The sequence below is a fragment of the Schistocerca piceifrons genome, chromosome 7 (assembly GCF_021461385.2).
Source record: "Schistocerca piceifrons isolate TAMUIC-IGC-003096 chromosome 7, iqSchPice1.1, whole genome shotgun sequence".
Lineage (NCBI taxonomy): Eukaryota > Metazoa > Arthropoda > Insecta > Orthoptera > Acrididae > Schistocerca > Schistocerca piceifrons.
The window spans coordinates 536,259,252-536,403,430 of record NC_060144.1 but is presented as its reverse complement, the minus strand read 5'-3'; the positions used below and the strand labels follow the sequence as shown (position 1 = coordinate 536,403,430).

At 42.5% G+C, this 144,179-nt stretch overlaps 2 protein-coding genes across 2 annotated transcripts; both read left to right on the top strand.

Moving 5' to 3' along the window:
• The first annotated feature begins 26,770 nt into the window (after positions 1 to 26,770).
• Positions 26,771 to 33,643, top strand: LOC124804895. Its single transcript, XM_047265268.1, has 6 exons — positions 26,771 to 26,821; positions 28,105 to 28,212; positions 29,519 to 29,655; positions 31,815 to 31,879; positions 32,065 to 32,148; positions 33,472 to 33,643. Exons 2-6 carry the CDS (start codon positions 28,105 to 28,107, stop codon positions 33,594 to 33,596), a joined length of 519 nt encoding a protein of 172 aa, XP_047121224.1. The 5' UTR covers positions 26,771 to 26,821; the 3' UTR covers positions 33,597 to 33,643.
• A 15,077-nt stretch (positions 33,644 to 48,720) lies between these two features.
• LOC124805327 lies at positions 48,721 to 97,902 on the top strand. Its single transcript, XM_047265848.1, has 6 exons — positions 48,721 to 48,832; positions 70,712 to 70,819; positions 90,044 to 90,180; positions 92,442 to 92,506; positions 93,405 to 93,488; positions 97,526 to 97,902. Exons 2-6 carry the CDS (start codon positions 70,712 to 70,714, stop codon positions 97,645 to 97,647), a joined length of 516 nt encoding a protein of 171 aa, XP_047121804.1. The 5' UTR covers positions 48,721 to 48,832; the 3' UTR covers positions 97,648 to 97,902.
• Positions 97,903 to 144,179: the final 46,277 nt, after the last annotated feature.

The following is a 144,179-nucleotide window of genomic DNA, read 5'->3' as shown; positions in this document are numbered from 1 at the left end:
GCTCAACTCCCTTGACCGACCCATTCTGCTGTTATTGTGTCTATACTGACAACTCAGTACTCCCCGCCTACTTTCAATCTGAGGAGTCCTTCTCTCGTGTCGACCAGTGATCAATTCCGCATTACATAATGATGTACGGATACTTTTGATCAGGTAGTGTACTTTCAGCTTTCGTAGAGTAAGAGCCACTTGAAGTACTTAGTTGTGTGTGGTAGCGGAAAAAGGGGTTGTCAGTTCACTGCTCCCGTGTGGCAAGGAAAGCGCTCGTGATGTTCTTTCCTAATCACTTGATACAGTGGGAATGCGTTGCCCGTCTAGGTAACTGCGCAGATTGGTAAGCAAAGGGGCCCGCGTTCGATTCCCGTCCGGGTCCGAGATTTTCTCCGCTCGGGATCGGGGTGTTGTTCTTACGTTCGGTGCCGTCATAAATGATATTAAAATAGTGTGATGACTGAGTGGGAGAGACCCGGAAGTCAGTAACAGAAGTGGGAATGAGTTATCAGAAGTGCAGTAAGCTCAGAGATGCAGGACGTATAGTAGTTGGTTGGTTGGTTGTTTGGGGGAAGAGACCAAACAGCGAGGTTATCGGTCTCATAGGGTTAGGGAAGGATGGGGAAGGAAGTCGTTCGTGCCCTTTCAAAGGAACCATCCCGGCATTTGCCTGGAGCAGTTTAGGGAAATCACGGAAAACCTAAATCAGGATGGGCGGACGCGGGATTGAACCGTCGTCCTTCCGAATGCGAGTCCAGTGTGTGTGTATAGTAGTTCCGATATCCCAAGTACATCTGAAACAACGTGTTTTGGCAGCGCGTGTAACGATTTAGCCCGTTGGCTCCAGCTGTTGCAAACCTCTTCGTGGAGAATTTTGAGGATATTGCCGTATATTCTGCGCCATTGAAGCCGAAGTGTTTCTTTCGATACGTTGACGACACGTTCGTCATTTGGCCACACGGACGCGAGAAACTAGACGAGCTTTTGGAACACCTCAATGGTATCAACAGTAATATCCTGTTCACCATGGAGGTGGAAAAAGATAATGCATTGCACTTCCTCGACGTCCTTGTCCATTGTAAACGAAATGGGTGCCTTGGCCACAGCGTCTACAGAAACCCACCCACACAGACCTGTACCTGCACGCCACCAGCCATCATCATCCAGCGCAGAAGCGCACAGTAGTACAAACATTGATGCATCGTGCAAGAGTAATACCAGACGACTATAACCTGCCCCATGAACTGAGCCACCTACGTAAGGTTTTCAGGAATAACGGCTACAGCGCCCATCAAGTGAAAAAAGTGATTTCTGTGAAGTATCAGACCACCGACGAAGAGCAGGAAAAGAAACTTGCTTTGCTGCTATTCTGTGGCTCTATGTCGGGCAAGATAAGCCGCCTGTTGAAAAGACATAAGATCAATTCAATCTTCAGGCCTCCAACGAAGATCCGTCAATTACTGAGACCAGTTAAAGACGCAGTATGTCTCAGAACACCCGGAGTCTACGAAATACATTGTGAATGGGGCCAGAAGTACATCAGACAAACAGTGCGCACTGTGGAACAACGCAGGAAAGAAAATGAGAGGTATTATCGCCTACGCTATCTAGAGAAATCTGCGTTAGCTGAGCATGCGTTGGAAACCGGTCACCACATAAAATTTGTCATGGCTCGCACTAACTGCTTCTGGGACAGTTTAATAAAGGAAGCTATTGAAATAAAAATTACCGAAAACACCCTGAATAGAGACGGTGGCTTGCAGCTCAGCGCTGCGTGGGATCCAGCGATCGCGCGGTTTAAGAGGGCACATCGAACGCCGACTCAAAACATGCCCATAGATGGCAATGTCACGGGCACCAGTGACGTCACAGACGGCAGCTAGCGTATATAAGGGCGCACCAACAGCCCACTTGCAGTCATACCACTTGACAATGGCCAAGAAGTGCTTGGCCGAAAGCAAGTGTAGTTTTGGGCAATTGACGAGGTTGGAAACCCGAGAACATTTTATTCCATGTTATCGCCACGAGACTCTGCATTCATAAAATCTGCTTAAGAATCACAAGAAGACGAGGTACAATTGGAGAAGGTCGGGTGATACGGGAAGAGATTCCTAAAACAGATACTGGATAGTAAGGCGAACCAGGAGCAGATATAGGCTCAAATCACAGCGTAGTGGTGATAAAGAGTAGGCTGAAGTTTAGGAGATTAGTCAGGAAGAATCAATATGCAAAGAAGTGGCACACGGAAGCACTAGGAAATAACGACATACACTTGAAGTTCTTGAAGGCTACAGATACAGCAATAAGAAACAGATCTGTAGGCAGTATAGATGAAGAGGAATGTATATCTCTAAAAAATTGCAATATGGTAGTTGGAAAGAAAAACGTAGTTACAAAAAAGATAACTGCGAAGAAACCCTGGTAACTTCAGTTGCTCGATGAAAGAAGGATGTAAAAAAATGTTCAGGGAAATCCGAGGGGTATATAAAGACAAGTCGCTGAGGAATGAAATGAACAGGAAATGGTGGGAAGCTAAGACGAAATGGCAGCATGACAAAAATATGAAATGATCGTATAGCATTCAAGGCCGGGAGGCCCCATCCGCGGAAGTTCGGCCGCCGAGTGCAAGTCTTATTCCAGTCGACGCCACACTGGGCGACTTGCGTGCAGGTTATGAGGATAAAATGATGATGAAGATAACACAACAACCAGTCCAGGCCAAGAAAACCTCCAACCCGTCCGTGAATCGAACACGGGCTTACTGCATAGGAGACAAGCTCGTTACCAAACAGCTAACCATGAGGACGGAAGCATGAAGATATAAGAAATCGAAAATGAAATGGTTATCGGAAGGATTGACTCAGCATATACGAAAGTCAAAATAGCCTACAGTAAAATTAAACGCAAGGGTGGTAAAATTAAGAGTGCAACGAGAAGTCCACTATTGGAAATGAGCGTTAGGCGTCATTGGCCGGGAGGCCCCTCGCGGGGCAGGTCCGGCCGCCATATCGCAGGTCTTATTACATTCGGCGCCACATTGGGCGACCTGCACGCCGGATGGGGATGAAATGATGATGAACACAACACAACACCCAGTCCCCGAGCGGAGAAAATCTCCGACCCAGCCGGGAATCGAACCCGGGCCCAGAGGACGGCAATCCGTCACGCTGACCACTCAGCTACTGGGGCAGTCCACTGTTAAATGCAGAGGAGAGACGGGATAGGTGGAAAGAATACATTGAGGCCTCTAAGAGGGGGAAGATTTCTGTGATATGACAGAAGAAGACACAGGAGTCGGTTTAGAAGAGCTAGGGGATCAAGTATTAGAATCAGAATTTAAGAGAGCTTTGTAGAAGATAACGCTGAACGGATAGATCTCATTCCATAAGAATTTCTAAAATCGTTGGGGTAAGTTGGAACAAAATGACTATTCACATTGGTGTGTAGAATGTATGCGTCTAGTGCTAAAATATCATCGACGCTATTCTGAAGACTGTAAGAGCTGACAAGTGCGAGATTAACACGCAATCAGCTTAATAGGTGATAAATCCAACTTACTGACAACAGCAATATACACAAGAAAGGTAAAGAAAATTGAGGATGTGTTAGATGACGATCAGTTTGGCTACAGGAAAGGTAAAGGGGCCAGAGAGGCAATTCTGACGTTGCCGTTGATAATGGAAGCAAACCTGAAGAAATGTCAAGACAGGTTCATAGCATTTGTCGACATGGAAACTGCGCTCTAGAATGTAGAATGATTCAAAATGTTCGAAATTATGAGAAAAATAGAGGTAAGCTATAGGGAGACGCGAGTAATATAAACACATCAAAAAAAGTTTTGCATCAGCCAGGTTCACAGAGCTCCTGAAGACAGCCGATCACCTACAATCATTCCACCAGAAAGAAGGTACACGGCTCGTGTTATCTTTAGTTTAACAATGTCTAGAAGGTTCGATGGCGGCCGCATTGTTACTTTGTTCCAGGAACGGCTCTCAACAAGGGAAGTGTCCAGGCGTCTCGGAGTGAACCATAGCGATGTTGTTCGGACATGGAGGAGATACAGAGAGACAGGAACTGTCTATGACATGCCTCGTTCAATCCGCTCAAGGGCTACTACTGCAGTGGATGACCGCTACCTACGGACTATGGCTCGGAAGAATACTCACAGCAACGCCACCATGTTGAATAATGCTTTTCATGCAGACCCAGGACGTCATTTTGCGACTCAAACTGTGATCAATATGCTGCATGACACGCAACTTCACTCCTGACGCGCATGGCGAGGTCCATCTTTACAACCACGACACCATGCAGCACTGCACAGATGAGCCCAACGCCATGCTGAATAGACCGCTCAGGATTGGCATAACGTTCTCTTCACCGATGAATGTCGCATATTCTATGAATCAGAGAATCGTCGGAGACGTGTTTGGAGGCAACCTAGTCAGGCTAAATGTCTTAGACACACTGTCCAGCGAGTGCAGCAATGTGGCGGTTCCCTGCTGTTTTGGGGCGGTATTATGTTGAGCCTATGTACGCCGCTGGTGGTCATGCAAGGCGGCGTAGTGGCTATACGATACGTGAATGCCATCCTCCGACCAATAGTGCAACCATATCGGCAGCGTATTGGTGAGGCATTCGTCTTCATGGACGACAATTCGCGCTCCCATCGTGCACATTTTGTGAATGACTTCCTTCAGGGTAGCGACATCGCTCGACTAGAGCGACCAGCATGTTCTCCATACGTGAACTCTAGCCAACATGCCTGGAATAGATTGAAAAGGGCTGTTTATGGACGACGTGACCCACCTACCACTCTGATGGGACAATGTGGACCAACAGTGACTTGATGAACTTGTGAATAGTATGCCACGACAAATACAAGCATGCATCAATGCAAGAGGATGTGCTACTGGGTATCAGAGGTATCGGTGTGTTCAGCAATGTGGACACCACTTCTTAATGTCTCGCTGTATGGTGGTACAACATGCAATGTGTGGTTTTCATGAGCAATAAAATGGGCAGAAATGATGTTTATGTTGATCTAAATTCCAATTTTCTGTACAGGTTCCGGAACTCTCATACCCGAGGTCATGAAAAACTTTGATGTGTGTATAACATGTGCAAGAGCCAAGAGAGAACAATAAGGGTGGACGACAAAGAATGAAGTGCTCGAATAAAGAACGGTTTAAGATAGGTATGTAGTTTTTGGCCCCTACTGTTCAATCTCTTCATCGAATAAGCAATGATGGAAACAAAAGAAAGGTTCGGAAGTGGGATTGAAATTCATGATGAAAGGATATCAGTGATACGATTTGCTAATGAGATTGCTATCCTGAGTGAAAGTGAAGAAGAATTACATGATATCTTGAATGGAATGCACAGTCTAATGAGTACTGAGAATGGATTGAGAATAAGTTGAAGAAATATGAATGTAATAAGAAGTAGCAGAAATGAGAACAGGAAGAAGCTTAACATCAGGATTGACGCTCACGAAGTAGATGAAGTTGTAAGGTGGCTATAATTTCGCACCTTACAACAACTCATCCACATACTTTGCCGTGATCTACAAACACAATTAGGCATCATGTGATACGTTGTACATCCTATATATGAATATATAAAGGAGACTGACATTGACACGTATGCCATGTAAATAATTGTTAAGGCTTATTGCATGAAAGGTGACGGAGTGTCTTTATTATAAAAGCGGCGTAAAGAATGATTGCCTATACTAGTAGAGTTTGGAACGCCAGTGGAGATGAAACGGCAGGCAACACTCAAGCTCTGGGTGGAAGGCCCGCACAGGTGTTGGCCCTGCTTAAACAGGAAGTAGCTAGACAGACGTCGTGGCACCTGAGCTCTGGAGCACAATGGGGTGACGGCTGGCAGCTATTGTAGTAGGCGCCGGAATGATAACCGGATAATACTTCCGAACGCTGAAAATCTTGGATGCAGATGAGATGAACGAAGAAACGGCCCCGCAGAAACCACTCAGGGTGGGTTATTTCCAAGAATTATTACTCAGAAGCATACCATTGTACGAGTATAGGTTTTTCCTCGCAAACATTCCGTGCTGGACGACAAAATTCGGAAGAAGCTGTAGAGAAGGAGAATATTCCGTGATTTGTTTTCGGAATTACGCTGGTGGGGAGCCAAGTCTGGCTGGGAAGCATGCACTGGAGAGATGTGGTCTTCCGTTGTGAGCGCCCGTGTGTGACAGTCGCTCGATATCAGATTTATTGGTACGGACGGACTTGCTGTCTTTGCTCTCAGGAGAGTTTATAGTTGGAACAGTTAGGCACAGTACTGTTGCGAACCTATGCGATTCTGGACTTCACCTCCGCGTTGGAAGTCGTGCTTGAGTATGCAGCGTTCAGTAACTGAGAGCACTTCCTCTGCCTATACTTACGTTGAGACGTTTCTGAACTCCGTCCTTATGGCTGGGTGTTCACGTTTCTCGTCTTTAGAATACAGAGAGGAGAAGACAGTATTAGAATATATTAGTCAGAGGACCGCCTTCTGCAGTCCTAGTGTTTGAAAGAGTTTATTTGTGGCTGGACTTCTTCCATCGTTGCAGACGAGTACGAGAACCATCACTTCGACACACCGGACGCAGTACATACGGTAATATCACAAATTGCTTCGGCTTATTAGGGCTATAAAAGCTAAACAGCTGTGATAACGTTAGATTATTTCCACTGAGGTTCCACACCACCGCAGATCATCTTTGATAGTAGTGTCTCCTAGTGTTTGGTACGTAGATGATGTCAGTCATTTCGAGTTATTGATATTAGACGGCGCAGTCATAATAAGGGGCAGAGTTGGGCAATTGATAAGTAATTTTACTTAGGAAATGTAAATTTTGTAATATAAAGATTTTTCTAATCTACAGTAAATATTTGAGCAGGAACAAGGTTTGTCATTTAGTAGGATTAGTTGCCTTCATCTTTCATTTTTGTTTAGATTGTAATTTATAGAATTAAGAGATCCTAAGATCTGCTTCAGGAGGTAGTCAGACAGGGCCAAATCTTCATGTAAGCGTCTATTATTCTCCGTTGCCCACATTCATTTTACACACGCCTGGAGTAGCCTCTTGGATATTTCCTACCCTGCCAGGATCCTACTTAGACCCTTCTGATAGTAGTCATAAAATGGTTTAACACGTCGAGAATTTGCAAAAAAAAATTTCCCAATTATTGTTTAGGTGTTATTCATAGTGATCACCAACTTGCGTGTATGGTTTGCAGCGGTAAAGTCACGTGATAACTTCAAAAAGTAATATTGATGTATTTTAATGTATTTCTTTTCAGAGGCGTTGCGCTTCAGTCCCCTGGCCGCAATTTATTGACTTAGGTTATGTAATGTGTCAGTGTATTTTGCTGTATTGTAACGACACTGCTCGTTCACGACGTTGCCATTAGTTTAGCTTCTTTGTCGTAGATATTTTATGTTACATGCCCATCTCATAATAAATGTGGGTAGTGTAGATTGTGTACCTTCAAGAGAGAGCTGTTATCAGGCATCAGTCCATGTGAAATGAGGCGAAAGAGTGCTTAGTAGCTCAACAGAGCACTTGTTGTAACAATATAGAAATGGCAGATATACGGGGTAGTCAAAAAGTCTATGGGACGAGAAAGAGTTAGCTATGATAGCAGCCAAGGCACTGGTGAGGAGAAATCCGATCCAAGGGAATTTTGTGAGGATGATAGACACAGTCAAGCCCGTGATGGGCAATCTGATAGCGAAGATGAGGCACAGCGACACACTGAGGCAATCATAAAGATACGGGACTATAATATAGGGAGTCCAAGTGGACGTAGAACAACTAAGAATTGTGGTAGATCGCCGTCAGTGGAATCGTCACGAGGCGGCATATCAGGGGCACTCGGTGATGACTATCTTGAATTCCAAGAACTTGAAAGGGAAAAGGGGAGAAGATAACCTAAGAGCAGGATAAGGGAAAGTCACACTAGGAGAGAAGATTTAGATAACACAGGTGTGTCGGACATCCACGCATACTTAAAAGAAATGGGAAGTCAGATTCAAAATGTTACTGCCGAAATGGGAAATAAAATTGAAGGGGTCAGCGCTAAATTGAGAGAGCAAATAAAGAAAAAGGGGAATGATGAAGTACGCTCAGAAATGGGAAGTAAAATTCAGGATGTGAGCTCTGAATTGGAAAGTCAAATAAAAAAGGGGAACGAAGAAGTACGCTCTGAAATGGGAAGTAAAATTCAAAATGTTAGTGCCAAAAATACAGTCCATAAAACATGAGACGAGGGAAGTGAAAAATGCGGTAGTGACGCTCCGATCAAAACTAGAGCGAGAGATTGTGGAGGTCAGAAGAACCGCGAGCGAGGTGCGATTACTAGCGAGGGGCGTGAAGCGTGTTGCTATTGAAACGTTAGATGAAACGGAAAATGCGACAAAGATAGGTAGAGGAGAATTAATGAAGTTGCAGAGGCGCGTGAGACAAGTAAAAATAACACAGCTGCAAAGGACAGAAGCTGCACCAAACAAGGCACTGACCGCGCAGTTCTCCCAATTTAAACAGAACATAGAATGCGAAATTAAGCAATTATCTCAGGAAGTCAGGCAAAAATCACTTCTCAGAAAAGAAGTAGTAGGCGATTTGGAAACAACAGAAACCGAAAGAGCCAGTTCAAACTCTACACAATCATGTCCAGGCCCGGACGATATTAGAATGTGCCCGAATGTAAGAGTTGCTCGTCAACTACAGACTGAAAGCTTATCTGCAGAGCAACGAAATGTCGCATGAGATATGGTCCCCGCGTCTACACAGGACACTACTGGATCGCAGATTGCGAATACGGAGAACAGCAATGAAATATTTCTTATGCATAATTATTATCCGATAATGCGCACCAAGGAACATTTTTTCAGTGAGAAAAACGTGACAGGGAATAGAAGAGGGGATGCCCAAGTTAACGGTAGACAGGGAACGTCAGCGCCAAGTGAGCATGTGATAGGCCGAGTGGGAAGAAACTCTAATGAAATTTTCGATTTTAAGCATTTTATCACTGCACGAAAATTTCAGTATTACAAAGACGTGGGTAATGTTTTACACCCGAAAACCTTTATTGGTCAATTTCATTTATCATTACCTCCTCACTGGCCTCTGATGTACAAACTGGACTTCGTATGTGCACATATCGAGGGAACAACGGCCGAATGCAATGCGGAACATTGCAAAAACGTGCACGTCATAGGAAGAGTTTCGTGACGCATTTTTAACAAATACTGGTCCAGGGAGACAAAGGACAGGATAAAGTAGGAAATAATGATGAGCAGAGATTTGGAGAGTTCAGGGTTCCGTAGTCCGGTGAAGCTTTTCGAAAACTTGACCAAGGAGAATCAGTATTTGGACGACCCATGCACACCGGCTGATATCATAAGATTGTGTTACATGAAGCTGCCGATTTTCTACCAGCAAACACTCATCGGCCGTGGATGTGATGTAGAAGGATTCAAGAGTATCCTAAGAGATGCAGAGTTCGCTTTCAACGAGCAGGAGACGCGAGGATAACCTAGGCAGAGAGATATGCAAGGTGAAGGAAGGGAGAACGACGGAGGGAATAATAGAGGCTATACTTGGGAAAACAATGCAAATCGTCCGCCTCACCAAAACATGGACAAGAGAGATCGTAGCGGGAATAATTGACAATTGAGGAATTATGGTAGAGAATATAGGCAACAAAATGACGGCTGATGGGAGCCACAAAATAGTGGCGCATCACGGTGCGACAATAGAGAAACTCGTCAACAGTCTGACCGGGGATGAAGTGGAATGAATAACAACAGGAATCGGGAGGAATCGATTGAAATTAGACCACCTAATCCTGGAAGAGTTAGCCAAGATAACATGGAAAATGAACAATGACTATGCCAGACGACGGGCACTAGAGACAATGCGCCCGTAAACCGTCTAGGAAGTAATAAATATTATAGAATATGAGGACATGACTGAGGTATTACTTGAAGAAAACGAAACATTACCTTAACAGGACGTGTATCGGGTGGTAAAAATACAGATTGGAGGCCTCAGGGGTACTGCTGTAGTAGATACTGGAAGTGAACTCTCAGCTATTTCAGATAGGCTGTTCGCTAAATGCAAAGAGTTTGTTAATCCACTGGTGCTCACAGTACAAAAAACAAAGGTACGAGGTGCGTTAGTTGGAAAGAGTATGGAAATATCGCAACAAACACGTCTAGACTTTGATTGCCAAGGACACCATACGACTGCAAATGTGTTCGTAATACCGAAACAAACAACTGATATAATAATCGGTGTAGATTTTCTCTCATTGCAGAAAGCTCTCGTCGATTTAGGAAGAGGGGAGTTAACGTTAGGGAATGAGAATAAAATAAAAATCAGATATGATGAGAAGCAATAAAAGCTCAAATTCCGAAGAGCTGTTTGAAAATACAATTCACGGGCCAACATGCAGTTCAGAGGAAAAAGTGTGAGAAAGATAATGACAATAGAGCAGAGGTCACGTCAGAACGTGAACATATTAATGAAATTAACAATAGGATTGATGCGAAACTCGAGAATCTGGATAACATAGACAATAAGGATAGAAAAGGGTTGGAGCTTGCACTCAAAAATAACACAGAGATCTTCGTACCGAAAACCGGATGCGTTAAGGGGTATCAATATAAATTTGAGGTAAAGAAACATAGACCCTTTCGGGTACCCCCTTATACCATCCCATGGTCCTAAGTGAACTACGAAGAATGGAGGACGAAGGTGTAATTGAGGCCTCGAGATCTGAGTACAATAGTCCACTACGCATAGTAGTCATAAAGGACGGTGGAATTCGACTGAAGTTAGCCTAACGGCAAATAAATTCCACTGTTGTGCCAGAAACGGATCGCCCTGAAAGGCTTGAGAAGCTACTTCAAAGATTTCAGGGGGTTTCGGTGTTTTCCTCACTTGATTTGCTCTAGAGCGTTTGACAGATAGAGCTCGATCCTGAAAGCCGAAAATATGAGGCCATAATTGCCTTTGGAAGGTGTTTTCAATCAAAAAGGCTCCCTTTTATATTGAATATATCTTCAGCTGCATTTGTCAGGGGTTTTAACAAAATATTGCTTGAAGAGTTAAAAGAGAAGGTCACATCTTATGTAGACGGTATATTGACAGTAGAAAATACCTGGAAGAAACATAACAAACTCTGAGAGGAAGTGTTAAGATATTTGAGAAGGTATGAGGTGATCGCAAACATTTAGAAGTCTTGTTTTGGGAGCAGTAGGGTTAGCTTTCTGGGACACGTGATAATAGAAGGGATTAGTCCCGACCCAGACTGGATGGCAGCAATTGCAAAGTTTACGACTGCTACAACCATAAAACAACTGAGAGGGTTTCTGGGAATAATAAATTTTTATAACAAGTTTATCTATGTGGAAACATTAGCTAGCCCACTACTCTGCCAATTGACAGGAAAGGAACACCCTGGGTGTGGGAAGAGTGAGCAGACCGAGAATTCAATAATTTGAACGTGGAACTCGTAAATGCTACTATTTCATGACATCCTGACTTGTCACAAGATTTTTGTATGGCCTTTGACAGCGCGAAGACCGGTCTGGGAGTTATGCTGTTTCAGGAGTTTGAACAAGATGGCAAATCAGTGCACAAAACAATCGCCTTTGGTAGAAGGGTACTATCCAACAGTGAAAGAAATTATTCACCGGACTTGAAGCCCTTGCAATAGTATGGGGATTTAAAAAGTTCAGTTAATTTCTGTTTGGTAGAAAAACAAAAGTTTATACGGACCATAGGGCCCTAGAATTTCTCCTAACCGCCAAATTTCCGCATGGAAGACAAGCGAGATTGCTAGTTGTGCTTCAGGAATACCAGTTTTCAACGGTCTATGTACCTGGCCCGACAAACGTCATCGGTGACGCCCTGTCCCGCTCACCTATTGGTATAACAGAAGAGATGATTGAAGCATCAGGGCAAGATAACTTTTCGTTGTTTTACCTCAAAGGCGTGGCATTTGAACAATTCGTTACTGGAACGATGCGGAATATCCAGAATGAACAGGACAAGGACCCAGATTTAGTAAATATAAAAGAAGAATGGAAGGATTGGACGCAGAGCTGCATAAGGCACCACTACCTAATGAGAAAAGGCAAGCGTTGATGATTCGTTGTGGGTGGTGTGCATACCAAATGAATTAATAAATAACGTTATATGGTATACACACCTAAGTTACGCACATTTGAGTCCACGAAAATGTCTTATGAAAATGAGGAATGTCTGCTACTTTAAAAACATGGAGAAACGCATGCGGAAAGTACTAGCCATTTGTAAAAACTGCCAAAACCCGAATCCATACAAGTAGCAACCCAGGCTCCTTTATACCCAGTTATTCCTTAGAAGCTAAGGACGGATTTAATGGGACCATTGCCCAAGACACCGAGGGGCCATCAATGTATATGGTTAGCATTGGAGTTGACATCCAAATTCGTGACGTCGACACCACTAAAAAGGGCGACTGTTGCAACTGTAATTAGAGCCTTGTGCAGAGACTTCATAAACCAAGTGGGAATTGTAGACTGTATCATCTCAGACAATGAAACTCAATATAAATCTGAGATATGGAAGAGAACACTAAGGAGGTATAAGATAAAGCCCACATTTATTAGTACGTTTCACCCAAGTTCGAACCCCGCAGAGAGAACGATGAAAGATTTGGGAAATTTATGTACATTATACAGTGGAAAGAATCATGCTAGCTGGAATGTGTTTCTTAAAGATTTTCAGGATGTGGTAAACGAGCTTCCCCACAGTACTACACTGCTGCCACCTATGATGGCTTCGAAGAATAGGGACCCTCCAGATAAAATTGGAGGAATGATTGATTTTCCACAAAGGACGCACCGACAGCATACAGTCATTGTGGAGGAGGCTTTGCACGATATTCGGGTAGCTGGAGAAAAGCGCAAGGTTCGCGCAGACCAAAATGTGCACGTAAGGGAATTTGTAGTTGGACAAAAAGGCTTAGTTAAGTCTTATAGGTTGTCTAACAAACAAATGAAGCTGCGTCAAAAATTCTTCAGAAGATACGGTGGCCCTGTATGTATAAGAAGACGATCACACGCAAATGCGGTTCAAATTGAGTCTGTGAAAACCGGAAAACCTTTGGGACTCCACCATGTTAGCCGTCTCAAACCATTTATAGAATACGTAGGGGGAACTGAAGGGAGCTTGTATGGCAAAAGTATAGTACTGTATATAGTTATAAATTACACTGAAGGGATCTGTAGATTTGTTAAATTTTCTATAATATTATCATGTTAAAAGAGGTACTATAGTACATAAAAGGGTACGATACAGTGGGTAAGAAAATCTGGGTATGTTTCTTGGTAGGCTATAACTTTGTGCACAGTAAGCTGAGCATACAATTTTAGACGATGTTTACAGTTTAACATGTATCATGACGGAATAAAGCGTAATTGAGAGACTTGTGGTACTGCAAAGATGTTGTAAAGATGTGGGAATAGATAAAAATTGCTAAGCAATTGATGTGGAACCTATTAGGAGAGAACGTCAGTAAAAAAAAAAAATTAAAAAAAAAAATAAAAATTAGAAATGAGTCTCTGTTTTACATGTTTAGCAATAGGATCACAAATGAGTGACTTACTAATAGGGTTTGCACTGACACGCAGGTGTGTCGTCCCAGTATGATTTTCTCCATTCAGAGAATGGGAGCCGGAAGGAGTGGCTGTACGGTTCTAGGCGCTACAGTCTGGAGCCGATCAACCGCTACGGTCGCAGGTTCGAATCCTGCCTCGGGCATGGATGTGTGTGATGTCCTTAGGTTAGTTAGGTTTAATTAGTTCTACGTTCTAGGCGACTGATGACCTCAGAAGTTAAGTCGCATAGTGCTCAGAGCCATTTGAGCCAGCCGGAGAATGGGAGTTAAATAGGTGGCTAGCTCCACGTGTCTACGCGAGAGTGCACCATTAATTGTATGCAGAAGTTGTATTTATGCTGTCCAAAGAGACGGAGTAATTGTGTACATGGTGGCCAGTTCTGCAGAATTCCATATGAGCGCACCGAAACATTATTTTGAGTGTTACAGGGACATGATAGTATAATAATGGGATATAGACACTTAAAATGTAACAAAGAAAAAGTACGAAGCTGTACGATCAAAGCACAGGACTCAGAGGGTAATACATAAGGACATGGCAGTCGAGTTGCTGAGCAGTGATTTTATATAGTGTACCAAATTTTATATTTGCAGGTATCACTAATAAAATAAAGTGTAATTTTATTAAGATGAAAAGAAGAGACCACCAGAGAAAGGTAACAGCAGCAGATCCGAAAAGTGAAGAGAAGGTATTACCGTGTAAAACCATGAGAAAAGGTAAGTTAAAGAGTGATTAAAATAAAAGGTATCAGTAATAGCACTAAACTTGTTACGTAGTATGATTGTCCACAGGGAGCACGCCAGAAGCATGAAAAGAAGAAGATGCCCACCTAATCATTCATTTGTGTTAGTTTTTGTGTGCAGATGTGCACTTTACCGTTCACAGATATTCACAACGACATCCAAAACGTAAACCAAGAGCTATGAGGTCGGACGATTTTGTGATGTCCATGGCAGTGTAGTAGTTACACTTATACAAACATCCTATTGGCCAGTAGTTAACACTAGTTTAACAAGTACTTTAACAAACAATTTAACAAGTAGTATTCGCAAGTATTAACGTTGGGATTTGGTGAGGATTAATTCTATTATTGTATGAACAACAAATGAACATGTATTTTTATAGGTATACAGGTGCCGACGGATATTTATTAATTCATTGACATAGGCAGAGGCGTATTCCTTTATAAGTAACATTTACATTGCACACAATAATTTTTTATCAAAATAATAATAGTAAATACATGAGTGTCTTGGCTAATAATACAAATAGAACAATAATAAATGTAAAGGTAAATGACCTCACTAGTGAGTACAACTTCAAATACACTCCTGGAAATTGAAATAAGAACACCGTGAATTCATTGTCCCAGGAAGGGGAAACTTTATTGACACATTCCTGTGGTCAGATACATCACATGATCACACTGACAGAACCACAGGCACATAGACACGGGCAACAGAGCATGCACAATGTCGGCACTAGTACAGTGTATATCCACCTTTCGCAGCAATGCAGGCTGCTATTCTCCCATGGAGACGATCGTAGAGATGCTGGATGTAGTCCTGTGGAACGGCTTGCCATGCCATTTCCACCTGGCGCCTCAGTTGGACCAGCGTTCGTGCTGGACGTGCAGACCGCGTGAGACGACGCTTCATCCAGTCCCAAACATGCTCAATGGGGGACAGATCCGGAGATCTTGCTGGCCAGGGTAGTTGACTTACACCTTCTAGAGCACGTTGGGTGGCACGGGATACATGCGGACGTGCATTGTCCTGTTGGAACAGCAAGTTCCCTTCCCGGTCTAGGAATGGTAGAACGATGGGTTCGATGACGGTTTGGATGTACCGTGCACTATTCAGTGTCCCCTCGACGATCACCAGTGGTGTACGGGCAGTGTAGGAGATCGCTCCCCACACCATGATGCCGGGTGTTGGCCCTGTGTGCCTCGGTCGTATGCAGTCCTGATTGTGGCGCTCACCTGCACGGCGCCAAACACGCATACGACCATCATTGGCACCAAGGCAGAAGCGACTCTCATCGCTGAAGACGACACGTCTCCATTCGTCCCTCCATTCACGCCTGTCGCGACACCACTGGAGGCGGGCTGCAAGATGTTGGGGCGTGAGCGGAAGACGGCCTAACGGTGTGCGGGACCGTAGCCCAGCTTCATGGAGACGGTTGCGAATGGTCCTCGCCGATACCCCAGGAGCAACAGTGTCCCTAATTTGCTGGGAAGTGGCGGTGCGGTCCCCTACGGCACTGCGTAGGATCCTACGGTCATGGCGTGCATCCGTGCGTTGCTGCGGTCCGGTCCCAGGTCGACGGGCACGTGCACCTTCCGCCGACCACTGGCAACAACATCGATGTACTGTGGAGACCTCACGCCCCACGTGTTGAGCAATTCGGCGGTACGTCCACCCGGCCTCCCGCATGCCCACTATACGCCCTCGCTCAAAGTCCGTCAACTGCACATACGGTTCACGTCCACGCTGTCGCGGCATGCTACCAGTGTTAAAGACTGCGATGGAGCTCCGTATGCCACGGCAAACTGGCTGACACTGACGGCGGCGGTGCACAAATGCTGCGCAGCTAGCGCCATTCGACGGCCAACGCCGCGGTTCCTGGTGTGTCCGCTGTGCCGTGCGTGTGATCATTGCTTGTACAGCCCTCTCGCAGTGTCCGGAGCAAGTATGGTGGGTCTGACACACCGGTGTCAATGTGTTCTTTTTTCCATTTCCAGGAGTGTATTATATTTCATAAATGTCAATGAATTGTGTTATATATTGTGTAGTATTTGTTGTGAATCGGAAAGTAATTGTGGACTTTAGTGACTACAGCATGCGCAAAAAACTTTGCGAGACACACTGGACACAACAACACGGTGCGCAGACAGAACGGTCCAGAAGCAAGGGGCGCCGTCAGTCATGTCGCGGCAGATATGAGGACGTGGGCTATTCATCGGCTGCCTGAAGACCTCGCGCGGGCAGCAGACAATAATCTCAGGTAACGTGGCCAGCGCAGCAGAGGTGGTATTTAAACGGCCACTAATGATTTGTCTCCACTGTTGAACTACGCGATGGAGACGAGATAAACCATTTGCACACATAATACAGTCACTTAAGCCTACAGCAGAACTGCTAATAGCTGTACGGAACAGTGAACTATATTTGCTTTTCTTCTGCAGTTTTCTGCCAGACAGAGGCTGATAACATCGTAATCTGTAGCAGTCAGTCAACTTGCATTGACTTCTGAGGAATATGAGTCACATACAATGACTCAAGTTCCACGTATAGCGTCACCAAACAGTTAACCTACCTGTCCACAATTACCGATATCCTTATCAAAAGTACAATAGTTATATCAAGAGAAAGAAGCGACAGGTAGAACATAAGAGTAGAAATACAAACATAGTAAAAGAAGAAACAGGAAGAACTGAAGACTAGATACAATTACACTTCTCTTAGCCAATGCAGAAGAATTCTGGGTGACCTAAAAATCCTACCTGGTAGTACCTTCCCCATACTGTGTGCAAATTCGACAAAAATCTTGGCTGTTTCAAAACGTACATCCACTTACCTGGCTGTATATTCCGAGGACCCTTCCACATCATCAACTCTACGAGAGGCTGGTAACCTGACGGAATCAACAATGCGTTGAGGGTCCAAAGACTGACTTGCAAAGTCAACCTGTCCAATCTCAAATGATCTTCGCGTCCTAAACAAAATCTATAGCTTCCAGCCCTGTACACAAATGAAGATGAAAGTGTGTTGTGAAATCCGAATCAGTGTGTGACTCTTGATAAAAAATGTGGCATAATGTAGTGAACACTAAACAGTTACACCTACAAAGTAACTGTTTCCGATATCTATCATTTGTGTAAATATTTTGTACTTTTTTTTCAGGATAGTCTTAAGAAAATATTTGTGCATGTATTCGTGTAAAGTATTGTTTTACATGGCCTTTGATAATGATGCGATGTCTTTCACTGTTTTTTTATATTTGTATATTTCCAGAATTTTATTTCTGTAAAATTATTGTTTGTCATTTTCTATGTTAATGATGCTATGTCCTTCACTGTTTTATATATATATGTATTTCCAGAATTTTATTTGTGTATATATTAATGTAAAATTATTGCTTGTCATGATACTACAGGTTTCAATGTTGTTCATGTATTACATTTTTATACAGTTTGAACAAGCATATTAGTTAATATTGGTGATCGATCTGAACTCTTATTACACATATAAGATTGTGGAAATCCTTAAAGGTTCTACACAGTAAGGAAAAACTAGTCATGGTCAATCACTTTGTGAAATGATGCTTTCTTCTGTAATGTAAGCCAAGAGCATAAATATGACCAAGCGAAATTCCGTAGGATGTTTCACAGAATTTTATATAGATGTGTAATGACCAATAGATAAACTCTTGAATAATTGACATAACTGCTTGATTTGCATATCAATGGGTAAATGAAGCACATGTAATTTATTGGTCGACCACTTTGGAAAGATTACGATAATTTAATATTTCTTGCCTCAGCCTATATCTTAGGGATGGATGAATGACAGAGAGCATGGGCCTTAACTCAAAAGAAAGATGGGAACTGCCATTTTTGAAAGAGAATAAAATTTTGTAATGTTAGTTAAATTCTTTTGACATTGTATAATCCAACTGGTAAGTCTCGGAACAATGTTCCTAACGTAACGGGTAGACAGACTACAAATAAACATTTAATAAGTAAATTTATGGCAGTAAACCCATTAATGAATGCAGAATGACTGTAGAAGAACATATCATAATTCAAGTGTTCCTCTGCCCTCGTATTCTTATTAGTTCGCTTGTACTGATAATTGATGGGTATATGATTTAGTACTGGATGATATAATACTGTAAGAATTACGCCATCCTAGTACAAAACAGCTCACTATGTGGTGTATTGTAAGGTGGCTATAAATTCCCACCTTACAAGAATTCATTCACATAGTTTGTCGTGATCTACAAACACAATTAGGCATCATGTGATAGGTTGTACATCGTATATATTAATATATAAAGGAGACTAACATTGTCACGTACGTCTTGTAAATAATTGTTAACTCTTACTGCATGAAAGGTGACGGAGTGTCTTTATTACAAAAAGGGTGTAATGAATGATTGCCGATACTAGTAGACTTTGGAACGCCAGTGGAGATGAAACGGCAGGCAAAACTCAAGCTCTGTGTGGAAGGCCCGCACAGGTGTTGGTCCTGCTTAAACACAGGAAGTAGCTAGATAGACGTCGTGGCTCCTGAGCTCTGGAGCACAATATGGTGACGGCCGGCAATTATTGTAGCAGGGGCCGGTAGGACAACCATATAATACTTCAGAACGCTGAAAATCTTGGACGAAGGTGAGAGGAACGAAGAAGCGGCCCTTCGAAACCACGCAGGGTGGGTTATTTCAAAGGATTTTTACTCAGAAGCCTACCATTGTACGAGTATAGGTTGTTCCTCGCAAACTTTCCGCGCTGGACGACAAACGACTAAAATAAGGTTGGTTGGCGTTAGGAAGAATCTGTAGAGAAGGAGAATATTCCCTGGTTTCGCGAATATGATACGTTTTCAGAATTACGATGGTGGGAAGCCAAGCCTTGCTGGGAAGCATGCACTGGAAAGTGTGCCCCTGTGTGACGGTCGCTCGTTATCAGCTTTGTTGGTACGGACGGACTTGCTGTCTTTGCTCTCAGGAGAGTTTATAGTTGGAACAGTTAGGCACTGTACTGTTGCGAAACCTATACGATTCTCGACTTCACCTTCGGGTTGTAAGTCGTCGTTGAGTATGCAGCGACAGTAATTGACAGCACTTCCTCTGCCTTATACTTACATTGAGACGTTATCTGAACTCCGGCCTCGTGGCCGGGAATTCACGTTTCTCGCCTGTAGAACACAGACAGGAGAAGACAGTATTAGAATATGTTAGTCAGAGGACCGCCTTCTGCATTCCTACAGCTGTGACAAGTTAGTTTCTTTCCACTGAAGTTCCACACCACCGCAGATCAGCTTTGAAAGTAGTGTCTTCTAGTGTTTGGTACGTAGCTGATGTCAGTCATTTCGAGTTATTGATATTCGACGGTGCAGTCATGATAAGGGGCAGAGTTGGGCAATTGATTAGTAATTTTCCTTAGGAAATGTAAACTTTGTAATACAAAGATTTTTCTAAGCTACAGTAAATATATAAGCAGGAACAAGGTTTATCATTTCGTAGGATTAGTTGTCTTCATCATTCATTTATGTTTAGATTGTAATTTATAGAATTAAGATATTCTAAGATCTGCTTCAGGAGGTAGTGAGACAGGGCCAAATCTTCATTTTAGCGTTTATTATTCTCTGATGCGCACATTCACTTTACACCCACCTGGAGTAGCATCTTGGAAAGTTAAGGAGTTCTACCACTTAGGTAGCAAAATAACTAATGATGGACAGAGAAAGTAGGACATCAAGGGGAGACTAGTACTGCTAATAGGGCATTCCTGACCAAGAGAAGTCTACTAGTATCAAACATAGACCTTAATTTGAGGAAGAAATTTCTGAGAATGTACGTCTGGAGAACAGCATTCTATGGTAGTGAATACCGGAACAGAAGAGAATCTAAGCATTTGATGTGTGGTGCTACAGAAGAATGTTGAAAATTAAATGGACTGATAACGTAAGGAATGAGGAGGTCCTGCGTAGAATTGGAAAAGAGAGGAATATGTTGAAAATCCTGCCAATGGAAAGTGACAGGATGATAGGATATCTGTTAAGACAGCAGGGAATGACTTCCATGGCATTATAGGGAGCTGTAGAGGGCAAAAACGTAGAGGAAGACAGAGGCTGAAATACATCTAGTAAATAATGTAGGAGGCAGGTTGCAAGTACTACTCTGAAATGAATATGTTGATACAGGAGAAGACTTCCTGGTGGGCAGCCTGAAACCAGTCGGAAAACTGATCAAGAAATCCCTTCTTGCATAACATTTGAATAGTTAAGTGAGGCATTACAACCCAATGTCTCGTGGCAGTCTCATCCAGCGTACTATGAACCAACCTTTGTCAGCACTTGAATCTTAATTGGGATGGGGAGATATTCTACGTATTGTAGTTTATCATTCTCAGCAGCAGCTCTGTAGGCGAGTCGTTGTGACTTACATAAAGGCAGCAAGACGTTGGAGAGCCAGGCACTTTCAAGTAAATTAAAAACAATGAGTGACATGGTTCTGACAAATGAATTCGTGAGACGAGTATTTAACAGCTATTGTATTGACTTTAAAAACAAGAAAAGAGCTTCACAGCCCCGTAGGGGTATTTCAGCCGACAATTTCAAGTATAAAAAAAACAAAACAAAGCAATGCCATCTGAAATACGTAATTCTGTCCCAGTAAAAAAAATAATCTTACACTTCGGGAGAGGACGAATTTATTATTAGAAGGAGTGAAATAAAGCAACATGTGATGCAATAAGCAGCTGCCATACAGTACGTGATTGCAACTTGGAGAAGCTATTACATGCGCGCAAACATGAGAGCGGATACCTATACGACGAGTAACACAAACAAATATTCTTAATCTAACCTCGCCACTTACAGCTAACCATCTTCACAGTAAATAAAAGGAGTTGCGTTTACCCGTTTCCATACACGCTGTAATGTCTGCTCAATAGTGCAGACCGCGTTCACAGAAAGGCATCTTACTTCTCAGAATCAGAACACAGTACAAAGTGCCTCTTAGACTTTACCTTTCCAAGTCGAAACTTCTTGTTCCGAAGACTGTTGGGGTATTACTTTCAAACAAGAAGGATCGCATCTCCCACATCAAGGAAAGAATACTACTGGTCGAGAGAAATGCGACTCACCCAAGTCTGTCACAATGATCAAAGACAGAGCTCATATCGACAAACAGAAACAGGTTAGAGCAAGCTCTCACAGACAGCAACAAAATGAAAGTACTGAGTGAATAGGAACCGTTCAAGTCAAAGAGTGAAAACCGACGAGAGGGACTTGTCGCAATATTAGTGGAAAAAAGAGCGGTGTTTTGCGTTACGGAAGCTGTCGTAAGGCGCAACTAGGAGAAGAGAATTATTGAACACAGATAGTGGACGCTCTTTAGGAGTGGAAAGACAAATAGAACGAAGAATTCCACAGCAGATTGTCATGGAATTATGGTTAGAATAAATTAATAAATTTTAACAAGAAAAACCTACTTCAAATTATAAACTACGACATGGAGACAAAGAGAGAATTCCGCAAGAGTCAGGACTCAAGACTGAACCTTTAGTAAAAGCATCGCCACAGAAGACAATAGCAGGTCAAATTTCACAATGCGTCGGTGACAATTGGGTCGCAGGCAGTTATCACCACAAGAACATGAAATCTGGTGCATCGGCACAGAATCTGTTCGAAGGATATAACGGCGTTATTTCGTCTAAGAGACAGAGAATGGTTGTTGTGCTGGAGGAGATGGACAGATTAATTGCCACACTACTCACTCATTGTGAGGACGAAAGCAATAATTAAAACTGGCAGTGAAAAGCTAATAAATAGACACCACATTACCCAAAAAAGTTTATGGTGTTGTCTGTTCCTGTGTGAAAGAAAAGTGAGAATCTATCAGTTTGTCCAGAAAGCCTCATCATACTACATCAGGAACGTCTACCGAAGTAGCGACTGTAAAGCCATCGGCACACAGGCCGTGTGTTGGAGGTTGAGCGTTGAGCGTGTCGAGGAGTTTGTGGCGTCATGGTGTGAAAAAAAAAAAACGTTAAGGAGTCTCTCTGTAACCGCAGGGCAATATTTAGCGCGTTAGATAATCTGAACGGGCGTTTCAAAGTGGACCAATGAGACCAAGAACGCCACCTACGTCAAATGACGTCATCTCTCTTTAGTACATAGCCGCGACACCCCTGTTTGGCTCTCAATTGGAACGCGTATATATAAACGCTGTTCCCAAAAGTGTCCCGTGACAAGCAACATTGAGGCTCCATCAAAATAGCTTTGCTTTTGCTACAATTTGTTATACTTAAATGTCAGCAAATAACAGAGTTACGTTAATGCTTTCAAGGGATGGTATGAGGCAAAGCATAGTCATCAGATTTTATCGTCTGCTTAGCGTAAAGGCTGGATGTGGAAATTAGTAAAATAACAGATTAAGTAACGGTGGTTTGCTCTCACTAGATCAAAGTAATTTTTTGCTACCTTTCGCGTTTTCTCAGACGTTCTGATACTTTGTTGTCAGTTCAATAGAAGAATATTCTATAATATTCCATTTTTATAACTGTGCTTTTTTAGAGGAGTGATTTTTTTCGGTTGGTTTTATCCAAAAGACAGCTTGCACTATTTGCAGTATTGTGTTTTGCCCTTTCTTGTTTCAAGTTTTGTATTTCCCATATTGTAAAGCTTCTGCTATTGAATAAAAACAGTGATCGCCTAAGAATGAGGTAGGATTTTACTAAAATGTGAGAATGACGAGACAGTTTCTATCTTACGTGGGAAACTACACTCCTGGAAATAGAAATAAGAACACCGTGAATTCATTGTCCCAGGAAGGGGGAACTTTATTGACACATTCCTGGAGTCAGATACATCACATGATCACACTGACAGAACCGCAGGCACATAGACACAGGCAACAGAGCATGCACAATGTCGGCATTAGTACAGTGTATATCCACCTTTCGCAGCAATGCAGGCTGCTATTCTCCCATGGAGACGATCGTAGAGATGCTGGATGTAGTCCTGTGGAACGGCTTGCCATGCCATTTCCACCTAGCGCCTCAGTTGGACCAGCGTTCGTGCTGGACGTACAGACCGCGTGAGACGACGCTTCATCCAGTCCCAAACATGCTCAATGGGGGACAGATCCGGAGATCTTGCTGGCCAGGGTAGTTGACTTACACCTTCTAGAGCACGTTGGGTGGCACGGGATACATGCGGACGTGCATTGTCCTGTTGGAACAGCAAGTTCCCTTGCCGGTCTAGGAATGGTAGAACGATGGGTTCGATGACGGTTTGGATGTACCGTGCACTATTCAGTGTCCCCTCGACGATCACCAGTGGTGTACGGGCAGTGTAGGAGATCGCTCCCCACACCATGATGCCGGGTGTTGGCCCTGTGTGCCTCGGTCGTATGCAGTCCTGATTGTGGCGCTCACCTGCACGGCGCCAAACACGCATACGACCATCATTGGCACCAAGGCAGAAGCGACTCTCATCGCTGAAGACGACACGTCTCCATTCGTCCCTCCATTCACGCCTGTCGCGACACCACTGGAGGCGGGCTGCAAGATGTTGGGGCGTGAGCGGAAGACGGCCTAACGGTGTGCGGGACCGTAGCCCAGCTTCATGGAGACGGTTGCGAATGGTCCTCGCCGATACCCCAGGAGCAACAGTGTCCCTAATTTGCTGGGAAGTGGCGGTGCGGTCCCCTACGGCACTGCGTAGGATCCTACGGTCTTGGCGTGCATCCGTGCGTCGCTGCGGTCCGGTCCCAGGTCGACGGGCACGTGCACCTTCCGCCGACCACTGGCAACAACATCGATGTACTGTGGAGACCTCACGCCCCACGTGTTGAGCAATTCGGCGGTACGTCCACCCGGCCTCCCGCATGCCCACTATACGCGCTCGCTCAAAGTCCGTCAACTGCACATACGGTTCACGTCCACGCTGTCGCGGCATGCTACCAGTGTTAAAGACTGCGATGGAGCTCCGTATGCCACGGCAAACTGGCTGACACTGACGGCGGCGGTGCACAAATGCTGCGCAGCTAGCGCCATTCGACGGCCAACACCGCGGTTCCTGGTGTGTCCGCTGTGCCGTGCGTGTGATCATTGCTTGTACAGCCCTCTCGCAGTGTCCGGAGCAAGTATGGTGGGTCTGACACACCGGTGTCAATGTGTTCTTTTTTCCATTTCCAGGAGTGTATTTGTAATGGAACTATCTTAAGCCCAAGTCTTTATCGACTAGCGCATGGTACTTTCCACTTTACCTTACACAACGTACAGCGATATCGAAATTTATATTTGTGAGTAATACAAACATAACAACATGAATGGCGTGTGGACGACGGAAGAAATGTGCATTTTAGCAGAGTTAACCTAGGAATTGTACGCACAGTGCGATTTGCTAGCCAGTTACATGTGACAAACGAAGCTGATTAGTGCTCACATCGCGTATATCACGTTGACGTGTTCATTTAAGCGACAGCTCATCACTAACTTATATATTCCCGCTTCAGTGAAAACGTAAGACGCACTGCAGTAACTCGAGTGGTGAAATTATCCTTAATTAACAGCAAAGTGTTAAATAGGGTTCATTTTAGGCTTCCTCTGGATATAGTAACGCTGCTATTTACACCCGCGTGTGAAGATGAGTTCACTTTTATCGTTTGACGTCAAAATGTGTTCACAGACTGAACTTAATATGTAGGACGCCATAAGTTGTTTCTGATGGACACTCCACCTCACCGTTTATTTCAGGCACTCCATTCTCAGTTTTACACAAGAAATCCTCTGTAATTATAGTGATACACGATTATTCAGTCAAACAGGAACGTTACTTATCCATCTACCAGTTGCGTAAATAATATTGTGATTTGTGCCTATTTCATGTGTGTGGCACTGTGTGTCTGCGTGTGCGGAATAGGTCACCTGTCATAGCAGAAGCGAGACTTAAAAACGTATGTATTTAGGGAAGGCAATTTGTTTTGTAGTGATCTCTTCAGATGAAACAGCAAAAGGCGTGGAGGCACGCTTGAGAAATTCGGTTATTGAGAGTGAGAACTAGCAGTCCATCAAGCGTTCCTTTATATCTGTAATAGTGAAAGCAGTATTCAAGCGTACATCTGTGGTATTCCAGTATTATTTAGTCAGTCGGACGTATTCTTAATAGCGATTTTAAGTGGATATTTCGATTTCAATGAAAATGAATCAACAGTTACTAAATAATTCGGGAACTTCGAATAGTGACAACTCTATCTCTTTTTCATGATCAGTACGCTAATTACAGTATTCCAATATTTTTAATATTTTGTGCAAATGTTTTTAGAGGTATGCATTAATTTGTGAGGTAAGAAATTAATTAAAGATAATTAATAAATGAAAGATGAACTACAGTCATGATATACATAGAAAATATCCATGTATGAAATGTGATGCTACGCTCTGCTCTAGATTTCACCTGAGGACTAATTTACTCATCCCGTACTTGTGGGAACTAAACATATACACGCAACATGACATGAGTCCGGTAATTTTTTTTTTTAAACGTGAGGAACTTGTAACTAGAGATGCAGCAAATATTTACCATTTATGAGCTGCAATATACATACAGAATATTTGTGCATAGTTATGGTTGAAATGGCTCTGAGCACTATGGGATTTAACTTCTAAGGTCATCAGTCCCCAAGAACTTAGAACTACTTAAACCTAACTAACCTAAGGACAGCACACACATCCATGCCCGAGGCAGGATTCGAACCTGCGACCGTAGCGGTCGCGCAGTTTCAGACTGTAGCGCCTAGAACCTCTCGGTCACTCCGAACACCTGTGGAGAGTTACAGTAGGACATAATTATAGCATTCTGAATCAAAGTGTTGTAATAAAAAGTAGTATAAAAGAATTTAAAGTGCCACCGAACTATTCCTTCAGTTATTTCTCTATGAAATGTCGCTGATGGCCACCGTTACGACAATGCAGTGAGAAGTAATCACAATTAAAAAGCAAGAAACAACCACCTACCTGAAACACTACTCCAGGTTTGGAGAGAGCAATTTATTTTTTTATATTATATTGGCATTTCGTAGGTACGAGGTAAGAATCAAGCAATAATGTAAAGTCTTTTTGGTAGCAATAAGAATGACACCTAACGTCGCTTATTGGCGGTAATGGCTCGTTCGAGAAGTGTTAATAGTAGATATTGAAGGTCACAGCTGTCCATATCTGACTATTCCGCGAAACAGGCATACAGATAAACAAATATTAAATTAATTACGTAAGAGCCTCGTTTGACGCATCCTCATCAGTATGTTCAGCTGGTAGTATTGTGTGGCCGTAGTGAGAAAGTTTGTAGCGTTTGTATAAAAAGACGTTGAGGCTCTCACAGAGTATCATTCGAAAGAGCAATCGTTAGCAGTAAGTAGCTATTCTTATACATCGTCTATGCTCCTTTCTTGTATTTCATTTTGCGTTTTGTAGCTGCCTCCATTACCTCCCAAACAATAACCTCACTGTCAACAAAATACTATAAATTTCCTCACTAAAAATTGGCAAAAATAGATTATTTCCGTGTCCTGCTTAAGTTGAAGGTCGAAGCTAAGTTGCAGAAACAAGAGCTAGAATTTGAAAGGAAACTCGACTCGCCTCCATTATAGGGTTATTTCCCTTTAGTCAGAGTGAACTCGTGTTGCATTATGGGCTGGGAGACTCCCTAAGGGGATGTGCAGGTGCCTGATTGGAAACACTCTCCAACGTCGCTTGCAACGGCGACATTTCTTCGTGAAGAGTGAATGCTGCGTCTGAAGTGTACATGCCTAGTGCATTTGACAGTGAATAGTGCCTGTAGCGTTTTGAGTCATCTTTGTTTTGATGACGGAAAGACAGAAAATGGAGAGGATGCAATCCTGTGTGGGCATGGAGTTTATTCTTTTAGATTATCACCAATTGGGAGCTCGAGCTTAGCGTCCATATACGACGGACGATTCGTCATAGCGTCCCATGTTGATTCCACATGAGGCACTGAAGAGGTTTGAAATTTAACGCAGGACGCTTCCGCGAAGTCTGATGATCAGTCATTGTCTCCTCTTCCCACTTCTGACCCATAAACTGGCGACGAGGGCTTCTTGCACGTCAACCAGGATTCGAACCTTTCATTCCGGATCGAATGGTATCGCAAAGTCAAGATTTAGAAACGACAATATTTTTTCCCTGAACCGTTGAAAGATTTATTCACGATCGCTGTTTCGCCCTACTGTGCCATTATCAAGTGATAGTTGTAACAATTTATATGACCTCAAGACTAGTTCATATTTCAAAATATGTACTGTTGTCAAAAATTTATTAAAATTATTTGACAATGGCATTATAGGCCGAAACTGCAATGGTTTGTTGTCATTTAGAAATTATTGTAGGACTGGAAAGCAAAGGCATGCCATATAGACCTTGGCTACGGAAGCGGGTCTTTTTCAGAGGAAAGACTTGATAGTTTTGCTGTTGCAGCTATGTAGCTAGTTTCCGGCGCTTGCTTCATCGTTGACTTCCATAAGTCCATGTCGCCAGTGCTGGTCTTAGTCTCCTGTGTACTTGAAGAAGCAACGGTAGAAGTTATGGAGAATTAAACCACTTAAGGCTCACTCACCGACTCACTTTCCAGGAATACAGTACGCATTTCTAACACTTGACGGCTTTTTCTTGTGCAGATGATGGCTTCCTCCCTGCTGCTGGTACCTCTGTTCCTGGCTGGGGCAGTCCTGGCCAACACCTGCACGCTGCCCGACGCCTCCACAGAGACCTTCAGCGTCACCACGGTGAGTCCCCGACACCAGGCAGTCTGCGCCTGGTCAGATACAAAGTAACACTGTGCACGTTGTTCCCCTTATCTACACTAGTGTACCTTAATGTGGGGTCTGTGCTACCGACAAAGTACATCACTCACAGCGCACTGTCTCAATGCTCAGTATTTGGTTCGAATGCTGTTCTTCACTTTCTTCTGTGCCATTGACCATCCTATAGCGTCTCTTCCAGTTTGATTAAACTTTGACGTTGGTCTTGGTAGGCACTCACGTGCCATTTCTTTGATATGGTTCACCATTTTTTTTCTTGTAATGCCTGATCTGATTACCGCATCTAATTGCCTGCTGTTGTCCTCACATCTAGTTGCTGTCTTGTGTCTTCACTTCTCACTGTTCATGTTAACTTTAGTCCAATAAGTTGTCAGAGATTCCTCACCTGAACTGCTTCAATTCAATAACCTTCTCCTTGGAATGATGTTTTCATTGACATACAGAAGAACAGGCTTGGCCAACATGTGTGGTTTCAGTGTTACCTCTTTCCACATAACTCTGTCAAGATACATCCATACACAACCATTTACTTTTCTGTATTTTTTGTTAACCAGAACTGAATTAGTTTTGCAGATTGATATTTATACCCCAAGGTATTTAAACGAATTTTCTTGTTCTGTTATTGTTCATTATTTTTGCTCTTCGTGAATGTTTCACTTTCACTGCCATTATCTTTGTTTTGTTTACAGGCTATAAGTTTGCAAAAAGTTACTCAATGTAAACACTTATTCTCCTATAGCGCTTTCACTGTCTCCTAGGAGAACCTGGGCGTCCACAAATAAAATAGTGGTAACACGTTTGATCTTTCACAGCTGAATCTCCTTGGAGGTTTCAGAATTCCATTAATCGATTAGTCTGAAACTTAGTAGTTTCTCCGTGTCGACTGGTGAGAGACCACACACCTGTATTAGTCCCTGATTTACAATCAAAAACTCTTCGTCTATACTAGTTTTAGACTTTTCGAACAGTGACCTAATGGCACTCAACACATTCATAGTTCCATTCTAGTCCGTATTTCCACTGATTCATGCTTCCTATCTTATCGTAGGTCTTCCCATAGTGTGGGAGAAGTAAAAATTTAAACGAATGTCGCTTTTTTTCAAGACCTAGATTCGCGAAGGTTGCAACGTTCCTCTCGTAAAACTGTTTCTGCTTTTCGCCGGAGTTTCCTAGTAATGACACATGAATATTTTTTATAACGCTGTTCTACGTCCCTTAAAATCAACCGAGACTGTGTGACAAGTGCAGACGTGTTGTGTGTGGTCCGCAGGCCCACAAGAAGTGGTACCAGCAGTACCGCTACTCCTCAGCGGACCTGGACCCCCTGGGCTGCCTCATCCTCACACAGGACCCTGGCGAGGCTGCTAACCAGATGACGCTCAGCGGTGCCTTCAGCCAGGATCCATCGTGAGTACCTCCATACTGAATCAGTAGACAACGTCCATTGCTATGGCGACGGAAATCTCTATCTATTGACTCAAATAATGATTGAGTCTTCCTTACATTTAGCTCAATGGTTAAGCACCAGACTACAAGTCCAAAGCAGCTTCAGGGGCTGAATAAGTCTGTGTCCCTGATCGGAACTCAAACCCGAGGGCAAATGCTCAACCGAGTTGAGGCTCGTAGTGAACCTATCTAGACGGCTCAGTCTCTAAAGCATATGCCCGCGACAGGCAAAAAACTTTGGCGTACGTGTATCGGCCTGGCAATTCGTTTTAACCTGTCAGGAACTTTCACTTCATCGGACAATTCACATTCATTCTGGATACAGATCTGAATTTCGGTCTGCAGTCGGTCCTAGGACTTTTTATATCATTTACTGCTTCTATCACCTTCGGAAGCGTTGACTGTGACTGCGAGATCAAGCTGAACTGCAGGTCTCCCTATATCTCGATAACTTCAAAGGTCGGAACAACGCAAGACAAAACCACTCCCAACAGCACCATGAAAAGTAAATCGTTGAAGTTTTCAATGGTTCAGATTGTGGCCGTCATTATATATCTGAAAAACAAGCTGAAAATTGATATAAATGAAGGATTTTTATTTTAGAAGAAATAAATGCAGGATTAAATATATAATCGAATACAAGTTCCTTTGAGGCCAAGCCGTTGAAGACCTAAAATGATTTAGAAAAATGCGGGAAAACGTGTGTCAGAACATCACTTACAAAATTAATCGCTACTCCTAAAGAATATGATTCGTGTTTTGTCACGATATGACACGACATGAAAAATTTGGAGTAGGAATTAAAATCCATGGAGAATAAATAAAAACTTTGAGGTATGCCGATGACATTGTAGTTCTGTCAGAGACAGCAAAGGGCCTGGAAGAGAAGTTGAACGGAATGGGCAGTGTCTTCAAAGGAGAATATAAGATGAACATTAACAAATGCAAAACGAGAATAATGGAATGCAGTCTTATTAGATCGGGTGACGCTGAGGGAATTATATCAGGAAATGAGACACTTAAAGTAGTAGATGAGTTTTGCTACTTAGGGAGCAAAATAAGTGATGATGGTCGAAGTAGAGAGGGGATAAAATGTAGACTGCTAACGGCATGAAAAGCGTTTCTGAATGAGAGAAGTTCGTTAACATCGAGTATAGATTTAGGTGTCAGGGAGTCTTTTCTGTAGGTATTTGTATGGAGTGTAGCCATTTATGCATGTGAAACATGGACGAAAAATGGTTTAGACAAGAAGAGAATAGAAGCTTTCGAAATGTGGTGCTAAAGAAGAATGCTCAAGATTAGATGGGTAGATCACCCAAGTAACGAGAAGGTACTGCACAGAATTGGGGAGAAGAGGAATTTGTGGCGCAACTTAAATGGAAGAAAAGATCAATTGGGACGACATGTTCTGAGGCATCAACGAATCACCAAGTTAGTATTGGAGGGCAGCTTGGAGGGTAAAAATCGTAGAGGAAGTCCAAGAGATGAATACACCAAGCAAATTCAGAAGGTTGTAGGGTGCAGTAGTTACTCAGAGATGAAGAAGCTTGCCCGGGACAGGGTAGCATGGAGAGCTGCATCAAACCAGTCTCAGGACTGAAGACCACAACAACAACAAGCACAACAGCACGACATTTACGACAACTGAGAAATACTGACGACTGTCGAATATTGACAAACGAGAAATTACAAAAGTAACGTCATCATCATTTATGACGTAAAGTCTCCAGTCTCAACACTAAGGTGCAGACGCACGCTGACAACAGTAGAACTGACGTTTTTACTTCCTTTAATTAGCAAGTGTATTTCATCAGTAATCATCAGTTTGAGAAATGACTAATCTGATGGAAAGAATCATATAGAATACAGAATAATAATAGGAGTAGAAAACGAATTTTACCCAACAGGATAGGTTTTGAGACTTTCACCGACGGTTGTGGTGCAAATATTTAATTATGTGCCTACTTAAGGTGCGGTAGAATACCTATTAGAAAGGTCTTAGTTCGTTGTCTAAAATCAAAAAATCGTACCTTCTCCTGCATTCGCGTTACTGTAATACATATGTGTAAATATACTGTTTTATAGTGAAACTAAAGCTTGTTATGAACGCGTCGTTTCAGAGCTCCTGTCACCGCCGACGTCACTATCGATGGAAACAGACTTCACAGTACCTACTACGGCACGTGTGAGTACCTGTAATTTATTTCATCGCCAAGTAATCAGATACATTATTTATTGCTCTACAGTGATGAGACAAACTGAGAACATTTTTCTTACTTGTGTTCGTCTACGATAAATTTTTTGCTGTTTTGCAACTTGTTCCATAATCTTATAAATGAGTTACCTACCAGTTCGACACGTATGTTCCAGACGGTGAAATGTTGACTGCTGAACGTAACCTCGTCTATGGAAGCGCAGACATCTTCATCGAACACTTCTGCATGGAAAGTGGCGGTAAGCTGCACATTTATACCTCACGACTGCAGAAATCTTCTGTCATAAAGTTAGTGGTGCTGGTAAATGTTTCCAACATCACTCGAATTATTGCATAAGGAAACTGAAATTCACATCTGTCCCTAGTCAACAATATTCCCAGACTTACAGAACCTTTGGAACGAAAGCCTACGAAAGAAAAAAGCGTTTCCACAGTGTAATTCGTCTGTCAGTCAATTTGCTAGACCATATTTACAACCAGTAACCAGGGGTATCTGCTGTAATTATATGCTGCACAGCTGCAGGTGATGAAGGAAAAGTTTGACAGAAGTTCAGCATACAGCTGAGGGCTACATACGAAAAGAGTATTTTTGACGCTGTCACGTATATTTTTAGCGTAACAATGTGTCAGCACAAAACGCTACAAGCATTGAATCTGTATGATCAATGTGAAGGAGACTGTATTAAAAATTCTATTATTTTACCCTCACGTAGGCAGGTGTCCCGTATTAATTATTACGTTATTTTGTGCGATGAACTAAGTAGCATTACCTTTTCTTATGAATCCAGACACTGAAGATTACATGAGTGTTTTCTTACAGCTATATCCATACTCTAATCTGCCTTTCACTGCGTGACGGAGGGTTCTTTGCGTATCACTAACAGTTCTGCCTGTTCCTGTTCCATTCGCGAATGATGCGCGCTAAGAACGACCTTCTTTAAGCCTCCTTCTGAAATCGATTTTCCCTCTGCTATCACTATCATTATTCGATATTAAGAATGTAGCTTGAAGATATTCGTAGCCTTGAGACACATACTCATTTTTGTTGCGAATAGTGAAAATGGTTGCAGGGCTCATATAGTAAGACTTGCATGGAAGTTTTAATCAGCAGTGTACTGCGATAAATTACAGTGCTCCTCTGGACATACTTACATCAAGACTATACATTGAGGCTGTGCGTTTTGAACATCTGGACATCGTCTCTATTAAAACGTGATTCAGAAAACCAAGTGTGGAAATTTGACTCTGTAACATGTGTAAAGCATAGGTATTTTAGAGGGAGACGGGTGACAAAAATTAACTTTGGCAATCTAAACTCGATGTGGAAAGCAAAAAACTTAAACCCAATGGGGACAACAGGCTTAGATTTACGCGGATACATCTTGACAATGTTTTCAAATGCTGCTGTTAAGGTTCTCATGCTGTATGTAAGCTACATTATTGAAGTATGCATATTCCTTCTTTTTCTTTGTTCATGTTACCCGTTGCATAGCTTTAACTCATACTTAACATTCTATGGAAAAACAGGTGCAAGTGGCTTATTATTTTTCCAACTTTTTCAGATGAGATGACATTCATCTTCACCACTGCCGAGAATCCAAGTGACGATCTGGTCAACCAGATTTGGACTGAGGTCGACGCTCGCCCTGAAATCGACAGATCCAAATTCCAGAAAGTCAGTTGTTAACCGTTGTCGATCTCTGAACGTAAATAAAGCAACTTCAGTATAAACTATCACTGTGTTTAATTGTATTTCATACTCCTTACCTTTGCTGACGGTGTTTGGCATGTAAGTGTTGAACATTCGTTTCTGAAAGAGGATACTCTCCAAAGGAATGTATCGTCGATTAAGGATTTTTTATCATAATCTACACCTCGACATTGTAAATAAACTTGAAGGAGAGACAAGTTATTCGTGGTGTGGCCTCAGAGTTCGTGTAAATCTGAACCAGGTTGTACAGTACAACGCAGCTAACAGGAGTCGTCATCATATCATAAAACGACCAAATATACACACTTCTTTAGTTACTTGTCATTACTCTCATAGATCACACACTAGGAATTTCTAAAACTTGATATCGTAAAGTGTGGGAGATACGGAATGTATATCGTTTATTATGAATGTTAATGGTCTTGTACGCAAGGTGAAAACTAATTCTTTTTTATTAGCAGCCAACCTCAGATCATGCACACACTACAACTTGTTCCTAAATACAGTGTTAAGCACACTATCACCGTTAACAAGTGTAAAAAAGGATGGTTTCTCTTCAACAGAACCACTTTACTTTCTACTGATATAACTTTACATTATAATCAAGACCACAGCAATTGATAATGCACTAAGGAAGTTGGTGAAATTATGGAATCATAGAGACGTGGCATTTTTGAGAAACGTAATACACACTTGTGTATAACTTACAAAATAAATGAAACGAATATGTAGCCTGGTAGACGTGAGAGTGAGTTATAGCAACGAGTTATAATTTCTGAAATACGACATTACTTTTCTCTGTAATGGGGATGATGTTCTGAAACCACGGACATTACAGCTGAGATCAAATTTCTGTGTTTCAATTAGGGAGCTAGACATGTTCAGAGTTTTAGTCGTGGTTGCAACGTACTGTACATAAGTGGCTGTGTTCAGATATATGTTCTGGTAGCGGAATGTTCTATTAAATAAGCTGTTCAAACAAGTGGCCATTCTCCGGAAAGAACAACTAAATGCGTCATCTAAACGAGATACAGACGAGGCGGAAGTTGCTGTTGCCATTGAGCAGAAAGCTTTATAGGTGCGCTGCTTGAACTCCTCTGGAGTATTAAGGAGTAGCTCGCAGAATCCCCTCGATTTATCATCATGAGATTTTTTGATGTGGAGATTTCTAAAGAATCGTAATTATCTCCTACTCTGCAATCCCAATTTAATTTGAACTGGGCACCGAGAACCATCTGACAGAGGTATATTTCTCACAAAACACGGTTATGTCATCAGCAATGGACGTAGTGAAGTGTAATTTGCCACATGAGCACATCTCCAGATCCGTTGATGGGAAATTTTATTCACTCAATTACTCTATCAGCATCTGAAGAAGAGGGTGTAAGCCATCGTACTAGTTACAGAATATATTGAAAATAGTGGTGCTAAGGCATGTTTCAGTTTATAATATATTAATTAACTGAGTGTCCAGTGTTGCCTAAATACGTATTTATTCCAATATTCTATTAGTACATCTCCTCCTTCCCCTCTCTCTGTCCATCTCGCTTTGTCCCTTTCCCTCTGTCCATCTTCTCTTCCCCATCTCTCTACCATTTCCACGTCCCAAATCTCGCTGTCCATCTCCTCCTCCTCCTCCTCCTCCTCCTCCTCCTCCTCCTCCACCTCTCTATTTTTTTCTCCCCTCTATCTGTCCTTTCCTCCTTCTCGTCCATCTCATCCTCCCCATGTCCCTGTCCATCTCCTCCCCTTTCCTTTCACTGCCTTCTTCTCGTCCTCTCTCTCTGTTCATCTGCTTCTCTTTCCTTTATCTGGTACTCTTCTCCTCCCCTCTTTCCGTCCATCTCCTCTCCTCCTCCCCCTATGCAATCCATCTCTTCCTCTCCCCCCACCCCCTAGGTTCGTTTCCTTCTCTTCGCTTTCTCTATCTCCTCATCTCTCCTCTGTCTGTGAATCTCCTCATTTTCTTTCCATTTCCCCTTCCACTCTCTCGTCTATCTGCTCCACCCCCTAGTATGTCCATCTCCTCCACTCTGATTGTTCAACTCTTCCTCACCTATTCTCTCATCACTTTTTCACCCTCACGCCAATAGGAGGTTTCTGGTTCTTACCCCCACAATACTGCTCTCCACACATTGGTATTCCAGATAGTAAGTGACATTTGTACCAAGTTTTGTTGAAATCAGTCCAGTGGCTTAGTAGGAGATATGGAATATACATACATTCATACGTTTTTATGATATGTATCTACACAGTACAGAGCTGAAGCATTGTAAATACTGAACCGTGAGTTTACTTTCAAAACCTTTTCTTAAAGAATTTACTTTATTTACTAACGATTCATCAAGAACATTAACACATTTAATCACAATATGAGAGCGTGGAAGTAGTTGCCAGTGGGTAACAGATGGAAAAGAAACAAAATTTCAACAAATGGAAATTTATTCATAAAAGCATTTTCAAAAACAAATTTAAAAATAATAAGCAAAAAAGCACCTTCGAAATATCAAGTTACTATTTTATTTAGAGGCAGAAAGAACAATATTGACAGTATGAGCCTTCGAGCTGAGAAGCTCGCCGCTCCCTTTTTAACACGGCCGTAGTTACGACCGCTCACAACAACCTCTGAAAGACTACACTGGCGCAAATGTGCAACACACCAGATTACTTTAAACTAAAAATTTTAACAACTCACACAAACAGATTAACTATGCCCCCGTAAGAGGGATGGAAATGGTGCAAAAGAAATTATTTGTCACCGAAAGTGCAATTTGTTTTTAAAAGGACTCTTATGGTGGAAGGGTGGCAACTTTATAAAAATGACTATTTAAATAAAATCCATGAATTTCACACTTACGTAAAATGTACAACATGCTGTACATGACACATATACCGCCTCGCCAGATGATAGGCAAGATAAAAACGTATTTCAGGAATTCGGCCTATACACTTTAATTCTATAAATTCGTTAACACCGAATCCGACAAACATGAAAGAGGCAGCCATTAACGTATGGCAGATTGACAGGGGTTTACTGAACAACCGGAACCGCAGATTGCTCTAAACCTCGCCAACTCCAAAAGGGAAAAACGGACCACCTAAATTCACAAATAACCGCCTTCCCGCGGGTGGGCAAACGGAGAAGAATGGTGGGACGACCCCAAAACAAAGCGGCTGGTGACCTCACCAAGAAAACAAGTAGAATGTAACTAGTAAATGAAACAACATATCTCCAATCACTTAACTTCTAATAAACTGCAATTTCTGGCGAAGACCTGGCGCAGAACCCTCAATGCTCTCTCGAACCGTCCGCTGCCAGCCGCTTCAACGGACGCAGGAAGGCGCGCCAATCTCCCGTCTCACGGCGTCGCAGCTCGCCCCGGCCAGCCCGATGTCGGGGGTTGACTCCTGTTGCTGTCGTGTCGGCAGCGAAGCCACTACCCCTTTCTATATGGCGCGGACCACTAGACTCACGTGGGGACCTCAAGGCGGACAAGTCATCCTGTGTCTCAGTGCGCGACCGACCAACCGACCGAACCTACCGCCAATGACAGTTGCCCGAGCAGATTGGCGGCCTAACGCGCAGACTCAGATGCAGGAACTCAGCCCCGACCGGGCGACCACTAGCTGAGTTCTGTTACTGGCGGAGTGGCAAGACTCTCATTTTCTGGCTTAAAGTTTCATCCAAACGACAGACATACTCGCAGTCCGACGACAGACAGACACTAACTGCCGTACAAATGCGAACGAGAGACAGACCAGCAACTGGTGACGCGAGACTGACCTAGCCTCACTCCGACTGACCTCCACTAGCGAGCTTATCGCGCCCCTTAAGTGCACGTGAACAGGCAACCTCTCCCCTTTTACACCAGGGGAAGACACCAAAGCTGCGGTTGCCACAGCGGCGCCACCGCCAGAAACGGAGGGCGACTGCTTTACACTACGCGCTGCGGCGCGCTCTTCAAAACGGCAGTTTTAACCACGGCTCAAATACGATGGGTTATTATTATGGTTTAACTATCACCTCGAATAATTCTATCTACTTGGCGCATTATCTAGTTAAAATCCCGTGGTGTTGAGAGGTTCGAGCCCATATTGCTCCAGACGTTCTCAATTGGGGAGAGATCCGTCGACCTGGCCAAGACAGAGGTTAGCAAACAAGAAGACACGCAGTAGAAACCCTAGGAACACTCGCCCAGTGCAGGTGGGCATTATCTCCCTGAAATTTTAGCCCAGGATGGCATGTCATGAAGGGAAAGGAAACGGGACATAAAACATCGTGGACGTACCACTGTTCTGAAAGGGTGCCGCGTGTGACAATCAAAAGGGTCATGCTACGAAATAAAATGGTGTCCTATATCGTCACTCCTGGTTGTCGTGCCATATGGCGGGAACAGTCAGTTTGGTATGCCACCATTGTTCGGGGCATCTCCAGTTACGTCTTCACTGGTCATAAGGGCTTAATTCGAGGCGGTATATTAACTGAAAACAATTCTACTTCACACAGTGAGATTCCAGGTAGAATGTGCAAGACGCCACAGCAATCGGGGTTGTTGATATACAGGGTGAGTCACCTAACGTTACCGCTGGGTATATTTCGTAAACCACATCAAATACTGACGAACCGATTCCACAGACCGAACGTGAGGAGAGGGGCTAGTGTAATTGTTTAATACAAACCAAACAAAAATGCACGGAAGTATGCTTTTTAACACAAACCTACGTTTTTTTAAATGGAACCACGTTAGTTTTGTTAGCACATCTGAACATTAACAAACACGGGCCACGGTCGGCGAGCAGCATCTGCAGGGACATGTTTTCGATGACGACCGTGTTTACGAGTGTGGCTGTAGTGCACTGTTGTGGTTTGGTCTAGCTGTCACAGCGTCCGCATGTAGCGCTTGCTGCTATTGTTATTCTGCATTCGTCTCCGCACGCAGACCAACTGTAGTACACCGTGTTACCAGACGTCTGTGACAGTGTAGTGTTGTAGGAAATGTGACCATGGTGTATTCGAACTCTGAAAAGGCGGAGATGATACTCATCTATGGCGAGTGTCGACGAAATGCAGCTGAAGCCTGCAGGGTGTATGCAGAACGGTACCCGGACAGAGAGCATCCAACGTGCCGCACATTGCAAAACATCTACCGCCAACTGTATGCAACAGGTATGGTCGTAGCACGCAAACGGGTCCGTAACAGGCCCGTCCCAGGAGAAGCGGGTGCAGTTGGTGTGTTAGGTACTGTTGCCATGAACCCACACATGAGTACACGGGACATTGCGAGAGCCGGTGGACTGAGTCAAAGCAGTGTCATGCGCATACTGCATCGTCACCGCTTTCACCCATTACATGTGTCGCTACATCAGCAATTACGTGGTGATGACTTTAATCATCGAGTGCAATTCTGTCAATGGGCATTAACGGATAATGCGTTGCAGTTCTACCTGTTTACCAATGAAGCGGGTTTCACAAACCACGGGGCAGTGAATCTACGGAACATGCATTAGTGGTCCGTGGACAATCCTCGCTGGCTCAGACAGGTAGAGCGACAGCGACCGTGGACTGTAAATGTATGGTGCGGAATCATTGGCGACCACCTCATTGGTCCTCACTTCATTGCAGGGGCCCAAACAGCTGCAACATACATCGCGTTTCTACAGAATGATCTGCCAACGTTGCTCGAAAATGTCCGACTGGAAACGCGTCGACGTATGTGGTATCAGCATGATGGTGCACCTGCACATTCCGCAATTAACACTACGCTGACTCATGATAGGATGTTGGACGGGCGTTTCATAGGACGTGGAGGACGCATAAATTGGCCAGCCCGTTCTTCTGATCTTACACCTCCCGACTTTTTTCTGTGGGGTACGTTAAAGGAGAATGTGTACCGTGATATGCCTACAACCCCAGAGGATATGAAACAACGTACTGTGGCAGCCTGCGGCGACATTACAGCAGATGTACTGCGGCGTGTACGACATTCATTACGCCAGAGATTGCAATTGTGTGCAGCAAATGATGGCCACCACATTGAACATCTATTGGCCTGACATGTCGGGACACACTCTATTCCACTCCGTAATTGAAAACGGAAACCACGTGTGTACGTGTACCTCACCCCTCATGGTAATGTACATGTGCGTCAGTGAAAAAGACCAATAAAAAGGTGTTAGCATGTGGACGTAATGTGCTGTTCCAGTCTCTTCTCTACCTAAGGTCCATCACCGTCCCCTTTGGATCCCTACGTAATTCGGTGCTCTCCGATACACACGATCGAACAGCGGAGGAGTGGTACTCAAGCATCAAATTTAGGTTACAATATCTCCGGATGTAATTAACATTTTACAATGCAACAAACGGCACTGATTACATATTTGTTTATATGTTCAGATGTGCTAACAAAACTAACGGGCTTCCATTTAAAAAAAACGTAGGTTTGTGTTAAAAAGCATACTTCCATGCATTTTTTATGGTTTGTATTAACCAATTACACTAGCCCCTCTCCTCACGTTCGGTCTATGGAATCGATTCGTCAGTATTTGATGTGGTTTACGAAATATATCCAGCGGTAATGTTAGGTGACTCACCCTGTAAACAGGTCAACGGCATTCGGTGCAAGGAGCGCCGTTAAGTGCGGCCCAATTTCTGTGAGCCGCGTTGTAATGGTGCTTGCCGTCAGTGAAGCACCAGGTGCTCGTTTGATCGATGATAATGCTGAATCCATGGCTTTGAGTACGTCTTGAAGATGGCTTGGTCCACACGTTCTGTTGTCTGTCTAGACAGACCACTGCCTGCTTGACGCTGTACTCGGCTTTGTACCACCTATTCCTGCCAAAGTCGTCCAATAGTGGCATCGCTCCTATTCAAACGTCGAGCGATTCGCCGCTTACTCCAACCGGTTTGAGCCCAACTACACGTCCTCTGCCAAACGCTGACATCTGTGTACATTGTTCAAGCATCTGTCTGCGGGCCATAACCATTGTCCACCTGACTACCCGGAATGATATCCTCTAAGAAATTATGATCTAGTATCCACATGTTTCCCGTTTACTATACTTGCTAGCTATGAAGTTGAACTGTGCTACGCGTCCCACACTTAGCCTTCAGCAGCCAAAGTTTCCAGTTCTACATTTTCCGTCAGTATTGTACGATTATCAGTTTGAGAGCAATTTGCGTAACTCCTTCATGGTGCAACGTCTTTTGTGTCTTAGAACGTATTAATCAAAGGCCTTAATCTGACGAACGAAGTTCTGGCAACATACATCTGGAGCACCAGAACTGAACTATAGACTGCTATAAAACAGGCAAAGTAAGAGTATCTAAGCCCACCCGGTTGGCCGTGCGGTCTAACGCACGGCTTTTCGGGCGGGAAGAAGCGCCTGATCCCCGGCACGAATCCGCCCGACGGATTTGTGTCGAGGTCCGGTGAACCGGCCAGTCTGTGGATGGTTTTTAGGCGGTTTTCCAACTTCCTCGGCGAATGCGGGCTGGTTCCACTTATTTCGCCTAAGACACTATGTCAGCGATTGCTGCGCAAGTAAGTTCTCCACGTAAGCGTACACCACCATTACTCTACCACGGAAACGTAGGGGTTACACTCGTCTGGTGTGAGACGTTCCCTGGGGGTCCACCGGGGGCCGAACCGCACAGTAACCCTGGGTTCGGTGTGGGGCGGCGGAGGGGTGAAGTGAACTGCGGTAGTCGTTGTAGGGTTGTGGACCACTGCGGCTGCGGCGAGGAGGAAGCCTCTCCGTCGTTTCTAGGTCCCCGGTCAACATACAACAATACAACATACAAGAGTATCTAAGCGTTTGAAATTTGTTACAGAGGGATATTGCAAATGAAATGGCTTGACAAGAATTGCAATTTTTTTCGTCATCAGTCTTCTTCTCACTGATTTGATGCAACCGCCACAGATTTCTTGCTTATGTCAACCTCTTCACCCCACAGTAGCAGCCTACGTCCTCAGTTATCTGCTGGATGTATTCCAATCGCCGGCCGGAGTGGCCGAGCGGTTCTAGGCGCTACTGTCTGGAACCGCGCAACCGCTACGGTCGTAGGTTCGAATCCTGCCACGGGCGTGGATTTGTGTGATGTCGTTAGGTTAGTTAGGTGTAAGTATTTCTAAGTTCTAGGGGACTGATGACCTCAGCAGTTAACTCACATAGTGCTCAGAGCCATTTGAACCAATTGTATTCCAATCTCTGTTTTCCTCTATAGTTTTTGCCCGCTACAACTCCCTCTTTTACCATGGATGTCAGTCCCTGATGTCTTAACAGATGTCGTATCATCCTGCCCCTTGTCCTTGTCAGTGGTTTTCCAAATATTCCTTTCCTCTCCGATTCTGTGCAGAGAATCCTCATTCCTCACCTTATCAAACCACCTGAGTTTCAACATTCGTCCGTAGCACCACATCTCAAATGGTTCGGTTTTCTTCTGTTGAGATTTTCCCACAGTCCATGTTTCACTACCATACAATGCTGTATCCAAACGTATATTCTCTCAAATTTATTCGTCGAATTAAAGCCTACGTTTGATACTAGTAGACATCTCTTTGCAAGGAATGCACTTTTTGCCAGTGCTAGTGTGCCTTTGATGTCCCCCTTGCTCCGTCCGCCATTGATTAGTTTGTTGCCTAAGTGGTAGAATTCCTTAACTTCATCTACTTCGTGGCCGTCAATTCTGACGTCAAGTTTCTTGCTGTTGTAATTTCTGCTACTTCTCATTAATTTTGTCTTTCTTCGATTTACTCTCAGTCCATATTCTGTACTCATTACATTATTCATTCCTTTCAGCATATAATGTAATTCTTCTTCACTTTTACTCAGGTTAGCAATGTCGTCAGCGCATCGTATCATTGACACCCTTTCACCTTGAATTTCAGTTCCACTCGTGAACCTTTATTTTATTTTCATTATTCTTCTTCGATGTACAGAATGACCAGTAGGGGCGAAAGACTACCCTTTTTAATCCGAGCATCTCGTTCGTGGTCGTCCACTCTTATTATTCCCTCTTGGTTCTTCTGCATATTGTATATTACCCGTCTCTTCCTATAGTTTACAACTGTTTTTCTCAGAATTTCGAACATCTTTCACCATTTTACACTGTCGAACGCATTTTCAAGGTCGGTAAGTTCTACGATCTTGTGTTGATTTTTCTTTAGTCTTGCTTCCATTATCAAGAGCAGCATTAGAGTTGCGTCACTGGTGCCTTTACCTTTCCTAAAGGTAAACTCAGCGTCATATAATACATCCTCTATTCTCTTTTCCATTCTTCTGTATATTATTCTTGTTCCAGTTTTGATGTATGAGCTGTTAAACTGATTGTGCGATAATTCTCGCACTTGTCAGCTCTTGCATTCTTCGGAACTGTGAGGATGATATCTTTTCGAAAGTCAGACGGTATATTGCCAGAGTCATACATTCTATGCACCAACGCGAACAGTCGTTTTGTTGCCACTTTCCCTAATGATTTGAGAAATTCTGATGGGAAGTATCGATCCCTTCTGCCTTATTTGATCTTAGGTTCTTCAAAGCTCTCTTGAATGCTGATTCTAATACTAGATCCCTTATTTCTTGTAAATCAACTCCTGTTTCTTCTTCTATCACGTCAGACATATCTCCCCATTCATAGAGGCATTCAATGCACTCTTTTCTCCTATCCGCTATCTCCTCTGCATTTACCAGTGGAATTCCCGTTGCACTCTCTAATAATATTACCCCTGCTTTTAATTTCAGCGAATTTTGTTTTGACTATCCTATATGCTGAGTCAGTCCTTCCGACTGTCATTTATTTTTCGATTTATTCACATTTTTCATACAGAAATTTCGTCTTAGCTTCCCTGCACCTTCCATTTATTTCATTACTCAGCGACTTGTATTTCGGTATTCGTGAATTTTCCTGTACAATTCTTTATTTCTTTCTTTCATCCATCAGCTGAAGGATTTATTCTCTTGCACATGGTTTCTTCGACGTTATCATCTTTGTACTTATGTTTTTGCTTTCAGCTTTTGTGATCACAATTTTTAGAGATATACATTCCTCTTCAACTGTAATGTCTACTGGACCATTCTTTATTGATGCATTTTCAGCTTTAGAGATCTACAAGCGCACATAGTCATCCCTTAGCAATTCCTTATCCCACTTCTTTTCGTATTGATTCTACCTGACTTATCTCTTAAACTTCAGCCTATTCTTCATCACTACTACATCGTGATCTGAGGCTATATCTGCTCGTGGGTACGTCTTAGAATCCTGATTTCGGAATCACTGTCTGACCATGATGTAATCTAACTGAAATCTTTCCGGATCACCCGGCATTTTCCAAGTATACCTCCTCCTCTTGTGATTCTTGAACAGGGTACTCGCTATTACTAGCTGAAATTTATTACAGAACTCAATTAGGCTTTCTCCTCCCTCATTCCTTGTTTGAAGCCCATATCTTCCTGTAACCTTTGCTTCTACTCTTTCCCCTACAACTGCATTCGAGTCCCTCATGATTATTGGATTCTCATCTCCCTTTGCGTATTCTATTACCCTTTCAATATCCTTACATACTTTCTCTGTGTCTTCATCTTCAGCTTGCGACATCGGCATGAATACCAGAACTATCGTTGTCGGTGTTGGTTCGGTGTCGATTCTGATAAGAATAACCCTATCACTTAACTGTTCACAGTAACACACTCTCTGTCCTACCTTCCTATTCATAACGAATCCTGCACCCGTTATACCATTTTCTGCAGCATTTGATATTACCCTGTACTCTTCTGACGAGAAATCCTTGTCTCCTTTCCGTTTCACTTCACTGACCCATACTATATCTATATTGAGCCTTTGGAAATGTTAAACGAAGAAAAGACGAGTAAATCAGTATAACTGGAAGCATGAACAGGATGACAGTTTGACGCTACAACACAGTTATCGACGCTGATGTACTGTTTTCGCATGCATAGTTGTGTTTTTAGTCAGTGTGACGGACGAAAATGAATGTTGTTCAATTATTTTGAAGTGCATATTGACAGTGTTTATGTTCGTAACTAAAACAATACGTGAAATATGAGAACAATTTTAATGCTATGCAGCAGCAGCATTAGTATTGTCAGGGACTAAATATTACGTGAATCATGAAACAGAGTGAGAACGGAGAGTAGAATGTTTTACTTTCTAAAATTGTGTGGAAGATATCGAGTAGTTGCCGTCGAGAGTCTGGAGTGCTGCAGAGGGGAGTAGGAAGGGTGGGAGGGAGAGACACAGAGAGAGAGAGAGGATGCAAAGCTCTTGCGTGACAAAGATGAGAGCAACGAGTTATATGCGTTTAGAGCAACAATGCAGGTTACTTACGTGGACACAGTACTGCGGCTACTGACTGTCTTGTAACAGCGATCGCTAGACCAATATTAGCACCACAAGCATTAGCTTCCCGAAGACAGATATCACAGTGTGCACAAATGGAACACTCTTATGACCGAGGTCTGCAGCAGTAAAACTGCAAGGTAAAAACACTACACACTTTCAGCAGTGTAAAAACCTCGCAAGTGTTTCGCATGATAATGATAACTATTCAGAGTGTCCAACCCGAAAGAAGCCTCACAAACAAACATCTGCTTTAATTACACTTTAAGGCTTTGTAATAAAATCAGGAAATGAAACGAACACGTGATATCTTGTTCATGAATAAGTAACAGTGAACCACAAAAGGTACTGGAAGTGACCGCCCTCGACTTGTAAACACAGTTGAACACAATGCTGCAGGTTCTCGAATGTTGCAGCCAGAACCTCTGGTGTCACTGCCTAGATTTCACTGGTGATGTTCTCTCGTAAATCTTCCAAGTAGTATGATTTATTCCTGTAGACCCTGCCTTTCAGGCCACCCAAAGGAAAAAGTCAGGTGGCGTTAAATCAGGTGACCTTCGTGGCCACAATCGTTTCGAAATCGCTCTGAAATGATTCGACCTTAGCCATGCTCATTCGAAACCGTGGCATATGGTTCCATCCTGTTGGTGCCGGCCGAGAGTAGGTTGTTCATCGTCCAACTGGTTCACAAATTTCTGAAACATTTCGATGTAAACCGCACATATCATAAAGTCGATAAAAAATTGTCTGATGATGCGACGCTGTCATATTTCACACAGCACGCCAATCTTTTGTGAATGTAGGGGTTGCTCGACCAGTGCTTGTGTATTTTCAATACACCACAAACGTGTAAGCTAAGAGTTCACATATTTTCCAGGAAGCTAACACTTGTGGTGCTAGCAATGGCCAAGCGATCGCTGTTTAATCGTCAGTACACAGCCTCAAAAGACAGGTGGAACTACGCGTTATCACTGAACCACGTGTTCTACAATATTTCTGGCCTCTGAGCAATAAATTGCTGAAACCAATGGCAAAACGTAATGCCTTTTTCTTTGTCACTGACATTCATTTCCTGAACAACAGTAAACCTATATGGATACATGCCGGCTTTCTTCGCAACTCTATGACAGGTGCTCCGTTGACATTACACATTCCTGAGATAAACGTCGAACAGACTTGGCAGGAGAGACCAACAATCGTCGTCTCATGTGAGTGACTATTTCTTCCGATAATTGCGGCCGTTCTCCGCCGTGAAGATCCAACACCGTTTCACTGCTCTCCATTTCGTTCAAAAACTTTTGTGTGCACCATTTGGACGGTATATGGTGGTCATCAAACCGTTCAACAAACATTCGCTGACGTGTCTTAATGGAACAAATAACCCAATATTGTTCCACAAGAAACACGCGCTCTTCGACAGAATAGCGATACATTGTTACTGAACACTGAACGTCCGGGTTCCCGGGTTCGATTCCCGGCGGGGTCAGGGATCTTCTCTGCCTCGTGATGACTGGGTGTTGTGTGATGTCCTTAGGTTAGTTAGGTTTATGTACTTCTACGTTCTAGGGGACTGATGACCATAAATGTTAAGTCCCATAGTGCTCAGAGCCATTTGATCCATTTGAACACTGAACACCAGCCACAGCGACGCGCGGGAACACGTCGTACCGTCAAACGACGTTGCAGAGTGCAGTATTAGTGCGTCAAGCGTCACAGATTACGTGCTGCAATTTCAGCGGAATTACTGTACATGTTCGCGGGGCCTCATTCGAGTGAGAGCCCATGCATAAATTTGCGTGGTATGTAAATGTGGACAGACGTGATCATTTTTCCAAGTAACAATTACCTGGTACAGGATCCAAGTAATATTGTCGTTTATTCCGACTTCCGATCTATGAATGACGAGTGAAAAATGAATGATATGTATTATCATGCCCAGAAAAAAGTTAAACTGATTTCAGTTTGAACATTCGTATTCTTTCCAAGCAGTTAATCCCTCAATCCACACTGGAGTAAGAATAACATTAATTCAAGTTATTAAGTTAAAGTTTGCAAAAAGTACTGAAATGAGTGCTATATGACTAATATGAATAATATCCTGTTTATGAAATTAAGCTGCTTAATTTATTTTGCTTATAGTCACGACAGTATATTCCACTTTTGCGATTAGTGGCGTCTTGCTTAGAGGTACTAATATGTCAATGAATGAGTAATGAGAAAAATATTAGGTAATTTAGAAACGGAATTATTCTACCAGAATTCATGAGAGTATGAGTTACAGTGAGACGTCGCAGCACCATTGTTACTGCAGTCAGAGATTAATTTGTTATTCTGTTAACCGTTGGATTAGGTGATCTGAAACTTTTGATTTTGAAATCTAACGATAGTAAATTTTACTTTCCCGTGATTTCATCAGCGCCAGTGTAAACGGATCTTACGCAAATCCAAGAATAATCGTAACTATTTGCTTCAAATTGAAATCGTCCTTTTTGCCATCTTGGCGATTATTGGTACTCTTTTCCATGACCTTGGTTTAAAAATCTTAGAAACTGATGCCTTATCTATCGAGTAGGTACACATGACCACAGTCAGGTTAATTAAACTGAACGGGGTAGGAAGGAACATTAGGACTTGTGTTAAGGCAATAGTTAGTAATTTGCATGGCACTAGAGGAAAACGCAGAGGTAAAACACTGTAGTGAAAGACGGAGATTTTAATATATCTAATTGTGTGAGTTTGACAGATGTATATACTCACGAGAAAAAGGACGGTACACAACGGTATAAGTAACTCAGCAATGAAATACGCAGTAAGGCCAGGGAAGCTAAAGCGAGATGTCTGACGCAAATTGTGAAGAAATCGAAAATGAGATGGTCACGGGAATGACAGTTATAACAAGTATAATGATTAAAACCAAATGCGTCAAAATTAGAAAGGAAAGATTATTTCCATTGCTAAGCGGAGGACTGATAGGAGGAAATAGAGTGAGAGCTTCTGCTAGGTGAACTGCGTTCTGACTCGACAGGAGAACAAATAGGCATCGACTTGGAAAACATAGAGGATCCAACAACAGAGCAAAAAAATTAACAGAGTATTTGGAGGCTTGTGATTAAACAAGATGAAATAGGTAGCACAGGCTACAAATTTCAGATTTGAAAACGCACATAATCGTTCCAGAATATTTAAATACCTCGTATCTTTACACACTGGTTCTTCCTTATGAGTCTCTTCATTACTATGTTGTGAATGCTTTTACGTCTGCTAGTGGATACTCCTTACAGTCCAACATCTCATTTTATAATCTCCTCCTCACCATGATGTAATCCAGCTGGTATCTTCCCGTCTCTCGACCATTTCCAGGTATGACGCCATTTACTGTGACTTTAGAAAAGTGTGATTGCTTTTACTTGTTGAGATTTGTTGCAGACATCGATTAGTCCTTCCCCTTTTTCTTTTCTACTAGACAGCCCACATCGTATCGCAGCTCTTTCTCTTTCCCTGCAAGAGTTTTCAAGCCACGATGATCATCAGATTTAAATCTCCCTTAATAAACAGTAAATTAATTTAGTCTTTGTTTTTCTTTCCTCACGTGCTTCTGCAAAGAAGTGAGCTATACGTGTGCATGTTACCGTGTAGACTAGTGGTTAGAAAATTAATCGTAGGTTTTGGTTATTGCGTAAGGCTTGTGAATATCCTTGTGCAGAGCGGCTTCCAAGTGTAAATTTTCCCGCCGCCAGACCGCCACGTCACCCGTCGCGTGACTCAGTTGAATAAGTGACCGTAGACTACTCAATGTAGCGGCAGCCGCCGAGCCGAGAGGACGCACAGCAGAGCAGCAGCACTTGTCTGATAAACAGTAAATAATTCAGTTTCTGTTTTTTTTCACGTTCTTCTTCAAAGAAGTGATCTACATGTGTGTGTTTTACTGTGTAGGCTAGCGGTTAGAAAATTAATGGTAATCAAAATATCCACGGGTGTACTGCCGGTCTACAGTGTCCAACGGGCACAATATTTCGGCGATCATACATGTCGCCATCATCAGGTGAACTGACCGACTGAGCTCCTGTGAACGTGCCGGCACGGAGATCCGTACGTTATGGCTGCTCAGGGGGAACTGGGCCGGCACGTTCACAGGAGCTCAGTCCGTCAGTTCACCTGATGATGGCGACGTGTATGATCGCCGAAATATTCTGCCCGTTGGACACTGTAGACCGGCAGTACACCCGTGGATATTTTGACTATCAAATACGCCGGGAGAAACTCAAGAATCACAAATTAATAGTAATTTTCTGTAAATCTTGTGAATATCTGTGTGTAAGGCGGCTTCCTAATGTAAATCTTCCCGTCGCCAGAAACTTCGTCACGCCACAAAGTTTCAATTTTGTGCTAGTAGACAGTATAGAGCTTACATCAGTGCATTCTAGTTTTAATATTTATCTCGTGTCGTAAATTTTCGGTAAACAGGATTTCTAATAACAGGTATCTGTAAATACATCAACTGCCGTAGAGAAACTTATTTCTGTTTAACAGCTTGCGGTCTCAGAGTACAGTGAGAAATCTGCACAGCAACTGTTAGTGTTACTTTACTCTACTTTGGTATATTTTGTAGACATTTCAAACTCACTAGCGCCACTTAAGACCTTATATCTATTTTATACACAGTACGATATGGCTAAGGACTGTGCTTGTTGTGAGCGAACACAAGGAGATTTGTCTGCTGTTCGAAAACAGCTGTAAGCTGCGTTGGTTACCATCGACAAGCTTGTAGTGAGTGCTCAAAGCTGATGTGAAGTCGGGGCGTCAGTGACGCGACCTGCGACACTCTTGGCGCCACTGGAATCCCCTGGTGACCCACATGTCGCTGCGGCTTCTGATAAGCAACATCAAACCAGTCCGTGGCAGACAGGGGTAGGTTCGCGTGTCACTGGACGGAAGGCGAAAGAAGGAGCAGGCCGTGCGGCTGGCCCCTATGTCTTAGCAATAGGCACGAAGTGCTACCCAGTGTTGATGATAACTCAGAGCCGGCACAGGATGCCTCTTCTGTTGGGCCAGCGGTCGATTTTCCTGTCCAGTCGGGACAAATACAGAGGGTAGGTATGCTTATCATTGGGAGCTCCAATGTTAGGCTGGTGATGGAGCCCCTCAGGGAGACAGCAGGCAAGGCGGGAAAGAATTCCAGTATGCATTCCATATGTTTGCCGGGACGGCTCATCTGTGATGTGGAGGAGGCCCTGCCCGCGGCTATCGACCGCACTGATTGCAACCGGCAGCATGTAGTGTGGCACATGTCGGCACGAATGACGCCTGCCGCTTGGGTTCTGAGGCCATCCTCGGCTCGTTTCGGCGGCTGGCCGATTTGGTGAAGGCAACTAGCAACACACGCGGGGTGCAGGCTAATTTTTCTATCTGTAGCATCGTACCCAGGGTTGATCGCGGTCCTCTGGTCTGGAGCAGAGTGGAAGCTCTACGCCAGATGCTCAGATGACTCAGCGACGGTGTCGGAAGCTAATTTCTCGACCTCCAGCTATCGGTGCAGAACTGTAGGGTTCCCCTCAATAGGTCAGGCGCGCACTACATGCAGGGAGCGGCTACTAGGGTATCGCAGTACGTGTGGCGTGCACATGGGGCTTTTTTAGGTTAGAGAACCCCTCCCTTCGGAGCAAAGACGATTTTCCTGTTTAATCAGTCACAGTGATATCAGAGAATCTTATTCCGCGCAGATCATAGATAGAAAAGATTAGTATGATTTTAGTAAACTGCAGGAGAATCCAGGGAAAGGTCACAGAATCAGTACCGCTTACTGAAAATTATAATGCACAGGTAGTTGGTTGGTTGGTTGGTTTGGGGAAGGAGACCAGACAGCGTGGTCATCGGTCTCACCGGATTAGGGAAGGAAGTCGGCCGTGCCCTTTCAGAGGAACCATCCCGGCATTTGCCTGGAGTGATTTAGGGAAATCACGGAAAACCTAAATCAGGATGGCCGGACGCGGGATTGAACCGCCGTCCTCCCGAATGCGAGTCCAGTGTCTAACCACTGCATGCACAGGTAGTATTGGGAATAGAAAGCTGGTTGAAACCAGTCGTCATTGACAACGAAATCCTAAGGTCAGATTGGAATCTTTATCGTGAGGATAGGTTTGTCGCTAATCATGGCGGCTTGTTTATTGCAGTAAAAAAATTCGACAAAATCTAGCGGGGTTATCACGGATTTCGAACATTAATTAATCTGGATAAAAGTGAGTATCAAAGAACCGCCAAAAATGGTGATGGGATGCTTCTACAGACCACCTGGGTCAGTATCTGCAGAATATCATTAGTAACTTTCCCGATCGTGCCGTTGTAAGAGGGGGTAACTTCAACTTACCAGGTTGGGAGTGTTATGCCATCAAAACTGGTGCCAGATACAGGTATTCGTGTAGCATTGTCTTAGATGTCTTGTCCGAAAATTAACTTGAGCGGATAGTTAGAGAAACAACTCGAGACGGTAACTCCTGGCAACAAACAGATGTTAACTTATCGAATCAGTTAACGTAGAGAAAGGTATCAGTAATCATAAGGCGGTGACAGCATTTGTAGCGGCGGGTCCTACAAGGAATGTTAAGAAAGGCAGGAAGATATATTTGCTCAGCAAGGGTGACAAGATACAAATTTCAGAAGACCTCAGCAGTCAGCATCAAATGTTCGTAAATGAGCACGAAGAAGAAATGGAAAAAATTCAAACGCATCGTTCAACTATGTTCGGATTAAGGTTTTAAGGGATGGGAAAGATCCACCACGGCTTAATAGACATGTTAGGAAAGTGCTACGTAAACAAAGAGCACTTCATCTCAGATTCAAGCTGACAAACAAAAGCTGAACGAAGAGAAAACGAGCGTAAGGAGATCAATGAGAAAGCATTCAATGATTTTCAAAATTAGAAGTTGTCAACCGACCTGAGTTAAAACCCTAGAGATTTTGGTCGTATGTAAAATCAGTAAGTGGGTCAAATTCTCTCAGCCACCACACCGGCACCAAAACGAAAGATAACAGACAGTTGGCCGAAATACTGAATTCGGTCTTCCGAAGATGTTTCACCGCGGAAGATCGTAAAACTGTCCCTCCTTTCAATCGTCGTGCGAACGTCTAATTGGCAGATAATGAGATAACTGATCGTGGAATTGAGAAGCAACTACAATAGCTTAGTAGTGGAAAGGCGTCAGGAGCAGATGAGATAGGTGTAAGATTCTGTCCCGGCGCAACGAAAAGCTCCGTCAACGATGATCAAGAACGATACAGCAGAGACGGCTGTGAGACCACGTCAGCCAATAGCACGCTGACTAGGGCGTCACCACCACAGGAGCGCCACCTACACGAAGAGAATAAAAGCGACGCGCAGCCTAGCTGCGGCCGCACCGATACAGCCGGACTAGAACAGAGCACTAGAAAAGTCGACTTGTGATCCATACTCAATGCTTGCATTCACATTGTATATTGTGAAGGACTTTGACTATCTTCATGTCACCAATTGCTTGAGACAACTCGTTGTAAATACAAACTCAATTACTGTAATAAACTACACTAATATGAGTGTGCTTGTATGTTCTCTAGCTATCCCAGTATAAAGTTCCTAGGCACACTATAACAGATGAGTGGGTAGGATCCCACAGATTGTATATTATGCGAAAGAACTTGCTCCCCTTCTAGCAGCAATATATCGTAGATCGCTTGAGCAACGAAAGGTGCCTCATGACTGGAAAAAAGCGCAGTCCATTTCCGTTTTTAACAAAGGCCGTAGGACAGATCCACCCAATTATAGACTTACATCGTTGACGTCAATCTGTTGTACAATTATGGAACATGTTCTATGCTCAAGAATTATTACGTTTTTTGGGAAAACGAACATTTTCTCTATTAAAATCAACATGGACTCCACAAGCAGAGATCCTGCGTAACTCAGCCCGCTCTGTTCCTCCACGAGATCCACAGCGCAGTCGACAAGGGCGCTGAGGTTGATGCCGTGTTCCTTGATTCCCGTAAGGCATTTGACACCGTCCCGCATTCACCGTTTAATGAAAAAAAATACAAGCTTACGGAGTATCGGAGCAGACTTGCGATTCGATTCAACACTTTCATGCAGATAGAACTAAACATGACGCTCTTAACGGAACAAAATCCACAGATGTAAAGTAATATCCGGAGCACCAGTGGGAAGTGTGATCGGACCGTTGCTGTTCACTTGTATATATAAACGATCTAGCAGAAGGCGTCGGATGCTCTTTAAGTATATTCTCAGATGATGCAGTTGTTTATAACAACGTAGCAACGCCAGAAGATTGTAAGAACGACCTTCAGCCAATTAGTGATTGGCGCAGGCTTTGACAATTGACCCTGAACGTAAATAAATGTAACACATTGCGCATACATAGGGAAAAAAGTTCACTACTGTACAGGTACACTGTTGATGACAAACAGCTGCAGACACCGTCTGCCCTAAAATATGTAGGCGTAACTATATAGAGCGACCTTAAGTGGAATACCACATAAAACTGGCGGTGGAAAATGCAGAGCCCAGACTCAGATTCACCGGAAGAATCTTAACGAAATGTAAATCATCCACGAAAAAATTGGCTTATAAGGTCCTTGTTCGCCCGATTCTTGAGTATTGTTTATCTATCTGGGATCCCTATCAGGTTCAGATGGTTCAAATGGCTCTGAGCACTATGCGACTTAACTTCTGAGGTCATCAGTCCCCTAGAACTTAGAACTACTTAAACCTGACTAACCTAAGAACATCACAGGATTCGAACCTGCGACCGTAGCGGCCGCTCGGTTCCAGACTGTAGCACCCAGAACGGCACGGCCCCTATCAGGTAGGAGATAGAGAAGATATAACGAAGAGCGGCGCATTTCGCCACGGGATCGTTTATCTGGCAAAAGAGCGTTACGGATATCCTAAACAAAGTCCACTGGCAGACGGTACAAGAGAGGTGTTGTGCATCACGGAGACAGTTTCTATTGAAATTTCTGGACAGCACTTTTCAGGAGGAGTCGGACAACATATTTCTTCCCCCCACATACAACTCGCATATTGAATAGGAGGAGGAAATTTGAGAAATTAGAGTCAATACTGAGGTTTACCGATAGTCATTCTTCCCATGTACTATTCGCGAGTCGAACAGGGTAGGAGGGATGAAATAGTGGTACCGAAAGTATCCTTCGGCACACGCCATTAGGTGGCTTGCGGAGTATGGTGTATATGGCCTTGGTATGTTGAATCACTTGAGAATAATCCACAATAACTTATTCTCTGGCCTGCTCTGCTATTCGTAACAAATCCTACTCATACGAGTATAGCACCATTTTCTTCTGATGTTGATATTATCCTATATGACCCTCACCAGAAATCCTTACGATCTTCCCATTTCACTTCAGTGTCTCCTGCTATACATTGAGCTTTTCCTCATTTTCTTAGGTATTCTAGCTTTCCTACCGTATTCAAGTGTCTGGCAGTCCAATAACCGTCCGTTAGCGACCTTTGGCGGTTTTCCAATCATTTTTGTATGGTCTCCTCCCACGTGGCAGTCCAGTCCGGGAATACCGACGGCGGAACTAATCCCAAATCTTTTGCCACTAGAGACCATCATAACACTTTTAAGTTACAAGTCACATTTCCTGTTGACACACAATGTATGTCTTTAATGCAGTGCTTTTCATCGCCTTCTGTATCCTCACGTTCTTGACCATTTTTGCTGTTTTTTTTTTCCTTTTAGGAGCAGTCTCCTGCTGCAAAGCTTAAGAAGGAGCCCGTTATCTCTATCCACTCCTACGGCCCTTTCGGTAAAATATTCGTCAGAATGAGAATATAGCCTGTAAGAGAATTCTTCGGTCGCCATTGCTGATGATTTTCATTCAGATTCTTAGCAGTGCTGGGCTCTAATCTGGGACCCCAACTTTGACTAGTACTCAAAGATTGTGCTCCAAAAATCACGGCGAACCCTGCATATATCTAACATACTGAATTAAATTGTTGGAAACACCAGTAGTCTGAGATTTTAAGAAATTATTTAATGAAGTCTGTTACCGTTAAAGCAAAAGTGAGCCTCATACTTCGTACATTCAGCCACACCTCTTAATAACAACAGTTTTAATGGAAGAAGGGTAGCAGCAATGCCTTAGTTCACGATTTCCTCTTAGATAATGAGGAAAGGCCAATTCTGGGGACAGTACGGCAGACTGATCTTAGTTGGAAGTCACTGAGTTTGAGTAATTTACTTGCCTTTCTGCACCTGTTGACGGATCAGTGATGCGGAACCCCGTCTTTGTATATCATCTCACCGAGTCACTTACAACGAGAATTGCAGTTTAATGTGGACTCCGAATCAAAATACATTTCGAGTTTTTCTCTTACGCAAAGCATTACCACATCAGAAGTCGTTCTATTAATGGAAAGTACCATAGGGTGAACCGCCGTTCGCCCACTGGTCGATCATACCATAGCTGTTGAATAAGAATTTCTAGAACAGTAGCAAGTAGACTGATGGCGCGCCGTCAACGTTCTCTCTGTGTAGCATAGTGAAATATATCACTACAAAGACCGAACCTACAATGCCCGCGCCGCTAGAAGATGTCCTTTTTGTCGGTTCTTGAGTACTAGCACGTTAAAAACACTTTTATGTCCTCCACATTTGCTGAAAGGAACGGTGGAATATAGTAAGAACTATCAAATTATGTTGTCTTATGAATAAAGTTCTTCACCAATCGAGAACGCTTTCCCATGCTACCAATGGAGGTGGCACAGTGGATAGCACACTTGTCTCGTTTTCTGAAGGACGGCAGGTCAGTTCCGGGTCAGGGATTTCCTTCACTCGGTCGGGGACAATGTCGAGATTGTTCCTTGGAATGGGAACAGCTGATTTCCCCGTACTTGAAACACTCCAAGCTCGTGCTTCGAATTTATTTACGTGTCGGCGATACGTTAAACCCTAATCTTAATCTTTCTTTCCTTTTTTTAAGTAGATACTCCAGGTGTATGTCTGAAGTAGTCTGATGGAAATTTAGCGGCGTAGTGTGCATTGACTGCTACGGATAGGTGGAAGAGCCTTTCTTCGGGTTTGTTCGCATGGGGCTCGGCTGTCCTATCTGTTACGGGATACAGGAGGCCGTCGGCAGAGTAAGTTGGCTACAGGAAGGCAGACAAGCGCTAGCAAAAACTCTTTACTGTTCCAACAAACTTACATCAGCTACAGGTATGAGAAATCGTCATGTGGCCCTGTCTGGCGTCGATGCATGGACCGCGGCGTGAGGGCCGTACTAGGCCACCTCTTTATGGCGTCGAGCCTGATGACTAAATCCATATTCTTACAATATTTAACGACTCACTTGGTGGGAATATGAGTTTCTGTAGACTTCTAGTCCAGAACCTCAACCACTGATCCTCTTTGTGTGGTGTGTTATCAACACACAACAATAAAAATTTTGCATGACCACGGTTCCGAGAGTTCCGGAACATGTACAAAAAACTGGAATAGACATCAACATAAACATAATTTCCACCCTTTTATTCTCATGAAAACCAAACATTGCATGTTGTAACACCATACAGCGAGACCTTCAGAGGTAGTGGTCCAGATTTCTGTACATACCGGTACCTCATTATCAACTAGCACGTCCTTTTGCATTGATGAATGCCTGTATTCGTAGTGGCATACTATCCACAAGTTCTTCAAGACACTGCCGGACCCGATTGTCCCACTCCTCAACGGCGATTCGGCGTAGATCCCTCGGAGTGGTTCGTAGGTCACGTCGTTCAAAAGCAGTAATTTTCAATCTATATCAGGCATGTTCGATAGGGTTCATGTCTGGAGAACGTGTTGGCCACTCTAGTCGAGCGATGTCGTTTACCTGAAGGAAGTCATGCACAAGATGTGCACGATGGAGGACGAGTTGTCGTCCATGAAGACGAATGCCTATCCTGTATGCTGCCGATATCGGTCGGAGGATGGCATTGACGCGTCGTACAGCCGTTGTGGCGCCATCCATGACCACCAGCGTCGTACGTCGGCCCCACATAACGCCACCCCAAAACAGCAGCGAACTTCCACCTTGCTGCACTCGCTGGACAGCAAGGCGTTCAGACTGACTAGGTTGCCTCCAAACACGTCTCCGACGATGGTCTTGTTGAAGGCATATGCGACACCCATCGGTGAAGAGAACTTGATGCCAATCCTGAGCGGTCCATTCGGCATGTTGTTGGGAGCATCTGCACCGCGCTGTATGGTGTCGTGGTTGCAAAGATAGGCCTTGCCATGAACGTCGGAAGTCATGCAGCCTATCGCGCACAGTTTGAGTCGTAACACGACGTACTGTGGCTGCACGAAAAGAATTATTTAAACATGGTGGCGTTGCTGTCAGGGTTCCTCCGACCCATAGTCCGTAAGTAGCGGTCATCCACTGCAGTAGTAGACCTTGGGCGGCCTGAGCGAGGCATCTAATCGACAGTTCCTGTCTCTCTGTGTCTCCTCCGTGTCCGAAGAACATCGCTTTGGTTCACTCCGACACGCTTGGACAGTTTCCTTGTTGAGAGCCCTTCCTGGTACAAAGTAACAATGCGGACGCGATAGAGCCGCGGTATTGACCGTCTAGGCATGGTTCAACTACAGACAACAAGAGCCATGTACCTCCTTTCTGGTGGAATGACTGGAACTGATCGGCTGTCGGACCCCTCCGTCTAATAGTTGCTGCTCATGCATGGTTGTTTACATCTTTTGGCCGGTTTAGTGACATATCTGAACAGTCAAAGGGACTGTGTGATACAGTATTCAGGAGTTCTTGGAACCGGGGTTATGCAAATTTTTTGTTGTTGTGTGTAAACTACAGACGAAAGTATATGCAGTAACCGTGATGGAACATTAACCTTCACTACTTAAAAATCGACATCTTGTGCACTATCTATAGAAATCAGTTTCTCATCAGGTTTAGTTTCTTACACCTTTCTGTGTGCCAAATAATATCATTGCATTTGCAAATTGATGATTGTATGTTTGTATCAGTATGCTCTAGTATTCTGGTGAAACAGATAGCTATATTCATCGAGACATTTGCACTCATGTTACTTCAAGCAAAACGTCAGCAGTTTTTTAGAAGTTCTCTGATACAAAGAAAACCAGCGCGCCGATTTATGAACATGTCTTTGTATTCACCAGTTGTTAAGAGACGTTCCCGCTGGAATAAAGGACGGCTCTAAATGTCGTTGGGATGTAGAAAACCACCTCGTCTTATCTACACTGCCGGGATGTTTGTGGAAAGGCATTCGGTCTCCATCTGCTATCATTAAGGCGAGAAGCTTTCCACATTCTCTCACGTTACGGTCACGAACAGCTGTACTTAAAGCAGTTTCCCTACATGGGTCATTTATGCCATAACTTACGCTACTGCCTGCACTATTATGTACTTGCCTCTCTTGTCACCTTCCAGCCAACAATACAGGTACAGTTTTAATAGGTGCGTTGTTTTTTTCTGGAATAGGTTCTACGCTCGGTAAGATCCGCAGTGGTGTCTAGATCTAACAAGCTCACTACTGACTGTCTGTTTAATGTATTATTTCCACACCTTTATCTTTTTATGGTGTGTTTCGCATGTACAGAATCATGTGATTAAAAATTGGTAACTTGTTTGTATGCTGTGGACGTCAGTAACATGTTAATCGAAAAAGGCTGATAGCATGCGCGATGTGGAAGCAGGCGCGTATTACAATAGACGTTTAGCACCATTTTATTGTCTTGGAAGACAAAACATAATTTTGAGTAATGCATGAGAGGCTGAAAGTAAATTCACAGTCCGGTACTATTCACAATTACTATGAAACTATAACCATGAACATGAATCATAGCAATGTAACGTTACTAAAACACGAAAAGATTACTCGATCGTAAACTGAATCGTAAACCCGTAATCAAGTAACAAATGCTTAAAATAATGGTAAAATGTAGAGCGAAAAATTGCATCATGTTGATTAGATAGAACGTATTCAATGTTTCTAATTGGATTACAGCTATACATAAACTGGACAGCAAGAGATTTAAATATGAAATATTACTTACATTTCATAATGAAGCAAACCATAATGAAAACTGTAATATAATGAATTTGAACTTTTGAAACCTAAGTAACTCGTCTGAAACTAACTAGGTTAACATTTTATCTACAGAGGATGAAGGACATAATTAAAATTGAAATTTTTCTGATACATCTATGTAATCGTTATTTTCACAGCAAAATAATTGTTACGTCGAGAATAGGTTATCAAAAAGTCTCCGTTTGAAGATATTGGTGCAGCGCATAAGCAACGTAGCGCGATGCCGTTGCGGGTATATAAACACCGACATAAAGGCAAGGGATTAGTGCGGCGTTCTTGGCCTTCCGATAAACGTGTAGTAAACGCTGAAAGACGGACTATGGCGACATTATTACCAAATGCGTCCAAACAGAACCAACGTGATGCTATTCCTTCCTTGGCTTCGAAGGATTAACACAGGTAGAGATCGGATGGAAAATGGAGAATGTGTATGGGACAGCATGCCTGTCGAAGAACCAGTGTTGCGGAATGGACCTCCAAGTTCCCTGTCGGTCGCGCTTCGACACGAGACGGCGGTCGGTCTGGGAGACAAGAAGGTACGAAGAAGGTGGGCCGGATCAGGTGGGAGACACTATACCACAAACCGTATAGTCCTGATCTTTTCCAACGCGATTATCACACCTTCGGTCCCTAAAAAGAGGCCTTGAAAGGTCGACCATCCCTGTCGTAGAAGAATGTGCAGCAGGCAGTTACGGACTTCCTCACGCAGCAGGGCGCAGTGTTTTTACCAAATGAGTATATTCAGTCTGGAGCATGGGTGTGATTATTTCCACAATGCTCGCGGCGATTTTTTCTGATTGGCTTACCGGAAACTTTTTGCTATTATGCTCTGTAAAGCTACTCTATAAACTGGATATAATACCTTCGGTCGAAGTCAACTGATATTTTGGTTAATTCCTCCAAACAAGTAAAAAAAAGTTATGAAAAAACATATCTTCTTTAGAACAAATTAAAATAGACAGTATGGTACATGTATCACTTGTTCAAACGGCTGCAACCCGTTTGAAACAGAGGGAACTAATACGCATTTTAACGTCCTCGTAACTCGACAGGGAGAACCGTCTCCCTACTTACTGCTGACATATAAATGGGTTCCGACGATTCGTGGCAGCCAGGGGTGGACCGGTAACTGTGAATCGCTAACGGTAAGATTTTTTATCTCGTAGTTGTGAGCTGACCGTTATTTCGTTGGCAACGCCATGTGAATATGAATCTCAATAAAAGGTTTTTTGGTATCATACTGCGATTGTTAAGCAAACTGACGATCATCGTGGCCAAGTGGGTCGACAGGTCTGTTTTGAAGTTGTTTTAATGTTTTATAATGAATCATCCTACCTAAAGGATATTATTCAAATAAATACTGGTCGTTGAAAACTACGAACTTATACAGGTATGAGTAAGTTCTCTGCGAGTAACTTCTTTCCCTGTGACATATCGTATTCAGTCATTAGAATGTCTCCAGATTCAAAGATTGTTTTAGTTTCTTCTTTAGACATCAAGTGCAGAACTGTTTCCAAACGTTTCTTTCCGATACTCTACCATAAGCTTCATTGTTTTAGGATTTACGGTCAGAAGTAGTTCTTGGTATTCTGCGAGTAGCTAGCCCTTCCAACTAGTGCAATAACTCTAATTTTGTTATTAAATATTGAAGCTGTTCCTTTAGTCATTTTAATTGGGATTTTATTTTATCGAGTGTACAAGAGAAACCCGATTTGTGTGCACTTACATTTATCTAAATCCGAGAGACAATGTTCAACAGATTTGAGAAACTATGACTGAGTTGTGTCTTGTAGCTTAGAGTTAAACTGTCAAAGAAAACGAGATTTTCCTTACTTAAACGTTAGGCGCCACGGAGTTAACGTATATCACTAAATAATAGTTATTCGTGGCATATCGTGCGTCGTTTTTCAATAACTTTACCTCTTCGTAGGCAGTCTTTTGAAAAATACGAAGTAATAAACTGTTACGTCACCGTAAGGTTTAAATAGGCACTTGCACAACTGATTTATGAAAGCTAGTAATGATCATAGATGCCTCACATATGAAGAAATTGTGATAGGGATACTTTCTTCTCTTGGTAGTATGAATTCAGGAGGCTACTTGAACCACTGCAGCACTAGCCCATACAGCAATCGACAGTGTTCTTACATCAATTGTAAACAGCTAACTTTTATGGTGTATAAAAGAAATTGCGCTTACGGTGTAACGTTGCAGCAAAACGACACTGTATGTGATATATCAATGGCCACAGTTTATTGCCATTTGGTGCCTCACACTCATCCACCGAAAGTATGTCAGAGCAAGGTGATGCCGTGATTAAGACGCTATACTTGCTTTCCAATGGAGTGGGCTTCAAATCCCTGATGATGATGATGTTTGGTTTGTGGGGCGCTCAACTGCGCGGTCTATAGCTCCCGTAGAAAGTTTCAATTTTTACACAGTCCAGTTTGTTTACACAGTCCAATCTAGCCACTGCCACGAATGATGATCGTGATCATGAAATGGTGAGGACAACACAAACACCCAGTCCCTGGCCAGAGACAATCCTCAACACTGCCAGACATCGAACCCGGGACCTTGTGATACAGAGGCAGTAACGCGTTCAAATCCCTGTCTATGTAATCTGTAAGTTCTGTAAGTAGCCGTCACTGTGAATTTCGAAAAGACAATTTTTCTCCTTGTCCAATCACAGCTATTGATCCCTCAATAACAGGCTCTTTGTTGAATGGAAACAACGATGTTCCTACATTCCTCCTTTTCGAACTTTTAGCACCAGTCAGGTATTCATCCAACTTTGTGGAGATGTTCAACATGTAAACAATATTACCAGCTGATCACCTGGCACTACCTGGTTATGTATTTATTCTGGTCTTGTATTTGTCCATCTTCCCCCTCCTTCTCTCTCAGTCTCCTCCTGCCCCCTCTTCCATTTTCTCCTCCCCATCTCCGTGTCCACTCCTTGCTCTCTGCCCATCTCCTCCTGCAGTTCTCTCTGTCCATTGGCTCCCCCCTTCTCTCTATTCATCTGCTCCTGCCTCCTCTCTCTATCTATCTGCTCCTCCATTCCCTTTCCCTCACTGCCCACCTACTTTTCCCCCTAATCCAGTTCCTTCCTCTCCCCTCAGTCTTCTTTTTCACCTCCATAATTCCATCCTGCTTCCCCTCTCATTATCCATCTCCTTCCTCAGTCCCTTCCCTGTGTCCATTAACTCGTCTCACCTCTCATGGCCAATCACATCATGCCTCCTCTCTCTCATCATCACCTATGTCTGTTCATCTCCTCCTCTCTCCACTCTCTGTCCATCTCCTCCTGTTCCCCTTGTCTGTCCATCTCTTCATCTAACTGTCTCCTTGCTCGTGCAGTCTCTCTCTGCCCACATCCTCTTCCTTCGGTCTCCGTCCTCTCCCTCACTTTCCTGCCTGTTGATTTTGTCCTCACCCTCTCTGCCCATCTCCCCCTACCCTACTGCATCTGTCCATCTCTTCCTACCCCTCTCTTTGTCCATCTTCTCCTGTTTCTGTCCACCTCCTCGTCTTTCATTCTCTATCAGTTTCCTTCTCTTCCCTTTCTGTCCATCCCTTCCTCCCCTCTCTACCCATGTCCTTCTACCCTCTGTGTCCAGCTCGTCCTTTCCCTCTCCATTTGCCCATCTTCGCATCCCCCTTCTCCCTTCACTTTATTGCTGTATCATATCCCCACAATATTTATTTCCAGATAGTAAGTTATATGTGCACCAAATTTTGTTGAAATTAAGCCAACAGCTTTTTACCCATCGTTTTGTCCTTGTATACACATGTCACATATATTTCATGTATGTTTAAGGTATTTCTTACGTATTTACGCGTGTATGTCACCTGTATCTGTAGCGAATTGCGTCCTGTACTTGCGTTTTCACATAGTTCAATGCTTATGATGTCATATCTTCTGACCTGTGTGTCATACAATGATATACGTTTGCAGGTACACCCAGTACTGTATGTGGATACTGGCTGAGAAATGTGTTGCTAACAGTCTTTCTGGTAAAGAAGTAATAAATTAAAATTCCATGCATGATGCGGCAGTTTTTCATGAATCTCTGTGTTTTTGACGACATATATCATGAACTACATGTCATTTTTGCAGGTACATTCTGTGTTATATATGAATAATGTCTGCAAAATGTGTTACAAAGCAGTAAAGAGATAATAAATTAAAGGTTAAGCCTGATGCAGCAGTATTACTGCAGGAACAGCGACAAAGTAGTAAGTGATGAGTGTTTTTTCTTTCATTACGTGAGATGCGTCAATGAAAAAAGTCTCTAAGGGTTTAACATAATGCTCTCATTCACAAATACTGGATGAATATAGAATGATTTCTGTTACACACTCGCCCCTACCCCTTCCAGGTGATAGGTGGTTCTTAGCGCCTCACTGTTGCTTTACAAACAGTAAGTGACGTGTGTACCACGTTTGGTTGAAATCGATCCTGTGGTTTAGCTGGAGGTGTAGAACATACATACATGCACAAGTCAACTTTTACAATATGCATGAATTCGGCTTGATTTTGAAAGGCAATCCTAGTGGGACTATATAAATGATTGATTGTGCTGGCATAATTTTATTGTTGTAACAACATTTATTTTCCTTCAAAACAGACATAAATTATGTTAAACAAGTTATTGATTGATTTTTCTTATACAACCGAGGTGGCCGATGGAAGTGGTTCACAGGCCTATTTGTACTTTTGGTGAAAACAAAAACTTGTGAAATTTTATTACTTGCGGCTCTGCACACAATGCCCAGTTTACAACTCCACTGTGTTGGCACATTTCTTCAGACCATATCCCTCCGCTCAGGCTACTGCTGGCGCCGCAGTAGGTATCACTGCATTGTTCTGCTGGAGACCTGTTTCAAAGAGGTGCTGCTGTGTCTGCCGTGTAAGGCTGTGGGCCTGTCCAGCAATATTTACTAAAGGGTAGGCTCGCCGCCGATTGCTTTCAACTCCCAACATGCCGTTTCTACAAGGTAAGAACCATAAAAATACCTCAACCTTTTAGCGCCCTAACAGGCTCCATCAGCATCTGCTCAAGCTGTTAACTTTCTAGAGTCTCGTTCAAGGTGCATCAAATTGTTATAAAATCTTTAATAATTTTCCATATGTGAAAAATAGATGAGAAAGTAACTTGTCCTTTTTCAATTTTATCTAGAACTGATTTCCATACTTAACATCACTAGGAGGTAGCACCCCCACAGGCTATAATACACTCTTGTATTCGTTGTGAGAACCAACCGCCTCCAAATGGCATCTAGGGAAATTCTTGACAAGACTGAAACATATACCACATCTGCTCAAACAGTCTGCTGGATGGAGGTCAGCATAATACAGCTTCTAGTCGCATCACAGACATATTGTAAGCTGGTCGAATCAAAGGACCGAGCCAGACAGACAAGGAAACTGCTAATTTCTCATGGCATTTCTAGCATGTACAGCAGTGCTGGGTGTAGCATTATACTGCTGGAATACAGAATTCAACATAGGATGTGACATTAGAATTTACCATTGCGATCATGCAGCATCCATTCTACAATGTTATCAAATCAGTCCTGTTGACGTATCCAGTAACCCCACACATGGTTCCATGAGTATAAGGCGTGTGGACCTACAGAAACACTACTTCCTTTGACCATTCACCAAGTCATCTACAGATAAGATGGTGTCGATATCACCATCACAAACAGAGGCGAGACAACGCAAAATGCCACTCTGGGGCTCAGTTACCCGTGGCTTTGCATAATGCTGGTCTCTGTTGTCTTAGGTATGGGACCAGCAGTAAATTTGCAACGGAAAATCGACATCTTCACCCAGATTCCATCAATTTTTTCCCCAAAGGTTCGTGGTGACACTCTGTCTGAAAACTCGTCCAGTATTTCGGTGGTTGTCGTCCATCTGCTCGTCAGAGCCAGTCGATCAGTCCTCTGAACTTGTGTGGTCCTTGTGGAAGGGCCCATGACACTCCGTATGCAGTCGTTACATTACAACCAGCTGTCTGTGTGATCTGGCAGTGGGATTCTCCCGTGACTCTCACGACTATGATTCTTTCTCAAAGTCCGGACGATGGTGACTAGCTGCACGACCACGATCTCTGAGCATGCTGTGTTGCGGTCTCCGCCTGGAGATTTCCAGTATCGTTAGACATATTCAGCAGCCATCCATGTAATCATTCTTCCTGTGTTGGAACGGCTTTTTTCTGTATTGAAAATAAGCTCGCATGAGGATGAAACTTAAATCAACGTTTCCCACAGGCAGTTGGGTGCTGCCGGGTCTAAGTGTTCCGCTTCTTTCAATGTATAATGAGTTAAAATGTACAAGATTTAGTAGTGTGAATGTTGGAGCCACTGCTGTCTTGTAATAAGGCTAGAGATTATTAATCGGTGGAGTGGTGTCAATTTCACCGTATCAAAGAATTCTATTACAATCTCCTTTACAATAATTGTTACATAAAATTATTTCTTCAGTCCGAAGGTTGCCCTGTAGTTGCCATTAGTCTTGTTCATATTTGTGGCGAAGGGGAAATTCAGACGTCAGCTACATGAGGGCACAGTGATAAAGCGAACATTTGTGTGGAACTCGGACTCGAACCCTGATTTCCCACATAGCGCGAGCATCGCCTCAACTGCCTAGGCTATCCGAGCACGCTTCCCTCCAAACCAAATTCCAAACTTTTTGCACAGTACTTTACTGTCCACCATTGTAATTCCTACCATCATTTAGCATTATCACCACAACATGGCGGACCTAGCGTGCATCCATACTGAAAATGTCATGAAATACCGTCAAAGGGTGTATATTACTATATGTGTGGTAATATGGTACTATTACATGATTCGGACATCTCCGAAAGAACAGACACGACACATAGAACAGAAATGCTCCTGTTGGCGTGCTGCACGGAGTGGCCGCGCGGTTTAAAGCGTCATGTCTGGGACTGCGCGGTCGCTGCCGCCGGAGGTTCGAATCCTCCCTCGGGCATGTGTGTGTGTTGTTCTTAGCATAAGTTAGTTGAAGTAGGTGTAAGTCTAGGTACCAATGGCCTCAGCAGTTTTGTCCCTTAGGAATTCACACATATTTCAACACTCCTGATGGCGATGGAATGCCCCTGCCTTCCTACGACCTTTAACCTGGTTTACCCAGGCTGTTCGCGGAAACCTACAGTCAAACGTGGACTCCCAGCCACGGAGCAGTTACATTTTTCACGTATACAGATCATTTGCAGAGGTTCGTGGAAGCCGTAAATTACCGAAATAGTTCATGAACTGTCCAAGGATTAAAACCTGAGTATATGCCACTTATCCCCTAAGCCACAACTCTTCAGCTCTTTACGAATTTTACGAACAAACATTCACGCGTAATAGCGAGGTAACGTTTATGTTGAAGAATTGTGTTCTCAGATCATACGTAACTGAGTTAGTACTCTATCAAAGACCCACGCCTTCTGCTTCCGCGCTTGCTACAAGATTTGCTACTAATAATCTGGAGGTTGTTGTTGTTCTCTTTTTCAGGGTCACGAAGAAAGCCTAAGACATAATTAGAAGGAGAAAATGCTTAGGGATTGTGTAATATAGCCACTAGTGAAGTCAATACAGCACACAATCGCTCGACGTCTGCTCAAGTCCTTCGGAAGCTGGCCATATGGAACAGATAATTTTGGTTGGAATGCAGGCAAACTACCACACATATGGCGAACACTTTTCTTTACAATGCTGTATTTATTCGGCACCTCGTCCTTGGCGTGTTTCCTTTCAAGATTCAACTTGCTCGCGATTACATAACAAAATATCATATACAATAAAATTCTTTAACATCCTCTCGTATTTACACTACTTTCAGAGCTGGCGCTATGACTGAGGTACAAAGGTAAAAGTACTCAGCGTTTTTCTTCCTGTTACGATCAACCAACGCGGATGAGTGCAACAGACAGTATTTCATCGACGAATCCCCGATAGTCTCCGAAAATAGCACAGCTCTTGATACCTGAAACTGGCGGCCCTAGAGTCTCATTTAAATCGTGAGTGATTGGTTGACAGTGCGATCCGCACTTGCTACCATTAACCGGGTGCTTTTGGTATTACTAAGAGGTAATTTTCATGTTCTTGGTCATGATTTTAAACAAACTGTAAGGCGGATGCCGGTGCTGTACGCAGTTGACTTCACTCTAACACTATCGCGAGTTCCCCAATTCTAGGTTTCCGATCAACCTGACCATCTATTTTGCCACATGCTCTCTTTCCCTGACACGTTTCAAAAGGGCCTTTAACCCATACTTTGAGCTAATGTCTGCTGATTATAAACTTCACCTACCCTTTCTTTGGCAACGAATATTCCGCTTAAAGCTTAGTACCACCACCAGTAACTGAACCTCGCTGCTTCACTAGAGTGCCTTTGCACTGAGTATGCGTCATAATCCTAGACAGCTTCTAAAGCTCTGCGCCTTAAAAATATTGTCTACTATAGAACTGTGATTCTATTATATGAGAAATTGGACTGAACTCCCTTAATTAGGTGTCAAACTATTTCCCATTCCAACCTATTTCCACCTGGTATTAGGATAATATGTTTATGGCGTTCGTTCGAAGGTTTACTTTAAAATTTGGGTTATTTCGTAATTGAACGAAATGGCTAAGTAGGGATGGCTTGAGGACAAATGTAAGGATGTAGAGCCCTATCTCACTAGGGGTAAGATAGATACTGCCTACAGGAAAATTAAAGAGACCTTTGGAGAAAAGAGAACCACTTGCATGAATATCAAGAGCTCAGATGGAAACCCAGTTCTAAGCAAAGAAGGGAAAGCGGAAAGGTGGAGGGAGTATATAGAGGGTCTATACAAGGGCGATGTACTTGAGCACAATATTATGGAAATGGAAGAGGATGTAGATGAAGATGAATTGGGAGATATGATACTGCGTGAAGAGTCTGACAGTGCGCTCAAAGACCTGAGACGAAACAAAGCTCCGGGAGTAGACAACGTTCAATTAGAACTACTGACAGCCTTGGGAGAGCCAATCCAGACAAAACCCTACCATCTGGTGAGCAAGATGTATGAGACAGGCGAAATACCCTCAGACCTCAAGGAGAATATAATAATTCCAATTCCAAAGAAAGCAGATGTTGACAGATGTGAAAATTACCTAAGTATCAGTTTAATAAGTCACAGCTGCAAGATACTAACACGAATTCCTTACCGATGAATGGAAAAACTAGTAGAAGCCGACCTCGGGGAAGATCAGTTTGGATTCCGTAGAAATATCGGAACACGTGAGGCAATACTGACCCTACGACTTATCGTAGAAGCTAGATTAAGGAAAAGCAAACCTACGATTCTAGCATTTGTAGACTTAGTGAAAGCTTTTGACAATGTTGACTGGAATACTCTCTTTCAAATACTGAAGGTGGCAGGGGTAAAATACAGGGAATGAAAGGCTATTTACAATTTGTACAGAAACCACATGGCAGTTATAAGAGTCGAGGGACATCAAAGGGAAGCAGTGGTTCGGAAGGGAGTGAGATAGGGTTGTAGCCTCTCCCCGATGTTATTCTATCCCTATATTGAGCAAGCAGTAAAGGAAACAAAAGAAAATTCGGAGTAGGTATTAAAATCCATGGAGAAGAAATAAAAACTTTGAGGTTCGCCCATGACATTATAATTGTCTCAGACCCAGCAAAGGACTTGGAAGAGCAGTTGAACAGAATGGACAGTGTCTTGAAAGGAGGATATAAGATGAACATCAAAAAGGCAAAACAAGGAAAATGGAATGTAGTCGAATTAAGTCGGGTGATGCTGAGGGAATCGGATTAGGAAATGAGACACTTAAAGTAGTAAAGGAGTTTTGCTATTTGGGGAGCAAAATAACTGATGTTGGTCGAAGTAGAGGGGATATAAAATGTACACTGGCAATGGCAAGGAAAGTGTTTCTGAAGAAGATAAATTTGTTAACATTGAGTATAGATTTAAGTGTCAGGAAGTCGTTTCTGAAAGTATTTGCATGGAGTGTAGCCATGTATGGAAGTGAAACATGGACGATAAATAGTTTGGACAAGAAGAGAATAGCAGCTTTCGAAATGTGGTGCTACCGAAGAATGCTGAAGATTAGATGGGTAGATCACATAACTAATGTGCAGGTATTGAATAGAATTGGGGAGAAGAGGAGTTTGTGGCACAACTTGAAAAGAAGGAGGGACCGGTTGGTAGGACATGTTCTGAGGCATCAGGGGATCACAAATTTAGCACTGGAGGGCAGCGTGGAGGGTAAAAATCGTAGAGGGAGACCAAGAGATGAATACACTAAGCAGATTCAGAAGGATGTAGGTTGCAGTAGGTACTGGGAGATGAAGAACCTTGGACAGTATAGAGTAGCATGGAGAGCTGCATCAAACCAGTCTCAGGACTGAAGACCACAACAACAACGTAGTTGAACTAAATTGTAAGGAAAAAATATTTGAATATATAAACATTGATGTAGTGTACTAGCTAAATTTCAATATTTGCGACATTACATCATCAAAGGTTTTAATTACATCATTCACTATCACCGTATCTTAGGCGATATATCTCGGCTAAGAAACATACACCACCGTTGGAGGTTAGACATTTGTATGAAGCGTTCACATATACAAGTAGTCAAAACAGAACAAAGTGTTCAATCCAGAGTTTTTGTGGTCACCAGCAGATCGATGATAATCCAGATTATTGACAGTCTTGGAGGAGGTGGAGGGTTGGCGGTTGCAAGTAACGACGTGCAAAGCTACGCAATTGGAAGGAACTTCAACCAACGTGAGTTCAAATGGTACTGAGACATCACTATCACTCGTAAGAGTGAGGACAAAAGTGGAGGAGGAAAGGGAGGACGAAATAGTCCTGACATCTAGCTTATCAATCGTTCAGGTTGACCTCAATTATTTTAAAATGACTTTAGTTACCCGTTGGATCTTGATTCAAGATAACAATTAATGATTCGCACTGGCATGATAACAAGTATTGTGTTATGGATTTGAGATGTCCCCTTGTTTCTTTCACCAACAAGTTTATGTTGCTCCTTCAAGAATTTTAGATTCTTGTCCAAATACAAGAATAAATGCTTCTTGAATTTGCAACAGGAACTAAAATACTTTATCTGTTCAAGTTTAGTATTACAGTAAATGTGTAGGTGATTTCCTTTTATAATTTGTATACCTACTGCTGTTATGCTTTTTTGGTCAGGTATTTTCACCTGCCCCTAGATGACTGGGTGTTGTTGTGTCGTCTTCGTTATCATCATTCATACCAATTACGCTCGGAAGAAGGCAACGCAAACCACCTCCTTTAGGACCTTGCATAGTACAGCGATGCGGGTCTCCCGCATCGTTCCCATACGCTCTGTTAAGAAGCATGGGACTTCATTTACACTTTAGACTAATTTATTCGTTTCCCTATATAATACGTAAACGACTACGATTGGTAATCGCCTAGTTTATAACCAAAATACATAAAAGCATTAGATACAATATACTGTTTATTGAATAACTGCGATGACACAGTTTTCACGTGGTTGGTAGCTCGGTCGTTAGTCAGTGAATATCTGCGCTGTGCGCCTGTTGTTTGTCTGCAGATGGCTGGCCTACTCTTGTTGGTGCCGTTACTGTGTGTCGCCGCTGTTGTGGGGGAACCCACCTGTTCGCTGCCAGCCGCCTCCGAAGAGCAGCTCCCATTTACGATGGTGAGTTTCTCCCGACAGACATACGTTACTAGACTAGTAAAGGCACATCTTTTCTGAAGCCTGACGTTTGGTGTGGTAAAACGGCAGCGTTAAAAAGTTTGTTTATGCTACTACCACGATTTTCTGAAACGAAATGACGTCTTAAGCTTTACGATGTGGCGTAAACAAGATCTGCAGTTCAGAAAACTTTTACGTACTAGTTGAGTTTAACACATACATGATAGAATCATGTTATGAGAAAACATCAAGCTGCATACACACACGTTTATAGCAGACTTAACACTCAAATGCATAAAGACACTTGCTGTCAACGAAAAATAGAGCATTCTACTTACAGGCGCACTTTCGTAACGAGCGCTCTATTCGAAGGAAAGCCATAATTGATCAAAATTGGTTAAAAACACATAATTAAGCTACGTCTGCTAATACTAGATTTATTGAGCTCCTGATTCTATATACATAAACTATTTAAACAATGCCAGTACTTCAGATAACATAAAATATAATATCACTATTAAGGCTTCCACACGGAACAAAAGCAAAACTGTGTGAGATGTTTCTAGTTATAAGAACCTGCAACATCGCAGCGCGACAGCAATCGTTGGTTAATATATTAAAAAAACTAGACACTCGACTCGATTGCGAAAAAAGCACCTAGTGTTAACCTACGTTTCGGCGTAGATAACTACACCTTCTTTAGAACAATAAAACCCACAAGTGCCTAAGAACACCTTTGTCAATGATTAAAATAACACCATAGCTATACATTTATAAACGAATAAAAGGAAAACACCAACAGTATATACGTAAAAAGTCAAAACCACTACTTAACTTAATGGTGTACGCAGTTTATGGCGGGTCATGGCCCATCGAACATAGGCCGGTGTGAGCTGGAGCGTACACCATTAAGTTAAGTAGTGGTTTTGACTTTGTACATATGTACTGTGTGTGTTTTCCTTTTATTCGTTTATAAATGTATAGCTATGGTGTTCTTTTAATCATTGACAAAGGTCTTCTTAGGCACTTGTGGGTTTTATTGTTCTGAAGAAGGTGTAGTTATCTACGCCGAAACCTAGGTTAACACTAGGTGCTTTTTTCGCAATCGAGGCGGGTGTCTAGTTTCTAGTTATGCTTGCATTGAGACTCGTTCCTTTCCTTGTATCTTTTGTCTTCAGTAGGAAAAATCACAGCCAAACACGTCTCATGTATTGACCATTGAGTCAAAACTGTAAAGGTGACGTAGTTGTATTTTCTTACGGCTGTTTTATCAGTAGATAAGCAGCTGTTTACTCGTCCTTTGCGATCGCCGCCATATTGCGATTTTAAAGTGCTGACTTCACTGACAACACTGAAACTGTACACGGTATTGCCAGTCCAGCAATGTATGTCTCTGCTCCCGGCGTACTGACACTAAACTACAACATCCACAACTACAAACCTAGTACAGACATACAATGGTACTTCGTTCTCTTCCACAAATTAAAAATTGAAATATACAGTATTGATGTTCTAGAACATTATTTATTTTATACTCCATTGCAAACCGGCTTTCTGTTGTTTTGACCTTACCCGGATGACCTGAGTCATTCTTAGAGTTAATACTGCAGATTTCCTTAAGGAGAATGTAATGATCCTAATACTACACAAGTTAAGTAGAGCCGAAACATCGTTTTAATAAGTCATACTTACGAGGGAAACACCCAATTGCAACCCCTTCAGATGTAGTGGTAAGATGGACAAGTAATAGCCTGTCAAAAACTGAACACAGATCAAGCATGAAAACAGGAAGAAAGTGTACTGAACTGTGAGAAAGAAGCGCAGCAGAAACAGTAAATGGTTCAGGCTGAAGAAATACGTTGAGCGAAAAGGGGGGGGGGGGGCAGTGGTTAAGTTGTCACAGTATTGGGCAGCTAAGCGGACGAAGTGTGTAGAAAATAGTCTTGGCAACTGTCACACTACAAATTTGGTTATAGAATATGAGTCATGTGGGATGCATACATTACCATCGCAAGTAAATGTTATGAATAGTACAAGGAGACGTGATACAACATAAACTTTTCACAGAAACGAAAACAACAAATAAGCGGGTATGAACAATATTACAACAAAGGAATTCAAGAGCCAAAACTTCCAAAACGGAACGCAAATTCAAAAAAGTTAAAAGCGTTTTTTTCTGATAGAGCACAGAGATAACTGTGTGATTGTGAAACTGTTGGGTTGATTCGTGTGCAGCTTTTCTCACAAACTAATTATGCTTCCAACATTTATTTGGTAGCGATCACATTCACATTCATACGAATACCTAAATCGGGCAAGGAGCCATATCTCACTCACTCAGCAGGCGTAAAAGTTAAGTGCGTCGAAAAAAGATCCCGATCATATGACACATGTACTGTCACTAATGCCGTGTGTGTGACACCAGACTTGTCTTCCGGTGAAGGATTCGGTTGACTTGGCGCGCTTGTCGTGTTGACTTGTCACTTCCTTTCGGCTGCTAACAGAGTAGTTGTGCAGAATCAGCTTTCATTATAGGTCCCCTCCTTCACACCTCGCTGCTGCAAACGGACGTTGCACCACGACACAGACATAAATTTGGAAACAGCGAACAGACACGTCAGTGACCGGGCAGACAGTTCTTCATTTTGTGAAAAAAAAAAAAAAAAATTGCCTCGACGGAGCTTTTGAACACGGCTTGCCCTCCTTGAACCCATCACCGTGACCACTTAACCACGTGGACGAGGCTCTTCGCCTTTAATTGATGTACTTCTTTTCACTCTTTCTGTTTTGCTTTCTTTCACAGTTCCATACAACTTCTTGTTTTCATGCTTGATCTGTGTTCGGTTTTTAACGGGCTGTCCACTGGTTCCTCTTACTTCTAAATCTGAGAGGGGTGTGATAGGGACTTTCCATTGTCAGAAGCAGTGGTAGATGCCAGCCTCGGGGTGGATCATATTATGCGCTGGCGAAATGAAGGATGACGAAGGACAATACCACCCTTAATTTCACAGAGTGGCTGTACTTGGGGAGAAAGCTCTAAACTTACCCCTCTAACTTTCATGCTGGTGCCTAAAGACAGGTGCAGTTCGGAACTCAGATAAAACTGCAACTCACGTTACGTTACGTAGGTAGCCCTTAAATTATATATGTTTATTCATTCATTCATATCATTTTTCTCCTTATGGGCAGAGTATCAATTATCTCATGATGACACAATTTTCACTTCTTTCCTTTCTTCCTTTTCTCTTCCCAAAATCTCTTCATCCTTTGACTCTGTTCTTGTTTCCTTTGTTCCGTCCATAATGCTCCCGTCTTCCTCTTCTCATTTACCAAAAACTTTGCATTCCTAATTTTGTTCCTGGATTCCTTTCTGTCTTTTAACATTTGTTTGTTGATCTCCAGCTGCCTTATGTCTTCCTCTATTTCATGATACCAATTTCTTTTAAGGCTTGAATGTTTTACTACATCAAAGATTCTCTTTGTAAGTCTGGTGTTGTCCATTCTCTGTATGTGTCCACACAAATTTAGTCTGCATTTTCTGATCATGCCTGTGAGTCTGTCAGCGTGTTGGTATAACTCATTGGTAGGTCTTTTCATCCATATAACATATTTGTGTATTGGTAAGAATATTTTCCTGAGAATTTTACGTCCTATTTTTTCTGTCTCTATAATGGCTGATGCTCCAATTGTGGTCGTTTCTGACGCATATAGTGATTCCGGTAATACAACGGTTTTGTAGTGTCTAATTTTGGGCTGTCTCGATATGCTTGTCTTATTATAATACGACCATGTGAGTTTGTATGCTTTCTGGAGTCTTTCTGTTCGTTCTATGTTGGATGCCTTGTTTGATCCTCCTATTTGTATGTGTTCCCCTAAATATTTAAATTTTTTACACTTTTCACGGATCCATACATCGTTTGCATGATGTGTACATTGTTGGTTTGTCGTTCCATGTATTGAGTCTTCTCATACGATATCTGTAGATCTGTTTTGGCAGCTATTTCATGTAGGTGTTCCATTGCTTCGTTTGCTCCTGTGTGTTACTACTAAGTATGGCTATGTCATCTGCAAATGCCAGACATTTTATGATTGTTCTTGTCTGACGTGTTCATGCTAGCTGTATTCCTTTAACTTGTTCTTCCCATTGTTTGACAATCTTGTCTCAGACTATGTTAAACAGGATTGGTGAAAGCCCATCTCCTTGTCGGACACCTGTGTGTATCTGGAAGGGCTCCGAAATTTCTTCCATGAACTTAATCTTCGAGGTGGTGTCTGTGACCGTCTGTTGAATAATTGCCCTGGTTTTTCTGTCGATGCCATATTCTTCCAGTACGTCGAAGAGCGTTTGCCGGCCTATGGAGTCGTATGCATTTTTAAAGTCAACAAAGGTAACTACAGTGTTTCTTGTCCGTCTGACTTTCAAAAGTGTTCTCAAGTTCCAGATCTGTTCTATGCCTGATCTCCCTCTTCTGAAGCCTGCCTGGTATTCCCCTATTTGCGGATCTGCTTGTGGTTCTAGTCTGTTTAATAGCACCTTTGAGAAAATTTTGAATGTGACAGGTACTATAGAAATACCTCTGTAATTATTTGGATCTGATTTTTCATTCTTTTCATGTAGGGGATGGATCAAAGCACATTTCCATTCCTCTGCCAATTTCTCTGTGACCCAAATTTCTGAAATATTTCATCTTTGAGATCCCAGATCTCGGCAATAATACCATCTTCTCCTGATGCTCTGTTAGTTTTCATTTGTTTGATGTTTCTCTCTATCTCTTCTATTGTGGGTGGATTAGAATCTGGGTCGGCTGTGGCCTTTTGGAAGGTTAATTTTTTTGTGTGTTTCTTGCAATTCAGAAGTTCATCAAAGTATTGTTTGAGGATTTTGCAATTTTCTTTCGTGTTCGTTTTGAGGGATCCATCTGTTCTTCGGAAGCAGAGGCTAGGAGGTTGATAACCCTTCATATTTTCTTTGAATGGTCTGTACAAATTTCTAGTTTTATTTCTCTTGAAATCTTCGTCAATTTCTTTCAACCTGTTGTCGTCATATGCCGGTTTTTCTATTCTGATTTCCTTTGTTGACTGTTTCTGAATCTCGTGAAATTCCTTCCATGTTTCTGATGTTCGGTTACTGCTGAATTTCTTCCATGCCTGTGTTCTTCTTACAATGGCTAGATCACAGTTCGCGTTCCACCATTTATGTTTTCGTTTCCTAGAAGGTTGCCCCCATCGCACAGCCTTCTGAATTGTTTTCGCAAAGTCTGTCCAAGTGTCTGCTGAATGCCTATTAATCTCTTCAACAACTTTGTCCCTATTTATCTTCAAGTATTCCGGATCAGGTCTAACTGTTTCGTTTGGTGCTGTTTTCTTCCGTCTTGGGATTATCCTAATCGTAAGTTGTAGTAAATGATGATCAGGCTCGAAAAATCCCTTACATGTTTTTCCCGCGTACATTTGGTGGAAATGGCCACATGATCAATCTGGAATTCTCCCCATACGGTGTTGGGTGCTTTCCATGTTGTAAGTTTTCGTCTTGACCTTTTGAAATTGCGTCGACATAACTTTGAGGTTGAAATTTTTACAATATTTTATGAGGTGTTCTCCATTTTTGTTTGTACGAACGTGTGCTGAGTGCGGACCTGTGATTTGTTTGTAGTTTCTTTCTTTACCTAATTGCGCGTTAAAATCTCCCATTAAAATTTTCACGTGTCTTTCTGGAATGTGTTTGGTTACTTCTTCCATGTCTTCTCAGAAGTCTTCAACTTATTGTGGCTTTTTTCTATTATGGTCATTTGTTGGTGCATGAGCTTTGATAACTGTGTATGCTTTATTACCTGACTTGAAAGAGAATGTTCTGTATATATATATATATATATATATATATAATGAAAGATATGTAATTTGTTTTCTTTTTAGTTTGCTAGTACATCTCTTAAGGGTTGGTATATACAGAAATAGCTGAGTCACGGTTCAGTAAACACAGCACTAGAGCAGCTAAAAAAGATAGAAAAATGGCGTAGCCTATTGATGAGAGGACATCTCTCCACATGCCTCCTTTAACGGAGTGCGCGCTATTGTAGGTGCTGGGATTGCAGCGTCTGTCAGAACAGCAGATATATACTTTCAAACGAACTACAATTTCGTTACATAAGTTTTTCAAGTCATTAGTTCAAACTAGAGGACTGTCCACGTACAATGCTCTAGTAATCAACCGATCTGTCACTGTCTTCCGGTCGTTAGTCAGTTAGTTACATGTTTCATAGATCATGTGAACGATACTTTTATCAAAATGATGGGGAACGAGTAAGTTTACGCGCTATGTATACATGATTAGTGTTAACATTGATGAACACATTATTATTCTAGTAATGCAACTACACATTTTTTTTTTTTTTTTTTGTTTTTACTAACCACCGGTTTTTAAGTAGAAATTCGTCACTGGAATAGAAGGATTTGTCCTGGTAAAATGATTTTAAATTAGATTTAAACTTGCTTCGCTACCTGTGAGTCATTTAATGTTATTGGGCAAATGATCAATAATTCTTATTGCTGCATATTCAACTTCTTTAACAATGGGTAATGGTCATTATGCCCTCTGCTGTTGTGGATACGGACATCATTGTTCTTCTCAAATTGTGATGGATTATTTATGACGAATTTCATTAAGTTGGTTGGTTGGTTTGGGGAAGGAGACCAGACAGCGTGGTCATCGGTCTCATCGGATTAGGGAAGGATTGGGAAGGAAGTCGGCCGTGCCTTTTCAGAGGAACCATCCCGGCATTTGCGTGGAGTGATTTAGGAAAATCACGGAAAACCTAAATCAGGATGGCCGGACGCGGAATTGAACCGTCGCCCTCTCGAATGCGAGTCCAGTGTCTAACCACTGCGCCACCCCGCGCGGTTTTCATTAAGTAATGGCTGTTTTGTGAGGACCCAGCTAAAACGCCTAGCTCCTTGAAGAGGTTCCAACATGGCGTCTGTGGATGAACACCACATACTGTGCTTACTCCTCGCCTTTGTGCAGTCAGTGCTTCCTAAGTGATGTGTTATTCCCGAAAATTATTCCGTAAGACGTTACTGAGTGGAAATGTGCAAAATAAACCCAACTTCTCATCTTAATCCAGGAACACACCGAATGGTTCTCTCTATGCTTCACACAGCACTACGCTGAGAAAAATTGCCCAGTGATGGATTGTGTTTAACCTACCTGGCGACATCTAAAATTAAGATGCTAGTTATTATGGCAGGCCAGTTAATATCTTAGTGAATGCTCCACTACGCTTCAAAGTGACACACATATATGGCCCTTTACAAATCTTTGGAAGAACTGTACGATCTACATGCAATTTTGTGTTTGTTTATCACGACATGCTTCGGCCCCAAGGCCAATTTCTAGTGAACATATCAGGCGTCCTGGGAAGGCATAGTCATCCTTTTACCTACAATACCCAAGCGTCAAAACTTTTCAACCGGCTTTCAAGACGAGAAAGCCACAAACCACGCGTGGTGCACATCGTAACGATTACTTGTAACAATGTGGTTGATATGTACGATATCCTTGCATGTTTATACAGCATGATCATCCAAATGAATGTTCTCTCGTTTACAGATCACTCCTTGTAGTATACTTGTGAGAAATTATATACTTTGTATCTGCAAGAAAATCACATCCGTCAATAGCCCACATGATATTTAAAATTTAGCTTGAATTTTGCAAAAAATAACTGCCTCAGTCAATAATATTCTAATTGGAATTTATATATATATATTAACTGCTTTCGGTAACCCATATATATTACAAAAATGGGTGTATGTACATATGTATGCGTATGTATGTTGAATATCTCCCGCTGAACTGCTAGTCCGGTTACAACCAAATTAGGTACACATATCCCTTTCTGTCAGGCAACAATCTGTCCATCATAGTTCAGGAGATCACACGTCAAAACTTTGAGATGCGTCAAAAATTGGAGCATCATGCATAACGTTTAAATTTATTTCTTAATTGCTACTAACCTAATCACAACGTATTTCACAGACAGTATTCACACATGCCGCTGAATATACCTGCACAAATACATTACTGTAGGACACATAAGCCTAGACATATGACGTCATAAACACTGAGATGCATGACAAAATTCCGCATCAAGCATGGAGCTGTAATACATTCCTTCTTCACTACTAAGACACTCCTGCCTTCAAATTAACTTAAGAAAATCCCTGATATCTGTCAGCGCTTTTGACAGCTTTCAACTGAGAAGCGCAAACGGCTGTAGGCGAAAACAATAGCCGTCTACGCAGCTACGAAGAGACTTTGCCATACTAGTTGTTGTTGTTGTGGCCTTCAGTTCTGAGACTGGTTTGATGCAGCTCTCCATGCTAATCTATCCTGTGCAAGCTCCTTCATCTCCCAGTACCCACTGCAACCTACATCATTCTGAATCTGCTTAGTGTATTCATCTCTTGGTCTCCCTCTACGATTTTTACCATCCACACTGCCCTCCAATGCTAAATTTGTGATCCCTTGATGCCTCAGGACATGCCCTACCCACCGATCCCTTCTTCTAGTCAAGTTGTGCCACAAACGTCTCCTCTCCCCAATCCTATTCAATACCTCCTCATTAGTTCCGTGATCTACTCATCTAATCTTCAACATTCTTCTGTAGCACCACATTTCGAAAGCTTCTATTCTCTTCTTGTCTAAACTACTTATCGTCCATGTTTCACTTCCATACATGGCTACACTCCATACAAATACTTTCAGAGACGACTTCCTGACACTTAAATCTATACTCGATGTTAACAAATTTCTCTTCTTCAGAAACGCTTTCCTTGCCATTGCCAGTCTACATTTTATATCCTCTCTACTTCGACCATCATCAGTTATTTTGCTCCCCAAATAGCAAAACTCCTTTACTACTTTAAGTGTCTCATTTCCTATTCTAATTCCCTCAGCATCACCCGACTTAATTCGACTACATTACATTATCCTCGTTTTACTTTTGTTGATGTTCATCTTATATCCTCCTTTCAAGTCACTGTCCATTCCATTCAACTGTTCTTCCTAGTCCTTTGCTGTCCCTGACAGAATTACAATGTCATCGGCGAACCTCAAAGTTTTTATTTCTTCTCCCTGGATTTTAATACCTACTCCAAATTTTTCTTTTGTTTCCTTTACTGCTTGCTCAATATACAGATTGAATAACATCGGGGATAGGCTACAACCCTGTCTCACTCCCTTCCCAACCACTGCTTCCCTTTCATGTCCCTTGACTCTTATGACTGCCATCTGCTTTACATACAAATTTTAAATAGCATTTCGCTCCCTGTATTTTACCCCTGCCACCTTTAGAATTTGATAGAGAGTATTCCAGTCAACATTGTCAAAAGCTTTCTCTAAGTCTACAAATGCTAGAAACGTAGGTTTGCCTTTCCTTAATCTTTCTTCTAAGATATGTCTTAAGGTCAGAATTGCCTCACGTGTTCCAATATTTCTACGGAATCCAAACTGATCTTCCCCGAGGTCGGCTTCTATCAGTTTTTCCATTCGCCTGTAAATAATTCATGTTAGTATTTTGCAGCTGTGACTTATTAAGCTGATGGTTCGGTAATTTTCACATCTGTCAACACCTGCTTCCTTTGGGATTCGAATTATTATATTCTTCTTGAAGTCTGAGGGTATTACGCCTGTCTCGTACATCTTGCTCACCAGATGGTAGAGTTTTGTCAGGACTGTCATAGAAGTGTTGACAAATGCGCGTTGTGGACACACAAAGCAGCTGTACTTATATATTACTCATATTTCTATGTACGACTGTTTCATAATGCATGGAAATCAACTTTTTTTCGATGTTACACCCTACAGTTAATTTTTGGTTTCCGTTTCCGTTTCTAATAGCAATTGACTATATGAATGTACAGACACTAACGTCATTGCAGGCTAATAGTAAATAAAATTTCGACTCAACAGTAACACAAAAAATTGACTGTTTGAGACATGCGTCTTCATGGCGTATACCTTACGCCAATGTGATACCTGTTCATTTTTGATGACCCTTGTAGACCGATAGAGTCAAGTAAAGAAATTATAAGAATTCAGAATTTTGAGTGAAAACGCATACTTCGAATCATGTCCTTCAGGTAAATGCCTGAATGTCTTTCACCTTCCGATACTTCACATAAAAAATTTTATGCATCTGTCATTTTTCCTTACCGGAAATCATATAATAGAAACGAAATTTACTTGATAAGAAATTAATTATTTGATGTGACTTTGATAATAGCAACGAACATTAAATTTGGACTAGAAATTGCCCTAGTTGAAGAGGTGTATTTTACAAATGAATAAAACTTCGGAAATGACATCCCAGACACGCATACGCAACGCTACGGAAATTCTCAATGCATCTGAAATGATCCACTACTGCTTGTGAGTAAGATAAGGCTGTCACGGAACAAAACAAGACGACGTAAAAGCCTGTGCTCTAAAACTTGCGAAGGAAACTTATCTACTGCAATCCGAAATAGTTACTAAGATAACTTACAATTCGTACGACATGAGTAAGCATCATTGTCGATGTAATAAGTGAACTAAAGGCATAAAATCGTTTCTCTAATTATTCTTACAGCCGGCGTTTATACAAATCCTCATAGTTATCAGTACTACCATACCGGGAAATCATTTAGCTGACTTCATGGAAGGAACGAAACATAAATCAAGATCCGCGACCTTCTACTAATCTAACAGTTATTACTGGATGCTACAAAGAAAAAGATTTTACAAAGTACAATCAGATTACAGTTGCACGATTCACGTTTTGCTCCCAGCACAACAACAGAAAGGCCTGGTCCATAGCACACATAAGAAACGAAACCATTTGGTAAAATGGATACAGACTTCCTACATTCAATCATGAATCGTGCGTAACACACGTAAACAAAATGCAATCTGCCCATCATTGATCGTAACCTCGAGTGTCACTCTGTTACTCATTTGATGACATTACCTAAGCAACCACAGCGTTCCAATACAGCTTGCCAGATCTTAAAATAAAGAAACACATTACACTGTATTATGCGGACGGTGTATACGAAATATTATTACAATTCTCAGCACCACCGGACGAATACAAAACCATAATGTTGCTTTAGTTACCACTATCCAACCTTGTCAGTGTAATTTAATGCAGATGCGTTCAAAAGCACACCAAATCACACGCAACGAAAATACGCTTTCACTACAAAGTAGCTCAAAAGGAATCGCTACGAAGCAGAACGCTTTGCTTCCCCTCAAAACCGTGTGGTGACCGCGCCGTCGTTTCAAATGCTCAGAAGTCACTCTCGCCTCAGAGTCCTCCGGCAGAGACACAATTCAATCCAGGCAGCAGAAAATAAGCGGCAGTTGCTCACCAGAAACAGACACGTTATAACCTTAATGTATGGATAATTTTCTTCATGTTGGGTTCCACAGCCGTACATTTTGAAGTTTTCCAAATCAGCTGTTTTTGAGAAGAATTCAGGTAACCATATGAAGGGCTTATTTCAATAGTGGTACAAGTCCATTTTTGTTCATTCTGAGATACAGAGTCCTATAGTTAAAAGATCTCAGTTGAGATACATATACAAGAAATATATATACTTGAATATACATACTTGATTACATATTTTTGAATATTTCTGGTATATCAACTGCAGATTTTTCAGCGTTCTTTTGACTTGAGAACTCTGTATCTCAGAATGAAAAAAAATGGACTTGCACCACTTGTACCCCCCCCCCCTATGAACCATGGACCTTGCCGTTGGTGGGGAGGCTTGCGTGCCTCAGGGATACAGATGGCCGTACCGAAGGTGCAACCACAACGGAGGGGTATCTGTCGAGAGGCCAGACAAACGTGTGGTTCCTGAAGAGTGGCAGCAGCCATTTCAGTAGTTCCAGGGGCAACAGTCTGGATGATTGACTGATCTGGACTTGTAACACTAAACAAAACGGCCTTGCTGTGGTGGTACTGTGAACGGCTAAAAGCAAGGGGAAACTACAGCCGTAATTTTTTCCGATGGTATGCAGCTTTACTGTAAGGTTAAATGATGATGGCGTTCTCTTGGGTAAAATATTCCGGAGGTAAAATGGTCCCCCATTCGGATCTCCGGGCGGGGACTACTCATGACGACATCGTTATCACGAGAAAGAAACCTGGCGTTCTACGGATCGGAGCGTGGAATGTCAGATCCCTTAATCAGGCAGGTAGGTTAGAAAACTTAAAAAGGGAAATGGATAGGTTGAAGTGAGATATAGTGGGAATTAGTGAAATACGGTGGCAGGAGGAACAAGACTTTTGGTCAGGTGAATATGGGTTTATAAATATAAAATCAAATAGGGGTAATGCCGGTGTAGGTTTAATAATGAATAAAAAAATAGGAGTGCGGGTAAGCTACTACCAACAGCATAGTGAACGCATTATTGTGGCCAAGATAGACATGAAGCCCATGTCTACTTCAGTAGTACAAGTTTATATGCCAACTAGCTCTGCAGATGATGAAGAGATTGATGAAATGTATGATGAGATAAAAGAAATTTTTCAGGTAGTGAAGGGAGACGAAAATTTAATTGTCATGGGTGACTGGAATTCGAGAGTAGGAAAAGGGAGACAAGGAAATATAGTAGGTGAGTATGGATTGGGGGTAAGAAATGAAAGAGGAAGCCGTCTGGTAGAATTTAGCACAGAGAATAACTTAATCATAGCTAACACTTGGTTCAAGAATCATAAAAGAAGGGTGTATACATGGAAACATTCTGGAGATACTATAAGGTATCAGATAGATTATATAATGGTAAGACAGAGATTTACGAACCAGGTTTTAAATTGTAAGACATTTCCAGGGGCAAATGTGGACTCTGACCACAACCTATTGGTTATGAACTGTAGATTAAAACTTAAGAAACTGCAAAAAGGTGGGAATTTAAGGAGATGGGACCTGGATAAACTGAAAGGTCCAGAGGTTGTACAGAGTTTCAGGAAGAGCATAAGGGTACAATTGACAGGAATGGGGGAAAGAAATACAGTAGAAGAAGAATGGGTAGCTCTGAGGGATGAAATAGTGAAGGCAGCAGAGGATCAATTAGGTACAAAGACAAGGGCTAGTAGAAATCCTTGGGTAACAGAAAAAATATTGTAATTAATTGATGAAAGGAGAAAATATAAAATGCAGTAAATGAAGTAGGCAGAAAGGAACACAAACATCTCACAAATGACATCGACAGGAAGTGCAAAATGGCTAAGCAGGGATGGCTTGCGGACAAATACAAGGATGTAGAGGCTTTTTGCACTACGGGCAAGATAGATACTGCCTACAGGAGAATTAAAGAGACCTTTGGAGAAAAGAGAGCCACTTGTATGAATATCAAGAGCTCAGATAGAAACCCAGTTCTAAGCAAAGAAGGGAAAGCACAAAGGTGTAAGGAGTATAAAGAGAGTCTATACAAAGGCGATGTACTTGCGGACAATATTATGGAAATGGAAGACGATGTAGATGAAGATGAAATGGGAGGTGCGATACTGTGTGAAGAGTTTGACAGAGTACTGAAAGACCTGAGTCGAAACAAGGCCCCAGGAGTAGACAACATTCCATTAGAACTACTGATAGCCTTGGGAGAGCCAGTCTTCACAAAACTCTACTACTGGTGAGCAAGATGTATGGGACAGGTGAAATACCCTCAGACTTCAAGAAGTATATAATAATTCCAATCTCAAAGAAAGCAGGTATTGACAGATGTGAAAATTACCGAACTACCAGTTTAATAAGTCACTGCTGCAAAATACTAACGCGAATACTTTACAGACGAATGGAAAACTGGTAGAAGCCGACCTTGGGGAAGGTCAGTTTGGATTCCGTAGAAATGTTGGAACACGTGAGGCAATACTGACCTTACGACTTATCTTAGAAGGAATATTAAGGAAAGGCAAACCTACGTTTCTAGCATTTGTAGACTTAGAGAAAGCTTTTGACAATGTTGACTGGAATACTCTCTTTCAAATTCTAAAGGTGGCGGGGGTAAAATACAGGGAGCGAAAGGCTATTTACAATTTGTACAGAAAGCAGATGGCTGTTATAAGAGTCGAGGGACATGAAAGGGAAGCAGTGGTTGGGAAGGGAGTGAGGCAGGGTTCTAGCCTCTCCCCAATGTTATTCAATCTGTATATTGAGCAAGCAGTAAAGGAAACAAAAGAAAAATTTGGAGTAGGTATTAAAATCCAGGGAGAAGAAATAAAAACTTTGAGGTTCTCCGATGACATTGTAATTCTATCAGAGACAGCAAAGGACTTGGAAGAGCAGTTGAGCGGAATGGACAGTGTCTTGAAAGGAGGATATGAGATGAACATCAACAAAAGCAAAACGAGGATAATGTAATGTAGTCGAATTAAGTCGGGTGATGCGCAAGGAATTAGATTAGCAAATGAGACAAAGTAGTAAATGAGTTTCGCTATTTGGGGAGCAAAATAAGTGATGATGGTCGAAGTAGAGAGGATATAAAATGTAGACTGGCAATGGCAAGGAAAGCGTTTCTGAAGAAGAGAAATCTGTTAATATCGAATATAGACTTAAGTGTCAGGAAGTCGTTTCTGAAATTATTTGTATGGAGTGTGGCCATGTATGGAAGTGAAACATGGACGATAAATAGTTTGGATCAGAATAGAATAGAAGCTTTCGAAATGTGGTGCTACAGAAGAATGCTGAAGATTAGGTGGGTAGATCAGATAACTAATGAAGAGGTATTGAACAGAATTGGGGAGAAGAGGAGTTTGTGGCACAACTTGATAAGAAGAAGGTACCGGTTGGTAGGACATGTTCTGAGGCATCAGGGGATTACAAATTTAGCACTGGAGGGCAGCGTGCAGCGTAAAAATCGTAGAGGGAGACCAAGATATGTATACACTAAGGATGAACCATGGACCTTGCCGTTGGTGGGGAGGCGTGTGTGCCTCAGCAATACAGATGGCCACAACCACAACGGAGGGGTATCAGTTGAGAGGCCAGACATACGTGTGGTTCCTGAAGAGGGGCAGTATCCTTTTCAGTAGTTGCAGGGGCAATAGTTTGGATGATTGACTGATCTGGACTTGCAACAATAACCAAAACGGCCTTGCTGTGCTGGTACTGCGAACGGCTGAAAGCAAGGGGAAAGTACAGCCGTAGTTTTTCCCGAGGGCATGCAGCTTTACTGTATGGTTAAATGATGATGGCGTCCTCTTGGGTGAAATATTCCGGACGTAAAATAGTCCCCCATTCGGATCTCCGGGCGGGGACTACTCAAGAGGACGTCTTTATCAGGAGAAAGAAACCTGGCGTTCTGCGGATCGGAGCGTGTAATGTCAGATCCCTTAATCTGGCAGGTAGGTTAGGAAATTTAAAAAGGGAAATGGATTGGTTAAAGTTAGATATAGTGGGAGATAGTGAAATTCGGTGGCAGGAGGAACAAGACTTTTGGTCAGGTGAATACAGGGTTATAAATACAAAATCAAATAGGGGTGCGGGTAAGCTACTACAAACAGTATAGTGAACGCATTATTGTGGCCACGATAGACTCGAAGCCCATGCCTACTACAATAGTACAAGTTTATATGTCAACTAGTTCTGCAGATGATGAAGAGATTGATGAAATGTTTGATGCTATAAAAGAAATTATTCAGGCAGTGAAGGGAGACGAAAATTTAATAGTAATGGGTGACTGGAATTTGGGAGTAGGAAAAAGGGAGAGAAGGAAACATAGTAGGGGAGTGTGGATTGGGGGTAAGAGATGAACGAGGAAGCCGTCTGGTAGAATTTTGCACAGAGCATAACTTAATCACAGTTAACACTTGGTTCAAGAATCATAAAAGAAGGTTGTATACATGGAAGAATCCTGGAGGTACTAGAAGGTATCAGACAGATTATATAATGGTAAGACAGATTCAGGAACCAGGTTTGAAATTGTAAGACATTTCCAGGGGCAAATGTGGACTCTGACCACAACCTATTGGTTATGAATTGTATATTAAAACTGAAGAAACTGCAAAAAGGTGAAAATTTAGGGAGTTGAGATCTGGATAAACTGACTAAACCAGATGATGTACAGTGTTTCAGGGAGAGAATAAGGGAACAATTGACAGGAATGGGGTACGAAATACAGTAGAAGATGAAAGGGGGGCTCTGAGGGATGACGTAGTGAAGACAGCGGAGGATCAAGTAGGTAAAATGACGAGGGCTAATAGATATCCTCGGATAACAGAAGAAATATTGAATGTAATTGATGAAAGGAAAAAATATAAAAATGCAGTAAATGAAGCAGGCAAAAAGGAATACAAACGTCTCAAACATGAGATCGACAGGAATTGCAAAACGGCTAAGCAGGCATGGCTAGAGGACAAATGTAAGGATGTAGAGGCTTATCTCACTAGGGGTAAGTTAGATACTGCCTACAGGAAAATTAAAGAGACCTTTGGAGAAAAGAGAACCACTTGTATGAACATCAAGATCTCAGATAGAAACCCAGTTCTAAGTAAAGAAGGGAAAGCAGAAAGGTGGAATGACTATATAGAATGTCTACACAAGGGCGATGTACTTGAGGACACTATTATGGAAATGGAAGAGGATGTAGATGAAGATGAAATGGGAGATACGATACTGCGTTAGGAGTTTGACAGAGTACTGAAAGACCTAAGTCGAAACAAGGCCCCGGGACTAGACAACAGAACTACTGACGGCCTTGGGAGAGACAGTCCTGACAAAACTCTACCATCTGGTGAGCAAGATGTATGGGACAGGCGAAGTACCCTCAGACTTCAAGAAGAGTATAATAATTCCAATCCCAAAGAAAGCAGGTGTTGACAGATGTGAAAATTACCGAACTATCAATTTAATAAGTCACAGCTGCAAAATACTACCGCGAATTCTTTACAGACGAATGGAAAAACTGGTAGAAGGCTACCTCGGGGAAGATCAGCTTGGATTCCGTAGAAATGTTGGAACACGTGAGGCAATACTGACCTTATGACTTATCTTAGATTAAGGAAAGGCAAACCCACGCTTCTATCATTTGTAGACTTAGAGAAAGTGGCAGGGGTAAAATACAGGGAGCGAAAGGCTATTTACAATTTTACAGAAACCAGATGGCAGTTATAAGAGTCGAAGGACATGAAAGGGAAGCAGTGGTTGGGAAGGGAGCGAGACAGGGTTGTAGCCTATCCCAGATGTTATTCAATCTCTATATTGAGCAAGCAGTAAAGGAAACAAAAGAATTTCGGAGTAGGTATTAAAATCCATGAAGAAATAAAAAAACTTTGAGGTCTGCCGATGACATTGTAATTCTCTCAGAGCCAGCAGTGGATGTGGAAAAGCAGTTGAACGGAATGGATAGAGTCTTGAAAGGAGGATATAAGATGAACATCAACAAAAGCAAAACGAGGATAATGGAATGTAGTCGAATTAAATCGGTTGATGCTGCGGGAATAATGTAAATGAGTTTTGCTATTTGGGGAGCAAAATAACTGATGATGGGCGAAGTAGAGAGGATATAAAATATAGAGTGGCAATGGCAAGGAAAGCGTTACTGAAGAAGAGAAGTTTGTTAACATCGAGTATAGATTTGTCAGGAACTCGTTTCTGAAAGCATTTGTATGGAGTGTAGCCATGTATGGAAGTGAAACATGTACAATAAATATTTTGGACAAGAAGAGAATAGAAGCTTTCGAAATGTGGTGCTACAGAAGAATGCTGAAGATTAGGTGGGTAGATCACATAACTAATGAGGAGGTATTGAATAGAATTGGGGGAAGAGGAGTTTGTGGCACAGCTTGAAAAGAAGATGGAACCGGTTGGTAGGACATGTTCTGAGGCATCAGGGGGTCACAAATTTTGCACTGGAGGGCAGCGTGGAGGGTAAAAACCGTAGAGGGAGACCAAGAGATGTATACACTAGGCAGATTCAGAAGCATGTAGGCTGCAGTATGTACTGTGAGACGAAGAAGCTTGCACAGGATAGAGTAGAATGGAGAGCTACATGAAACCAGTCTCAGGACTGAAGACCACAACAACAACAACAACAACAACAACCACTATTGTAATAAGCCCTTCATATCTTGTGCAAGAAACAAGGGAAAACATCAAAATGTCCTTTAACAAATGTAAATCTGTGTTACCCAACATGAAGAAAATGATCGAGATGCTGCCTCACGAGGAACGAGTGTCCTTGAAAATGGCCTGTGAGCTAGAAATTGGGTGTTCGTGTATGATATAATACATTGAATTCATGTCAGAAACAGTCGACGTGGAAATTTTTAATAAGTCCTTTACGAATGAATGTGGAAGACAGCAAATTGAAAACCGTGTTTTCTACATAGGAGCGGAGCTGCAAGCTGCCTGTTTTGTTTCACCTACGTTGCAGGAGTTCCACTGAGAAGTCCTTACACATGCAGCCCTGGTCTCTCCCCATGCCATTTCCATATATTTGGAGCCCAGATGAAGAATTCGTGGCCGTTGATTTGCTTCAGACGAAAAGGTGCACGCCAGGATACAATACTGGTTCAGTGGGCAACCGCAAACGTTTTTCTATGAAGGCAATGACCTTCTTGTCCCACAGTGGGATAGTTGTATTAACGTTTACCGGCTGCTTTTGAATGGATAATGAATTTATTTATTTTATTCCATGTGTCCTGCATTCATTTGAGTGCCCCTTATACTTGGACGAATAATGTTATGAACTTCATGTAATCCATATGATATTACGGTGCCTGTGTTGTTCAGAGATGCGATGCAACTGCAATGCACGCATATCCGAAGGAACATTGCGCCGTACTTCTGAAAACACAAGCACTGCAATGCCGTATTTTTCCTCCGACCCGGTCAGACGACTTCCAGTTAAAATGTCTCCCCCTGCACGCGAATATATATACTGGATGTATCCATACACGTTGCAGCCACGTGGCTGGCAACATATGGAAGTTTGGGTCGGATAGCCTAACGATAAGGCGGCCACTCGCGATAATAGGGCAACACGGGTTCTAATCCGGTCAGACACAAATTTTCACTGCCGTCATTCCATTATATAACTCATGGTTGTCCATATTCTCAGTTGCGAACAAATTCCATGTATTACGCAATCTGGTCATGTAAGGAGCGCCCTCTAGCCACACGCAATGTGAGAGTGTGTCTGAGAACTATAGAACTATTTGTGACGGCTCTGTTCGTCCGCAGGAGAGGAAGAACTGGTACGTGCTGTTCCAGTATGAGGCGCCAGACTACGAGAGGCTCGGATGCTTCGCCCTGACGCAGACGCCCGGCGAGAATCCGTACGAGCTCAACATCAACGGCAGTTTCAGCAGGCAACCTGAGTAAGTGCACAATGGACACCACGCCACGCAGGAGGCACGGCCAAAACGCGGCAGCTACTTCATCGTTTCTGTAAACTGTGGGACTCTTCTCACAATACGAAAGAGGTTTTTCATTTAAGAACTTTCAGCACTGCAGCGCGTCAGCAATCTTAAGTACCGAAATAATTATGAAAAATCCAGACTACGAGAAATCATTTCGTAAATGGTTCAAGATATCGAAAAGAGGGTCTTGGCAAATGGCAGTACACAGAGGGCCACCTGATTTTGTTTCATCATTGTGTCTAGAATACTACATCGATATTGAAACAAGTAAATTTATTTTAAATGGCTTTAAATATATTTTACAGCATCTGCAAACTGTTGAAAAATTTGTGCCACAACATCTTTTTTCCTAATATCTTCGGCAGTCCCCTTATCTACCCATATGATCTTCAGCATTCTTCTGTAGCAGCATATTTGAAAAACTTCTATTCTCTTTTCATCTGGACTATTTATCGTCGATGTTTCAATTGCGTATACGGCACTACACTCCAGATGAATACTTCTAAAAAGAGTTCTTAAGGGTTAAATTCTATATTAACAAATTTATCTTTTCCACTAACTATTGTATAGTTACTGACAGCCTACATTTCATTTCAGTAGTTGTTCTGCTGCCAGCCGGCCGGTGTGGCCGGGCAGCTCTAGGCGCTTCAGTCTGGAACCACGCGACCGCCACGGTCGCAGGTTCGAACCCTGACTCGGGCATGGGTGTATGTGATGTCCTTAGGTTAGTCAGGTTTAAGTGGTTCTAAGTTCTAGGGGACTAATGACCTCAGATGTTAAGTCCCACAAAAAATTGCGGTTTGTAGCCTTCAAGGCTCTTTTAACTAACATCAACTCATCACGTCCGATCTCAAAACTAATTAACACACATAATCGTAACAGTGTCTATTTAGAGCCAACCTGATTTGCACTACTACCGCCAGTCTTCTACCACTGGCGCGAAATTTGAACAGACATCATCCTTCAGATATAGAAACACGTCTACCATCTTACGCTTAAGTCGCAAAATCCCTTCTTGGTATTGCGACTTTTTTCATCAGCGTAGCTTATGAAACTGTTTACAATGCAAACAAAACCACTGTTAATGAATGATCGCATTATCCTCTACTTGGAATTAAGGAACTCGTAGACAATAACTAGGTCTAACTATCCAGAGCGACCACATAAAGCAAATAACAGGAAAAGCAGATGGAAGACAGATTCATAGAAAGAATCTTAAGAAAATGTAACTCACCCACGAAGAAAGTACCTTGTAAGGCGCTTGCTTAAGCGATTCTAGAGTACAGTTCATCAATATGTAATCCTTCCCAGGTACAATTGACAAAAGATCCAACGGAGTGCGGCGCGTTTCGTCACATGTTTGTTAAGTCGGTGCGAGACGGTTACCGAATTGCTTAACAAACTCCACTGTCACTCGATACAAGCGAGGTGTTGCTCTTTATCGAAATTTTTACTACTGAAATGTCGAAGAAAGCACTTTCAATGAATCATCGTACAATACATTACTTTCTCCCCTCGTGTAATGACCACGAAGAGAAAATTCGAGAAATTAGGGCCAATACAGACACTTAGCGGCAATCATTCTTCTTCGCGATTAGGTCAGGATAAGAGGGATCAGGTGGTAGTACGCAAAGTATTCTCCGCCACACACAATTTGTTGGCTTGCGGAGTATGATGTAGATGTAGACAACTAAATGCTAGATGGAGTGGTCATGCTGGTTAGGACGAAAAATAACTGAAGAGTAAACTTTCTCACGAATGAGCAGGAACTGAGATTCAAATGATAACCTTCCAGCATTTGAAATAGCGTAAAATGCAGCAGAAACAAGTGAGGAAACTTAACGTAAGATGACAAAGGGTGAAGATTTTGCAAGTCTTGATGTGAGTAGGCTAAGAACAGCTTCAACAAAGACTTTCACGCGTGACAGACTCGCTTATCGATAATGAAGAACATTTTCAGTCTGTATATTTGGATCGCACAATGATGTTTTGAGTAAATGAACCAGTCTTTTATTGCAACTGGTAGCGGGAAGTTTTTTTACACCCTATAAAGGCACAGTCACGGAGTTCAACAACATCCACTGTGGATAAAATTCGCTCTTCGAACAATGCTGTAGAGATCAAAGCACTATGGTCATTCATAACCTTAAATGTTTTTCAAATACGTATTGCTTCATTGAAATAGAAAAAATAATGTCTTATTTACCTTTTTTTTTCAGTTTCCCTGTGTCAGGTAGTGCAGTATTCAAAGGAAACCGAATGATAAAGGTATATGATGGTAAATGTAAGTATGTGTTAAAATATTATTCATACTACATTAAAGATTACGCGTAAAATTTTGTTTCTCTTGCGCTTAAGTTTCACGTAAAGAACATCAAAACATATATTATTTTGCTGGGAAATGTCAGTTATTACACATATACTGAAGATACGATAAACAAATAGTCTACATCTTCTCGAATACCAGCAACTAAGCTTCCTCAAACTTTATGAAATTTTACAAAGTCTAAACTGTTTCAGTACACCAGAATTTTCACGTTTCGTTCTACAAAAATACCCTGCAATGTAAATCGGTACATGGTGTTACTAAATATTGACAGTGGTAGTTCAGTGCTTCCATTCTATCAGTGTCATTCTTACTGCATTCCTCCAGTGGAGCTCTATCGTGAAATATTTCAAGAACATTTCCCTGAAGTATAATTTCTCCAAAGTCTCAGACATGCCAAACGTGGATATCGTAATACTAGATCACACATAATGAAGTAAAGGATAATATGTTCCAACAAGTTCCTCGCATATTCATGTAGTCTAAAAGCCACAATATTACTCAAGTTACAATATTACTCATTCACAACCACATTGGAACTAACGGGTCACCAGCGGTACAAAGACTGACATTAGAAACAGAAATGACACAAGCAGAATACATTGCAAAGGATAACTTACTTGGTCTAGAGAACAAATCTATGCCTAACTTATTTTCCGGATTATCCTGAACAACAGTGAAAATTGTAACTTTCTCCAAGATATCTTACACGTCAGTATCAATATAACTGACCAAAAAATTAATTGTAATTTAAATAAAAAGCAAAATAATACTATGAGCTATTGCTAATTATGTGTTACAATTAGACTTCAAGTAGATCACAGTACATATATGCTTTTCGCCGTTTTCATTTCAGGGGACAAGGAGTTTACTGGGGACTATAATGTGGTGTACGGAGACAAGGATATTTTCATTGATCACTTCTGCTATTTGGGAAATGGTGAGCCTACATGTTATATGCTTTCCGATATCTCCAAAACTCTGCCTTTCCATTTGCGCTATATTTAGGGCAAGTGTAAATATCAAACAGAGAATGATTTTTATCTGTTTACAGTCCACTTGTTTTGTAAATGCACAATGCTCTACATTGTCTGCCTGACGTAAATTTTTATAGCAAATACAACAAATTAGAAACAATGAACTCAATTAATGGAACTTCCATCAAGCGCATTGCTTAAAGTAATGTTTTTAGAGGTGTAAATTTTAGATTCTTCGTAGTATGAGGATGACGGGTGCACATGTACAATGTTGCAAAGGCATACTGTGATTACTTTATATCGACGAAATTCGTCTAATTTGAAGGACAGCTACAATGGTGATTTTCGTATGTCCGTTCTTCTCATAGAAGGATTGAGGGACTTCGGCCGTCCACTTGCGTAATAAAATGGATTACTACTACCATCCTCTCGATGTTATTTCTTATATGGCTTCAGGCATTAGCTGACGCTGAGGGGGTTAACTCTAACCGTATACACGATTCATCAGCCGCCAGCATGTATGAAATGGTTTCGCATACTACTTGTAGCAGTAGACATACGAGATAAATCTGACTTACAACCAGAAAGTGGAGCACTGAAAGAAGAAGAGAAGAAAATCTTCATCGAACACTAGATAAAAGTTCTGTGGTCCACAGTAGCCCAAAACGATGAAGAAGACGGAGAAAGGGTACGTCGTAACAATAAAATGTCGTTTTTACTAAAACTTCGTTAAGTAATTTTGTTGCTACGTTTTCTTCTAATGCGAAAAGTGGTATCTAGAAAATGTATGGTCGAGTTCAGAAGGAATCAAATCTAGTGAAGAAGTTGACTGACCTGGGGAAACGCAAAAAGTATGCAGAAGAGCAAGAGAGCAAAAGATTAGCCATCTTCCTACACATACAAAGATTTCAACGTAACATATTCAATTTCTGTTAATAACTATATATCTATCTACATCTATTGCAAATAAATGTTAATTCTTTTAGAAGAGTGTATCTCTCATCGTTTCATATATAAAGTTTAGTTCCCATTTCATTCACGGGCGTAAGCATGCTCCTCATGGCTGCTGGTATGACTCTTTACGGGCTATGTATTATTTCCCCATCCTTATCAGCGTGATCACAACGTGTGAAGTTGAAAAATGTTTTAAGCTTCTGCCACGAAAGACAGTAGATGAAGTTTCCTAAGCGGGACCTTGAAGCTTTCCGGATGTCGTCCTTCGAGTGACTGTCAGGCTGTCTGTAGTAGTCTCCAGGTCACATTTCTGGATTACGTCCATTTATTAGTAGGGGGTGGGCGGGAGCGGAGGCAGAGCTGAATAATGGCACACGGTTTTTTCCCACAGTGCGTTAGCGCAACTAATTACCTGGTAGGCGCTGCCTTTGTCTGTCGGCGCACGCACGGCGATCACGCTGCGTGCGAGCGAGGTCGGCGACTGCAGGAAGCCGCTGGTTGTGACCGGTCTAGCGTGAACTCAGAGCCGACCGACGTCTGGAACCAAGTCTAGAGTGACCGACAAAGCAAGTCTTCCTTGGCACCTCTGCATCAGAAATCTCTCACTGTAGACGTACTCTTTAACGTCAGAAGCTACACACGAGAACCGCCAAGAATCAGTGAAAACTGACAGTCCTAAGGACTTACGTAAAACATCCGCTTCAGGCGTGTTCTTTCTTTTGATCTGTCAGTATGGCGATTGAGTCATAGAAGTTGAATTGTTCCCTAGAAATATTCCTCGCTCTTTGACGATGTACACAGATATTTTCAAAAACTATTCCGTCTAAAATCATTCGAGAATATAAAGCAATTTCTCAGGTGTCACTTGCGGCATCTCTACGCGAATTAAACTCCATATTCCAATAGCTAGTAACTACTTACGACAGCTGGATGGAGCTCGAGCATATCCCCGTTACCTGCTGACCGACAACAAGCTTCAGGCCCCTCTCCAAAGTCCAACAAGGCTCTTAGGCCCAGGCGAGCCGTCACTGAAGTGCAGGACGTATCCTGTGCCCTGTTTGCCTTCTCCCCTCTAGAAGAAAGGAAAGAGGGCTAATTAAGGATGTACATATCGTCGACGCTCACCAGGCACGAAGCAACAGCTTAGAATGGGCAAACACCAGTAAGGAAAAGAGACGTCCCACGGAAACGAACTCTCCTGACATTTGTGCTAAATAATTTGGGGAAACCTCAGTCAGGATGTAAAGAAGAGGATCTCATGCACCTCCTGCTACTGTTAAATTTGCCTCTTCTCTGTAAACTATTACACCATACACCTCACACGGTTTCCAATACAGACATACATCACAAAGCTGCATGATGGAAGAGACACACATGTGTCAACATTTTCGTCTGTTCGTAGGAGCAATGCAATGCAAGAAAATCCAATGATCAATGTACAAATCCAGGACTTCGTACAGAACATTATAACAACAACAACAAAATTTTACAGAAAATACGTTCTGACAGAAACACTACACAACAATGTCTGTTGTAATTGGCAAAGCAGAGGTTGGGCGATACACCAGAAAGAAACTACTTGTCATAATGAAATTTCGTCACAGAACGCCAGACCAGACTATCCTGGACAGTCCTTTCACTATTCCACAACATCATATTCCACAAATGGGAAATTTGTAATTACATGGAAAGCTCCAGAATGAGAATTTTACTCTGCAGCGGAGTGTGCGCTGATATGAAACGTCCTGGCGGATTAAGATTGTGCGCCAGACCGAGATCTGAACTCGGAACCTTTGCCTTTCGCGAGCAAGTGCTCTACCAACTGAGCCACCCTAGCCCCCGACTCACGACCCGTCTTCACAGCTTTACTTCCATCAGTATATCGTCTCCTACCTTCCAAATTTCACAGAAGCTCTTCTTCACTCTGGAAGCACCTCCAGGTTGTGGCAAAACCATGTCTCCGCAATATCCTTTCATCCAGGAATGCTAGTTCAGATAGTTTCGCAGGAGAGCTTCTGTCAAGGACGGGTCGTGAGTCGTGCTTCGGTAGCTTAGTTGGTAGAGCACTTGCCCGCGAAAGGCAAAGGTTCCGAGTTCAGATCTCGGGCCAGCACGCAGTTTTAATCTACTAGGAAGTTTCATATCAACGCACACTCCGCTGCAGAGTGAAAATCCCATTCTGCAAACATCCCTCAAACTGTGACAGAGCCATGTCTCCGCAATATCCTTTCTTCCGGGAGTGCAAGTTCTTCAAGTTTCGCAGGAGAGCTTCTGTGAAGTTTGGAAGGTAGGAGACGAGGTACTGGCGGAAGTAAAGCTCTGAAGACGGGTGCTGAGTCGTGCTTGGGTAGCTCAGTTGGTAGAGCACCTGCCGCGGCAGGCAAAGGTCCCGAGTTCGAGTTCCGGTTCGGCACACAGATTTAATCTGCCATGAAGTTTCAGATGGAAAGTTACTGGCACTATTACTGCTAAATTTACGCACCAAATACCCACTTGACATTATGGAACATTTGTTCATTTTAGAAATGACGATTTTCTGGCGCGAAATATCGGAATTCTGACAATTCCCTTATCTGCAGAGACTAAATCAGGCACCTTCCGTAAAAGTGAAAAATTGGGGACTCATATGTTCCAATACCAGGTCATTGAAAAACCACTGGCCAACTTAATCACGTGAAGGTGTAATTCGGAAGCCTTACGATTTGCACACAATTAAGCTTTTAAGTATAAAGTTGCAGAACGTGTTTGCTAATAGTCTGACTAGACCATTTTCACAACTAAGCAGCGTTCCAATGTTGTTGCACTATTCTGTAGTAGAGCAACGTTTTCTGGCGTTCTGTATAGTTTCCAATAACTCTCTAGTGATCTCTTAGCTGTTTAGATGACGCTCTGACAGAAAATGTCAAACTGCATTTCGGATCAACTGTTTTATATTCACTACTTTGTTGCGAATGTAATACATATACAAGCAAAGTACATGTACTTAGTTTTATAGAAATGTGAGATGGATAGCTCCCATTACGTATAAATAACTTTTCTTTTGCAGAAATGGCCCAGATCTTCACAACTGACAAGAAACCCAGCGCTGAGGTGCTCCAACGAATCTGGAAGGTCGTTGACGAACATCCTGAAGTGGAAAAATCCAAATTCAAGGAAGCAATCTGCTAATACTTTACTTGTTGACAAATTGAAGTTTGAGTAAGCTGTTTCTAAGGTTTCTAATCTGTGTTTCCTTCCAATGAGCTTCCTTCTATTGAGTGATAACTGAACACGTACAGGACCTAGCTAAACCCAATCTTTACACATATGTTACAGAGATTATTTTATAGATTATTAATAATATTGAAAGTTTCATTATTTGACACCAGTAAATAAAAGGAATGAATAAATACTGAATAAATCGCTTATGCAAGGAATAGGAAATACGCTGTTTCGAAATGACTGTCACAACCCACAAACTGGAAAACTATATTGATAATAATCAAAACTCTGTTTACTTTCTCGTAATATCGGCACATATCAGGAAACTTACGGCAACAGATTGATGACAGGTACATTTTTGTTAGAGAACGGGATATAATGTGAAATAAGGTCAACTATGGCGACGTCCAGAATACGCCTGCAACAGCATATGTCACTACGATCTTTTAGGCGAACTCCAGATCTCCTCAAATTCAGTTAACTGACTCTACCTTATTTCATTTTTATTGTGTGACCCACTCCATGTATTCAACGTACATATCTTTCCCATACCACTGCAGACACACCACAAGATTTCGTTCAGTCTCTGCTTCTGCATACTGTCTTCGAACATCTGATATTCTTAAGTCACGTCTACTGGCAGGTAGACAGTTGAAAAAAGCGGAATTGAAGGAGAATATCAATCAGTATATGGAAACCAGGAAGAGTGGAGACTGGTGGAGTTCTCAAACTCATTTTATCTATTTGTCACGAAGTACACCTAAAAGAAAAGAAGGTACACAAGAATAGACCAGTATACATGAGTAGGCCTATATGTCATTTACATTATGTAATCGTTAGAGAAAGATTTAGCTGCTGAGTATTTGAATGGGAGGTATACCTAGGAATCAATACGAATTAAGATCATGACATAGTTCTACACCATAGGCAATAAAGGGAACAGAAAATGGTAGTGGGATATTTGCAAAATGTCACTGAATAAGGTAAAGTAGAAACCCTTTAAACATTGTCCATTAAGCTGTCGAAGGAGGCCCAAAGGGACAAATGCGAAACGTCCTAGACGATCAGTGTGGAAACCAGTGCTTCAGACAGCAGATCACCCAAATATACGGTACAATAAAACATCACTTGAAAAAAATACACAAACAAAATGTTTCAATGGTACAGACGACGAGTTTGCTGGTCAGGCTGTCTTAGAATGATGAATAAAGTGGATCACAATGAATGAATCCAGCAAAAGTACTTCAACCGTAATCACTCGATAACTGAAACTGTCATATCTAGGCAGAAACAAAAATACAGCTGAAAATAACCAAGTGAAATCTGCGTTAGCCGTAGTTAATAAAATGAATGTACTAGTAATTCCTAGAAAGGAATTATTGGATTGTTTTTACCTTGGCTAGGAGTGTTCCTACATAAAATGAAGCTTATAGAAATCATTTCATATACTTTTATGAAAACGTAGAAGTACCGTTAAAAGTAAATGACTGGGAAGTAAAGCGACGAAGGTTAAGATAAGAAAATGTTGGTTTCACTACTTGGTAACCGCTGGTTAAAAAATGTGATTTCATAATTTATCCACTGTATTTAACTCTTGTTGCAAAATACAGGCGCTGAGAATATATAGAACCAGAGAAATTAGTCTTCACACTGTTTTGGTATTTTCATATTTCTCTGCTCTGGAAGAAAACATTAAATTTTAATTTAACAAATCATAATACATTCTTATATGTTACGCGTACTGACACTCAAGAAAATGGATAACCTTGTCGAAAAATTTAATAAAAGCTGTTAGAAGCATTTTCTCCGTGAGTTAACGTTCTGGCTATCTTGATATCAGAGAAACACTTTTTTTCTATTTTTACGTAAAATGTATAAATTTTCCATTGGAATAAAAATTCTCTTGAAGTCAGATTTCCAGCAGTCTTCTTTTTGAAATTTAAAAAATCGGTTTAATTTTTGCGTTTTGCAAGTTTGCTAACAGTTTACTATCGTCCGTTTATATACACTCACTAACTGTAGCTTTTTTCTAGATCTTCTAAACCAAGAGAATTTCTTCTGCACCGGTGCAATATGTGATGCTTACAATGGTTTATGCGACGATCTGTGACCTTTGGCACTGATTTTTTTAAGAAGGAGAAAGTCTCTCAAAATTCAAGTAAACGTCTAAACACGTACACACAAGCAAACTGCAACGCCAGCTTTTCACTTTTCACTCCGCCCTCATCACTTAACGTAATTTAATGTACGTAATTGTAGCCATAGGGTCTGAAGGAGTTAAAAATTATTCATACTGTATCTCCTTTCTACTAGGAGAGATTTTTGTGCCTGGAAGATAGTGTACCTAGCAACCCGTCGCGTTTCCTGTCGGTGTTTCAATCCAGTGACTGATTTTAAAATCTCATGAAAGAATACCCACTAGAGAGCGCCATAGCTCTAAAGAGGCATTTTGTTCAGTGCTTGTAAATATTGCGACTTCTACATATTTATGTTCTGCGTAATAAATTAAAATTTCTTGGAGGATGGTGTTAATTCTTCAGTTACAAAGTTCTGTGGTGAGTACAGTACTGTACATTTTAAAATTTAGTATCATAATGTGTGAACGATTCAGCCACACTTCGTCGGTCGTGCACCATTCTACACCTGTAAGCAGAAGAAGGTGTTCTGTAACGAAGCACATGGTATTTACAAATTAATTGATTCTTTTTACAATAGTGTAACAATTTTCTCTGTGGTGAAAATGGAAATTTTTGTTGGCCGCAAATAGCTTCTGAATCAAAATGTTTTTAACTTAAAACTGGTTTTCGAAAATATTTCTTCTTAATTTCATTTTACTTACTGATTATTGGTGTGTAGTACTCGTGGATTAATGACACATAACTATTGAATACAGCGTTGAAACCACCTTAAAATTTGAATAGGACATTTGTTCCTGGGTATTTAAGCAGTTTGTACCTTGGAACGGTTTCTTACAGTTGTGAACATTACATTTTTCCAGAGCAATAAAATATATTAAACGCCTGTTACAGGGCTGGCTATGGGCGAACATCTGATACATGCCCCAAGATACAACACTCACCACTACCACACAGCACCGAGATGTACAGCACGTTCATCCACGATCATCATATTTTCCGACAATTTAGCACAACAAATCGTTAAAAAATTATGTGTTTAAGAGAGATATTTAAAACAGTGTATCAATTAAACCACAATAATGCTAGTGCAACTTCCAAAAGCACCAAACGCCACACATTAGTTTCATAAGTTTTTAGATAAATAGGGCGGCTGCTTGGTTTGCTTATGTCAAAGACAACGACGGACAAGAATCCAAAAAAATAATGTTCTACCTTTGATCACGAACTTAGTCAGAGAATTCACCAAACTAAAGCAGTGTTTATTGTCTGTGTTATTTATCAAAATAGGTAAAGATTTCACTATCTCAGTACAAAACACACACAGCTCGCTTATTTGCATTATTGAGGAAACTCACAGGCTAAGCTGCACTCTTCTATGGCAAATCTATCTTTGTACGAAATTTTAAATAAATAAAATGTTTTCTATATAATTTTTCAAAATACGTTAATATTTATTCTGGAGTAATGCAAAACGCACATTGGTATGTTATTGGCATTACTGGGTCGAGGGTGCAGCCACATTAGGAAGCACACGAGAATTTGTGTCAACACAATGAAATATGACTCGTTTGGAGATTGCACAGGCCTCCAACACGTCTGAGAAGCACATACCCATTTCTGTTGACAGGAAAATATGACACACATGGAGATCGTTTCAGTGTGCAAGACAATAGAGCATAAAAAGGAACCATCTCACGTTACGAAAAAATCTAAATCCCTCGATAACAAGAGAGATTTCTGTTACCTATCTCCAGCAACATAGAATCAACTTCAGCTAGAAATGAACTGACTGAAAATGGCTGGTCTTCTGGCTCTTTTCTTGTCTACAACTGATCAGCACTCCCAGGAATGATCAATTAATTTCAGTTCTGTTAAACTGTTCACGACTGCAACATTTAGCTGTCTTCCACGAAATATGTCTACAACAAATACTTACGAATCACAGTGAAAATACTGTTCAGCAATGGGAGCTCGTTCCTCTTGACAAAACAGGATGCTTACCAGGTAATGAACTGCTCAATGCTGCAGACGTTACATTCTCTCCGTTTATTGTTGGTAACTATCTTGTGGTGACTGATTGAACAAATTACTCGCAATTCCCATTTACAGAGACATTAATTTTCATGTGCATGACTTTTAATTCACTTTGTAGATACTGAGGTCAGAGCTGGCAACCTGTTACATGTGAGTTTTGAATTAACCGCTGGTAGCAATGCAGTTTCCTTCCGGTAAATTGTCGTACCTGATAGTGCAGTTCTTCTGCCGAATTCTGGAGAGCAGATTATCCGTGTCACAGACACTGTGAGAGTAAACGTATCCTGTCTGTATACAATTTTTTGGTCTCCAAGTATTTTTAATTTCTATTTAGCCTTTCTGTACACGAGTTCAAGTGCTGTGTCATGTGAGAGTCTTAACTTCAGGTAAGTGATGAAATGTTTAAAAGTTTTCTACATCTGAAAATTGAGGCTTATCTCTAAGTTAATACGAAGTGTCGATGTATGGGACTACCTGTTACAATTTCTTGGGAACTTAGTGTTACCTACATCTCCATCTACGTCATATTCCGCAAGCCACATAATGGGGTGTGGCGGAGGGTACGTTTCATAGCACTAACCGAGCCCCCCAACCCCGCTCCACTCATTGATATTGCGTGGGAAGATTGATTGTCCGTAAGGCCCTGTATTGTCGCCCGGATCGCGAGGATGGAATAAACCTCTCTCTCTCTCTCTCTCTCTCTCTCTATATATATATATATATATATATATATATATATATATATATATATATATATATATATATATATATATATATATATAAGGTACAATGCGCGCCGATGAGATGCACGGCAGTTGAGGTGGAACAGCCGTCAGTCGTTAGCGGACAACCTCTGGGGAACCTGCCGCACCACAGTTGTACAAGGCTTACTCAGGTACGCGGGGCTGTGTCTGTGTGGGCCATTATCTCCATAGCTGCTCGTGGGACCAGGATAGATCGTCCGAAATTTTCTTTTCCTCCTCCCAGCGGAGATGGTGGGCCACTGGAAGGCATTAACACCCAACCTAGTAAGAGGGCTCAGGTAGCCAGCCCTCCAGATGCGGGAGTAAATAAGGCAAACGCAGTAAAGAGTAACAGAACACAGGCTGGAAATCAGAATATGTTTTTAATAATAAAAAGGATAGAAGGAAATTTAGATAAAGTTTTCCCTTTCTACACCCAGAAAGGCTTAGAAAGTTTTGCCAGGACTCTAAAATCTGTACAGCGGTTGCGAAATAGCCCGCTGTTGGTTGAAACATGCAGTTCGCAACAACCTATTAACTTACAGAGCGCTAAGTGGCTGGAGGAATATGCCATCGAGGCAGAGTCCCACAGCGCCTTCAACTTTGCCAAAGATTTTGTGTGATGTAGTGACCTAGTTGATATTCCTATCGAAGAACTGAAGAGCGCCTGCTCTCCGGAGGGAATTATTGACGTTCAGAACGTTATGAAAATGGTGGATGGAGGCCTGGTGAAACCCGACTCTTCTATTCTTACCTTCAACACGCCCAAACTTCCAGAGCACGTCAAGGCACGCTTTCTTCACCTAAACGTACGACCGCATGTCCCAAACCCAATGCGCTGTTTTAAATGCCATCTATCATGGCAGAGCGTAAAGGAGAAGCGACGTGTGGCAGCTGTGGTAAGGTCGCTCATGAAGGAGTTGGTTGCTCGTCACCTGCCAAATGTAACAACTGCTCTGGAAACCACCCTGTTTGGAGGAGGGACTGCAGAATCTTTCTAGAGGAACACAAAGTACAGGAAATAAAAACAATAAAGCGTATCACTTATGGTGAGGCCAAAAAGATCCGTAGGTCCCTACAGCCTCCCGCATTTTCTACATGTTTTCCATCACTGCTTCAGAAACCTACTTCAAAAGTTTGTGCCTCTCCAAAAATTCTGCCGGAAATGCTACCTATCTGTCGGGTTGCATCAAAACCCTGTCATTGAAGACTGCCCTGGCGGTACCACCACCTCATGAAGTGCTGGTGATTGTAAAATTGGACCTTTGGGCTGACGCACCGCTGGCTTTCCGCCACCGGCACCCTGAGTACAATTCCGCATGAAACTCTAACCAAAAAAATTATTTGCGCTTAACACAATGCAGTACATTCTCATTGCTCATTCCTTACTAATCTCTGTTAACATAGCGCGATGAACCGCAAATTTGTTCACATCCATGCTGCTACTTGTCATTACTGCTCCTATTAATTACAGAATAATGCAAAGTGGCGATTGATTTGACGTTGCAGTCACAGTGCACAGATCATATAGGTTGCCACCTGGCACCATCGCCTTGCCCGGAAATTAGAATCCAGGCAACTCCTTAGTCACTTTCAGTGTGGCTCCACCTTTGATAACCTGGCCGTCCTGGAGGTGGGCATACAACAGGCTTACCTGAACCGGCGTCACCGTCTATGTATAATTTTTGACATCGTGAAGGCCTACATTACTGCTTGGTGGCATCTTATCCTCGAGCAGATTCACAAATGAGGTTTTCGTAGATGTCTTCCCAATTTTATCCGGTCCTTTCTCTCGCCAGAGTATTTTCGATACCGAGTCGGTCACGCCCTGTCTTATCAGTTTGAGAAGGAGTGTGGTGCCCCTCATGATAGTGTTTTAAGTGTGGCAGTCTTTGCCATAGGTATTAATGGCGTTACGTCATTGGTGAAAAAGTCCAGTCCAGTGTCCTTTGTTTTTTGGATTGACTCTCTGTGTTTTACTCTTCTTCAAGCCTTTCAGCGACAACATATCAGTGGCAACTAACTGTTCGACGTTTGGATGAATGGGCGCAGAAGGGTGATTTTAAGTTTTCATTCAAGGAGTCTGCGTGTATTCTTTTTGATGTGCATGAGGTGGAACTATGAGCCTCGTGGAAAAGGGGTGACCCGGCTGAGTCACGTAATTTTACTCTTATTCTGATCAAGAGGTATGGCCATAGTTGCACGCGTTGGTCACGTAGGCTGACCTGTGGATCAATGAACTATACTTGACGCGATGTATCTGGGACATCTTAGGTGATTAGAAAGTTAGTAGTATAACTGCCCACGTCGTGTTGTGCCGACTCCACTGTAGTTTGCATGGATTTTTAAGTTTGTTTTATATGCCCGACTTCTAATTTCACCACACACGTCTCCAGGGTTGAGCAGTTATTGCCCGATAACGACACGCAATACAGTTTGTTAAAGCGGAGTTCATCGTTATTAATTATGTTTTTAGATTTAATTTTATTACTCGTACAGAGACTCAATGTTCCCTTGTTTAACAGCGCGTCGTCAAAATAAGTATGAAATGCTAATGTCTTTGCAATACATAATGTCGACTATTGAGTTAAAGTTCGTACCTACTTTGCCATTTTAGAGAAGAGAAACCTTAATCGCTTCTGCTTCTATAGTCTCAGTATCAAATGTTCACTAATTTCAATTTACTTCCTATCACAGTTTAGTATTTAACACAAATTATGTATCAATGTTATTTCAGAGATATTAAGTCGGTTCCACACTAACGGAATAACATGTAATTGTCATTTAACATCACTTTCATTAATAATCCTTTTTCTTATGACGTAAATGTTAATGATTGATCACTATCTAGGAGGAAAGAGGGATTGATCCTAATCATGAGAAACAGCTTTTAATGAGCCTTGGGGCCAATCAGAGATATCCCAATACCAAGCCTATGTGCAAAGAATAGAGATCTGTCACTTCACATCTGGCGATGGATACTTAAGACGGGCCAGAAATATAAAACACTGTCCACTCCACACACATCAGCATACCATACAGTTTCCCGGCCTCCAATGGAAATGCTTTTTCGTAAGTGGCAACGGGCAACGAGGGCCCTGTGAGATTCGCGCACGTGATTGTTTTTTAGAAAATGGTTGAAATGGCTCTGAGCACTATGGGACTTAACTTCTGAGGTCATCAGTCCCGTAGAACTACTTAAACCTAACTAACCTAAGGACATCACATACATCCATGCCCGAGGCTGGATTCGAACCTGCGACCGTAGCGGTCGCGCGGTTCCAGACTGTAGCGCCTAGAACTGCTCGGCCACAAAGGCCGGCTGTTTTTTAGAGATGGGCGTGGCCGGTATTAATGTTTTTCATTGCAGTTGGGGCAGGTTACCCCCTTGTCTCCTCAAGATCCCTAGACTGAGCAATGTTAAGAAAGATAATACGCCAGATTTTAAATTCCAATTTGTGTTTTTTAACATTTTAGATGTGCATCACGGTTTCACAGTACTGTGCACTGATGGCTCCAAACAAAGGAATTGTCTTGGCTGCTCTGTCGCGTTCCCCAACCATGTTAGCAGGATTCGTCTTACTGACAAGTGTACCATTTTCTCAGGGGAGCTCCACGCGACCCTAAAGGCTCTGGAGCAGATGCAACGTATTCAGGGCAAACGGTTTCTCATCTGTTCCGATCCCCTTACTGTCTTACAATCGTTACAGAAGCTGCACCCATTTGAGAAGTTGGCCAAGCTGATATATGACCAAGTATATGTGCTCCAACGGCAGGGAAAGTAGGTGTCATCCTGCTGAGTACCAGAACATGTGGGGATACGAGAAATGAACAGGCCGATCACGCTACCAAGGAGGCCTGCAGAGGACACATTGTTGCACAGTGTCCTATTTCCTTGCAGGCTGTCGTTTCTGTGCTATATAGGAAGGTCATGCGGATGCGGGATGAGGAATGGCTGGCGGTAACGGAAAATAAGCTGTGGCTGATGAAGTCAACTATTCGGCCATATGCCGGCTGCTCAGGCGGGATGAAGAGACCCTCACAGCTCTTAGAATTGGGCACTGCCCTCTTACACATAGCTTTGTACTACGGCGAGAGAATCCCCAATTTTGTGATGTTTATGGCTTGCAAATCTCTGCACGCCATATTTTACCAGAGTGCATTTTGTATCGTGATACTACGGCGGAAGCTGAGGAACTGCCCTCGATTTTATCTGATTATGAGACGAGTGTGACTAAAATTTTAAAGCTTTGTGATGTGTCTGGACACTGACCTAAGCTTTTAGGCTGGTGGTTAACGGCAATCCGAGTTAAAGCACGTGCTTCCACATAACTTTATAATATTCTGAATCTAAGCTCTCAAAACTAAGGTAAACACGACAACTATACTCTCTGCACCAGGTTAGTAGCGATTACTGTATGTAGTGAAGTGCCTCGTCTTCTGTCGAGATAGGCAGTTGGGAAAACAACAGCGTAGCGGTCGGTAATTTTCCAACTGCTAGCGACTTACACCGAAACAGAACTAGTGAGGACATTAACGAAGAAAATTTTTCCAAATACAACATTTGTTCGGAACTGTTTGTGCTTCGTGAAATCCATTACGTTTAACGCAAACGTGTGCCGAAACCTACTACTGCACTAATTTCAATCCCTTAATAACAATATTTTTACGGCCTAAGTGTAGAAAGTTTGACCTCATTCACTCTTTCTGTTTGGTTGCTGAACAAAAAACATTTCGCAGACAGTACGGCAGATTAAGAAATTAGTAGAAAGTTTCTGAAAGTGAATAGCGTACTTGCCTTTTTGCACCAGTTGACGGGGTAACAATGGAAAACCGCGTCTACTCACTGCGTTTGTTGCTACAGGGAGAATTGCAGTTTAATATGGAATCCGAATCAAGGTACAGCTTGATTTTTTCCGCTGACACAAAGCATTACCAGAGGGACTGGAGCCGTCCCAAAAATTAGGGAGTATCCGAGGACGAATCGCCAATCGATGGCTGCACGTTGGAGTTATTACTCGCCGGCCGCGGTGGCCGAGCGGTTCTAGGCGCTTCAGTCCGGAACCGCGTGACCGCTACGGTCGCAGGTTCGAATCCTGCTTCGGGCATAGATGTGTGTGATGTCCTTAGGTTAATTAGGTTTAAGTAGTTCTAAGTTCTAGGGGACTGATGACCTCAGCTGTTAAGTCCCATAGTGCTCAGAGCCATTTGAACCAAGTTAGTACTCCTGTACATTCACAGGCAAACATTCACAGGTCACACTGATAACGTTTCTTGAAGGAAAGACACAATTTCACCTTTATGCAAGTCAGGTGTCCCCTCTGATCATTTAGTCGCTATTCCTACTGTTGAATCAAGTAGACTGATGACCAACATTCCCTACAAACATCGCTCCTACAGTATTAAATACATTTAGTATATCCATGTGTTAATCCTATTATGGTTAAAATTTATTTAGTATATATTTGAGAAATGAAGGTCAGAACCTGTCTTGCTTTGTGGTAAATACAAATAAAGTACAAAACAAGGTCGGCTACAAAAATATTAAATTATGTATCGCATGAACCTAACTAGACTCGTGTTTTCGTGTGAAATTAGGATTTTCGGGGCTAAATGTTAAATTTTAGAATGAATTTATCAATGTGGCAATTATGGAAAAGAGAATAACAAACAGAACCAACAAGCGTTTATTTTTCTGACTATGAAAAACATGACATATCACACACAATTGTCGACATAAAATTTGAAGATGGTTTTGACGTATTACATCCCAATGTTTTCTACATTCTGTGAAGTTTCCTGGGGTATATGTGTCCCACTACACACAAATAATGTATCAACCAGTAAAATCACTTGAGTTGTATAATAATGTTTCAAAACAACGTCTATGATGTACAAGAAGACACATTTAGTTACTTCAGACATTCTTGGAATTCAAAAGATGGTGTTTTGATCTGATTTTCGTGAAACAGATTCATTATAAACACACACTGCTCCATTCTATCACTCGCAGCCTTCTATAAAAGCGCCACTCGGTAGATAGTATTTTTTCCCAAGTTCCGAATGCGTGTCTCTGCATGGTAGCGCCAGACAGACACTCAAAACTGAGTATACCTTTAGTGGAACATCCTGTCAACGGCGAAAATATTAAAATACTTTCATATCCTCCACATTTTCTGAAAGAAAAGATGTTAAAACAGAAAGAATTACCAATGACAATGCCTTAGGAATAAATATCATTGTTCGTCGGGAAAGAGGGCCATTTGAAGTAGTTGCGGATGGAACAACGTTGCAGAGTGAAACTGATAAGAGCTCGAATTATTTTTTGAAAGCTTTTCCATAATACCGAACAAGGTGGCGCAGCGGCTAATATGCTGGACTCGTATTCGGGAGGACAACGGCTCAGCTCTAGGTTTTCCGCGATTTCCCTAAATCGCTCTTGTCAAATGTCGGGTTGGTTCCTATCCTTGGAACAATTAGAGCTTGTCCTCTGTTACTAATGACCTCGATGTCACGGGACATATCCATGATCCTGTTCTTCATTGCGGATTACTTATGAGTGGATAGTGCCGGCGTAGTGTCTGAAGATGTTTGAAGGAAACTGTAGCGGTCTGGTGTGTAATGACTGCTGTGGAGGTATGGGAGAAACTTTATTGTGCCTGTCAACAAACTTAGAGCAGCTACTGGCGCACACGCTCCTCATTCGGCACAGCTTGGCGTCGCTCTGCGGACTGCATAATGATCCTTGTAATAGGTAACATCGTTGTGGCGTCTAGCCTTTTGATGAACTGGTGCTGTTACAAAACCAAAGGACTGACTAATTGGGGATTCCAGTTTCTTCACACTTCTAGTCCAGGATCTCAACCGCTGCGCCACCTTCTTCGGTGTTTTATCCAAACCTCACTCGAAAGATCCTGTAGGTGTAAAAACTTAGTGGGAACGTAAACCTTCATAAAAAAAATACTTTCACACATCTGCTTTGGAATTTAGATTATCGCCAGCCTTTCCATGTGATAAACGAGCTCATTGCATTAATAAATTTATCATTGTAAAATTGTATAAGTATGCTCTAATACGCTTGTAACCCAGAAAGAGATATTCGTTGTGTCATTTTCTGTCATAAAACTGCACAAATTGCGTGACCAGTTCCTTAGATGTCCTCAGAGGCAGAGAATACAAAGGCCTGTTTATAATCACCAGCTGTCAGAAGACGTTCCCGCTGGAACAAAGGAATGCTGTGAATGTCTTTGGGATGTAGGAAACCTCCTCCACTTATCGGCACTGTTGAATGTTTGTCACGACAGAGTCCTCGGTGGGAAGGCAGACGACCTTCAACTGCCATCATTAAGACGAGGAGCTTTCCACATTCCCTCCCGTCAAGGTTACATAACGTTGTCTTGTCGGTTTAAAACAGCAACATCCCTACATGAGTCAGTTATGTGACGATTTCCACTATTGCCTGCTACAAAATGTTCTCATCTCTCCACTTGTTTTTCAACGAACAGTGCAGGAGCTATTCAATAGATATGACACAAACATCTTTTTCCGAGTCGGTTCTTCGCTTTTTAAGACAGCACTAGCGTCTACATCTAACAGGCTCTATACCGACTTCTATATATTCCTTCCACACTTGTGTCTTATCTCGAAGCCTTTTGCACATAGTGGAAAAATTTCTTCCTGCTGACAAAATAGAAAGGGGGTCAACACTTTTATGCATTAATTAAACTCTTCATAGATTCAACTGAGAGAAATTGAAATAACATGCGAAATTATTTTCACTATACCTCACAGTCAAACGTAATGAAACTTATAATGTGATGAAACCGGAATTTTCAAATTGAAGTACAGGGCTATTACAAATGATTGAAGCGATTTCATAAATTCACTGTAGCTCCATTCATTGACATATGGTCACGACACACTACAGATACGTAGAAAAACTCATAAAGTTTTGTTCGGCTGAAGCCGCACTTCAGGTTTCTGCAGCCAGAGCGCTCGTGAGCGCAGTGAGACAAAATGGCGACAGGAGCCGAGAAAGCGTATGTCGTGCTTGAAATGCACTCACATCAGTCAATCATAACAGTGCAACGACACTTCAGGACGAAAATCAACAAAGATCCACCTACTGATAACTCCATTCGGCGATGGTATGCGCAGTTTAAAGCTTCTGGATGCCTCTGTAAGGGAAAATCAACGGGTCGGCCTGCAGTGAGCGAAGAAACGGTTGAGCGCGTTCGGGCAAGTTTCACGCGTAGCCCGCGGAAGTCGACGAATAAAGCAAGCAGGGAGCTAAACGTACCACAGCCGACGGTTTGGAAAATCTTAGGGAAAAGGCTAAAGCAGAAGCCTTACCGTTTACAATTCCTACAAGCCCTGACACCCGATGACAAAGTCAAACGCTTTGAATTTTCGGCGCGCTTGCAACAGCTCATGGAAGAGGATGCGTTCAGTGCGAAACTTGTTTTCAGTGATGAAGCAACATTTTTTCTTAATGGTGAAGTGAACAAACACAATGTGCGAATCTGGGCGGTAGAGAATCCTCACGGATTCGTGCAGCAAGTTCGCAATTCACCAAAAGTTAACGTGTTTTGTGCAATCTCACGGTTTAAAGTTTACGGCCACTTTTTCTTCTGCGAAAAAATAAACGTTACAGGACACATGTATCTGGACATGCTGGAAAACTGGCGCATGCCACAACTGGAGACCGACAGCGCCGACTTCATCTTTCAACAGGATGGTGCTCCACCGCACTTCCATCATGATGTTCTGCATTTCTTAAACAGGAGATTGGAAAACCGATGGATCGGTCGTGGTGGAGATCATGATCAGCAATTCGTGTCATGGCCTCCACGCTCTCCCGACTTAACACCATGCGATTTCTTTCTGTGGGGTTATGTGAAAGATTCAGTGTTTAAACCTCCTCTACCAAGAAACGTGCCAGAACTGCGAGCTCGCATCAACGATGCTTTCGAACTCATTGATGGGGACATGCTGCGTCGAGTGTGGGAGGAACTTGATTATCGGCTTGATATCTGCCCAATCACTAAAGGGGCACATATAGAACATTTGTGAATGCCTAAAAAAACTCTTCCGTAAGATTTTACAAACCGTCGGCTGTGGTACGTTTAGCTCCCTGCTTGCTTTATTCGTCGACTTCCGCGGGCTACGCGTGAAACTTGCCCGAACGCGTTCAACCGTTTCTTCGCTCACTGCAGGCCGACCCATTGATTTTCCCTTACAGAGGCATCCAGAAGCTTTAAACTGCGCATACCATCGCCGAATGGAGTTAGCAGTTGGTGGATCTTTGTTGATTTTCGTCCTGAAGTGTCGTTGCACTGTTATGACTGACTGATGTGAGTGCATTTCAAGCACGACATACGCTTTCTCGGCTCCTGTCGCCATTTTGTCTCACTGCGCTCTCGAGCGCTCTGGCTGCAGAAACCTGAAGTGCGGCTTCAGCCGAACAAAACTTTATGAGTTTTTCTACGTATCTGTAGTGTGTCGTGACCATATGTCAATGAATGGAGCTACAGTGAATTTATGAAATCGCTTCAATCATTTGTAATAGCCCTGTACTTAGATTTGAAAATTCCAGTTTCATCACATTATAAGTTTCATTACGTTTGACTGTGAGATATAGTGAAAATAATTTCGCATGTTATTTCAATTTCTCTCAGTTGAATCTATGAAGAGTGTAATTAATGCATAAAAGTGTTGACCCCCTTTCTATTTTGTCAGCAGGAAGAAATTTTTCCACTACGTGCAAAAGGCTTCGAGATAAGACACAAGTGTGGAAGGAATATATAGAAGCATTGTGAAAATATCTCAAATAATAAAGATATTGTAGAGCTGTGAAATCGCTTCAATCGTTTGTAATAACCCTGTAACTAATGCGAAACACTCCTCAATTAATTTATTACCTTTTCCCTGTCCCCCCGCACTTTTCATATCTGTTGTTGGTTATATGGTCAGAGCTGAAGTGGGTAGCACGTCGTCTACGGGGAATTGATGGCACGCAAGGGCCGCATACGGGAACGGCTCTCGCATACGGTAGTGGCGAGCGTTTAAGTCTTGTGGGGCTCCACGGCTGTATTATTGGCTGTGGACGTAAGTTTGCGGAAGGGGAGATTTTGTTGCAGAGGATTATTCTACTTGGTTTTGAGGTCGGCAAGTGCGGCAGGAACACATTTTTGTATCGCAGTTGATAAGAGCGGCCAGTGTGTAAAAATGAAGAAGCTACAGGTTAGACCATTCATGGAAGTAGTAACTGGACTCACGCGTTGTGGCAGCCGGTGCTTGTTGTGGCTTGTTCCTTGGGGACTGTGTGGAATGTCGTATGTTCTCTGGCTACAAATTACAAGGTACTGAGCTGAGACTGTACGTTCCTCTCTTTAACTGAGGTCTGTCTCGTGAACTCCGTTCCGAACAACGGAGACTGGCAACTGTCGTTGGAAGTCTGATGTGTCCTTGCTATCGATCACGAGGTATTATGGTCTTGGAGTTCGCTGCTACCGGTCATTCATAGCTTTTGGTATCCTTTCTAGACATATCGTAAGAGACAGTAGTAAAATCTGCATGGTTGTAATGTGTATATCTTCGTCACGCCCACCGTGTTTGCTGAATACGTTTGCAGTTGAGCACGATGTCAGCTGTTTTTAAAGGAGTGTGGACGCCTGGAAGTTGTAGTTGTAAGCAGTCATGTTACAGGGGTTTAACTGATAAGTTCTTTGTGGTCTACATGTTAATGCATTGTATTAACTCTAGTTCATTTTCGAACTTCCGTCTAAATGTTAAAATGCGTAAACTACGTATGGATCATTAAGGAGACTAAATGTCACTGAAGCCAGGACAGTATTTGGGCAGTAGCCAATTTTTTTTACTTTATTTATTTATTTATTTTTTTATGTGGAGATCAAAGTGAAGGCAACGGAGCATATCTGGCATTTGCAGACTGGTTTCATGGCCTACAGTTTTTAAAGACCTTAATTATTTTATATAACTACATGTTTTCAGATTTTAGCGTTAAAGATCGAAACTATTAACTTTTAGTTGATGTTGCGTATACATGAAATTGTGTCTAATAGCTGTTTGGCAATTGATTTTAATTGTGGCTGACAGAGGAAAAAAATGTTGTAGCATGTTTTCAGGCTGTTGTATTTTGCATTTGAAATGTGTGTAATGAAATTTGAAACCTTTATGTAATTTAACCACGCCCGCCAAGCCACTTCCCACTAGCAACTGTTAGATATTTATTGATTATGTGTTTTGTTGTTTACCCCAAGGGAAGAGAGGATGGATAGGGATGAAGCTACTGAGGATGAATTTTGTAATTAAAATTGTAATACGTACTGTAAATTTCATATAACTTTTAATTCAACAGCGAGGTATTGGTACTTCTATATCAGTACGACTGTAATATATTCAGTTGTGATCAACTAGTATTTTGGTACGTTGCATCAATGAAGACGAAAAACTACTGATAAATACAGTTATTTTCTTTATAGTGATGTCTAGTTATTTTCGTCAATTGGTTCACATAAGACGAAAAACTACTCACTAATACAGATATTTTCTTTAGAATGATGAGTGCTTACTTTTCTATTCGTTATATAAAATATACGTGTGAGGTACACCTATCACTTGTTTGAGGCTCATAGCACGTTTGTAGCCGTTGTATTAACAGATAATTTAGTGTTCTCCCAGCACGATTGGGTCTCGGGCAGGGGATAACTGCCTCCCCTCTCCCTGCTAATGGTATATAAATTGGTGGCGACGCCTTCTGACAGCCAGACGTAGACCAGCAACTGTGAATCGCTGACAGTAAGTATTTTTCCTTGTAGATGTTATCTGACAGCTACTTCGAAGGCAATGTCACATGAATTTGGATAAGAATAAAATGTTTTCGATATTAGGTCGCAGGCGTTAGGGCGACTGACAAGGACCGTTCCCAAGTCGATCGATGCCTCGGCGTTGAAGTTGGTTAGTGTTCTACGATGAAGCTCATAAATACCTAAAAGAATTTTGTTCAAACTTGCCATAAGCGTACAAGGTTACAAACTTAGACGCGTATGAGTAAAATACATGCATTTAGGTTTGTTGCCAAAGCCATACCGTATTCAATCACTATAATTTCACTAGATTCAAAGTTTGTTTTCGTTTTTTGTGTGGACATAAGAGAAGAACTCTTGCAAAATATTGGTCTCCCAGATTTTACAATAAGCTTTAATATTTCTGGATTTATCGGTGACAAGTATTTCCTCGAATTCTGTAAACAGCTATCCTCTAAACCAGTGGTTCCCAAATTGGGGGTGGTGTAATTACGCTCTGAAGGATAAAATTAAATTTTTTGGAGAAGTATAACAAAAAATATTGAATTCTATTTCAAGCTAAATTATTTTTAGAATATCATTACAAATGTCACTATTTCCTAGGGCTATTGAACTAATTACAAGAGTTGCCTTTTTGCTCATGTAGTCCATCCACTACACACATACTTTGTACCATGAATCTGTGACAGTAAAATTGAGACATATACGTCACATACGCTTTGATACATCATGAAAATACCATGTGTAAGTCGTACTTAGTGGCCGCAGTACGCCAGAAACTGCTTAATTATTCTCTTCACAACAACAAAGAAACAGACTGAGAGCACAAAAATAACTGTGTAATGGTTACTAAATTGCTGTGTGGCTTACATTGTATTACAATTTTTTTTAAATTTTTTACATTGGACAGCTAGAATCACGTAATAACTTCGATTCTTGTTGTTTTCTTGTTGTGCTTTTCCTATTTTCTCATGACTAATTTCCTTTTCCCTATGTAGTCATTTCCTTTCTTCTGTTCATGGTCACCCTCATTTTTTATTTCCTCTGCATTGAAAGCGTTCTAACATTAGTATTTTATTCTGAAAAATATTCCTGTTTGTTGTTTCCGATTTTTTATATAATTTCTTTCTATTTATTTTCCTGATTTCTGTAATCAATGTTATTACTGATTCCTTCTTCAATGAATATGGAAATGTTTGTTTCGCTAGTCTGTTCTGATTCATTCCGTAGAGATATTCAAAGAAAGATTAATCTTCTTTTAGACAATACCTCTGAAATATTCCCAACAATTTTGTAGAGCTGCTCACTACTACTCATTTTCCAGCCATCTTTAGTTTTTATTGCACTCATTATTTTTCTGATAATCCTTATTTCATGAATCACCATCTTTACAGCTTATAGTTCACTGTTAGGCATTCACATCCATATAAATATTCCAGCTGTACAAGTGTGGTATAGTGTTTTTGTATTGTTTTTCTAGGTGTACATTTCTTGTTGGAAATATTTTTTATCGGACCATGTTCTCTCTCCATTTTCTTAACTTTTATATCGAATGCAAATTTTTCTTGATGCAATAATTTACCAACTGTAGAAATTTATTTTATGAACTTTTTATGTGCTACCAGTTTCGGCATTACATTGATGCCATCTTGAGGCCCTACACGTCATAGTCGTAAAAACGCTATACACCGAAGGAGCCATATAACTAGATCCGTGAATCAAATCGCTATGCAACAGCTCTTGGTGGCCAGGCGACACAGACTGAGCAGTCACTGCTGCGAGCAGCGTGATCCTAGGTAAATTCAGGAGCGTGACGCTTATGGATTTGTCCAGTGGCTGAAGGTTTCAAATTAAAAGCAACGTTAACATGGCCGAGAGTCTAGTAAGAGCTACGTCAGCAGTTAGCTGGGCCACTCCGAGTTACATGAGCGCACATGACCTGTACCGCCGCAAGACGCGCAGGTTCTTGGCTGCCCATCATATATTACAATAGCACGATAATCGCAAATATTTACGTACGAACGTATGTGCTTGTGTAAATCTACTCGCAATTGCCTGAACCATTCTAGACTTGAAACTTTTGAGCAAAAGACCAATTTTGCTGGAAAATTACTGATTATTCTTACGTAAGGAGCTGTCACTGAATTGATCTGCTCAGCGGCGATTTCAAAAGGTAGCTTAAAAGGTACGAACAGTCCTTATTTCTAATCCAGCATGCGTAACACAAACGTCACCAATACTACCTCCATGATGAAATTTCCTGGCATATTAAAACTGTGTGCCGGGCCGAGACTCGAACTGGGGACCTTTGCCTTTCGCGGGCAAGCGCTCTACCAAATTTTTTTTTTTTTTTTTTTTTTTTTTTTTCAATTTTGTTCGCTTTAGTTCGTTGCATCCGCACGGGGCGGACGTCGTAAGACATCCAGTTAAGTTCGTTGTTGATCTGTTGACTCAGTTTTTTTATTACAGAGGGCACATTACCCTCTCACCGAACACGCTGAGCTACCGTGCTGGCTACCAACTGAGCTACCCAAGCACGACTCACGTCCCGTCCTCAAAGCTTCACTTCTGCTAGTACCTCGTCTCCTACCTTCCAAACTTTACAGAAGCTCTCCTGCGAACCCCATGATGTTTATACTTGAACGTCTCGCCACTAGATTTTACAATTTTGTGAGACAGATCTGTATTTTTAAGCTTTACTCACACGATGCTGCTCACAACTGAAAGGTGGATATGTTTTGACTTGGCAAGACAGCCAAGCCACTATCAGAGGAAGCCGAAAGGCACGCGTTTAAGCTCACGCAGGATGGCGTGAGGTCTGGAACAGGACAAGTAATTGAGACTAGCAAAAAAGGTACATAGCTGCTGGAATACTTAACTTTAATCCATGATTGGTGAACATCGGTCTGACGATACATGCATCACAAGATTAATAGCAAATGATAATGGCGCCTTGCTAGGTCGTAGCAAATGACGTAGCTGAAGGCTATGCTAACTATCGTCTCGGCAAATGAGAGCGTAATTTGTCAGTGAACCATCGCTAGCAAAGTCGCCTGTACAACTGGGCGAGTGCTAGGCCGTCTCTCTAGACCTGCCGTGTGGCGGCGCTCGGTCTGCAATCACTGATAGTGGCGACACGCGGGTCCGAAGTATACTAATGGACCGCGGCCGATTTAAAGGCTACCACCTAGCAAGTGTGGTGTCTGGCGGTGACACCACAGAATACCTATGTATATTTTCCTCAAACGAAACTTTCGCAAATTCCTCTAGCCATGTCTCAATTTCGAACGAATTCGGTCTCTGAACTTTCCGGTTAAACATAAATTTCAAATTTCTATTAGGCTGATTCATCTCGCCTTCTAATACGAATCCATCAAGAGCCTCAAATAACGCAGCTAACTACTGCAACAGGCACTTTGACTCGCCGAGTGGAGCGCAGCAGACGGCTGCGCACAATACACGCCAGGGGTCCGCTGTCCACGCACGCCGACTACCGCCCCGACTGAGCTACGCAAGTACGACGCACAGTCCCTCCTGACAGCTGCACTTCTGCCGTAACCTCGCCCCCTACCTTCCCATCTTCACAAAACTCCTCCTGTGAACCTTGCAAGACTAGCACTCCTTTAAAGATGATGAAGTAATTCTCGGTATACTACGCGTGCTACCTACAACCTCTTTTCGGAACAGGAAGCTAACTGTCCATATTATAGGAGCTACTTGTCACAAAGTATACTTCATCTGCACCAGCGCTCTCCTTAGCGACATTTGTTTCATTCACATCCTGCATTAAAATGTGTACACAATACTTGGGTCTTCTTACTTCTGAACTGGACCGAATGAGTTTATGCAGTGGTTAGCACACTGGACTCGCATTCTGAAGGATGACGGTTCAAACCCCGAAACATCACCTTTGAAAAATTAATGAATTATTGTGCTGATAAAGCTCTATGTTATTTGATTTTCAAACAGCTGAGCAAAACTCAACGTACTCAGAAATTACTCTCTGTACTTATTCTGATCAACACTAAACTGACACACGATATTTTTAGCGCAACGCAATCTGACTTCCAAAAATCCCTACAAAAGAATGGCCCTGACTAACAATAACCTATACCTTTCATGAACCACTTACCTCACAAAAATATTCGTTACTCGAACTACTGCAATACAGCGAGCGCCATTACTGCCAGCTAAATAAAAGATTCTAACTACTGAAGGCACTAACTACTGATAGGCATAGTTAGCAAATGAAAGATTTTGTTAGAGAACGAACAATGTATTTACCTTAATAATATTCAAAAGTCGTCAATATATATCACTTCATGATATCCAATATTACAAATTTACTCTTTCTGCCGGACACACATCCAGATCGTCCGCTCTCAAAATTCTGCCATCTCTGTCCCCACATCCACCACTGCTGGCGGCTCACCTCCAACTGCGCAGCGCTACTCTTTGTTCACATCCAACTGCCCAACACTACAATAGCAAATATTCCTACAATGCAAACCAGCCACAGACTGCACACAGCACAGTCAGTGATTTTCATACAGAGCGCTACGTGGCGTTACCAACATAAAAACCTAAACAGCCTACTTATATAGAGCGCTACGTGACATTACCAACATAAAAACCTAAACAGCCTACTTACAACCCGTGTCCCGCTATCCTGATTTAGGTTTCCCGTGATTTCCCTTAATCACTTCAGGCAAATGCCTGTATGGTTCATTAGGAAGGACAAGATCAGCTTTCCTTCCCTAATCCGATGTGCCTCGCTGTTTGGTCCAACCAACCAACTTCTGAACCGGCAGAAATTGGTAGACTTGAGTCATTGAATGTTTTGTAACCGACCAATGGCACTAATAATAATAGTCCACCATAAATTTTCACTCTGCAACGGAGTGTGCACTGATATAAAAAGTTCCTTGCAGGTTAAAACTCTGTGCCGGAGCGAGGCTCAAATTCGGGACCTTTAGCTTTCGGGAACAAATACTCCACCGGCTGAGCTATCCACGCACGACATGCAACCCATCCTCACAGCATTACTTCTGCCAGTACCTCGTCTCCTACGTTCCCAACTTAACAGTATTTCTCCAGCGAACTGCCGCGCGGCGTAGCCGCGAGGTCTCAGGCGACTTGTCACGGTCCGCGAGGCTGCCCCCGTCAGAGGTTCGAGTCCACCCTCGGGCATGGGTGTGTGTGTGCTGTCCATACAGTTAGTTAGTTTAAGTTAGATTAAGTAGTGTGTAATCTTAGGGACCGATGACCTAAGCGTTTTGGTCCCATAAGATCTAACCACAAGTTTACAAAATTTCCTGCGAACCTTGCAAGACCAGCACTCCTGGAGGAAAGGATATTGCGGAGACACGGCCTAGCGGCAGCCTGGGGGATATTCCACAATGATTTTTCACCCTGTAGCGGAGAGGGAGCTGACATGAAACTTCCTGGCAGGTTAATACTCACTTGGTAGAGCACTTTCCCGCGAAAGGCAAAGGTACCGAGTTCGAGTCTCCGTCTGCCACAGAATTTCAATCTCCCTGAAAATATCATATCATCACATCGCAGCTTAGTGAAAATTTATTCTGGAAACATCCTCCAGGGTGTGGCTAGGCGATGTCTCCGCAATATCCTTCCTTCCAGGAGTGCTAGTCTTGCAAGGTTCGCAGGAGGAATTTTGTTAATTTGGGAAGGTAGGAGAAGAGGTACCGGCGGAAGTAAAGCTGTGAGGACGGGTCGCGTGTCGTGCTTGGGTAGCTCAATCAGTAGAGCACCTGCCCACGAAAGCTTCGGAGTTGGAGTCTCGGTCCGGAACACAGTTTTCATCTGCGATGAAGTTTCATATCAGCGCACACTCCGCTGCAGAGTGAAAATTCATTGTGGATTATTATTATAAATGCCAGTGGTCAGTTACAAAGTGTTCACAGCCTCATGTCCTCCAACTTCTGCCATTTCAGATGTAAGGAGACCAACAATCAACAGTAAGCCTAAGCACTATTTACATATTTTAATGCAGGATATGAATGAAACAGATGTTGCTAAGGAATGGGCTGATGCAGATGAAGCAAACTTTGTGACAAGCAGCTTGTCCAGTGAGGATAGTTAGCTTTCTCTCATGAAAAGAAGTTATAGGCACGCATTATACAGGAAGAATTACTTCATCATGCATTCAAAAATGTTTTTAAAATCAAACAGTAACAATTGCCCCACTGAGTCATTAGTTCGTGGTTTAATAAAACGTAACAACAAAAACTAACTATCATTTACCTTTACTCATTATAAAAATGCCAAGTGTTCGAAGAAAATGGTATTCATTTTAAAGGTTATTTAGACACTAATATTAATGATCGTGGGGGCGCGCTGAGGGTCGTGGGTACTAACGAAGACAGGTTTACTCTTGGGGGTAATGGTCTCAGAAAAGTTGAGAAGTTCTGCTCTAAACCCTGTACAATAACTTTTCTGATGTCTATTATCAAACATTCAGGTTTCGCCGTTAGTCAGTTTACTGCGATTTCATATAATCGAGATACTCTATAGTAGATAATCAATGTTATCAGAGCATACAAATAACATTCTTAATTTTATGTTTTGAGGAAAATATTCGCCATTTTTGAGAATTTCTATACGATTTTGGCACAATGTTACGTTTTGTTCTCCGCTATTGGTAGCATCTGGTTATCAGTTGGGCACGGAAATTAATTCAACGGTGACAAGTGAAAATGTGTGCCAGAACTGGCGGGACTCGAAAGCGCATTTCCACCTATACGCGATTTGTCAGATAGACTTATTTTAAGAGTTCTTTCTGTGTGTCTGTGTGTATATACAAAAGTCGTTCCTCACTCCTAAGGTTGGTATCAACACCATAGTCAAAAATGGTTCAAACGCCTCTGAGCACTTAAACCGAACGAACCTAAGGACATCACAAATATCCATGCCCGAGGCAGGATTCGAACCTGCGACCTTAGCAGCAGCGCGGTTCCGGACTGAAGCGCCTAGAACTGCAGGGCCACAGCGGCCGGCTCAACACCATAATCTTCATTAACCAAGGTAGTATTGGAGATGGAATGCCCGCCTTCCTCTGATGTCTCGCCTGATTTCCTCAGGCTGTTATGTAGAAAACTACAGTTTAACGTACACTCCTGGAAATGGAAAAAAGAACACATCGACACTGGTGTGTCAGACCCACCATACTTGCTCCGGACACTGCGAGAGGGCTGTACAAGCAATGATCACACGCACGGCACAGCGGACACACCAGGAACCGCGGTGTTGGCCGTCGAATGGCGCTAGCTGCGCAGCATTTGTGCACTGCCGCCGTCAGTGTCAGCCAGTTTGCCGTGGCATACGGAGCTCCATCGCAGTCTTTAACAATGGTAGCATGCCGCGACAGCGTGGACGTGAACCGTACGTGCAGTTGGCGGACTTTGAGTGAGGGCGTATAGTGGGCATGCGGGAGGCCGGGTGGACGTACCGCCGAATTGCTCAACACGTGGGGCGTGAGGTCTCCACAGTACATCGATGTTGTCGCCAGTGGTCTGCGGAAGGTGCACGAGCCCGTCGACCTGGAACCGGACCGCAGCAGCGCACGGATGCACGCCAAGACCGTAGGATCCTACGCAGTGCCGTAGGGGACCGCACCGCCACTTCCCAGCAAATTAGGGACACTGTTGCTCCTGGGATATCGGCGAGGACCATTCGCAACCGTCTCCATGAAGCTGGGCTACGGTCTCACACACCGTTAGGCCGTCTTCCGCTCACGCCCCAACATCGTGCAGCCCGCCTCCAGTGGTGTCGCGACAGGCGTGAATGGAGGGACGAATGGAGACGTGTCGTCTTCAGCGATGAGAGTCGCTTCTGCCTTGGTGCCAATGATGGTCGTATGCGTGTTTGGCGCCGTGCAGGTGAGCGCCACAATCAGGACTGCATACGACCGAGGCACACAGGGCCAACACCCGGCATCATGGTGTGGGGAGCGATCTCCTACACTGGCCGTACACCACTGGTGATCGTCGAGGGGACACTGAATAGTGCACGGTACATCCAAACCGTCATCGAACCCATCGTTCTACCATTCCTAGACCGGCAAGGGAACTTGCTGTTCCAACAGGACAATGCACGTCCGCATGTATCCCGTGCCACCCAACGTGCTCTAGAAGGTGTAAGTCAACTACCCTGGCCAGCAAGATCTCCGGATCTGTCCCCCATTGAGCATGTTTGGGACTGGATGAAGCGTCGTCTCACGCGGTCTGCACGTCCAGCATGCACGCTGGTCCAACTGAGGCGCCAGGTGGAAATGGCATGGCAAGCCGTTCCACAGGACTACATCCAGCATCTCTACGATCGTCTCCATGGGAGAATAGCAGCCTGCATTGCTGCGAAAGGTGGATATACACTGTACTAGTGCCGACATTGTGCATGCTCTGTTGCCTGTGTCTATGTGCCTGTGGTTCTGTCAGTGTGATCATGTGATGTATCTGACCCCAGGAATGTGTCAATAAAGTTTCCCCTTCCTGGGACAATGAATTCACGGTGTTCTTATTTCAATTTCCAGGAGTGTAGATCCCAAGCCAAAGTTGTATTTTTAACATGTACAGTCCACTGCCAGATATTTTTGTAAGTGGTAAAGGACAGAAAAAGTTCGTGAAATGACTGATGTTGAACATCTACACTTTTACCTCTTGTCCTCTAAGCCACCGAGGGTCATACAATTCTTGTGTTCGACATGAATTCTGCGAACAAATTTTCACGCGTTATGGACAAGTAGTGTATATTCTGAAGAATTGTGGACGCGGATGATAAGTAACTGTGTAGCATCACTACAACGCACTCCAATTTTTGTTTTCGTACCTGCTGCAAAATATGCTATTAATATTATTGAGTCCATTTTTCAGTGTCATTAGGTGATACTAATAAATAATTTGTGGGAGAAAATAGTGTGAGGTGGTATAATATATCCCCGAACTATATGGGAGAAGCAACTTCCGTTAAGAACGAACAGCGTTCTTTTGATGGCACTACAGCACACAGTAGCTCACTTAACGCTCGGAGTCTGTTCCGTTGCTCTGCAAGCTGGCTGTATAAGTTAGTTTTCACGAAATATGGGAAAACTAACTTATAATTAACGCTGTCTTTAGGCTATTGTATTTATTCGACACTAAGTTCTTTGTGTGTGTACCTTCAAGTTTCTATGTCAGCCGACATAACAAAAAAAAGGTCAGTTAAACTAAAGCTCTAATATGTTCTTATAACAACTGCAATACTTCCAGACATGACATATGAACTACATGCCAAACCACTCTGAGCTGTTCATTTTACTATGATCAACCAACACGAAATTGTAGATGAGGTGGCGTCTGAATAACAACTCCCCTTTTGTCTCCAGAACCAGTACAATTCTTGTGAATTGAAACTGATGTTCATACAATCTCATACAAATCCTGAGTGACCAAGTGAAAGTGTGAGATAACTTGCTACTATTTACTGCATACATGGAGGTGGGGGGGGGGAGGGAGATTGTTTGGGGGAAGAGACCAGGCAGCGAGGTCCTTTCAAAGGAACCATCCCGGCATTTGCGGAGAAATTTAGGGAAATCACGGAGAACCCAAATGAGGATGGCCCGACGCGGGATTAAACCGTCGTCCTTCGGAATGCGAGTCCAGTGTTGCATACTTCGATATTACTAAGTGTAGTATTTGTGTTTTTTATGATTATTTTAGACGAACTATAAGGCTGAACGCAGTACTCAACTCGAACAGCTTCATGGGTGCCGCCGATACTAGTTTTCCCAACAGACGGATTTGTCACCATGAACATCGCGACATGTATTCTCTCTTTGATACGCTGCGAAGATGTCTTTAATCCAGAACGGAACTTCATCTCCGGTTTTTTGCCAACGAAATATTCCAGATGAAGCTTACTGCCAACATTAGTAACTGAACTGGCTCCTTTGAAGTAGAGTGCCAGTGCACACGTATGCGTCAGCGTCCTAGGGTACTTCTAAAGAACTTCTTGTATAGCGTCGTGACGCTGGTAACTTGGCTAAATACCTCAATAGCATACCGAACCATCAGTCTGTCCTATTTTCACCTGTGGCGTTCATTCGAAAGCTTACATCCAAATTTGTGTCACACCTTAGTTGATACGAACAGCGAGGAAGAATGTTATTAGGTCATATAAACTCCGATGGAGTGAAGTAGGTACGTTTCAATATATTCTGTTTTAATTACATCAATAACTACATCTACTGACTATTTGTGTGACCACTGTTGCAGTATCACCTTATATTAGGTGATATATTTGAGCTACGACACATGTAACACCTTTAAAGCTTACGCGTGTATGTGGTGTGATGGGGTGACATGTATATATAATCACAATCTAACTAAGCGTTGAACACAAAGTTTTTGTGATTAATGATTAGCGATACTCCATATTGGTGATATACATACAGGTTATGGGGGGTTTGAGGTGGACTCTAATGATGTGCAACACTGAAAACCTTGGAGCAACTTCAACCACAGTTGCTTCAAATGATATTATCACTCGTAAGGGTGAGGACGAGAGTAGAGGAGGAAAAAAAAGAGGACGAAACAGTGCTCATGCCTCAGGTATCAATCTTTCAGATGCATCTCGTTTGTCTCTAAAGGTTTCACAATCGCGATAAAAATCCGTATTTCACAGCGAAGAGGTAACAAGTATTGTGTATTGGATCTGAGATATCGTCATGTTTCTTCCACTGACAAGTTGTGCTCCTGGTTCAATAATTTTAGTTTCTGCTCAAAATTCAAGAATAAACATATTCTTGAAATTGGACCACAAACGAAAAAAATGGCTATTCACGTGTTTCAATTTTGTACACCGCATTTATACTTTTAAATTCTTGTATATAAACTAAATTTGTGTTTACACTTAAGATAAATTTATCAGTTCCCGATGTAACGCAATTTCGCTACAAACAACATCTGGTAACAACCTATTTTATCACCACACTATCCGAAGGGCGTTCAGTAAGTGATGCAAGAAATGCTACTCGATCAACTACGTTGAAAAATGTGGAATTTTTTGTGGGACAACATGGAATAATTCCGCTTCAGCCCCTATATCTTTACGAAGTTCCCCTGGGTGGTGGCGCTACAGGTAGCCTTCAAAATGGCGTCTGTAGTGGAGGTGAGTCCAGGCAGAGAGCTGTGATTAAATTTCTTTTTGTGGAAAACCAGAGTACCACAGAAATTCATAGGCGCTTACCGAACGTCTACGGAGAATTAGTAGTGAACAAAAGCGCGGTCAATCGTTGGGCGAGGCGTGTGTCATCATCGCAACAAGGTCGCACAAACCTTTACGAACCGCAAGGCCGCTACGGTCGCAGGTTCGAATCCTGCCTCGGGCATGGATGTTTGTGATGTCCTTAGGTTAGTTAGGTTTAACTAGTTCTAAGTTCTAGGGGACTAATGACCTCAGCAGTTGAGTCCCATAGTGCTCAGAGCCACTTGAACCATTTGAAACCTTTACGATATCCGGCGTGCTGGCCCTGCCTCGCACAGATGCGACTCTTGCAGTATTGGAACGTGCAGACAGCCTCATTCGAGGTGATCGACGGATCACAATCGAACACTTCGCTGCTCAACTGGACATCTTTGTTGGTAGACACACTCGTCCATGAGTTGACCTACTCAAAAGTATGTGTCCGCGGGTTGCTCGCAGCCTAATAGAAGACCATAAAGACCAAAGGCTTGCGCTTTATGAGGCTGATTGTGACAGTTTTTTGTCGAGCTTCGTCAAGAGCGCTGGAAATAAAACGGCAATCCAGCGAATTAATCACGGCGCCTCCTCCGATGAAAAAGTTCAGAGCTGCACCGCCAACCGGTAAAATCATGGTGAGCGTCTTCTGGGACTCTGAAGGGGCTATTCTGTTTGATGTTCTCCCTCTCGGTGCAACGATCAACTCCGAAGGGTATTGTGCTACCCTTAGGACATTGAAAAAATGATTTCAATGTGCTCCTCGCCACAAAAATGCAAGTGCGCACCCGACAGGAGCTGACAAAACTCCACTGGGTTGTTCTTCATCATCCACCCTACATCCCGGATCTCAGGATCTCACACCTCCCGACTCCCATCTGTTTGGCTCCACGAAGGACGCAGTACATGGTTAACGGGGAGGTTATTTGTACAGGAAGAAGTCGGTTCCAACGCCGACCAATAGTGGGGGCATACAGCCCTCCGAGTAAGGTGGCATAGTCCGTCGCATTGAACGGAGATCATTTCGAAGAATATGATTTTTTAGCCGAAAGAGTGAGGAATACAATGGTGTATTGGAATCCTAAGGAAAATCAACCTGAAATTTGAAGTCATTTTGACTATTTTTCGACCATGACTGTCTCAAGAAACATGTAACGGTTTTTTTTTATTTTTAATTACGGCTACCAATCAGAAACTTTGTTAACTATTGTATAATTTATTTATTTTGCTACATGTTTCGACGGAATACCTCATCTTCAGGGTAAATGGAATTACAAAAGCAGTTTCACGATAAGATTATACTGATGTTACATAGTCTTTTCATAAAGATAACCTCTGAATTTATGAAAAAACTATGTAACATCATATAACCTTATCGTGAAATTGTTTTTGTATTGGCGTTTAGCCTGAAGTTGAGGTATTCCCTTGAAACATGTAGCAGAATAAATAAATAATACAATAGTTAAGAAAGTTTGTGATTGGGAACGGTAATTTAAAAAAAAACTTTACAAAATTAACCTGTTTTCAGAAAAAACAAAGTGTTGCATTACGTACTGAACGCCCCTCGTACAAAATCACCAGACACAGTACACTGTGTATTGAATAACTGCGATGACACAGTAGCCCGGTCGTTACTCATCGAATAACTGCTCTGCGTGACTACTTTCTGCCTGCAGATGGCTGCGCTCCTCGCTTTGGTGCCGTTACTGTGCGTGGCCGCCGTGGTGGGGGTACCCAGCTGTTTGCTGCCGCCTGCCTCCGAAGAGCAGCTCAACGTCCCAACCGTGAGTTGCTCCTTGTCTGCTGCCACTAAACAACAACACCCACAACTATGTGAATAAAACAATTTACTGCGCCAGTCACTTGTTTGTTTTCCCACTACAAGCGTAACAACTTTCTGTAAAGCAACGCGTAAACATAATATGTTGTGAAACAAGTAACAGGAGGCAGCATCCTTTAGGTTTCACTTCCCTTCAACGGCGAAACGTATCCTACTTTACACTTGGTCTGTTATTGTTAAACGTCGTCTCTCTCCTACACACTATCACAGTTCTCCGCCTGATGACCACGGCGTGAGCAACCTAAACTCATATTGGTAAAATAAACACGTAACTGACGCAGTTAACTTTTTTATTTGTATAGGGTGTCCTAGGAGGAACGATCAGTTTTCAGGGACAGTTAAACAACGATCATTCGAAGAAAAAGGTCTAGTAATACATACCTTCAGAGTTCTGAGCACTTCCTCGTCTCCGACGTTGTGAAAAAAATCTCTTCTTGTACAGTCTCGCAGCTTTCCACACAGTTGAGAGGAGATGGTATGAAGAGACGTATTTCACACTAGCAAAGATCAACAATTGCTTGTAGCTCTTACGCCGGCCGTTGTGGCCGAGCGGTTCTAGACGCTTCAGTCTGGAACCGCGCGACCGCTACGGTCGCAGGTTAGAATCCTGCCTCAGACATGGATGTGTGTGATGTCCTTACCTTATCTAGGTTTAAGTAAAGTTCTAGGGGACATACGACATCAGCTGTTAAGTCCCATAGCGCTCAGAGACACTTGAACCATTTTTGTAGCTCAAACGGTATGATATTCGGACGGCACGTTTACTACACCTTTTTGCTCTTCTTCATATTATCGAAGAAGAAAAAGTACTCATATCTCTCAAGGTGTCCCTTTTAGAGCCCGTGTTTACTAGGAGTTTCTTGCATCGAATGATGGTTCCTGTCATATCTCTGAATGTTGACTGTTCTTGATGGGACAGCCTGTACTTAGCAACAGTTGCATACCTCATGTTGCCGTCCTTATGACCGAAATATTCAACATTCACTATTACACATCAAGAAGTTTCGTCTCACAACTGTTTTAAGTATAACTTTTTTCTCAAACTTTCAAAGAAGGTGGCTTTAAAGAGTTTGTCACTTCTGATTACAAAGACCTTTTTAACCCTTCAACAGCAATATACAGCTAAGATATTTATAAAAGCCTTGTTCAATTGGTACATATTTCTTCGTCTCACATTATGAACATTCCTGACAGTGACAAGCAAAATACACTGAAAGAAAAGCTCCTGAATTTTACACAATGGTCGACCGTTGTGATGAATACTGAGACAAAACGAATGAATCGTTTTTAGATGTTACACTGTATAATTGCTTAAAAAGAATGTAATGGTCCAAATGCCGTATAATCTGAATACTAGCGAAATATCTTTTCCATAAGTCTTGTTTGTAAAGAGTGGTAGAGGCCAACCTCACAGTGGGTCACATTAGGTGCCGGTGGAGTGAACCAAAACGCAAGGCACCACAGGTCCAGCAACTTAATTTAGAAGAGTGAACTGTGCGGGAGCGAAAACCTTAAACTCTCCTGTCCTCCTACTGTTCCCTACTGGCACTGAGACTGCCTTCGCATAAATCATGTCGCAATCAGAAACACTCCCAATAAAAAATGGTTCGAATGGCTCTAAGCAGTATGGGACTTAACATCTGAGGTCATCAGTCCCCTAGACTTGAAACTACTTAAACCTAGCTAATCTAAGGACAGCACACACATCCATGCCCGAGGCAGGGTTCAAACCTGCGACCGTAGCAGCAGCACTTTTACCACAGTCTGTCCTGTTAGTGTGCTGTACAGCATGTAACAAATACAGAACTCTTCATTTACAGCTATTGTTCAGAATTTCGACCAGTACAATCACTGCAGAGTGTACGGCGAGGCACCACTCACTATCTTACACGCTCAAGAATTTCAGGAGTTTGCCGTACTACTGCCACGGCTGCGATAATCCTAGAAACCAAGTCCGTGCGAATATCAATTGGGTCTCGTAAACTACGCTCTTCACATGACCCCAGAAGTAAATTCGTGTCATTTCTGGTGTCCAAGCACGCCATGGAACAGGACCAATCCATTGTCGTCCACAGTGCGCTGCAGCGTGGTTCATAACATCGATCGCGAAGTATACCCCGTCAAGTTGAAGTCACGTCAGTCAACGAATTCACTGCGTCACACATCTGCACTTTTGTGCACTATTCTGTTGCCCGTTATTTTCAGTGCAACACAGATACAAAGCTAACTGGGGCAAGAAACCAAAAGAAATACAATAAATTTGTAATGAGCCGCAGACCCTGCTTTCCAGATACTGATTTCTAACTACTCAGAAGGTGTCCCTTAACAATTTCTGAAGTTTGTCGTGGGAGTTCTGGATCACCCTGTGTATTCGTAGTTTGGCATGTGGGGGAGACAGGTATTTATGGATTTAACCTGAGGATTAAATTAATCTAGCAATGATTTAGAAGATATGATTTGCGCATATAAGGCAGACAATGGTGAGAAATGCAAATTAAGACATCTCGTAGAAACAATCAGTTTCCAACATGTAACTGAAGTGAATACAACGTGAACATTTGTCTAACGAAGTTGAAGTAACACAGTTCTGTAAGGAACGACCTCCCGTTGCAAGCTGTGTGAGGGTGTTTGTGGACTCCTTGTGACGGGTCGACTCCTCTGCAGGCGAGGATGGACCGGTACGTGCAGTTCCAGTACGAGGCGCCGGACATCCAGCGGCTGGGCTGCTACGTCCTCACGCAATCGCCTGGAGAGAATCCGTACGAACTCAACATCAACGGCAGCTTCACCAGGCAGCCTGAGTAAGTACGCAGTAGTCACAACGCCACGGTTGAGGCACCATCAGAATACGCCACCTGTTACACCATTTCTTGCGAGGAAACCCCCTCAGTGTGTGATCGCAAGTTCAATCGTTAGTAAGGCTCATTTGCAACTGTTTAGGAGCGAGCTAGAAAATGAGTGTGCGGGAGGTGCAGAAATCACAAAATGGGCATCGTCAACATCGTCAAAATGTTCAAAACAAACCATTAACTTTGACCATGAACACCGAATGAAAAATGGTGCATCACAGTGACCACAAAGCTTCGCACCATCAAGATCGAATACGAACTTTTTTTTCCTAGGGAGATCCTAACCATATAGAATGTTGAACTAAGTATCCACTCTTAAAGCCTGCATAAAGAATCATGTTGGTGTAATGGGGTGATAAAAGTGATTGAATGTGATGACACGCAGCCGAATGCAAAACAGTTTGTCGTGGAGCCTTTAGTGACACTGGCTATCTTTTAAGGCGTAGCTACAGGTAGTACGATAATACGATTTATAGTCATGGAAGAAACAAACATACACAAGGTGAATTTGTCCAGTGTTTCCAGGTGGTATGAAATGCAATGTCGCACACTTTTTGGGAGGGACAGTTTGCCCTAAAGGAATACGATTTTTATACGCAGACTATGAATCAAGCAAAAGTAAGTTATTTTGGCCAGCTATTGGCCAAAAGCGGTGCTCATACCATAGTTGTAGTTCTTTTAGGCCAATTTCGCCACTCTTGCTTGTGGAACGTAAACATTCCCTATTGCCATTGTAAGGTCACGCACGTAAGAATGGATCTTGGGGGGCACAACATCCAACTTCTCGCAACATAGCAAATAACTTTCGAGCCAATTTACGTGCAGATTATCAGCCATTATAATTTTAAAAGAATACGTTAAGGCATTGACGTTAGTTGACCTTGATAGATCTCTTTTGGTACCTCAGATTTCCAATGTTACTTTCATATGCGTTTCTTCTTGAAATCTCGATTGGTCGAATTTGAAAGCAAATTCCTTACTGTGCGATGGGATAAGTTTGTTGATCTCATCTACCAATTTTCAGGCTGTTTCCGCAGTTTGCTGTGCGTCATGATGTTCATTCTTTGTTTGAAATTTCGTTGTCTTAAGTCTTCCAATTCTGTAGCACTGTTTGAAGTTATGAAGTCATCCACTGCTTCCCTTGGAATCACTTTAACCTATGTCGCGTACAATTTGACTTACATCACGTCGTAGGTCACTGTCAAACAAATACTTTGAAATGTATTGATTGTCCTTAAAACGTACAAACACCAGTTTTTGCAACAAGTGCGCCCTGTGCTTCCTTGAATATCGGTAGTTTTTCTTATGCACTACTTGAAATCGTTTCGTAAATTGTTTCTACTACGCTGCGGATGATTTTCCATGTACACAATTACGTTTAGTACCCGCTTCTTGGACAACGATTGTCCTTTACTACATTTCCCAGGAGAAGGGAGCTGTGGATTCCTGCCCACCAAGGATGACACCTATTTCAACATCTCTTTCACTTGTGAAGCACGTACCCCAGAGAGCATCCCAGAGTGCCCCAGTGAACTAAAACACCAAGAAGAATCGCTTCTCGGCTTTTGGCAAGATCAATGTGTAGTAAAATAATAAGACAACAAACTAAAGAACCAATATAACAAAATAACTATCATAATAATGTTAATAATCAATAAGAAGGCTGCATGGCTGTGTTAAACATGCAGTTGCCTCGTGTTAAATTAAATGCAGCAGCTTCATAATATAAATGAGCTAGAACTCGTCCAAACAAGCCGTAGGCGCCCGCATGTACTGATAAAAGCAGCGCCATACGTCACACTTCCTGCAAATAATTAGAAGCTGGCTGGGCGTGGCAGGAAGTAGCGCACCGACAAACCGCAATGGCGGCGCCGGAAGTACCCTTTCGCAGCGGATCGCGCTTAGTTAGAACTATAGCGCGATCCCCAGCGCCCTGGCGGCGGCCGAGCGAAACTCGTTCAAGATCACCCGCCCTAGGTAGCTGCAGCGGCTAAGTGAACACAGCCATGCATGTACATTGCCCGCACGATCGAGCGTAAATGACACCACATACTCCACCGACTCGTCTAGTAGAAACGCTAATATTTCATGTGCTCATTCTTTCTCACTCTGAGAAATTTCTTGAATTCCTTCCTCACGAGATACCAACTACGTCAACTGTTGTTGTAGATATATTGCAATGTTTGCCTTGCTTATCGTTGCCATTTCTCTGCTTTGTATCAACACCACTAGCGCTGTAACATTGTTGTGATTTACTAATTGACTAAGCAGTTCAAATGCCGCAGCTTCATACTGTGCTCACCATTGCGTACCTCCAGTCCCGCCACTTGTTTCCGTTAATAGCCGTTACTGTGATTGCATGGTAGAAAATATGTCGGTCGTCGAATTCGCCCTTTGCGAGCTCGCACTCAATGGGTCCCTTGTTACTACACTGGGTGAGTCGCGTAACCGAAACAGCTATTCGAGATATCGAAACTATGTTTTCGGTATGTGATAGTATGCAAAAGGGCGCGTAATTCTGCTGCATGTTTAACACTCCTAACTATTCTACCAGCTGGTATATTGAAGCAAGTGCTTTTTTATGGAGCGATATACTATTTTATGGCATTTGAAAGTCCTTGAAAAAATTATTTATGCCATGTATTTCTCTTTCAGCATCCTTTCATTACCAATCTCATCTCACCACCTAATCTCTCAGGACTATTCTGCAGCTCGATATTTCAAAAGCGTCTGTTCTCTTCTTCACTGAAGTGTTTATCGTCCACAGTTCACTTGCATACTGGGCTACTCTACATACAGATACCTCCGAAAAAGATTTCCTCGTACTTAAATTGGATGTTAACATTATTTACCTTTTTACAGATGCTATTATTATTACTGACATTCTGCATTTTATACCGTCAGTTACTTTTCTACTCAAATATCATCTGATGTGTTACGTAGTGTGTCACTTCCTAATCTAATTCCTCCAGTATTTGCTGATATTCGGCTACTTTCTACTACCACATTTGTTGATGTTAATTTTATAACAATTTTTCAAGACGCAACTCCTTCCGTTCAATTGCTATTCTAAGATGTTTGCCGTCTCTGACAAAATACACTCCTGGATATTGAAATAAGAACACCGTGAATTCATTGTCCCAGGAAGGGGAAACTTTATTGACACATTCCTGGGGTCAGATACATCACATGATCACACTGACAGAACCACAGGCACATAGACACAGGCAACAGAGCATGCACAATGTCGGCACTAGTACAGTGTATATCCACCTTTCGCAGCAATGCAGGCTGCTATTCTCCCATGGAGACGATCGTAGAGATGCTGGATGTAGTCCTGTGGAACGGCTTGCCATGCCATTTCCACCCGCGCCTCAGTTGGACCAGCGTTCGTGCTGGACGTGCAGACCGCGTGAGACGACGCTTCATCCAGTCCCAAACATGCTCAATGGGGGACAGATCCGGAGATCTTGCTGGCCAGGGTAGTTGACTTACACCTTCTAGAGCACGTTAGGTGGCACGGGATACATGCGGACGTGCATTGTCCTGTTGGAACAGCAAGTTCCCTTGCCGGTCTAGGAATGGTAGAACGATGGGTTCGATGACGGTTTGGATGTACCGTGCACTATTCAGTGTCCCCTCGACGATCACCAGTGGTGTACGGCCAGTGTAGGAGATCGCTCCCCACACCATGATGCCGGGTGTTGGCCCTGTGTGCCTCGGTCGTATGCAGTCCTGATTGTGGCGCTCACCTGCACGGCGCCAAACACGCATACGACCATCATTGGCACCAAGGCAGAAGCGACTCTCATCGCTGAAGACGACACGTCTCCATTCGTCCCTCCATTCACGCCTGTCGCGACACCACTGGAGGCGGGCTGCACGATGTTGGGGCGTGAGCGGAAGACGGCCTAACGGTGTGCAGGACCGTAGCCCAGCTTCATGGAGACGGTTGCGAATGCTCCTCGCCGATACCCCAGGAGCAACAGTGTCCCTAATTTGCTGGGAAGTGGCGGTGTGGTCCCCTACGGCACTGCGTAGGATCCTACGGTCTTGGCGTGCATCCGTGCGTCGCTGCAGTCTGGTCCCAGGTCGACGGGCACGTGCACCTTCCGCCGACCACTGGCGACAACATCGATGTACTGTGGAGACCTCACGCCCCACGTGTTGAGCAATTCGGCGGTACGTCCACCCGGCCTCCCGCATGCCTACTATACGCCCTCGCTCAAAGTCCGTCAACTGCACATACGGTTCACGTCCACGCTGTCGCGGCATGCTACCAGTGTTAAAGACTGCGATGGAGCTCCGTATGCCACGGCAAACTGGCTGACACTGACGGCGGCGGTGCACAAATGCTGCGCAGCTAGCGCCATTCGACGGCCAACACCGCGGTTCCTGGTGTGTCCGCTGTGCCGTGCGTGTGATCATTGCTTGTACAGCCCTCTCGCAGTGTCCGGAGCAAGTATGGTGGGTCTGACACACCGGTGTCAATGTGTTCTTTTTTCCATTTCCAGGAGTGTAACAGTGTCATGAGCAACCTTAAAACCTTTAATTCCTTCTCCCTCAACTTCAATTGTCTTTCAAAATTTTCCTTGATTTCCTGAACATTTTGCTCTGTGTGCAGATAGGATAACATGGAGGGTAAAGTACAGCCCATTCTCTCTCCCTTCTCAGCTACTGCTTTCCGTCCATTTTCTTCCACTCTGTGATATGGTTTCCTTATATAGTACAGGTAATCGCACTGCCATGTACTTTATCACCGCTATATTAAGAATGTGAAAGAGTGTATTTCGGTCAACACTGTCCAAAGATTTCATTAAATGTACACTGGAAACGCACGGATGCCTTTTGTGTAAAAGTATTGTTAAATTACACTTTTTAGTATGTCTTTGTATTGGATCTATGCTTTTGAGACCACACTAATACGCTCATTCATAACTTTTACAAAAATTTGACTGTCATGTATGGCTTCATGGAAATGCAACATGATAATGCCTTCATTATCCTTTTTTTCAGTTTTCCTGTGTCAGCTAAAGTAGAATTCAAAGGAAATCGAATGATCAAAGTTTACGAGGGTAAATGTAAGTATGTGTTAAAATGCTATTCTCAATACGTTAAATGTTACACACAAAAAATATAATTTGTTGCTACTGTAACGATTGTTGTAATGCAGAAATGAACACTCATTATTTATAGTGCAAAAAAAGTTAATTGTTACTCACGGACAGAAGAGACGATAATCAAACAGACTACATCTTCTTGAACTTGAAAAACAAAATTTTCTCACAATTAATGACATTACTCAAAGTTTATAATCCTATGTTACACCAGAACTTATAAATTTATTTTCTAAAGCATATCCTTGTTATACTCCCGACCTATGGAGCTACTAAATATCAACAGTGATAGACCAGAGCTTCTCTTCTATTGAATCCGCTCTTGCATTCCTCATATATAAGTATTGCAAGTAGATTTATTCGAACTGCAGTTTCTCCAAAGTTTAAGATAAGCCAAATGTGGATATGCCTCACTGTATTGTCATGCCAGAGTAGTTATATTGAAAGTTTAATATATTGTATCAGTTTGCTCAGATCTTCATACAAAAAGTTCAAGTATTACGTATTCACAACCGCACCATACAACAACCATGTCATTTGTAAGTGCTATAAATACTTACATCGAAAAACAGAGACGATACAAGTAACGTACAATGCAAAGATGAACTTACTTGTTACTCAGACAAAGGAAAAGTTTGATGATTCTGTCAATCTCAAGCTCAACTTTCTATACTGTCCCGGAAAACAATTATTCTCCGAAGTACTTTACATGTATATCATAAATAACTTTCACAAAAGTGCACTGTGATTTAAGTAAAAGGTAGAATAATATAAGAAATTGTTGTTATAGTCATATGTTAATATTAGTTTCCAAGTGGATCTCAGTACTAATATTCTGTTCTCGGTTGTCATTTCAGGGGACAAAGAGTTTAGTGGGGAGTACAACGTGGTGTACGGAGACAAGGACATATTCATTGATCACTTCTGCTATTTGGGACATGGTGAGTCTATACGTTACACACTTACTGCTATATGCAAAGCTTTGTCAGCCCATTGCCGTTATCTTTGGAGAATGTGTAAGTCTGAAACGAGGTACGACAATTACCTGTCTATAAGCCAGTTGCTTTGCATATGCACGCTGCTCTGCATCAATTGTCACACGTATACGTTTAGGGCAAATATTTCGTTGGAAATAAATATAATGAGATGCTGCGGGTAGCAGGCCGAAGACAGGACAGAAATTACTTTAAATACAGAGGTATCTATTGTTGGATATTAAGACCATCTCAATTCAAATTAGGCATAAATTAATTCGATTTCAATCAAAAGTTACAGTAAATACCGAAACTTATCAAAAGTGCAATTTCTTTAATCGATGCAGTGAATTTTTTGTTGACATTACTATTTGCAAGTAGTAAATTGTTTTCAAACCAAGTTTGTTACAAACGTTGCTCATTGTGTTAACCATCTGCATCCGCGAAAGCCTGGAACTGCATTAGTCATTTCACAACTGTTCGAAGCACCTTTCGAAAGTTGGGTGATGGAACCTTCAGCTATTGTGACACATACACTGAAACTTCCTGGAGGATTCAGACTTGTACCGGACCGAGACTCGAACTCGAACTCGGTTCGAGTCTCGGTCCGGCACACAGTTTAAATCCGCCAGGAAGTTTCATATCAGCGCACAGTCCGCTGCAGAGTGAAAATCTCATTCTGGATCTCATACACTGTTTGAAGATCGCATATTTCGTCTAGGATCTTCAGTCATGGCGAAAGTAACTTTTTAACAATTCGTGATGCAGTTGGTCGGCGACCTCTAATGGGAGCAGTTCCCAAATTGCCAGTTAGTTGGAACTTTCAGATCATGTTTTGCAACGACGTTGCTGAAAAAGGACCACTCCGTATTCCTTTAGTGCGTCGATACTCGCTAAGAGAAGCAGCACTACGGCTGTTGTTTTGATAAAACAACTAACTACACTCCTGGAAATGAAAAAAAGAACACATTGACATCGGTGTGTCAGACCCACCATACTTGCTCCGGACACTGCGAGAGGGCTGTACAAGCAATGATCACACGCACGGCACAGCGGACACACCAGGAACCGCGGTGTTGGCCGTCGAATGGCGCTATCTGCGCAGCATTTGTGCACCGCCGCCGTCAGTGTCAGCCAGTTTGCCGTGGCATACGGAGCTCCATCGCAGTCTTTAACACTGGTAGCATGCCGCGACAGCGTGGACGTGAACCGTATGTGCAGTTGACGGACTTTGAGCGAGGGCGTATAGTAGGCATGCGGGAGGCCGGGTGGACGTACCGCCGAATTGCTCAACACGTGGGGAGTGAGGTCTCCACAGTACATCGATGTTGTCGCCAGTGGTCGGCGGAAGGTGCACGTGCCCGTCGACCTGGGACCGGACCGCAGCGACGCACGGATGCACGCCAAGACCGTAGGATCTTACGCAGTGCCGTAGGGGACCGCACCGCCACTTCCCAGCAAATTAGGGACACTGTTGCTCCTGGGGTATCGGCGAGGAGCATTCGCAACCGTCTCCAGGAAACTGGGCTACGGTCCCGCACACCGTTAGGCCGTCTTCCGCTCACGCCCCAACATCGTGCAGCCCGCCTCCAGTGGTGTCGCGACAGGCGTGAATGGAGGGACGAATGGAGACGTGTCGTCTTCAGCGATGAGAGTCGCTTCTGCCTTGGTGCAAATGATGGTCGTATGCGTGTTTGGCGCCGTGCAGGTGAGCGCCACAATCAGGACTGCATACGACCGAGGTACACAGGGCCAACACCCGGCATCATGGTGTGGGGAGCGATCTCCTACACTGGCCGTACACCACTGGTGATCGTCGAGGGGACACTGAATAGTGCACGGTACATCCAAACCGTCATCGAACCCATCGTTCTACCATTCCTAGACCGGCAAGGGAACTTGCTGTTCCAACAGGACAATGCACGTCCGCATGTATCCCGTGCCACCCAACGTGCTCTAGAAGGTGTAAGTCAACTACCCTGGCCAGCAAGATCTCCGGATCTGTCCCCCATTGAGCATGTTTGGGACTGGATGAAGCGTCGTCTCACGCGGTCTGCACGTCCAGCACGAACACTAGTCCAACTGAGGCGCCAGGAGGAAATGGTATGGCAAGCCGTTCCACAGGACTACATCCAGCATCTCTACGATCGTCTCCATGGGAGAATAGCAGCCTACATTGCTGCGAAAGGTGGATATACACTGTACTAGTGCCGACATTGTGCATGCTCTGTTGCCTGTGTCTATGTGCCTGTGGTTCTGTCAGTGTGATCATGTGATGTATCTGACCCCAGGAATGTGTCAATAAAGTTTCCCCTTCCTGGGACAATGAATTCACGGTGTTCTTATTTCAATTTCCAGGAGTGTATTTATATCATCTTCATCCACAGCTACAAGCTGCATATCACTTTCAAGGACGTGGCGGAGTGTAGCTGTTTTTGTATCATATACTTGTGGTGTCTTCCCATTTCATTCCTGGATGGGAACATGAGAATAATGACTGCTCGTATCCATCCTCGCGAGGTGTGTATTATTTTCCTATCCTTATCTGTATGGTCTCTACGTATGGAGAAGAACATTTTCGTAATTTATGCCGTGTAAGGCAGTACTTAAAGTTCTCAGAATAGGTTTTGCGGTACGTCAGGCGTCTTTCTTCGTTTGACTGTCACTGCCAGTAAAACAGAGTCATTGTCACGTTCCTGGGTGATATTCGTTTCTCATGACCAGAATACGTCTATGTCGTGTCCTCTTTCTGCCCTGATGCACGTAAAATACTTTTGAATGTTACATTCTTTGTCTTATGAAATGTTCGTACTTTATAATGTTTTATGTGTAACTCCAATTCATCAAGACGTCATTTCATATTTTCTGAACTGTAATGTTTACTGGTACCTGCTCTTTCAATTCGATATATTTCTATGTTTATAGAAAAACCATAATGCATGAGTATTCAGTGTGAACAGCAACATCAGACACTAGTATACGTAATTTTTGGCACGTCAAAAGAAGACAGCAAGAGCATTGCCAGTAGAGGTCAGGGAACGATTCGTATCCTGATTTGCCATACTTATTGAATTTGTAATGAAGTTTGACAATGGCGTTTGAATTTTGCTGCACAGCAAGGAATTCAGTCCCCATCCGAAGGATTGTGCAAAGAAATTAGCTGACTAGCTCATTTAGATGACGCAGAGCGTAAAGGCTGGGTATAATGTAACTGGCTTCAAGTTTCGTTACTAAACAGCAGCTTGACGCTATGCAAATAATGTTCAATGCAGTGATCAGGATTTTCTACTGCATAACTGCAAATTTTTAGTCCGATGAAATTAAAAACTGCGGACTCCGATGTTCCGATACCACTTCACTGAGAAACCTATAGCAGAGTCAGTCACGTGCAGGTTAGTTTGGAAGCTTTAGGTTATGCACAATATGGCACTCCTAAACATAGAGAAGCAGATCGCGTTTGAAATATTCCGACAAGATGATGTTTTAATGTCCTTTGGCACACCTGACCAGCATTCTCGTTTTGCTGGTTGTTTGGTTTGGGGAACGGGACCAAACAGCGACGTCATCTGTCCCATCAGATTAGGGAAGGGTGGGAAGGAAATCGGCCGTGCCCTTTCAAAGGAACCATCCCGGCATTTGCCTGAAGTGATTCAGGGAAATCACGGAAAACCTAAATCTGTAGGGCCGGACGCGAGTTTGAACCGTCGTCCCCCCGGATGCGAGTCCAGGGAGCAAGCCACTGCGCCACCTAGATCCGTTCGTTTTGTTCGACTTCTCTACAGTTCTATGGTGTTCTGAAACGTTTAGAATAATTTTATAATAATCTCTTAACTGACGAGATTCTTGAAGTTTTCAGTGCATAAAAAGTGTTCCAGGTAGTTTCTGGTTTGCTACAGAATGAAGTCGACATCTTACCGCTACATTTCGGCTGGAGATTGCTAGTGCCTTTATTTGTACCAAAAATAGGCGCGGAGACGTACGCGCTCAGGCATGAGCGCCATCTGTTGAGTGACGGCCCTCTTCCAATATTTCTCCATCTCTGGCTCGCTGGCACATACTTAAAAGTGATGAGTCCGTATTTCAGCAGAGGGCGTGCATATAGCATCACTATTACTCATGTGCCTACACGCCACGGATGGAACAACATCCGAACAGGGCGCTAAAAGCAACGGAGGGCGCTCATAGAGACGTTGACTAGGCGCATGCCTGTCTGCTCTGATTTTTTGTATAAAGTTAGTGACAAGCACCAGCATTCGCCAGTCTAAAACATTCATCTAACGATAGCCAAATATCGTGACAAAATGTCGTCGTCATCTGGTTGGCTAGCATGGGATTTATTAGCTGTTTTGATAACGTTCTGACACAAACACGTAAAGTGCTTTTCGGACGAACTGTATTATATCCACCGCTCTGTAGATGATCTAGCACATCCGCAAACACAATAAATATCCTTATTTTATTGATAGAGTGAGAAGGTTAATCATTGCTGCCAATCGAATAAACAAAATTATTTGTTGCAGAAATGGCTCAAATCTTCACAACTGAGAAGAAACCTAGCGCTGAACTGCTCGAGCGAATCTGGAAGGTCGTTGAAGAACATCCTGAAGTAGAAAAATCCAAATTCAAGGAAGTAGTCTGCTAGTGCCATACTTGTTGCTAAATAAAAGTTTATGTAAGCAGTGTAATAAATTTCTATTCTCTTTTTCCTACACTGAATTTACTTCTATTGAGGATTAAGTATACAGCTACAGGAACCAGCAACAGAAAATCTTTACGCGTATATTTCACAGATCATTAATGAAACTGAAAGGAATCACTTTTGTCAGGAAATGGGAACATATTTTGAAAATGACTGATATAATCTATCAGCTTAAATATTATATTCTTATTGTAAATATACGGAACTCCAATTACTTGTCCATAATTCTCACGTACCAGGAGACGCTCGAAGGCAGATTAATAAGACAGGTACATTTTTGTAATGAAGCTTGATACTGTGAGTAACATGTCAACAAGGCAGCCCCCGCAACATACCTACAACCATGATGGCATTATGACCCTTAGATCTACTCACTTCCGTTTAAGTAACTGTGCCTCACTGAATTTTTCTTGTATAGTCCACCCCCAGTAATCAACATCTGCACCTCCCAGACCACTGGAGGCACATGCCTAGGTCCCATTCTATCTGTGCTGCGGTATATACTCCACGAACATCTGATATTTTCGGGTCATTGACACTGCTGGGAGACTGTTAAAACTACGCTGAATCGAAGAATAATATCGATTAGTGTCGGGAAACTAGAAAGCGTTGAGCTGAAACAGTTTTAATTGCCAAAATCACCTTCAGCCAGAACTACAATAAGATAAACAGGAAAAGACCGGAAGACACGAGCATCGAACCCTTTACTGCTATCGGCAACCACATTTTTGGCACTTACATGTGTACATGCTGGCCAAGTTGCCATTAATGAGAATCTGATGTTAGGGCTATATCTGTCACCTCTTTATTTATCGTGTAACTATCACCTAAAATGATAAAATCATGTCAGTTACCATGTTTTAAATGCAATAATTCATTTCTCTTCGAGCGTTCTTCACCATTGTTTACAGCCGGAGTCTTCATATGTTGGAATACGCCCTGGTTGGAGACTGAATTAGATACCAAGTTCAGACTCCATACTTCAATACGCAATCAGACCAATTGTAACCTAGATCTAGATCATGGGCAGTAAAGAGGAAGAAAACCAGAACGATGTGGGATACTTGCAACAAGGAACCGAAAGAGACGATGTAAAAATCAGTTTTCACTAAGTTGTCGAGGCAGCTCAGAAATGAGTATCAGCCGACCAGTCTGCAGCGTTACTTTTCGACCAGTTGACCATCTACGTACACAGTACAAGAGTTATTAGACGATGAGCACGTTTGGTTGAGAAAAGAAGCCAGAAAAGTAGGTACGGCACTTTCCTTTGGTAACGGAAGGTCGAACAAACAAAGCTCCGAAGATCAAATCACCTTCATAATATTTTCGATTGCATTCCCAACGAAATAAAATGTCTGACATAAAGGAGAAGGGTTTTAAATTCAGAATAAATCTATTTCTCCTAAACATTTACTGTGTTATAGAGTAATTCCTAAAAAAATATGTGGCCAGTTACAGACCTGTTAATGCCCGGTATGCAGTCATATAAATACTTTTTTATTTTCTGAGATATTGTTTGTTCGAATGACACGTTTCGTGCCATAACGTTTATCCTGGATATGATTTATGGAACTAAATAAAATCAGAAGTAAACATAAAAACCTTCCAGATTTTTAAATCGATTATAGTGTTGACATTTAACGCTTGCATACTTGCATTCATCATTCCGCCGGTTACACGGGTTATTAATGTACCAGCATTTCACATTTGAAATGGCTTTTCTGTCTCTGAATTCCAGATATTTCATTCCTTCAAGTTGATAATTGTTTTCCGTCAATGTGGTACTTATCAGGAGGTCACGACGTCCTGTGTTCACGATGCTTGTCGTTTGATGAAAATTGTCGTCTAAATTGAGATGCTGGGTGACGATGGTGGACACTTTCGCTAATCTTTATTCCTGAGATGATCCAGTCTGGTTGCAATTTTCATTGTATGGTAACTGAAGAAAACTTCACAATCCAAGATCGCCCCAAAAGCATTCCATTAGATTACCGGCTTCGACAGAGCTACGCTATCATCATGGAACGTCATAGTTTTGAATTTTTACAACATATCACAAAATCCGATGATGACAGCATAGCTCTGTCACACCGGTCATCCAATAAGGTGCTTCTTTAGCGGTTTCGGCTTGAGAATCGTTCTTCAGTTACCAGCTTTACTTATTCTATGTCGAGCGTGCTATAATCATATCGAGAGCTATATGTCGTCGCAACCTCAGCAACATGTACGCATCGAAATGATCTATGGCATTTTTGGCTGGGATACCCCATATAGGGTATTCAGTCGGATGGTGCAATCCCTTCTGTGTGTCACCAGTTCGGCGGCTTCGCGTCTTTGTGTTGAAGATGCTATGAACTGATTAGGACAACACAAAGACTGAGCCACCAAGCGAAGAAAATCTCCATCCCGCAACCCGGCTGGGAATCGAACCCATGTCTCGGCTATTCAGATGCAGTGACACTAACAGTTGTACCACGAACTGTGGACATGTATGTGTTGATGCACTCAAAAAGAACAAAAAACGCATACCTGTAAGAAGTAAATGTTATCGACAAATCTACAAAGACGCAGGGGACTACAAAGTCTACAAATGAATTTTCTATGGTATATGGTTACTGTGAAATATGGATTAGTGACAGCATTTATTGACTGTAATAGGGGTTCCAATGAACCCAGTGGTGATTTAATAAGATATTTACGTGTTACAGTATGTGTTATTTCTGTTTATACAGAAAGGGGTTGGTCCGTCAGTTCGTAGAGTTCTTCGGTAAGTTCAACAAACACAACAGATACACATAACGGAGACTTTATTTATGAGTAATAAATTCTTCTTCGCTACTTACAGCAGCCTCTAATGCTCGAGTAACTTTTAGATTCCTCGACTGTAGAAAACACGTGGTTTTGGGGCGAAGATTTTGTCTCGACATGCTCTCTATCGAATAACCTTCAAGGAATAGAGAGCAGAAAAGCTGATAATAAGGGGGGGGGGGGGGTGCAAGATCAGATGAATAAAGTGGGTGCGGCATGACTTACCAACGGAGTTCC

Coding starts and splice junctions, on each gene's coding strand:
- LOC124805327 (XM_047265848.1), top strand. CDS start 70,712: ATGGCTGGCCTACTCTTGTTGGTGCCGTTACTGTGTGTCGCCGCTGTT. Junction 90,181..92,441: donor AGTTTCAGCAGGCAACCTGA/GTAAGTGCACAA, acceptor TTTTTTTTTCAG/TTTCCCTGTGTCAGGTAGTG. Junction 93,489..97,525: donor CTTCTGCTATTTGGGAAATG/GTGAGCCTACAT, acceptor TTTCTTTTGCAG/AAATGGCCCAGATCTTCACA.
- LOC124804895 (XM_047265268.1), top strand. CDS start 28,105: ATGATGGCTTCCTCCCTGCTGCTGGTACCTCTGTTCCTGGCTGGGGCA. Junction 28,213..29,518: donor AGACCTTCAGCGTCACCACG/GTGAGTCCCCGA, acceptor TGTGGTCCGCAG/GCCCACAAGAAGTGGTACCA. Junction 31,880..32,064: donor CAGTACCTACTACGGCACGT/GTGAGTACCTGT, acceptor CGTATGTTCCAG/ACGGTGAAATGTTGACTGCT.